This window comes from Seriola dumerili, unplaced genomic scaffold (genome assembly GCF_002260705.1).
Source record: "Seriola dumerili isolate Sdu_G_001 unplaced genomic scaffold, Sdu_1.0 BDQW01000044.1, whole genome shotgun sequence".
NCBI lineage: Eukaryota > Metazoa > Chordata > Actinopteri > Carangiformes > Carangidae > Seriola > Seriola dumerili.
This window is the reverse complement of record NW_019174299.1, coordinates 6,039,057-6,167,349: the sequence shown is the minus strand read 5'-3', so window position 1 is coordinate 6,167,349 and position 128,293 is coordinate 6,039,057. Positions and strand designations below refer to the sequence as shown.

The 128,293-nt window shown below is 40.5% G+C and overlaps 1 protein-coding gene across 3 annotated transcripts; it reads right to left on the bottom strand.

Moving 5' to 3' along the window:
* Positions 1–9,095: 9,095 nt before the first annotated feature.
* On the bottom strand, positions 9,096–84,230 carry LOC111217695 (protein shisa-6 homolog). 3 transcript variants are annotated; one of them, XM_022739675.1, is made up of 7 exons: positions 83,662–84,230; positions 78,189–78,337; positions 70,425–70,520; positions 69,946–70,014; positions 19,984–20,046; positions 16,927–17,055; positions 9,096–9,972 (listed from the first exon to the last, which is right to left on the bottom strand). In XM_022739675.1, the coding sequence occupies exons 1-7, from the start codon at positions 84,228–84,230 to the stop codon at positions 9,350–9,352; spliced, it is 1,698 nt and encodes a 565-aa protein (XP_022595396.1). In that variant the 3' UTR covers positions 9,096–9,349. The 3 variants fall into 3 exon arrangements, with proteins under 3 accessions (XP_022595396.1, XP_022595397.1, XP_022595398.1); XM_022739676.1 differs by lacking the exons at positions 19,984–20,046; positions 69,946–70,014 and adding an exon at positions 71,789–71,793 and having other exon boundaries at positions 16,897–17,055; positions 78,185–78,337; positions 83,662–84,227; XM_022739677.1 differs by lacking the exons at positions 19,984–20,046; positions 69,946–70,014; positions 70,425–70,520 and adding an exon at positions 26,850–26,874 and having other exon boundaries at positions 16,897–17,044; positions 78,185–78,337; positions 83,662–84,227.
* Between the last annotated feature and the right edge of the window lie 44,063 nt (positions 84,231–128,293).

The following is a 128,293-nucleotide window of genomic DNA, read 5'->3' as shown; positions in this document are numbered from 1 at the left end:
CACTATTCGGCACGAGCCAAGACTAAAAACTTACGATAATATTTAGCAAGTTTGATTCTCGTCAAGATGTCGGAATGTCAGACAAAAAAAAAAAAGACTGACTTACCACAGCTCGGACAATCATCTTACACCAAACGATCGATCAGATGGACAGGGAGGTGCACCGTGACTCTAGCAAAAACTCTCAATACTTTTATTCCACCGTTGGAATTTGTCTGTAAAAGTAAACTACAAAGTTGTTGGTTCATAAAACCAAAACAATAAGTGAAAGACACTAAACGCTCCCATAAACTTGGGGATGGTGCAGAGTTGGATACAAGTTCTCTCCACAATTACACACAAATGACCATTAAAATATTGATTAGTGCAGCCAGACTTTTTTGATCTTTGAAATTAAACATTATAATATAATTATTATAATTAACCTTACAACTCACATTCTTTTGCATCACTATTAACTCAGTTTACTGCTGTCAGTTTGTTGCTGGAGAAAGCGTCATTAAATGTCACTATCGGCACGAGCCAAGACTAAAAACTTACGATAATATTTAGCAAGTTTGATTCTCGTCAAGATGTCGGAATGTCAAGACAAAAAAAAAAAAGACTGACTTACCACAGCTCGGACAATCATCTTACACCAAACGATCGAGATGACGGGAGTGCACCGTGACTCTAGCAAAAACTCTCAATACTTTATTCCACCGTTGGAAATTTGTCTGTAAAAGTAAACTACAAAGTTGTTGGTCATAAAACCAAAACAATAAGCTGAAAGACACTAAAGCGCTCCATAAAACTTAGGGGAGGTGCAGAGTTGGATGACAGTTCTCTCCACAATTACACACAAATGACATTAAAATATTGATTAGTGCAGCTTTGAACAAGTTCAGTACTTTTGCCCCCACTGTTGGTAAGACTATTCGGCCTGGCTTCCTGCTATGCTCCTACTCTTTGTTTGAGCAAAACTTGTCCCTCATGGTGCTGTGGCGTCTTATCGGATCTGGTTGGCAGCGATACATAAGGTCAACTGCTGCCTTTTGAAAACCTTAACTATGCCAGTCAACTCAGCTAAAAGTCTCAAGATATACAAAATAAAGCAGAATAAAGGCAGAAAGTTCAGGCTTGTTCCCAGAAGTCATGTGCATTTTTTTCACACATAATGGAAAGGTCATCCTAACAGACCTCAGAGCTAGACATCAGTGATACACAATGACTGAGTAGGAAGATTTATGGGCAAACGTGGATATTTGAAATTGATGGCATTGGCATTTGGTTTGAATGCAGACACGGAGGCACGAATGGTCCCCTCTAATGGTTGGATCACTGATAATAAGAATGCTTGTTACAATATACACAACATCACCTTTATGGATGGTCAATTGACGCCCATTTCTGTTGACCAGGATCATTCAAGTGCCACACTGAATGAATTCACCTGATAAGGACACTGGGAGAACAGAATTAAATTGTTTAATGGCCAGACATTTGACCATTGCTCCCCCATTTGGGCCACAGTTGTCCAAATAACCCTGTTCCTTTTTCCATCTAAATGCAAATGGTTGGGTGTTGAAGGAAGTGGAGACCACTGCCATTTTCTATCTTCCTATTTGTACATGCACTATTGTAACCATAAGATCTTGTTCTGGCATTGTGGGAGATGCATTGCCCGCTCCCTGCTCTATGAATTTCAAGAGGCTTTCCGATGGCCCAGGACGTGATGGGAACAGTAGGTATTAATATATGTGTCATAAAGGTAATAGGAGTGTCAGTGCTTTTTGTTGATGGTGTCAGTGACCTGAAACACATAGGTTTAGCTTGCGTGGCAAAACCAGGTTTGGGTCTTAAAAAAAAAACCCAAAATGTATTGATTTTGATTTAGTTTATGTTGTGTCTCTAGAATGGAGAAAATGCCTTGTCTTCCTTATGTGACTATAAAGCTGGCTTTATAACATACTTAATGCAAGAGGCAGAGGTGGAAAGTAACGAAATACATTTACTCACGTTACTGTATTTTTTGTGTATTTTGTATTTTTTAAGTACAATTTAAAATCAGTATTTTGTACTTGAGTATGTTTTGACTCAAGTATTGCACTTAGTTACTTTATAAATCCTATCTGTTACTGATTAAAAATAATAATTCAACCTACAGGGGAAAAATACGCGCCAGAACCATAGACAGTAAAACAATGGCCAGAACCAACAGTGACAAATGATGATGTGATTAGCACTGGCGCGTGAACATAGAGGGCGCGCGCGGACAAGCTAGGTTAGTGGGCGTGAAGTCTTTAGTTTCTAGTGCTAGAATGGAGGTCGACAAAGCAGGCACGGCCAGCGCTCGCAGTCCAGAAGACCCGGACCTAGAAATAATAAATGAAGCTCAAGCTGAAACATCGAAGTCTGTAGAACTAGATGCAGAAAAAAAATCCTTGGCCACATTTGGAAGATTTCTTTTTGTTCAAGCGTAGGAAAGGCAACAGCATCTTCATGCAGTGCAAGATGTGCCTCCCAACAGTGAAGTACCTGTCTGCTTTCAACAACTCCACTTCAAATCTGCAGAAGCATGTTTTGGTAAGTATTTCTGCTGTCTCATTAGTAGCTCAACTAACTTTAAGCTGATACTTAAACTGAACAAGAAGTTCAGTTGTTGTGAAGTTGTTGTTATTGCACTTACATTTGTTACACTTGTTCTTTAATTAAAAACAAAATAGTTTTGGATTTCTGACCCCTTATCCTATTTTTACTACCCTCACACCCCACACAAAGAAAGTAACTAAGTAACTTTTACTTAAAGTACATTTCAAATTAACTACTTTTTACTTTTACTTCAGTACATTTTCAGATAAGTACTTTTACTTCTACTTGAGTAATATTTCAACAAAGTATTGGTACTTTTACTTGAGTACAATATTTTTGTACTTTTTCCACCTCTGGCAAGAGGTTATATAAAGTAAATCACCCCCAGTAGGTTTTGATCTATAGTTTAGCATCAGGGATGTATGTGATCAGGCCATGTTGTCTTTTACTTATGTTCTCGACAATAACTGTGTTTGTAATCTTCAATTTACTTTTCCATGTAGAGTTACAGTGGGTTATGCATGTACTATTGAGTTACATCCAGATAATTTCTATTTTGCCTTTCTCATTACTGATTAGGAGACTACTGCTGAGTGATCGCTGCTTTAACATTTGTTCATTCACCGGCCTTTCTTCAACTTTCTTAATGTTGTCTTCACAATCAGCTGTCTGCACAACTGAAACTTAGGAGAAAACACAAGTAGCCTGAGCTGAGCGATCAGTTTTGCAGCCTCCCTGTGATATCTCCTTCTAGCCCATTTTTAAGGAGGTGCATGTAGGCTGCAGAGAAGCCTAGCCTTTGTTCTGAGGTTTCTTAATCTTACAATCACTGACACTTTCGTATAAAATAAAGCTTAACTGGCTAAGTGTCTATGGCTTAACATTGTTAGCTACATGTGTAAACTCCATAGACTGTAAACAAAGATGGATGTAGCCTCCGTGACGTCACCCATAGATTTCTGAAGAGGGGTTTTGAGGCTCAGAAAGGGCCATTCTGTCGTCGCCATCTTGCCAGTACCTGACTCCGCCGAATCCAAAAATGGGCTAACAGGAAGGGCTTGTGTGGAGCCGAGACTTCGGTGCATGCCGGCTTGTGGCAGTTATACACTCAACTGTCACTCAAAGCAGCACGCCCTCAATTATGCAGAACTTTAAGCCTTGATAAAATTTAAGAAGGTGAGTTATATAAAAATTCACAGTTGTCACGAAGGAGGATATTAGACATAGATACCAAAATCGTTTTTTGTACCAGGCTGTAAACGTGTTTATTTCTGCTGTAAAGTTGGACATTTTAACATGGCAGTCTATGGGGATTGACTCACTTATGGAGCCAGCCTCAAACGGCCAAAGAAGTGCAGTTTTTAGTACTTCTGTGTCGGCTTCATTTTACAGCCTCGAAGGTTGCCACCTGCTAGACTCACACAACTTTAAAACTACTTTGAGTTCAGGAGCTATGTGTGAGACAACTGTAGTGACGTTGAGATAAAATCAATGGCAAATTACACTGAGACCTCTCACATTAAATTAAAATTTGTAAAATAATTACAAACAGAAGTCAAGTGTTGTAAATTAATGAAATACATTTCAAGAGTTTATTTGATGTTTGTAAGAAAACACCTCACTGCTCCCTTTAGATTTACACTTCTTGTGGGTTTTTCTTTTAAGGTTAGGATTCAAATCTGAACCCCCTCAAGAAAATGTGCTGCATAAAAATAAAATCCAATTTGAAGATGAAAGACTGCCACTGAAACTGACTGAATCAGTTTACATAACAGGTAAGGTTAAATACACACTACTCGAACAGAGCCATGGTAGACTGACCACCTGGGAGCTGTGTCTTTATTGATTCTGCACAATGTCAAGCATAGTGCCTGTCTCAGAGAGAAAAAGAAACCGTTCTCTCCAAACAGCTTTCTCTCCAAGGAAACTTTGAACGAACTTTGTCCACAAGGTCACAGGTATAGACTTACATTCTTGGACATAATAATCACAGATAGAGCTGCGTAAAGGGAACTCCAGACTGAATGGTGACTTTAAATAGAAGGTGCATTCTGACCGCATCTTTTAACCTAAGAGAAGACAAACTTGATTAAAGGCAAAGTCTTACAAAGACTGCTTTTAAGTAAATGGTTGTTCAATCACATTCTTGCTTTGACTCTGTCAGTCTTTTGATAGTATGAAAACTGAAAAGCACCATTTCTCAAGGACCACATTCAATTACATTGTCTACTGGTTTCATAAAACTGGGACTAATGCTAAAAAAAAAACCTGCAATCTTTTGCTCTCTGTTTGTTTTCTGCTTGATTGGTTCATGATTTTCCCCAAATTGTATAGAATTGAGTTGTGGCACATAGTTAATTACCCCACTTGAAATGAACAGCAAAAAGCTGCTTTAAAAAAGCAGATGGGTGGAACCACTGAAAAATTATACTGCAAACAGTTTTACTTTCGTCAATGAAATGCAAAAAGAAGCGTGAGAAGACTGAGACCAGCGTGAACCCATCGTTGGATAAGCCTTCATTAGCTAAAGGAATTTGAAACCTCCTATAAACACATTTTAAAAGTTTAATTTTCCTGGTTTCTGGCAGGTCGACAGTAAATATCTGAATAGTGAGCACTGATGTTTTTATCCTGTTTAATTTTGCTGTAAAAAATGCAGCATTATATAACTCATAACAATGCAAAGTCATTTAGTAATGTCTTGTTGCGTCTGACCTGCAGAGTCATGTCTATAGCTAGCAAGCCAGTGCTAACGCTAACGTGTCCCGCCATCACAAGCTGTAGCCAGAAAGATATTTTAGGATTATAATCATTGCCAGGCCACATAACCTTTGCATTTTTCCTACTGTGCAGCGTTTTGTCATTTTAAACACAACATAATTAAATGGAACAAAGATAATCAGTACATGACAGCTGAGAAAATTAGGTCTCACCTCATGAAACTAGGTCTAATCAGCTTGTTTTTCAGAAAATATCCAGAACCTCTTCTGGGTCACTACACTGTCTCTGTGTTTTGAGAACAATGTTGCTGGCAGCATTCATTTTTGACAGCGCCTGAATTTGTTTAATCCTTATTAAGCTTTCTTACAAACATATAGCACTATACCATATCTTACTACTAGTAACTACACAAAGTAGTTGATTCAAATGACTTTTTAGTCATGTGGGTGATGTGGGAAATGGTTGGTAGAAGGTATGCTTTTAACTTTTTGTCATAGAGCAAAGGAACTACAGTGGTAGGAACAAATCCCACACCTACTCTTACACAATCCCTGTAACGTGCTTCATAGTCAATGTGAAAAAGCATAAGTGATTAAATTGATGTATACAACACACATGATGTGCTTTAATGGTTTGTAAACAAATAAAATGCACAAGAACAGTCATATTTTGTTGTTCTGAAACCTTTAAATTAGTCTCCAGTTATTTGTGCAATTACACAGACACCATTTTCATTCATACTACATTTAGCTGTATTATATTAAAAAAAAAACCTCCTTTTTGACTATGAAGGACAAATACAGTCCTAAATGAAAAAGGACAACAAAGCCTTTATGGCAGCAAATGAATCTCACAACATTTAAAGGAGAGTAAGTGGCTATAGAGTTATACTGCATGAACAGGAAATATTGCACATAGAGAAAAGGCTCTTGGGATGACATCATTATTAATTAAGTGAAAAGAAGGGGAAGATGTTTGTGATTAGTTGAGTGAGGTGGGGGTACAGATACTTGTTTGAGGAAGTCTAACCAATAAACACCCTCCCTCACCCATAGCTATCGATTGTACTTCATTGCTTTGCAAGCACTCTCCAAGAAAAAGGAAAACAAAATCATATAATATGTACAAAGACAATAATTTTAGAAGAAAAAAAAAACAACCTCTGATTGACATCATTTAATGCAGACCTGGCATAAAAAAGTAGCACATCAAGTTAAAGAAATGAATTTGTTGAAGATACATTTGGCCAACTTTCCACATCCCTACACTGTCAATAAATCATAGTTTATTTAATGAAAAAATAAGACAGTCAACTGAAGAAAAACATGCAACATTACATGAGTGTATTACAACAAAATCATAGATTTATGTGTAATGAGACATTGCTTTCCTGCAATTGAAATGAGACAGTTCCAATCACAAATAACACTGTATTCAAGTTTTTATATACAGTAGCCTACAACTTGAAATATCTGAAGAAACAGCAATGTTCTTTATGTTTTACTTGTACAATAATCAATCTGATGTTTTCACTGACAGATAACCACAACGTCATTATTCTTGGCATTTTCTGAATGAACAGTGCAAGTCTACAGAAATACAAAGATTTTCCTACTAAAGACTGATTTTCACCCTCAAACAGTCTGACAATAAACATATACTGTATTGTGAAGGCCTTTGGACTCTTCAGCAGAGGTCTTCAGGGTCCAAAATTTTGGACACAATTGGAAATGGAACTACCTTAAATGAACAAATCAATAAAAAAAAAACTTGGGTCTTCATTGTCTTAACTTGGAATTTGGCTTTAGAATGAACTTTTCACAACTTGGGGCTTTGTAGTCTTGATCAGGAACTTGGGACTGATTTGTCTTGACTTAAGACTTTGTTGTCTTGACTTGACTTGGGTCTGAATTGCCTTGACATGGGATTTGACTTGGGAATGATTTGTCTGGACTTGGAACTCGACCTAGCACTTAATTATCTAGAGTTGGGACTGAATTGTCTTGACTATTGACTGATTTGTCTGGACTTGGAACTTTACCTGGGACTGATTTGTCTGGACTTAGGACTGATTTGTCTGGACTTGGAACTGACTTGTCCAGACTTGTGACTAATTTGTCTGGAGTTGGGACTTGGGCCTGAATTATCTTGACTTGGGTCTTGATTTTGAACTTATTTGTCTTGATTTGGATTTGTCTCGAAGGATTTGAGACAGGACTTCATAGCCAAGACTTGAGACTCACTTCTGATCTTCAAACCTATGTCTGGCACGAGCATAATGCTGCCAATTAACTTGAAGTTGTTTGAAAAGAGCAGTGCTACTTGACATTTTTCCTGCACTTAATAGTTCACACTATCCATCAGATTTACATATCTTACTCGGACAAATGTGTTTTTCCCAGAACATGATTGTGACACATGGTGGCATTGCAGCTGATAGGGAGTCCTTTTGGAGCCGATCGGGTATTACACATTGACACAAAACCAAGACTTGGGGCAATATAACAAGACTCTACCCAACCTGATTAGACTGAATATAATTTGGATCCTGTTCAATCACGCACCGGATCGGTTCTTAATTACAAGTGAACCTGTGAAGACTTATACTCTCCAATTCATTTGTCTGAATGGCTGAAAACAAAAGCACTGTACACATACTCAAGAGCCCATGAACCTTAAACAATGCTAATTCAGATCATGCAAATAGTTGAACCAAATCCAATAAGAATACGATGTACCTTTTGATTGTTTTCCTTTTAAAGTTTGCGACTTCTTCAATTGAATTTAGTCTTTTTGAGGTATATGTACTGTATCATCTATAACTGTACAGGTTTTTACTGCTGGTTCTGCTGGTAAATTATAATCAGTAATATTGCACAAAAAGCAAAGACAAGAAGACGTGTCAAAAGCATGATTGTTGCAATTAAGAGCATATGGGATTCCATACAATAAGGCATTGCTTTGATGAAAACATCTGGACTAACAGTTCACAGTTTTAATTAATGCTTGACTCACTAGCGATTATGACGTCCTCTTTAGTATTGATTGTTTCAATCATCACATCGACACAAAACTACAACTGGACCTATACACTCCTTAGTTCTGACACAGAGTACCTGATATGTAGAGATGGAAGCAGCTGGCCAATCACAAACCAGGGGAAGGTTGGGTGGGGGAGGGTCATCACATGGATGACAAAGCGAGGAAATGTGTGAACGGAAATTAAGCTGCCAATCAACAGTGGTGAAAGGTTGTTTCATACACAATCATTCTATGCTACAAGCACAGTTGAAAAAAGAAAAAAATATTCCCCTTATACATATTAAATCCACATATTTCGCAGACATCTGTGGAAATAATATATTAATCTGGGATCTTTGCCTTATCTAAAATTAAAATTATTAATTGTGAATCCATGATAGATTCCAGGTGGGAGAAGAAAAAACAAAACAATAACGCCAAAGGGCCAGCTTTTCTTGTTTTAATGCTGCTAATATAGCCTATTTACAATCATCTATTGTATGCAACAGAAATAGCCTCTGTTTTCACTAATAAGCTGATATGTTCTGGCCATTTACCAAAGAAGAAGATTAAAATTAACCAAAAAAACAAGGGAATTCATTAATTGTGCTTTTTAACCCACAAATCCACTTCATCACTGAAATGGGACAATTTTAAGAGGCACCACTTGAAGTGCTTACATCAGTCAATGAGAATCTCTAAAGCTATAACAAGGACTGAAAATACAAATCGTAAATATAGTATATTTATATATTTATAAAGTTGATACAATTCCCTTCCAGTCCGATGTCCAGTTTAAAAAATATTTTCTTCATGCTGTCAAATGTCTGACATGAAGGATCCCTCTTTGTGTCAGTGCTCAAAGCCCTTATGATGCTCTAAGAGAGAAATGTCTTCGCCAGGGTTAATTCTAGTTACCCCAAAATCTGGATGACACAGGAAGCTTGTGCTAAAAAGCAGGAAGTTTTTAATGCAGGAGGTTGTTTTAACGAGAAGACAGTTCATGGTGTGTCTCGGGAATCCTTCTACTCTGCGGTTAAACAGTTACCTCATTCTTACTGGCAGTGCGGTATGTGTGGTGATGGCCGGGAATGTACTGTAGGTGATCCACCGTGTGTGTTCGTCGGGAGGCAAACGCCTGCCTCTTAGACGTGGTCACGTGGTGGTTGACCGTCAGCGTGTTGTAGGAGTCGTTAGAGGCACTGGGCTGAGAGTGCATCTTGGTCATCTTGTGGCGGTCCATGACAGGCGTGGTTGGCATCAGCATGTCGGCGTGAGACATCGCTCGTGCCATCGCCTTCTCCCGGAACTTGTCACGCCTCATTGCCGGGGACAGCAAGGGATCCTGGGAGTGGAGGCGGTCCGCTGACAGTAGCTGCTCCTCTGAGAGGTGGCGGCTGCTCCCGTAGGCGGCAGCTGCCATGACGCCATAAGAAGATAAGCCGTAGTCTCCGCGACGCGGTGTCCTGGGAGGAGACAGGACGTGGTCCTGGGACATGGCTCTCTGGACTCGGCGGGGACGCTGCCGCTGCTGGTGCTGCTGGTGCTGTTGGTGATGCTGGGGATCTGCATTCAGCTTCACCATGTGGGTCGGTCCCCGGCCTCCGAAGTCAGGATGATGATGCTTCCTTGTGTAGTACTCATCTATGTCCTTATCACCTGAGGAGTAAGAAAACACGTGATGACTGTATCAACCGTATTAAGACTACTGGTTTTGCTTTGAAGAAATACACCCTTTAGATGCTTGTACAGTATTAGGCACAATTTGGAAAATAAGATATTTTGTAATTAAGTGCCTTAATTATCAGTTGTAAAAAAATCTCTCTGTGAATGTGCACCTGTTTCCTAGGTGGCCATTCATTATCTCTCAATGACAATCAATAAGACTGTCATGATAGAGCTCCAGGGGCCCATTACACCAAATCTGCAACATGCAAGTTCCAAAGTTGAAGCATGAGACAATTTCTTTTCTTGTTAAATTTGACACATCAAAACAAACAAATGAATCTTGCAATCCATGCATGAGCATGCAAGAACCCTATAGGACTTTAATACAAATTTATAATGCAAATTTATCTGCAATATTCAAGCACCAATCATTTGTGAGACATGATGCTGGAACTGTTTGGAATCTGCAAGGTTTGGGTCAGGTTTATTTTCATGTTTTTTGTTTTTTCATCGAAGAGAAAAGTTAAGACTGTGAAACGTTTCACCATGCCCAGCTGGAAGGAGGCTCCTTAGAGTTTCTCTGTGTGGAGTCACTCAGTGGAAAGTCTCATTATAAAAGGTTGATTCATGAGCTGGTCAATTGGAGACTCTGACCCATTACTGGGTGAGTCCCTGTTGAATGAACACGAGAAAACCAGTACCTGTGCTGTGTAATCTTTGTAATATTAATAAATCAAGTGACTGTGGGCAAACATCAGCAACACAATCAGACGCCACAGTCAAATATGAAAAAAAGGGACAGCCGTGATCCTAAAGGCAGTAGGAATACTTCTTGTCAACATGTCTTTGCTGGTATTAAAATATGCTTGCTCTCACTTATACAAGGCACCGAACTGAACTTCCCATACGAGTACAAGCTTATTATAATCATTCTGACATGTTTTTGTGTCACTCTAAAATTTAGGTTAATCCTTAAATAGTTTAAATAGGCTTTTTAGATTAAATTTAAATATTCTGATTAGAATAAGAGTGGTTGAAAAGCTCGAGGGAAGACAATGCTAATGTCTGCACCTTCTGGCTCCTGTTGAGGGGATGATAATAAGCATGAACACAACAGTTGGCGAGTCCTATTCAGACTGTTTTGAATTGTTTTGTCCTTTTTCTTCATGGAAAAACAGGACAACTCAGACTCTCTTCAGTGTAGTTGTCCTTCAGCCGCGGAGAGGCCTCATTAGGATGCTGCAGTACTCAACAGTTCATGCGCTGCTGGTGCTGGAATGGGAAACCGGTCGTTTAATACCTCTGCCAGAAAGCAGGTAGGTCTCTCCGCTGTGTGAACACACCTCTAATGGTAAAGTCATTACGGCTATAGGAATCACCTCTCAACAGAGTTCCATCTACCTGTTTTTTGGCAGTTCTGGCACACAAGGGGACGTTACCGCTGAAGTTCTCTGATTAACTGTTGCAGCTAAGGGGTCGTTACCTCTGCGATCGTTAATTATCGCAGAACACTGAGGGCGAACGGCTGCTTTAGGACCATAGCACGCTTCACAGAGTCATGGAGAAAAGTGACGGTGGGGATTACTTGTCTGAATGCTCAGGGAGAGATGTCACGCCTGGATACAGAAGGTCACCTTATTGTCCCACCACAAGGGGTTTCATGTCCACTGCTCTGTGCATTCTTAATGAAGGAGGCCCGACTGTGGCCTGTGGCAATGAGCTCCAGTGTTTTTCCCTGAGGGATTGGTTTAGATATGACATTATGGCAGAAAATGTCAACCAAACTCAACCAGAGGCTACAAGTATGCAGACAATTGACAAGCCGTGGCCCATAGCTCCATTCATAGGTCAAACTAAAGTATCCAGTGACTGTGAGAGATCTGTAGTGATTACACACTCAAATGTTAATGTGGCAGGAATTCATTATGTCCCCCTTTGATAAGAAAAAGAAAAAAAAAAAAACACAGTAAATGCTCAAATAAAAAGGCAACAACAGTGGGGGTGGAGATCATGTCCTTTTATTTTTTCCTCTACTGTGCCATTTGTTGAAATTATCATCAATGAAACTCAAACCTTCCTGCAAATGTTTCAAATTAAAAGCTTGGAGGGTGGATAGTGTTCACATCTACAGCATATAAAAGAAGAGAATAGGTAGTCCACACACTTTTGTGGACCTGCTTTTTGTTCACGTGGCTCACAAAGACGATGTTGGTATAAATGTTTGGGAATTTTTTTTAACCTGACCTGACAACCACTCCTTTTCCTTCAAAATAAAAGCTTACCCGGAATGGTAGGTATCATGCTTAGCAGTGGTTCCCAACCTGTGGGCTGGGATAGGAACTTTTATGTTGTCGCCGGTATATGTTGATTGCTGTCAGTCCAATTGCGCACTAAAAGATTAAATTGCAAAAACTGGAGTATCAAAATGGATCGCTTGTTGGCAACAGAAAGAATTAAAAGAAAAGAGACTTGAGAGATAGATGGTGAATCGACAAGTGATCTCCCCCCTGTCAAACAGAAAAGAAAAGTTTTCCCTGCTTTCAGTTCAGTCCTGAATGTTTTGTTGTTATCCTTAAAATAAAAGGTGCTCTGAGAAGACGTTTAAAGTCCCCTGTAATGTTACGGAGCCAGATGTGGTCTGCCAACCTTTTTGAGAATTTAATGTAAAATATCTGAGCAGGGAGTGTTGATATTCATTGATGACCTGATAGAGTTAGTGCTGTGGAAATACAATATCCTGTATTTATCATGACAAGATGTAAACATGGAGGCAGTGTTGAGTTCGCATTAGCACAAATCTGCATCAACAGCAAGTCAGAACAGGTGCAGACCTCTCACTAAAATATGATAAAAGATAATATCAGGGGAAATTAGGTCTGGACACTAAAAAATAAATAATAAATAAAGACTGCAGCCACAATTTAAAGGTCCCATATTTTACACTTTTACTGTGTTTTATTGGAAGTGTTTATACATAAGAAGATATATTTGTAATTTTAAGAACCAAAAACCATCTCAATGTACTTTTACATCTCCTCTCTCAGCTCTAGTAACAACAGGTGGGTGAGCCAATCAGAAGAGGAGGCTCTGAGCCTCAGTGGCCTCAAACTGGCCAACTGCAAATGCACTTCTTCACCATCTTCCTGTAGAGCAGCCTCTTGATTTAAGTCCTGCTTTTTTATGAGTGTACACGTTACACTGTTTACACTTTAACTGACTGAAATGATTTAAGAGGGGCGATGCATATTGCTCGATCCCATCTCTGCGGCACTTTACAATTAACATGATTGCGAGAGGGCTAAAGGGTCCCGAGCGTGGAGTGGAGCTACAAACACAGGAAATTGCTAACAGTGGCTAATTAAACCCCAGCTCCCACTCTGCTAGATTAGGTTCAATATAGCCAGTATATTTATGTGTCAGCTATTGATCGCAGAAGACTGTAATCATATAATGCACTAACACTCATGGAACTGGTGGAACATCAATTATAAAGTGATCTTTAGAGGGGTTCAAAGCAGAAGTGGTGGAATTTAAAGGGAGAAAGCAGCAATATCATTATGTTTTTTTTTTTCTGGGAGGATTAAAAGGTGGCTTGTCTGTTCTGAAAGGTGTTTTAATTCCTTTTAGGGTGATTAAGGTGAAAGACAATAGAATAGATCTTCTTTGCTGCCTCCTCAGAGGAGCTGAGCGGGTTATTTTAGAGCAGCGTCCTCAATCTCTGCCTCGTTGACATCACTGAAGGACGGCACACACACACACGCACACACGATCATTTAAAATTGCACATAAACCATACTAATTTAATTCAGTCATCATCATCTCTCCAGATGGTTTAATTAAAACAGCAAGTAATTATATTACTTTTAGGCTTGTTTCCAAAGACCTCACTCATGCTTGAATCTACTATTTAATGTTTTTTTTGTTTTTTTTTTCCCCCAAGTGGAAGGGCTTTCTTCAAGAGACGACTTTGCTTGCTTGTTTGACAAATTCTGCGGGGCTCCTGTCTCAAATTCGAAAAGCCTCTTTGTAGTTCGCCATGATTCATCTCTGATTTTGTGTGTGTGTGTACAAGGCTCCGGTGAGATAAGAGCAAAGCCTCGAGTCGATAAGGGAGAGAAAAGGCAAACGTATAAAAGACGAATGTTGAACGCGCTGAAAGGAGATTGCGCCGATGCGTGTTTTTCTATCACCTAACTGTGCCATGGAAAAAAAAAAGGGGGGGGGGGCAACGACACTTTTAAATAGCTCTCTCCCAGTGTGTAACTTCTCTTAATATTCAAGGACAGTGAGCTGTGCGTTCACATGTGTTCAGAGAAACTGTGTAGCAATTTGTTATGCATTGAATTCATTCCTGCAAATACTGTGTTGTGCGGGTAGAATAAGCCAAACACAAATCCTCTGGATAAACGGCTCTGCGATGTTTTCACTGACATTTTAAACCCAGAAAAGCTACTTGAGGCCACAGGAATTTTTTTTTTTTTTTTTTTTACTGTCTACAAATCTATTAAATGTGGTAACACGACATAATACACAAGTGAGCATAGAGCATGTTTCCTCTTGTAGTGCTTAAATCAGCCAACACGACATGATGGCACATGTAGCCGCGCATATTCAATGTCTGTTTACTTGATTCAAGATTTTTCCTCATAGTCTGAAAACTGAAAAATGGATGGTCTCAAGTGGAGGATCTGAAGTATGAGTAGTCAACTGAAAATGCTTTTATACATCAAGTTTCTTCACTGGCATCTTAAAGTTTCTGTTTGAACCACATCTCTAAAATCCTCCTGAGCTCTCTATCAGATCTTCTTACACACCTTGATATTATCTACACACAATAATCAGATTAAATAAATCTGTAATGTATTCGCTTACACTGTCTTCCACATGTTTTCTCTCCATTATACCGCAACAAGCCAACAAGGCTACAAGGCCACAACATCAGGCATGCTCTCTAAACTCATTTTTCTCTCTCTTCAGGACTAACCTTGAATCTGCGAATCAAACCCTTCCTCTACAGTTCTTCATACAAATGCGTTTGAATATGGCTGGAAGACAAACAGACTCATCATACTCATGTTGATCCACGTATAAAGAAACTGCAAAACCCACTAGAAGTTTTTATTTTTCCTTTTTTTTTTTTTTTTTAAGAAGGGCTGTTTCCTTTGCAGCAAATAACATATTGTTTAGTTTATAGCAGGGGTATTCGATTAAAGTAAAGGAAAGGTCAGAGTTAATAATAATAATTGAAAATTATAATAATGTGCTTAATTTTACAAAATGAAATAAAAAGTGTAGCTTGACTTCCCATTTTTCTCTTTAATGATTAATTCCAGCAGTCAACCAACAGTCTCAACTAGTTTTATAAAAAAAAAAAAAAAAAACAATCTACAGCTGTCACATGACCACTGCCATGAAGGCAAGAAAAGCTGCGCCAGTTAAAATACAAACGCTCAAAATGTAATATTTCGGATAGGACGCCGTCTCGGTCCAGATCCGGAATGTGGTCCGCCTGTGAGTGAACTCTGGTCTATAGTAAAGTGACTCGTGTACATGCATGAGTCAGGCTGAGTAATAGCTATGTAGCTGTATGTAAAATACATTTACATCTGTAGTTCCGTTGGTCCAGAAGAACCAGCAGGTGTAAACATGACATCCTTATGTCACCCCCTAAATTCCAGGGACCTGACAACAAGTCACGCAGCGCTTCACTGAACCCAAAGCGATTCTTCTCCCACAAAGAGCTCACCAAAACATCACTAATTAGGAGCATTATTCGTCGACATATAGTTGTGGGGATAGTTACTATGTGGTTGCTGCGAGTAGAAGACGAGAAGAAACCTCTTTTATAAACACCTTTTCAGTCTTTGTATGACTCCTTCCACTCGTGTGCTGACGGTGTTATGTGTGTTACCATGGTAACCAAAGGATCCTGCATAAATATGGGCTAAACGTAACAGAAACATTTACTGACGGTGATCGGATTTTAAACTCATCTCCAGATCTTTATAATAGTAGTTTATCTTTGGAATTCATGGTAAAAATCACTAAATCCTGATTATTTAAATGGAAAATCTTCAGTATCTTCAGAGTCTGTGCTGAACTGGGTATAAACTGGGCCTGAGATCATTTATTCGAATGTCACATTAAAAGCATGTTTCATGGAGAATGCAACTCTAGATCTTCAACTACAATGCTTGCGTGTGAATATTGTAAGCAAATTTTTTTTAAGTGGCATTAACCACTCTACACTGAGACTTCCAAGTTAAATGAATAAATAAAAATCTGTATAAACACTCAAAACATGCATCTAATCTAACGAACAGGAGGCATGCACTGGTCGTGATGTTGAAATGGCAGCATCCATGTTGTCGTCGAGTTGAAAATGCCACAGCAAACATAATGAACTGTAGCATTGCTTAGGCATTAAAGCGCCATCCTATTGGCTTATAGAAGCCATTCAGCTGAGAAAAAAAAAAAAAAAAAAAAAAAAAAAAAAAAAACGGCTCTTAATATGTCATTAAGAGACATTAGCAACATGACATGGGCCGCAGATGGAGCCAAATTACACGCCAATTAGATGTCAGTGGATGGGCCGATAGATGAGTCGATGGGAATGAGTATGGGGGCTTTAGCGCGTTGTCATGCATTTTAAGAAGTTTATTTCCCTAAAAAGGTGGAAAAAATGAGAGAACTATCTGCGTGATGAGGCACCAAACATCTGGAGATACTTATCATGATGCATGTCTCTGTAATGGACATTCAGACGTTTAATCAGGCCAGACGCAGCGAATGCGGCAACCCTTTAATGCACAGGGCACGAGGGTGACGTCATTCCCTGCCTTTTTTTTTTTTTTTTTTTTTTTTCAGTGCATCAGGCAAAACACGGCGACAGAGGACGAATGAAGGACCACCTACTTAATCTGTGGAGAGAGGAGGAGTATGTACTTAAGTCAGACTTGAGGGCCAGCTCGTAGGAGGGCGGCAGATGGCTGAGGTTCTGGAAGGACCTGGACAGGGACAGGTCGTAGGGCTCCGTGGCTGAGGTCAGGATGTTGTTCATCCGCTGGGGTCTTTCTACAAGGGGGACAGAGGAGGAAACCGTGCAGTGCAGTCAGTTCACAGAAAGTCAGAAAGATTGGGGTGAACGGCAGCTTTTAGCTTTTGTCACACCATCTGATAGATCTACTGGAGGTCAGCCTTTGGAGATCTGCCTGGTTGCAGTTCTGGATGTGTGGCCTGGTGCTGCAGTGGTTACAGGTTTTCTTTGGACCATTTATTCCAAATTAAATAATAGCATGTTGGGGTATTAAAACTTATGCAGGGAGCGACTTTATATCATCTGAATTTACTTCTTGAAGAGAATTTTTGCCTGCTTTATTTGACTACAAGAATCTCTTGCAGCCGATACTAACTGTAGCTACCTAGCAGCAACCACTGTGTTAAGGAGTTTGTACTGTATTTATCCTATGATATGGAAAAGTTTGGTTGTATTATTTTCTTCCAGACAAGATTTTTTAATATATTTTCAGTCGGTTTGAACATTAATTCACTGGTTTACCAAATAAGACCAGTAGGCAGCTACATCTTATTCAGAATAATGCTGCTGCTGCCGCTGCTGCCGCTGCTGGGTTACACCTACAACTAATAAGACAGAGCATGGCACTCCAATTCTCCAGTCTGTGTACTGGCTGCCAATCACATACAGAACTGAATTTAACGTTTTACTTATTGTCTACAAGTCACTAAATAGTCTGGGCCTTCAATATTTTTCTGAAATGTTTGATGTATAGCTAGCAGGTCTCTAAGAACTGCAGGAGCCGTCAACTAGTTGTGTGCCCTTTTACTTCTATTCTGTATGCTTCTTTTATATCTGAACATCTCCCATCTACTTGGGTTTACTCGGTGTGCCCAGAATCAGAACTGCTAAAACTGTCCACTCATTTAAATCAGGGCATAAAGCATCACTTTTTGCTGCAGCTCACCAATAAATTACATACGTTAACATCTTTTTAATCCTGTGCCGTGTTTGCATTTGTGTCTGAATGGTGCTGTATAAATAAAGTTGCCCTGCCCAGCCTTCTGTTAAGCACCTTGAATGACCTCTGTGTATGATAATGTGCTCTACAAATACATTTACCTTGCCTAATTCCTCATACAGCTTCCAAATAAGCAAACTTTTCTTTTTTTGCTTGGCTGAACTTTAAGATTCCTCAAATGATTTTGTCCTTTGCAAACTTTACAAGAACACCGTAGCAGTTAAGAACTGGTTATAAAGAGCAGTTGAGAAATTGTGCAGTGTTTTTCCTGCTAAGGCAAACTATGCTCCCTGATTTTTGAAGGGAGTCTGGTGACTTTCACCCCCTGGGCATCCGATGTTATTGTTCATTGAATGTTGACAAGTTGTAGCATTAACACAATTTACTAATCTGTGCTTATTTGCTTCTGAGGCAGCTGGAGACTGCATCTGTTAACTGCAGCTCAAATGACACTTGTTTTTTTCTTTTTTTTTTTCTTCAACAGTTCATTTTGAGATATCAGTGATACGTGTGGCACCGTTAAGGCTCCCTGCGCTGCGTGTTGCTCCCGTGGCTTCAAGAATTTGGGACGCCCAGTCATGGGTCAGGAGGCACAGCGGGTGGGGAGGGCTGGGATACGGGCAGGGACTCTGGATTTAAAAATAGGACCGGGCGACTACTGCAGCAAGGAGGACAGGGACACACAACACCGAGGAACATATGGTGTAGAGGGGAGACGTTCACTGAGTCGGAAAAAGTGTGTGTGCAGGTTTGTGGGGAAGGTAGAGCCGGTTAGAGGAGTGAAGGACGGAAAAATAATGTGCAAAGAAAAGATTTAGAGATCGGACTAAAGGTCATGGATTCTAATGCAGCGGCGTGAAGTTTTGTGACTGCAAAAAATACACAAGCTCTTATTAAAAAAATGAAAGAAAAAGGAGAATAAAAATGACCCCCGGTGTGCAGATAAATAATTTTGATCTCTACATGATACATGAGGAAGAAAAGATGAAGAAAAATACACATAAACACCATGTGCATGTGTATTACTTACCGTATCTCATTTGTCTGTGGGCTAACAAATCCAAGTGAGAAAAAAAGGATCAATGACAATCAATGTGCACAGAATGTTTCAACCAAACCTCCCATAACTGGAGGCTGCCATGGGTTAACACAAAGACCAAACCAGCAACTCTTGAATTATGCATCGCAGCTACGATCCTCGTCAAAAAGCTAAATAGACTTCAAAAGCACCGTTTGAAGAGTTTTATTTGGTGGTGAAAAGTACTTTTGAAATCCATTTTCCCAGTGAAAAGGCCGCACTGTTTAAGAGGCAGACAGGCAGGAAGTGGACTGCAGCACAACGTTAATGGTGGAAAACTTTGTATAATGACTCTTAGTTTTAAACCTGAAAACACCGACACAAAACGTCTGGCTGTGCAGATTTCAGAATATCATGGAGGGGATTTTTGTAACAAATAAGACCTGATTCCCTCTTTAATTACACGGTGTTTCATTTCATTGGCATCTAGTTTCAGGACCGTTCAGTAATTCCACACTGAAAGCTGCTCCCCTTCCACACAAAATCACATTTAGAGAAATAGATGGGATGCAATAACAGCAATTGGGTTTTCAATAACTTTGAACTGCACAGATGATCCTTTGATTATCATACACTTTTTTTGTTTTTTGCTTTTCATTTTCTCTCGAGACTTCTTTATCAGCTCCTTAGATTTTAATTTCCCTCTGAAAGATACACTTTGGTCGTTGAAATTGGAAAATAGTCTACCTCAAGAACGGTTTGGCTCACGTTCATTTAGAAACAGATAATAACGCATATAAATTCGAAAGTCAAATCAGGTCGATCACCACCATCAAATCTTGGCCTAAACTTCACAGAAAAGATGCAGCGTGATGAGATCTGGCAGCACATTACAAAACTTATATTTTCATTACAGGTTTATTGCTCTACATTAGTGTGTTTTCTTACCCAGTTTAGGAGTGAGCGCGGTCAGGTCCAGGTGGCTGTGCTGATAGTCGTGGTGGTGGTTTCCTGGTGTTAAAGAAGAACAGGAAGAGTTAACGCGCTGGCTTCAGCTCACAGCAGGAAAAAAAATCTGACATAACGGGTGTAAATATACTTTGGCACACTCTGTGTTTAGTCCTCGCCCTTGATGTTGAAGGGTCAGTTCACTCAAATCACAAAAGAAAATAGACTTTCCCTCTTGACTTTTGCGCTATCTAGCCATGGTGTTTTCCCAGTCTTTCAGATTTCTTCAGCAACCCCAAAGAGGTAGAGGTAGAGGTAGAGGTAGAGGTCTGCTTACAGCTTCCAGAGTCCAAACTAAACATGAAGAGGCAGCGTTTAGACCTGCAACAAACTTCCAGAGGAAATAAAACTCTCCCCAACTGTAATAATTTAGTGCTCAATTGTATTATCTTCTTTACTGTTTCATTTTCAGCCAGTGATGTCAATGTTGGTAGGTCAGTCAGCCCTGCACTTTGGTCTGGACTGAAATATCTCAACATCTATCAAATGGATTGCCATGAAATTTGGTGAATAGACACACACACACTGTCCCCTGAAGATAAGACATTGTTTATAGCAGATAAACTTGTGCTCATCTGTGCACCCAGGGGCGTGTTGGTCTTAAAACGGGGTGTGGTCAGGCTCATTGTTGGCACATTGCTATCTTGTGATGCAATGTGCGATTGACCAGCAAAAATCAGGTCAGTGTCATCATTTCACTCTTATTTTAAGGACGTATTATCAAGAGATTGACATGCACCTACAGAGGTGGGCGTACAACACACAAGCAGAGTGAGCCAGTGTTTCCCGTTTATCACCTAGACTAAATCTGTCCACCACAGTTTCATAATGAACCGACTGTTTATTCACGTTTCTCATAATGTAACAAAAAAGATCTTTAATGCGATTTGTGCCGTTACTTCTTGGCAGAGCTGTGCTCAGAGCATTGATTCGCTCAGCCCCTGAGCTTTGCCCCTCAGAGTGCACAGAGCTGCTGGGTGCGTGCTTCAGGACTGGACTCACTGGTCAGTCACAATATGTGATCAACTCACCACAAATAGAAACTAACTCTGTAAAACACGGCATCATGATATCAATCAATCAAGCAGACTTCATTTGTATAGTACTTTTCATACAAACAATGCAACCAACCCCCCCCCCCCCACACACACACACACACACACACGCACACACACGCACACACACGCACACAGAACAATAAATGAGCAAGTAATAAATAAAAACAATAGAAATAAGACAATAATAACAGGAACTGAGGGAAATCTATCATGAATCTCATAAATTTGCTCTGAAGAAGGATAACAATTATGGCAATCCACCATGGTGCAAGCACGCCTGACTTTTAAAGGGAGTGTGAGATTGCACTCTGATTGGTTTATTGTATGTTATGCCTAAAACACTTGAATAATTAAGGAGACTTTTTGAAGCAGCAACTGTTTTTTCTGCTGTGAAAATAGTAAAAGTGATGTGGACACGCCCTGAATGAACTCACACACTCTTTGGACTGTTCAAATAGAGCCCTTAAGTCTTGTTTAATGCATTTCAATTGGGCATTTGTAGGTAATGTGTTGTATAAATAACCTTGTCTTTACACCTGCATTATCTAGATGTTACAATGGTCAACCCGGGATAAAACACTGACCCTCTCTTGCACAACAAGCTGCTGTAACACTGCGATAAATGTCATCCTCGTGTTCAGCAGATTATCAGGTGTCTTTTCCATCCACCCCACTGCAGTCAGTGTTTGCTGCATCACCAGATATAAGAGCTTTGATTTGTTCAGTGTGTCTCCAGTGGGCAGTAAACTGTCAACGCTCAGTTCTGGGTCTGTGAGTGTTTCTTTCATTTGACAGAATCCACAGTGAAACGCCGCTTTGCCAAAAATGATTGATTGCAGCCTCTCTTTAAAAAGGGAACATGGAACATGGCTGCACCTCATGGTGATCCATCTTTGCTGTAAGTGACTCATTTGATGTTGCGCTAACATCGTTATGTGTTGTTTCAGTGGTTAAAGAACAAAGCAACATCATCTGAGACCTCCATCACTGAGCAGAGATGGTGGGGAGTGCAAATAATTTCAGAGTGGAAATACTGCCTTTATTCAATTACACCTGGTTTTTCTGAACAGCAGAGCGTACAAAGCATAGATATATGATGGTGGTACCCTTATTTGCATTTAAATATATTCATCTATCATTCTGTAAGAGTGCTAAAGACAATAAAAACACATCTCTGATAGCTTAAAACAACGACTGTGAGCGCTCTAGCTAGCTGTGAACAGACGACAGGAGGCTTGTTCTGCTTTCGCTAAAGATCAGAGCTGATGTTCCTCTCTCAGCGGGTGGATGTGGCATTTCTGACAAATGTTGTTTGACTTTTGCTAAATTACTCTGCTATGAACTTGAACTTCAAATTAAATTGGTTTTGCACCAAATAAATAACAGCCTTTTTTTTCCCCACAGCAGAGAAAGCGACTGCCATATGAATTTCACACATTAAAATGTAGCACGAAGTGTTTAGCCGGGGTTCATAAGTTTATCACCCTGCGAGGATGGGTTTTCCTTGGTTCAGGGCTTACATGTGTGTGAGATATCTGAATGTTATTGCTGGTATTTTGCAGCAACTCTGGCACTAAAACTAATATGTAATTTGTTTTCGAGGACTGAGCATTTCAAAGAAAAGTCTAGTCCCAGCAACACAATGATGTATCCCAGGCATGATTCAGACCCCGGGATGGTGAGAGATCGCGCAACATGAAGCAGTCAGAGGGAACACATTCACCACCGAATGCAGTTATTTCTGAGGCTGGAGAGGTTTAGTTTTGTTTGGTCTGTGGATAACAACGTCATCTGAGCTCAAGTGGAACTGAAAAGCTCCAGCAAGGCGCCTGGAAATGTGATTCTATCCTGAAGTAAACTGCTGCGATCTGAACAACCTGAGGACCCCAACAACATGGTGACTAATCACATATTCAGCTCTGCCTCCACTGATTCTAATACATACCAAGAAAGGACAAGTTCATCATGCAAATCTGAAGTCACAGGCACCAGAATCTGATTAGTAGAAAGACAGTTGACTTTAGGAAATGCATTTTAGTGCACTGTTGTTAATGTTGCAATATATCACAGTCTTTTAAATGTTTGTCGTTTTGCACCTGCTATTTCACCTGCTGTCGAGATACTCAAAAATCTATAACATGAAGGAAGATATAGGAACATAATACACTAACTACATAAATGTATGAGGACAGCTGAACACTCCTCCCATATGTGATTCTTCAACATGTCATTCATGGGCATCAATCTGCTGCTTTAACAGCCTCCCTCCTTCTGCTGTCAGTGTTCCCACCAGATGTTGGAGCCTGACAGCCTGCTGGGATTTTTCTCCCATTCAGACACAACAGCATCAGTGAGGTCCAGTGCAGGCTCATAGTCAGTATTCAGTTCATCCCAAAGGTGCTGGATGGGGTTGAGGTCAGGCAAGTCAAGATTTTCTACAACTGGGAAAACCATTTCTTTATGGACTTTGCTTTGTGCGCAGGGGCGCTCTGACAGAGGAAGGGACGAACACTGTTATCACAAAGAGATGGAAGAAAATGATTGCCTCAAATTATGTTGTGTGTTGTAGCGTCAGAGTTTCCCTTTACGGGAACTACAGGGCCTCTACACAAACACAGGTGGGTCAGTGTGTCCACCTACTTTTGGCCATATACTGTACTTATATCCACCCCAACAGTGTTGTAAAAAAACATAATACACATAAATGCATTAAACAACATCACTACTAAATACTTATAATATTCAAATGACATAATGACATAGCTACAAATGGATTTAAGAGGTAAAACCAGATTCATGTACAACATTTATACACAAATTGATGAATAATATATTAAGTCTTGAGTCCTCTGCAGTATGTTTTCACTCAGCAACAGTCAGATTTACAGGAAACAGACACAGTAAGAGCTAAATTTCAAATACCCCATTTACACCTGCCATTACAATGTGTTTTGGATGACTGGATAAAACTTGACCACATGAAAGTTCAGGTGTAAGACGCACTGAGGACAGATTGTGGTCTGATCAGCCAGGTCCTGGTCCCTGGTGTTCAGGGACGCATTGTGACCACACTGTGTAAATTGCAACTGCGTTGTCAATCCACATGCAACAGGTACATGGACGGAAATACGACTGTTCCAAAACAGCAAGGTAGCAACTAGGCAGCTAGCGGCCATTAGCAAAGCAAGCAAACTACAATAATGCAGCTGCACAGATAACTATCTTCCTCTTCTTCTGCTATCCTTTTTTTTTGTTGTTGTTGTTGTTTGTTGTTGTTTTTTTTGGACCAAAGCAAACAAGGAGGATGTGACCTGAGCTGGACAGAGTGATTGCACCTCAATGTGGATGCTGGAGACACATATTAATATCAGGTGTAAATGTAATCAGGTTAAATCAGGGGTTACTAATGTCCTTATATGATTGTATCTTGTATTTTATGTTACAGTTATTTTTATAATATATAAATTATGTTTCAGTTATAAGAGATGCTGCCACTATTTTTGCAGCAGGAAATATCGTGATATTCGATATTAATGAAATATCAGCCCAAGCCTGACACAGGGTTTTGGTGAATTTCACATATTCAAGCACAAAAAAAACATTGTGCAGCCTTACATCAAACGTACAAAGGAAAATTAATGTTAAAGGTTTAAACTGTTGCTGCTGCAGTCATGTGACGCCAGTGGTGACTGAGAAAGTGGAGCAAATGTCAGGAGATTTCTTCCTCCTCTTCTAAATATCAGTTGTAATCATTCACACTGAGGCGGTGACGGAGCTCAGCACTAGTATGCGAAGTATGTGGCGGAGAACATACCTGCTAAGTGTTAATACATAATGCAGCAGCTCTCACTGACAGTACAGCGTGTCACATGGATTGGCTGGAGTAATGCAGGCGGCTCTGTCACAAATGAATTGAATGCTTCCAGGTTCCAGCGGGTGGACAGAGGGGATCCCACTGTGACCCAGATCCATTTTAAACGCCTCGCTCTGGGGAAGCTGATGGACAGACGCGGGCTACAGAGAGAGAGAGCCCATGCTATGTCATTATGCTGGCAGAGTGTGAAGTACCATGTGGACCTGGTGGGACAGATCACCTCGTTTTGCCCTTGTGCATACGAATGTGTGATGGAGAGGGAGAGTGACATAGAGGGAAAGCGGGAGAGAAAAGAAAGACGTGAGCATGCTGTCAATCTGTGTCTCTGCACCTCTGAACCATTCAGGGCTTTAACCTCTAATGGATCTGTGATGAGCGAACCTCAAATGGAGATATTTCCAAATGAATTACCAAAACCTGAAGAAGTTACGGAAGAATTAAATCAATATCCAAACAGATAATCAGAAGAAATCACTATCAATTTATCATCATTACTTTGTGATGACACTTCACCCGAAATCTTTTAGTATGAAATTATTTGAACAAATAGTCCCCAAAATGTTAAAAGACTGAAAAGTCAGGACCTACTCAGGAAATTAAAGTTCCTTTGATGCATTTATGTTTGAACTCATACTGCTTCTCCGACGCAGTGAAGATAAAATAATCACATGCTTGTTTCTTTGCCCCCCATTATCCGCACGTTTCGGCGGCCATGATCTGGCACATACTATACGGCGTGATTGTCAGATGTTTCTTCCACATCTGGACCTATTCTGGCACACACAGACAATGTCGGACAATACTGAAGGGTAACAGTCGGAATCTGCCCAGATGTGGGCCAGACTTGGGCTGAGGACCGTGGCATATCTTCATATCCTAGGTGGTTCCACACCTCTACATTATAGCATTTCTTTTCAGCGGATCTGCAATGGAACTCTGGATGGCTGAAACAACCGGCCAATCAGAACTCATGCATGTGGTAGAAGTGGCCGACGTTTTCTATTACAATATTTTCTATCACAATCTCCTTTCGCAATATTGATATTTATCAGGATAAAGTATATTTTGTAATCATTCAATTGAGAACCCGCTGGATAAAATAAACTTGTCTGTTATTGGCTACTTCAGTGACTTACACAACTGTTAAATCCAGGCATTCTGTGACTTTAATGCATAAATCTAAAAAGACCATCATCAAACATCACAAACACTCATGTGAAAAGTAGCACTGGTGATTTTTCTTCTTTTCTTTTGGGCTGTCACAAATCTGACAAGAGCTGTTATTTTAAAGTCAACAACAAAAAAAAAAAATCCATTCCAAGTCCTACTATTTCATACAAGCCACAATGAGCGTTTGAAGGACACTGTCCACATGTCTTTGCACTTTTTCTTTGGAGGACGCTAAATTTTTCTGCAAATTTTTCTGGCTGTGGTTTTGTATCAGATATCAAGTGGCAAAGAGCAGCACCGCTACAGCAAACTAGAGAGAAATTAATGTATGTTCAAGCATGCTGGTATTCATTTTTGATGTCCTTCTCTGCCTCTTAATGGTCTGTCTCAGTGCACTGGGAATTTAAAAAAGTCGCTCTTTCCCAGTAGCATTTTCCCACTCTGTGCACTCAGTTATGTTATTTCTCTCTGCACATGAATGAGTCCTGTAAAGACCAGGCCTTTTTACTAGTCGCATCCTTTTCCGACAACAAATCAGTTAATTTTCCATTTCACAAGCTGCAGCTGGGAAGCAACCTATCCTGGATATTTCAATGCTGGATAAGAATTTTCTTCCACTGGTACACTGCTCCACACAAACAGAGTCTCTCTCACCCTTACCCATGCAGTGTCGTGAGCGTGACTGACGGCGTCTCGGGGAGCACGGGCTTCTTGGGAGTCTGTGAATTACTAACAAGGATAAGCACAGATTTATCTGATGTCTTCTTCGATATGTCAGAAGTAACATCACACAAAGCTGCCGTTATCCTTGCCGTGGAATATGGGACTCCATGAATGAAGAGGAAAACTGAAGGATCCAAGTAAACAGTTGAGGCTGGAGTGAGGTCTGGGTGACGAGAGAAAACCTGTAGAGTCTGCTAAAGACACACTGTTGTAGTCTTGTGCAACAGCCCTGGATGGATGGAGTGTCTCTTGAATATTTGTTTCTCCTTTTGCTCCAGCTATTTCACCTGCTGTTGAGATGTAACAGCCTCCGTTCTTCTGGTTTCAGGCTTCCCACCTGATGCTCGAACATGGCTGCAGGGATTTTTCTCCCATTCAGCCACAAGAGCATCAGTGAGGTCCTCGGGCACGGAACGATCTGAGTTAACACCTGAGGCCTGGTCGTTGGAGAAAAACCTGCACTGTGATGAGAATCTGCAACAATAAAACACAACACAAACTGACTAACAGTTTGGCCCACACATTATATGGAAAAGGGGACACAAATCATAATGCTGTAATAAACAGTGTGCTTCTACCTTTGTGGCGACAATTTGTGTTTGTCCCATTTTGTTTCCATTTCAAAAATGTCCCAATGCACAAAGCAAGGCTCACTGTTTTACCCAGTCAGAGCATGACGGCACAGAGTCCTGAGGTCAACCCCATCCAAAACCTCTAGGTTGAACTGGAGTACCAAGTCCAAACAACACTTTAACACCTTAATATGCAATTTGACTGAAAATACCACTATTTAATCAACGCATTAAAAAAAGAAAAATGCAAGAGGTCGCGTTGGTGTGGTGCTTCAAGTGTCGTGAATCAAAGAAATTCAGTCTAGAAGACCATTTTGAGTTGGAAGGCTTATCAAGATGTCAAAAGCGTCCACGGCTCACAATGTGAAAGAAGAGTATTTATCTTCAAAGTTATCACAATGACAACAACTACATTCTCTGCATCTCAAAGATCATGAGGTAAACAGCAGAATCAGGCAGCGAGCACAACATGCAACACAAAATATGTGCAGGGTTGCGTCGGCAAACTAGACTCTGACCTTGTGAGTAAACACCGAGCGCAGGACAGCGGGGAGTGGGGCGTGACGACAATAACGTCGCCCCGAGGGGAAGGTAGACTCAGAGGCGGATGCTGGGATGGAGGTGGGGCTGATGAAACGCTATCTGAACACTGGCAGCAGCGTGTGACGGTGTACGATTTCAGGTGAGTGGTGTGGCAGCAGGCGGTATGTCATAGCAGCGAAGCGGCGGACTCATGTTGGTCTGCCTGAACTCACAGGATTCACCTCGTTAATGTAACAAGAACATCTGCTTGTACATGTTGCGAGACACTGTGGCAAAAGATTCTTTGCTGCATTTTTTTTTTTTTTTTTAAAGCAAGAGCTGTTGTGTTGATACACCTGCTTCATCAGTGCAGCACGCTCATTGAAATGCATTGCCAACATTGGTCTAATGCGGCATTCACGTCACATTGAGCAGCCAAGTGTGAAAAACTGTTCACGTCAGCCTCTGACTTGTAAAATGAATTTCTGACAGCGATATCTTCAACTTTCTGATAAGAACCGTCAACAAACTGTTGGTGGAATGGCTGCAAACGCACCATCGGATCATAATAGTATCCAATATTCGCATTAACACGATCAGTTCAATTTGTTTGCATCTGATTTCACCTGGACTACAAACACAAACAAGTAGCAAATCTAGGCTGTTTGTCTGTGACTTCAAGGTTAGCACGAGGGCTAAACACTTTGTTATTTGGCTTTATTACTTGCTGTGTTTGCCATCAATCTCAAAGTGTGAACACTCCCAAGTCAGTTTTTCCAGCAGCAAACACTCAGCCTTCATCCCAACATCAGCTTCAGTTTGACCTCACTAATGCTCTTGCCTCTGAATGGCAGCAAATCCCTGCAGCCAGGTTCCAAACTCTGGCAGAGTGGAGGCTGTGACAGCAGCAGATTAGCGCCTGTGGTTTAGAAATTGCATGTTCAACAATCTCATGTTGCTGTAACTTTCTGGATACCCACATACATTAACATACAGTGAACCCAACACACTGAAAAACTGAAAATACTGTGTGTGACATTAGAAAAACCATTTCATTGCTCCTTGAAACAATCAAAGAAAACTTTTCTTTCTTGTTGAATGTACATGGAAACCAAAGACAGATCATCTCATGCTGGAAACAGTTTAATGACAAAACTTTGATGATTCGAAGCTACAAAAGGGAGAATTTAATAAGGCTCATGGCTCAAACTGAAGACATTATGTGGCAGAAGTAATTAAGAGAAAACGCACCGAGCATTTTAAGACTTTCTCCTAATGTTTGGTGTGAAGTGGAGGCAGCAGAGTCTTCCAGAAATGAATTATCCACTAAGTTATTTTCCATAATTATGCTCCACGTTTTCCCGTAATTACATTGGTAGTTTGGCACAAAGCAAACTGTTGATTAGCAGGTTGATGAAACGATTAAAAGGCGGAGAAAAGGCAAGGCTTTGTCAAAGATACCACAAACTGGAAAATTACCACAGAGATCTTTTAATGACTTTGCAATTATGGGCCGAGCTTGGCTGCTTGTTGGCATTTAGCAGAGAGCGGCACAGGATACCACATCTAAATGTTTACACCTTTCACTCCAATTCTGGGAAAGCATTTTCAGTTGAGACTCGGCTAATTTGGCTTGACGCGAGTTCACACTTTGATCAGTCACGCGTCATGTAAAATTCATAGTGAACTGGAAATTCACCCTGAACAGATGAATGAGGATTACTCATTGTTTAGCTTCTGTTGTGCACCTCAACACCTCTGAAAGAAGAGGTTGTGTCCCATCCAGGTGATGCCATTGTGTTAAAATTGTGTTTTCTTGGCTCTTTCAGTCCCATCTATATTTCTGACGGTACTGTGTTTGCCTTTGTGGTTCAGACACCCCCCACTCCCCCCTCCAAAAAAGAACAGGGACAGGAGAACTGAGACAATCGGCTCGGCATTACACATGACGACTTCCCACCAGGGGCCCCTGAAGCCGAGGATCTTTGTTTCTGCCGTATTGATTAGGGATTGTGTGTCTCAGCTCCTGGGCGCGTCATGCTCTCCCGACATGCTTTTTCCAGTCAAGAAAAGGCACAGTCTGTTGTTTTCAACCTCCCCCCCCCCCCAGGCTGACCTTGTGACTTCTTAACAGGAATATGAAATACCAGCAGACAAACTCTCTGAGCTCTCCAGAGCCTACAGGCCAAAGAAACAGTGATAAATGATCATGGAGGGACAAGGAGAGAAAAGAAAGCTGCGCCTTTGAAATACACACTGTGTAAAATATCCATCTTATCCAGAGTTGTAGTTACCGTTGAACACACTGAGGTCACAGCCACTTTATTTTCTAATTTGTGAGTTTTAGTAACTCAGGGGAGTTTTGGTTCTCCAATTAAAAAGCTGGTGGACATTTGGGTATTTGATGAGCTGATTCCAGTGTTTTTTTTTTTTTTTTGACTCCAAACATTTTATTCCTGTCAGTTTGGAGAAGGCTTTGAAAACCATGTAAACTAATTGATCTGAAAAAAAATTCACTTCCCTCATTTGACGATTTTTCAGTAAAGAACCAAAAGTATCTTTAAGGAGAAAGAAAATAAAGTTGACGTAATCAAAGCCTTAGCCAGGATTTCAGACATAATGATGTCACAAATCCAAAGCTCACAACCTGAAAGAAATTTGGTAACCAGCCACCAGAAAAAGTAAATCTGACTAAACAAACAGTTGCCTATTTACACATTGAGAATGGAGCAGCATTTGCAGTCATGTGGGGCTGTGTTTGTGTCCGCCTGGTGAACATTTATGTTTGTTTTTAGCTCTGCTTTTGGTCTCCACCAACTCCTGACAGAGTCAACAGTGTCTGCTGTTTGGTGCTGGGCAGGTGTACAGTGGGTTTATAAGAGCTGTCTTCCTGAAACTGGAACAAGGTTGATGACACTTTTCAAATTACACAGTGATTTGATTCATGGTTAATATAAATTTTAGAAAAAACATTGATTAGTGCAGCTTTAAATTGTTCTTTTGTAGTGGACTGTATGGATATAATTGACCATAACTGCTATGCTTCTCTACACGCAGTTACTCTGTTCAGTCTGTGGATAAAGTGACAGTCTCTATAAGAAAAAGTGTTTCGGGGGGGGATAACTTCTTACTTTTGTTTCTCTTTTAGGGCAACGCCATTTTTGTGCTTTTGAGACACACACATTTGTGCAGGAAAAGAAAGAAATTGTCCATTGCTATTTTCCTACAATTTCTGCACTGTTTTAATTTCCTCCATTGTATATGATGGGCTACAGTAAATGCTGCTGTATTTCAATATATGAATGGAGTTGAATTGCTTCAAATTACATTTCATTTTTTGCAGAACAAAAAGAGACAAAACGAGAGAGAATGAGAAAATACCAGGAAGTTTGTTTCAGTAATGCTGAACCAACACTGTAAAACGGGGCCTATGGCTACCATGGATGCTGAGGAGACTTTTTCTTTCCTCTGCAGATGTATTAGCTCACTTTTCTTTTCAGAACTGGACAGAACACCCTAAGCTTGTTGTTCCTGGAGGAAAACAAAAAGAGAAAGAGCATCAGTGTCTCACCGTTCACTGATTACTCAGAGAATCTGTTCTCAGGAAGCTTTTCAGTAAGTGGGTGTTATTTTACAGCCGTTTCCATCAGTGGAGCATTTATTGGCTCGGTGCTGGATGTCTTTGAGCAAGTGGCTTTGTCTCCTTCACACTTCTGTCACTTTCAGAATTAAAGCAACAAGCGGCCTTTTTCTTTCCAGCCTCATGAGCAATGTGCGATGATTAGAACAGATAATTACATCTATTTACATATAAATGTGATTGATACTTGTCCTACAGAGTTAAGCTTCCTTAAGCTGCCGCAGGAGCTGTTTGCCACTCATCTTGTTATAATCTATCCATAATATTTGGATCCTTCATCTGAAGTTACCTAATTAAATGATCATTCGCGACGAGTAAACAATTGGGGATGATGATGCTAATTAACGATGGCAGAACACTGTGAGGCGGCGCGTGTTCAGAGACGCCACTGTTGCATTCATCTGATGATGTTAATTAGGAGACTTTTGATTAATACGGCTTCATAAAGAGATGGAGTAGGATCTGTTTTTCCTCCATTGTGACGGAGCAGCTCCGTCACTGAATACTGGTAGCGTGCACACAAATACACACACACACACACACACACACTCACTAATGCATGCTAATAAAGCTCGTTGTTATCCATCGATTCAGTGGCGCGACCAAGGGTGCACACTAATATTTTCATTTACATCCACACAAACGTTATATTTGTTTATTAGTTGAAGTGCGTGGCATATCCGCCTGGCTGTCTCCCATCGATGAGTTTGAATGGCAAAACAGGGGCGACATTTTTCTCTATTACATAGTACGTTTTCGCGCGCTTTCATGGTCACGTGACCTTCACAATTATGTTTCCCATTTATTAAATTTTGCTGCAAATAACTTGGTTCGGTCGAGGGGGAAGTATCTTTGAAAATATAGCTAATCCCTGTTGTTATTGGTATCAGTGTCATTTATCTCATTAAAAAAATTTAACCGGTTACATTCTTGTTCTATGTTGTTTCCCTGTTTGGGTTGTAAAACATGTTTAAAATATATTTTGGTCTAAGAAGCTGTAAATGATTTGTGTGGTTAAAAAAAAAGAAAATATGTAGATAAGAAGCCTAGTGGGAGGGGCTATGGGTTTAAAAGGGGCTGGCTTACAGAAAAAGTAATATCTAATGAACTTCCAAAATTGTGTGTTGGATTGTATTTTTATTTATTTTTTGAAAGATGTGCGTTATTGAGGAATTCTCTTTTGTAATATTTTCTACTCTTGGACATACAGTATTTTGTCTTTGTCTTTTATCTTTTCACATTTGGTTTGTAAATGATTTTCATTGTTTGCACCTTGGCAGGCCAGCATAATGAAGATTACATAATCATAAAATCGTTCCAATCTACCTGTGTTTCCTAAGTTTTTATTCTTTTTTTTTTTTTTTGGAGACAATGCAGCTGCTCACTGTCACACTGGGCCTAAATGATCAGGTGCTGTCATCCACAGTGTCGTCTTGCCCTCATGAGAGTCTGAGATGAACACTTGAGTGATAATGCCAGCACTCATTAAAATTTGAGCGCAGTGGGACGTTTGGAAATGTCAAGATAAACCCAAATGGTTTTTAAAAAAAGGAAGACATTTTTTTGGAATAGATGCGGCTAAATCTGATTTGAATAAACAACGGAGCAACAATATCTTGATTGTATATTCATAGTTTACGACATAATCAAGTTTGTGCTCCTTCTCCCTGCTGTGCCTATTAATTTTTATCAGCTCCGCCTGAAGCTGCATGAAGGTGTTCAGAACATTTTCTCACTCTGTGCAGCCTTGTGTCAAACATGCCCTCTAGTCAGGTCGCGCCTCAACAGGTACACAGTCAGACTGCTTATTAAAACTTTGGCTTTGAGCCCAAACAGCCACTGGGTTCTTGCGAGCCGGTGACGTGCCTGCAGCTAGCCAGTAGGCTGCAGGTGGAAAGGTACCAAAAAGGTGTTGGTTTGACCCCCGGGTCAGAATGATCCTCCATCATTTCCTTTGACTTCCTGTAATAATCCTGACACACTTGAGAATTTTTACTCATTTATGTAGTTGAGTATCGTGGTACACCATGCCCTCTGAAGATCTTCATTGGTGGATTTTGCTCTTATTGGCCATTTTAACGGTACAAATAATAAAAAAAAAATTCAATCCATAAATTTGAAAAACAGTCAGTATCTTCCAAGACAACACATATGACATGCTACTTCTGCTTTTGCTACAGAGACCCTAACCATCAATTTCTAGTGAGAATAAAACCCAAACTGAAATGATTACAGCAGCCAGTGCAATGTGGATTAAGATGAAACATGTGATAACAGAAACTGTCTGAGTTAAAGTTAGTTAAGTTAGTAATGACCTTCTGTAACACCTGCTGTCCCCTAGGGATCAGTCTCATGTTCCAATAAACAGTCACTTAGCTCCTTAGATTCCAGCCACAGTGATCTGTTGAGCAGTGTCTGTCAGACACAGCTGATGTTCATTGTGATGGACAGAAAGGTTCTCTCAGGTTAAAATGTTTGGAAATTAATCAAATTTACTTCCGTCCCTACATGGTTTACCAATGGACTCAAGAAGACATCCTATTGGGTACTTTTGAATTTAAAGTAATTTCAAAAATAATTCAAATGTGATGTCTCAGTGGTGTAGAAAAGAAAAGCAACTTATATCACTTCATCACTACCCCCTTGCCAATCCAAGTTTATCACCTATTGTATTAATATTTCTACTGTGTTTCAGTGTTTGTACACCAGCTGTAAATTTCCCACCACAAGCAGTAAACACATGCATAAATGTAATAACAACTAGAGAGAAAGAAGAAACTGCACTGCAGTCCTTGCTAGGAGGCGAGTTAATTGACTTGTTGCTCAGAGAGGTCTTTTTTGTTCTCACTGTGCGTCCGCAGTTGTTAGTTGTCGACCCGCCACTCACAGCAACCCCCCCCCCCCCCCCCCCCCCCCCCCCCCCCCCCACTCCACCTTCCTGATTGCTAATTATACAACACCAGAGAAGCCTGCTGTGAAAAGGTATCTCACTACTAACTTGCTGTATGAAAATCTACTTGTAAAAAAAAGAAAAAAAAGAAAAAAAAATGTTTCTTTCGTGGACGATCTCCTGCTTGAAATGTGATATTGACCTGAGGCAGGTGGGTGTTGAAGATATGAAAGAAATAAAACCTGATCTGATGCCGTGTTATTTCATGTAGCCTACGAGGAAAGAAGTGAGGTGAAATCAGATTATCACAACAGGAGGAGAAAGGATTTATTTTAATGGATAAAAGATGAAAGAAAGAGGCTGAATGTGCATGAAACAGTGAAATGATTGTCGGGGCTTTGTATTGGAGCTTTTGAAGAGCCGTCTGGTTCATACAAAAGGAGAGGTCAGCAGACAGATAAGGGGGTGTGGGGGGTGGGGGATAGGTGGCCTGTCGTACGCACAGGTGAAGAAATCCCACACGAAAACAAAGAGAATGAGAAAATACAGGTGAGAGCAAGGGATGGATGCAACCCTCCGAGGGATGAGAGACATTTTCTGACCTAGGCAACATCAAAGAGGAAAAGGATGAACACCAAGAAAGAGTGAAACCAACCTGTCCTGTGAGATTATGGTCTTGGCTTATCCATGGCAGCGACTTGAAGGTATTTCATCTAAAGCCGCGTCTTATTTCCAGAATAAAGCTACATGTCGACGCAGGAACAGAAGGCACCCTGGAGGATTTGTCAAAGCAACTGCATATTGAATTTTTATGACATTTTTAAAAGTTCTCAGACAATCCTAGTGGAATTTGGTTCTGTCTGTCTGTGTTGATTCAGCCCATTGACCATGCTGGTGGGGGCTGTAAGTGTCTCTTTTGGTAGTACTACCGGGGAGGCACCAAATATAGTGGCTTTAGAATCATTAAAAAGGATTTTTCTTCAAGGTACAGTGTTTATTCTGCATGTTTTAGTGCATGTATAATTCTCTTTTGTCTATTTTGCCCCCAGCAAGCGAATCATGATTTGCTCCCTGGTCAGCAAAGCTCAGCAGGAGTAGATGAGTAAAAAAAAAAAAAAAAAAAAAAATGCATGACTTCTTCAAATGGTAAATCATAAATTGGCAATTTTTTCTGCTGACATATAGAAACTAGCATCCACTAAACGCCTAACTTTTAGTCAGATATTTCAACCTTATGTCATGTGATGTGTCTCTAATTTTCCCATACTCACACTTGCTGTTTTGAGGGCATGAGAGCGTTCAAATTGACAAGTACAGCAACATGCAATGTGCCACGAGTACACAGATGTTGCTCTCAAAAAAGGCCAAAAAGCTGAGTCTAAAATGATGGATGCTTCTCACGCTCAACGGTCGCCATCTTGGCTACATAGCGGAAGGCGAGCGGCCACTGATCTATTTTCAAATTTATGAAAATGTCAACTGAGGAAGGAGGAGACGCTGGCGACGTAAACACACAGGAAAGTAAAACGTTCATTTTTAGTCAAATGAGCAAAGCAGGCAACAATCACGGTCACTTGTTGCGATGCACAATGGCAGCGTTTGATTTGAGACAACACTACTCTGTCCAACTTCACGCACCATGTCAGTGAGTATATTGTGTACACAGTGTATACTACATGTGAGTATACTAAGTGTCTGAGACAAAGCAGTGGTCTTCATCAGCAGGAGGAGCTGGTCAGTCGTGGAGATAGAGTGAGTAAAAGCTCCAAAAGAAAAATACAATTACAAAGGTCTGCAATGAACATTCACACTTAAAAAGGTGATTGTCATTTTGATGAAATCATCATGATTCTTTTTGACAATTAAAGCCCAATATTTTTAAGAACCAAAAATCATCTCAGTGTAGTTTTACATCTCCTTTCTCAGGCTTCTCTCTGGAGCTCTAGTAACAACAGGTCAGTCAGCCAATCAGAAGAGAGGAGGCTCTGAGCCTCTCTTCTGGCTTTTCTGAGTGATTCTATAAAAAATATAACACATTTTAGGTTAAACACTCAGAGAAACCAAATCCTGCAAGGTTGGATGGTGGGTCCAGGTGGGCAGGGCTGGGGGCATGGCTGAGAGCGGTGACTGCTTTGTTGTGACGTCACAGAGTTACAGAAGTCCTGACGGCTCATTTTAAGGCTCAGTCCACAGAGAAATGCACACAGCCTGTGTTCAGAAACTCAGCGCTTTGATACTTTCACAGCATTAATATAGAACCTAGACCTGCTTTATAATCAAACAACACATGAACATCTCACTTAATACAATATGGAACCTTTAATATTTTGATCTGTAAAAGAGTTGAAGAATGTCAACAACACACGGTAACGTCTTCTGGTTGCTTGCTCTGTCCTGGTTTATAACTACAAAAATATTTCATTTATACTGATATAAAACAAAGAAAATGAGAAAATCTGATGAAAGAAGAAAATGTTTTCTATTTGCATTTAAAGAAAACAAAACTGGTTCCTTTTAACTCGTCTCAATCCCCTTTCTAGTTGCTGTGTTATTGCGCAGTCGATCACACTCAGTCTGTCTGTGAAGCCATGTTTTCCTGAGCTGTAGTGAATGAAAAAACATTGACACCTCCTGCTGTAATGACATTTGCAAAACCAAGAGTCTGCTCCTTTCATCCCCTCTGCTCACAGATACTTTGTTCACAAACAGATACTTTCTTCAATTTAAATACATGAAGTGTAGAGCCAGTGGTATGTTATCCTCTGCTACTGCTGCGCGGGATCCTGCAGGTATCATATAATCACACGAAATCCTTGAGTTTTAATGAAAGCTGCAGAAAAGAAAAGGATTTTGCTTCCTCTGCACGAAGAGGCTGAACACTGGGAGACCCTGGGGCATTCATTTACAGTTAGAGATGAAGAAGAGAAATAAAACAACAATTTGTGAGATTGATTTGTTTGGAGCCACGTCGTGCCTTCAAGTGTCTCCTCACATGGCGGAGTAAATGAACTTCCTGCCCCCTCTTTGTTTTCCATCTGAAGCCTCCTGCTGTCAGCGAGCCTCCGCCCGTCACATTTTGATCTTTGCTTTCATCTCTCACACCTTTCTCCCAATTTAACCAAACATATAAGGCTCTTTAATTAGAACCCAGGAAGGAAGCTGATTCACTTTTCATGTGCATGGTTGAGATTACATTAACCTAAGCAAAATGTGTGTTTACTTGCGAATATGGGCCTATGGCTAAACCACTGTGACGATCACACAGACAGCACTTTATTTAAAAAATAAAATAAAATACAGGAAATTGCACTTCGAGGACCTGATAGATGAAAACTAAATAAAAACTGAGCCTAGCCAAAAGTGAGAGATGAAAACGCTGAAGGAAGAGGTGTGTAAGGGAGTTTTAAAAAAACACCCCTCTGCGACTATGAGAACAAACAGCATCCAGGCACTTCTCACAAGATAGAGTGATGAACTAACAAGCCCTCGGAGTGGCTCGTTTTTTTCCACCTCTTGCTGTTCCTGTTCATTTTGGGTGCCAGACGCATCTGTCTGTGGGTTTGCAGGGGTTATGACTGCTGGGAGATGAAATCCCAGCGGGCATTGCATGACTGGAATCCATGTTGTGATTCAGGCTGCCTGTCTTGTCGGAGTGCATTGCTCCTGACAAGGAAACATGATGTCAAAACAGGCGCTTAACAGGAGAGCAAAGAGCGGCTACACCAACACACTGCGCCACAGAACAATAATGGGATGAATTGGATGATACCAACAACTCCCTGCCTGTCTTGCATTTTCAAGGGCAGTGCTGTGAGTGAGAAATAAAGTTTTAGCAATAACGCTAAACAATTTTGGCCACGTAGCAAAATGTATCTGTCTGGAGCTGTTTTTCGTTCTCTTTTTTTGTTTAAGTTATTTTTTTATTATTATTATTATCATACCTGCAGTGAGAGACAGACAGGAAAGTTGGGGAGAGAGAGGTGGGATGACATGCGGCAAAGAGCCTCGGGCCAGACTGGGCCGCTGTGGTAAAGTTCGAGCCTTCATGGTATGCGCTCTACCAGGTGAGCCACTGGGGGGTGACCCTGGGGCTGTTTTTCATGGTTTGGCCACAAGAGAATTTTAATGCTGCAGAAAATAATGTAATTTTAGACATTTTGCTTTGTGGCAGCAGTTTGGAGACTGTTCCCTATGCACAAAGCCAGAGTCCTGACATCAACCCCACCCAACACCTCTGGGTTGCATCAGTGTTGGACCTCACTGATGCTCTTGCAGCTCAATGGCAGCAAATCTCTGCAGCCAGGAAAGACAGAGCAGTGGAATGGAGGCTGTTACAGCTGCAAATTGATGCCCATGCTTTTAATTCATCCAATATGTCTTTACAGCGTATCGCAAAACTTGAGTGCATGTTGACACGGGGTCAAAGGACATTAGTGCCACAGAATGAAATGTGACGGGAGCAACCATTACACATAGTGATGAATCCTGGCATTGAAGATCTAATCTTACGTTTGACTTCTACTGAAACAGAACAAGTAGTTAGACTACTTTTGTAGTCTAAAAACACTGGCATGTTTATGTGCAAGATTCAAACACAGGTTGTGTTCTCAGTCAGTCCAAATACTCCGACAAGAGTTCCTGCAGAAACTGATTTTCTTGCATGTGATGGAAATATTCTTGGCCGCCTGTAAGCAGATCGTAAATACTTTTAGCGTCTCGTTTTTCCAAATGATTCTCGCTAACAAACTGAAGATTAATCAAACCTATTATCACCTTTGAAGATTAAAAACAATTGAGCACAAACATTTCAGGCTCATAATTAATTTACAGTGCGCGGTGTCTGTTGGGATGAAAGCAAACCGGAGATCAGCATTTGAAAGGAGCCGGTCTTAGGAGGGAGGAGGAGGCTACGCCGTTGCATCAGGTCACAAATAAATGCACCACAGCGGGAAAGACGGCTTCAAATAATATCCTGCTAATTAAATTTCTCCAAAAGTTGAAGCGAAAGCCATTAAAATGACTCCAGTGCTGTTTCAGTGGAGCATTATTGAAATTGCATTCATCTGAAGCACATCAAGAGATTCAAATGGTGATAAGTGAAAGAATTAACGGAGCCACTGCTGGGTCCCATCAGTGTTTCACTGCTCTCCTCCACACAGCTGAATGCATCATTCTTTACACTGTGCATGGTTTAAAAAGCTGTTGTGTGAAGAGGCGGCTGCTCGTAAAAGTCTTCAAATGGAACTTTATTCACACACAGTCCATAATAACAGAGTAAAACCAAGTATACTTGATGTAAAAGTTCAAATCAACGCTCACCGTGGCCACATGACGCATAAATGGTACAACACTTTCCTACATAGACTAAGAAGGATGTTGGGTGGGGGTGGAAGGGGGGTGGCTTGGTGTTACATTGGTTATCACTGTCGCCTCACAGCAAGAAGGTTGTGGTTTCGAATCTGCCTGTAGAGTTTTCAATGTCCTCCCCTGCGTGGGTTTCCTCCAGCTTCCTCCAACAGTCCAGTCACGCAGGTTAGGTTAATCGTTGACTCTAAATTACATGAGTGGTTGTCTCTATAAAATTAGCCCTCTGATAGACTGGCAACATGTCTAGGGAGTACCCCACCCTCGCCCAATGTCAGCTGGGATTGGCTCCAGCCCACACCCCTAAAAAGTTTAAGTGGTATAGCTAAAGAATGAATGAATGAATGAATGAAGAACGTGAGGTGTCCTGGTGGCTCAGGGGTTAAAGGTGCCGACTGTGAACCAAAAACCGAAATGCCCCCGTTACCTTTCCGGAAGGCGACCGTCTCATGTTCGTCATCTCTCACCCTCTATCATGTCAGCTGGCTAATGATGACATAATGACAGTCTTCTTTCGCTTCATGCATGTGACATTAAACCATGTGCAGCCACAGTGACAGTCAGAGACCAAATGTGCAGTTGAATTATTTTAAGGAGTTAGTCACTTTCAATGATTTCTGCAACTACACATCTGGGAAAATTGAAATTATATTATCAAATGTGCACAATAAACTGTATGTGCTCAATTTTTTTTATTGTCATTTGGCCTTTTCCTTGTTTCCTGGTCTTCATGTTCTCTTCATTTGATCTTTTATCGTAAAGCACCTTGAGAGGTCTGTGGTGAATACAACTGGCTGCTCTGCTGTTGGAGGACCTCATCATTGTGATGTAGTGAAATGAGTTGAAATACATATGTCTGTGTTTTAGTCTCACTGTTTTATGCATCTGGGTCCAAATCTCAAACAATCTATTTTACATTTTCCAGACAAGTCATTTCTTGTGCTCATGCAAATCATTTGTTTGTCTCAGAAACAGTGGAAGCAGCATAACATTTTTCTAGTGCTCTTAGAGAGGAGACTGGTGGTCTCTCTTGACATCCTGTCACATAGGTCTTTTAAATTGACCGATATGAGCTGAAAGACCTGTTTGTAGTTTGCAGACCTGTTGAGTCAGAGCACATCTGGAATCTCTGCTGTTTACATTCAGAGCTTTATTGAGTGTAACAAGACGATGGCGTAACAGTTGTCTTGGGCTCGTTCCTCCAGTCTGACACTAAAAGATGCTTCTCAAGAAAAAAAAAAAAAAAAGGCTGAACTTGAGAGGGAAACGAGGGCAAATGAATCCGTGTGGGAAGTCTTAAAATACCCCCTTAACTAGGGCAGCACACGCGGCTCGGGTTGTAGCACGCTGCATCCTGTCCACGCAGGCGGGACACGCCTTACATAAACCAACACGAGACACTGCATGATCAGGCTAACTGCAGGGTGCGGTGTGGCGAGGGCCTGCGAGTTAGCGGGACTGAAATGGCAACAACTCACCTGCTGCACAGCGACCCAGATGACTGAGCTGGTACAGCGCCGAGCCAAGGGATTAACTCCAGAACTGCTACTTTGGATTTTTAGAAGCGCCAGCGAAGCAACTTCTACAACCGGGGTGCTTTAAAACAAGCGAAGAGAGCGGCGGTGGTTAAAGATTCATGGGCTTCATATTCACAGCCATCCGTTTCACTGATGAGGTCTATAGCGAGGGATTAGGGGAGCCTTGCATATTGTTAAAAGTAAATTGGTGCCTTTCAATTCTCGCAGCATTACCCGGTCTGTCCTGCACATATAATGAATTCCAGTAATGAACTGGCCTTATACAGGGGAGCACAATATAAGCTGCAATGTGTTGTACAATGCAGGCCACATTTGTCACCATTACAGTCAATATTTGGTGACTGCCACAAGATGAATGTGGCCCTGGGGAACAATGAAAGAAGCTTGGTCTAATCTAATGTGAGTCATGATAGTCTCTGTGGCTCCTGTAGACCCAGGTAATGGTCTGCATATACAATGCAACACCAGCTATTCTCTTATCACCTCACCTTGATGCTCCACTGCATGCATCACACTGGAAAAAAACATTAATATTAGATTAAAAGTAATAAAAAAAAGGACAAGGATTAAGGCAACAATCCAACAAAAAGATGCATTTCTATTCACACTGAGCTCTAACTAACTAATGTGAAGTACAACAGAGGTTTCACTTCAACTGAAGGCAGGACTGACCCAAATATTAGAGATGAATCACCTCCTTTTCTATTTTGCGCTGGTTGTCTCTGGTGACTGAGCTTGACATGGAATCAACTCAACTAATTGGAGACTTTAAAATGGAAATGCTCTCACCCAGTAAAACTGAGTTGTTGCCAAACCCGCAGCCTTGTTCAGCCAATTGAAAACAAATGATAAGCGAGCCCCATCTTCAATTAACTTCTTGATTTTCCCTTTAACTTTTTTTTTTTTTTTTTTTTTTTTTTTTTTTAAATTGTCTTTAAATCTAAGGGAGGAAATGTGTGGTTACACCATAACCTGGGTTCTCTGAGTGAAGAGACCATCCCTTCAGCTGACAACACTGTGGAACCAGAGCAGGTATGTCAGGTGATCTGGAGGGCGTGGCCAGAAAAACTGATGATATTCTGACTCCATATGCGCTGTCATAAATATTTATAGTTTGTAATCCCTGGGATCAATATGTTTTTACTACCTGCAACAAGATTGACTGACGGATTACGTGTCAGCCATTTTGAGCTCAACCAAACAGATGAGGGGTGAAATCATCCATAGAAAACAGGAAGTCAGTTATTGTTAACACAGTTGACGAATAGCAGTAGGTGTGACCCACAGTTCATGGAGGTGATTAAGGTACTTTAAAACTCTTAGTGCCTGATTGCTGCAATTTGCTGCTGCTGCTGCTAATGATTGACATGAAACATTGAGTGCGACTTACACGGTCCAACAGATATCATTATCACCGATGCTCATTATTGTGAATAAATGTCCAGAGAGGTGCTTAGAAATCAAAGAAACATCTCATTACTGGCAGAACTTGCCTGAGAATCCTCATGATTTTAAGTTTTCATTATTATCAGAGTGATCTAGTGATAGCTGTCTGTGCATCCATGGATACACTGCAAACAGGAGCTGCTAATGGCTAATTTGGCATCCTCCAACTGCTGCTCATTTGCCAGAATGTGAAGACATATAGGCTCAAGTCATAGCCCACAGTGTAACTTGCTAAATCCATGGCAATGAGAGGTCTTAGGGGGCACAATTGTTTCAATTTTGTCTTAGTTACCAGCGCTGCCTGACAGTTTCACTGTGCATCACCTTGCTATCTCCTCACTAAAGCTGTGTGATGTACAGTATGTTGTGCATCACTTTGGAGAGCATTTCCCTGATATTCAGTCCGACATATTTGTTAATCTTTGGAAACACTGGGATCTCCAGAAGAATTCAAAAGAAAGTTGGCTGTGAGTTAGAAACATGACCACAGGGTCCAGTAGAGTTATAGCCTCTCCTTGGTCAGTAATTTGTTTTGTTGACAATGCACCACTCCCAGATAACGGATATGTCAAATGACGGGGTCAAAACTTTTCAGGTAGTCGCTCAAGTTGGCCCAGTTACGGCTGAGTTTCAGCACACACGTGCACGGCAGTTGCAGGACCACATCTGAGCTGGCTTTGCGTCACATCTGCCACATTTAGCCGTGTCATCGGGGGTCCAGACTTGTGCCAGTTTAAGCTGAAAAGCAGCTCCAATTAGCAGCAGCTTGACATTTTGGTCACTTATCATGAGTCTGGCAAGAAAGTGCCAGATTCAGGATTGTACTGGATCAAATGTATTTAGAGTCTTAAAAGTCAAGATCATTTTATGTCCCCTTAACCCGGAGGTAATGAGAATGTTCCTCACAGACTGAACCCTTTCAGCGAGCCAGACTCTGCTCGGAGGAAACGCTTGCTCAGCGGTTGCCGCTGTATGCTTTGATTTCTTTTCCCCGACCAGGTAAATCCAGGCACAAACAACCTAAAACTTTCTGACTATAAACCATTTATTTTTCCCAGTAGTGTTAAGGAAAGTATCCTCACCTCTCCACCTCATTTTTCATTTTATTTATTTATTTATATTTTGCTCTCGGGCCCTTCAGCTTCATAACAAGCCCCTCCTGACAGAAGGCTGAGGGCGAGCACCACAGGGCTGCAGTCGAGGTCGAGGCATTAGCATGCACACGGGGAACGAGCCTCAGGTCTGCGCCACACCATGTGGGTGCATCATATCTAACCTTCCTCCAGTCCTGCACGCTATAGGAAAATGCAGTGTGTTGCCATGGTTACTACATACAGACCAGCATGCCAACATCTCACATGAATTCTAACTAAGCATTTGAATAAATTTGTGGCTTCACATATTGCATATATTCATGCACAGACAGACACACACACCCACACACACACACACACACACACACACGGTAGATATTTGAAAGTTGCAGTGAGAATTCCCACTGGACTCTGCAGTTTCCCCTCAGCTCCATAGACCCTTTTGTTTCTGTCAGCTCATTGTTTTGGTTTTTTAACCCCGGTCTTTACTGTTTTGGTTCACTCTCACCGCTCTCGTGAAACCTGTTTCCATAAGCAGGCAGCTGTTTTCGGTGAAAAAGCTCTGATTAACCACATAATGGAGTCTTTAGCTGCTCATTTAGTGCCAGATATTTCCCTTAGGAGTTAATGAAGACTAAAATATGACCTAAAAGCAGAGTGACTGACTGTTTTCTGAGTGATCAAATAAAAAATAGAGCAGATTTCACGTGAACACTCAAAGAAACCAAATCCTACAAGGTCCAGGTGGGCGGGGCTTTGTGAAGGGCAGCGACTGCTTTGTTGTGACATCACAAAGTTACAGAAGTCCTGACGGCTCTTTTTAAGGCCCAGTTTCTGAATACAGGCTGTGTGTATCTCTCTGTGAACTGAGAGCTTTGTGGTGTATTTTAGTAACCAACCAACCAACATGCGTTGACAGAATGCATGTAACAAGTAAGCTAAAGCATAAACTGAGATGTATACTTTGTGTGTTGACAGGACACATGTGAGTAAGCTTATACATGGACATGGAATGTGCTTAGACTGAGTTGTGCAGACACTAGAGACAGGTGTTAAGCGAGTGAGCAACATAAATCAGATCACGCTGTAACAGAAAACCTACGTAAGCAACATAAATCAAACCATGCTGCAGGGAAACACCTACGTGTACCAAAAACCTCCAGTGGGAACTCAAGGCCATCAGTGTATATAAATAATGCACTTCAACGAACGCCAAATTAGGATAATTAGGTTGATTCAGCAACAAACAATGAACTTGAATCAATGCCAAACTAGGAAATTGGGGTTAATTTGGAAAGTTCTTTAGAAAAGAACTTGGAGATAATGGTGGAAAAATTCCCTAATAGCCCCACAATAGGTGGAGAACCCTCAGGGCATATAAAGAGATGTTTGTGGGCCTTAAGTGTCTGTGTTCATGAACTTTGCTGTATCTTACCTAAAGATCAGTAAATCTTAGAATCATACTCCACTCTGGGATGTCTCCCTTGAGTGTTGTTTGACCTCTCAGAACGAAGTAATATTGCTATTGAACTAAAGTGTTGCAGAAGACCTGAAGATCTACTGGCCTTATCTGAAGAGTTCTGCCACAACACTTTGATACTTTTTGCACACAAACATGTACATGTTTAAAACAAACACACATCGTGTTGAGGCCGAGGTTCGATTACCAGCCGGGCGAAGCAGGCGAGAACCCCGGGGCTCAGGATCCATCTGGGATTTCGTAGTTTTACTACCTGATAATCTGGTCAGGAATTTCACCATTTATGTACAACATCAAAAAAGGCTCCTGCATTATTAACCAATGCTGTAGCCCTATTTTATAGAAGAGCGTTGTGTCAAAATCTGGATTTAAGACATTATTATAATAGTTTATGTTATATTTAGTCAAGTTAATTGAAGCACAGGACCTGGACCCTCTATCTGAACTGCAGGACCGAGTAGCATTACTCCAGGAATATTGGAGAATGCATAGACAGTGGTTGATGGGGTGACATTGGGGACCCAACAACAGACTCAAGATGCCCCCCCCGCTAACCATTGAAGTAAAGAGTTTGTGACATCAGACTGCAAAAGCGAAGCAACTATATAAAAAAAACAATCAATTATTACAAATATACAAATTTGAAAACTCCAATTTTTGTAGATGAAAGTTTGAAAACCCAGTTGGAAATTGTTGGTTCAGTTGATAGTCTGTTTTTTACCTCAGAGGATTGTCCGACTGATGGCTGCAATTTTTAAAGAATCAACAAAGAGTTAAAGTGTGGGAGGATGAATTATTGAGTTTTGAGCAAGACCCTGGAGTCGTGGCTACATGTGGAAATAATCTTAGAAAAGAACACAATACTGGGAAAATAAAGATTTAATAATCGGAGGATGCGGGGAGTCAGAGAGTAGCAATATAAGAAGTTATTAATTCAGTGTCTGATCTCGACAGTGTGGAGCAGCAGCAGAAAGTAGGCCAAGAATCCCGACCAGAGATCATGTCATCCTGTGAAACGAACATCATCAGTGCAAAGGCCAGTAAAGTGGAGACACACCTCTCTGCTCACTCCTCAATAATGGGGTCAAGTGTTAAATATGCCGCCTCTCAGAGTGAATCTCATTTCCTCTCGGTTTCTCTGTGATCCGCATCGTACTGAACCCGTCAGTGCTCTTAAGCCATTTTTCTCTGCTCGTGACATTTTAATTGTCGCTGTAGCTGCTGAGTAGAAATATTGCCAGTTAGTAGATCAACACAATTCATATTAAATCACAACACAAAAACAAAGTCATGTTTAAACACAATATGAACGTATAGAGACATTACTACGGCAACAAGGTTTGCGCTTCAAACACTGAAATGAAGGAGCAAATTAAAAGCAGCACATTTTCTTCGTGACAACTGCACACATGTGAGTCTTGAATGCGAAATGAAGTGTTTGACTGATCCTGTAAAACCCCGCAGAGCATCTGTTAACCTTCTCTAATCCCTCTTCAAATATATTTTAATCGCTCTGTGCCAGTTTTGTTTTGTTAAGCTGCATGTACACCACTTGTTTGCCGAAGGGTTCCTCCGCCACTGCACGGCATTCCCCTGAAATCTAATGAACTCATCCAAAAATGTGACTTTTCATTTGAGATCCCTACTGACTGCTCGGCTACACGCCTCTCCCTCCATGAGAAAAAAAATCATCTCTTACAGAGGACTACTGTAAATCTTTTAGAGTGACGTGTTTAGAGGTTGAATAAATCTCTGACAAATGGACAAGTGAGACATCAAGAGTGTTTTTAACCTCTTTACATTTCATTAAAACTGGATTAAAAAAAAAAGGCATGAGGAGCTTTCAAAGATGTGTATAAGAGATAAAACAACTGCTCTCGCTGTCAATGAAGCATGTACCATATATTTTAATTATAAATATCTTGGTAAAGAATTAATGCTCTTTGTTACAGAGTGTATTGACAGAGCTGCGTGTTCTGTCCCTGTTGTCTCATTGGATGGTTTACAGTATAACAAAGGATAACCTCTGTTAAGTGGCTAAATTTCATCTTATTGTCCTAGCGTATATATATATATATATAATATAAATTGGAATAATTTTGAATATTGACATGTTTACTCCACTATTATTATTTGATACATATACACTGCTGATTGATAATACAAAAAACAAATACATCATAATTTATTCATATAAATTAAAGTTAATTAGCTCCAGCTGCTCATTAGAGAGACACATGAATGCATCAGAAATTATAAAGTATATACATTATTCTGAAATGATTACTTTTACTTCTGCTACTCTAAGTATATTTTGATGCTAATAATTTTGTACCTATTACAGTGTGGTATTAAAGTAAATGATCTGAGTATTTCTTCCACCTCTGGTGATGTCACCATATTGTGTTGAATCCAGGCCGAGGTGGGACAGAATCAGTATTATATCTTAAGTCCAGGATCAAGTCCCCAAGACCAGTCCAGGTCGTGTACAAGACCTGATGAACCTTCCAGCAGAGGAGCAGAAAGTAAAGAAACAATCAAAGCTTCTTAAAGTTTGGATTTTGGTTTGGTCAGTTTGAACATTAGCTGACCTTTCCCTTTTAATCAATAAGTGATCCAACCAGAATCACCATGTAGTTTATTTGTCCCTAACCCACTGAAACTCATTGTTTCTTTATCTTTACAATAGTGTGGATTACAGACAAGCTGTTTTTTGCAGTGGAAAACCTACATTTCCAGCTTTTAATGTCACTGTTTACTGTTCCACACTGGTGACTTGTGGGTTGCAAACAAGTGTAGAAACTGTAGACTGTATATAAACATGGACGTAGCCACCATGACATCACCCACAGGTTTCTGAAGAGTGGAGCTCTGAGTGGGCTAAAGTCAGCATCTTGGCAGTGTCTGACTCCGCCCCTAACTCCCGGCTAATCCGAAAATGGGCAAAGAGGTGGAGAGTGTGTGGAGCTGAGACTTTGGTGCATGGGTTTGTGGGAATCATACGCTCACCCACCTGTCACTCACAGCGGCCACGCCCTCAATTATACATAACTTTAATCCTGAATAAAATGTAAACAGGTGAGTTCTATAAAGATTAACCCCTATACAGTTGTCATGGAGAAGGAAATTAACTCTAGAGACCAAAACTGTTTTTGCACCAGGCTGTAAACATGTTTATTTCTTCAAGTGGTCATTAGAGGAACTGTAGTTTTCAGCATGACTGTGTTGATTTCATTTTTCAGCCCCGGAGGTTGCAGTTTGGTAGAAACTAATGAAATCAAGTCATTTGAACTCTATCCTGCCCCCCCCCCCAGTTCTGACTCGTCACCGGCAGAAGTTGGAAAAAGTCATTCTTCACTAAACGCTTCTTTGATAAACACTCATTAACCATTGTGCTGCCCCTCATCAGTCCATACTGAGGAGAATTTAATAGCTGGGGTTAATAAGGAGCCGTAGTGTTGATCTGCATTCAGCCAGTCAGACTGCAACAGAAACAGCAGATGGAACTTCAGTTTCCTACCGTCACACAAACAAAACCAGGTTTTCAAAGCCAGCAAGGATCCCTGATGGTGTCACAGGGAGGAAACGCCATCTGTGCGCAGCAGTTTGAGCCCGTCAGGACACAGATCAGGATCACACTTAGATTCTTTAACTGCAGCAAAGACGGGCGTGACGGTGGAGGAATCTGATTACTGTTATAGAACCAGTGGCAGCAGGCAGAGAGTGGAAAAGACTCCAGTGACTTTGGGATGAGAAAAGTTTAAACACTTGTCTGAATGTTTGCAGGCTGCACTTGGACCATTTTTTTCTGATGATCTAGCAAATTCACAGTACTTTTCCTTCTGCTGTGAATCTGATGCTCTGTACTCAACATGTTTACTGTTGTTAGGAGGATAGAGTCAGCCAAGGTTCCCAAAGCAGCTTTCTACAGGTTTTTTATTATTATCATTTTTAATTGAAAAGCACAGCAGCAAAAGAAGCACAAAGATCAAACTTAGTTTAGCTGAAAAGTTGATTGAAGTCAGAATTACAGGGCAAAGCAAAATCACCTCCATGAACCCAGAACATTTTATCTGCACTGGTCCTATAGCATGAGCACTTAATGGAGTTGTCAACCCAATAAACAAAGATGATTCTGGCACGAAGCATCCTGTCAGAATTTGGGCCAAACTCCTCTCAGAGTCAATCTCCTGTTGATTAAAGGGCTGCGTGGAGGTGAAGAACCTCTGGGGAGGCATTATTGCTGCTGTGTGGAGTGGCAGCTCACTAATGATCTCAGCGGGATTACTTGATGAGCTTTAAAACATGTCTGCACCGTGCTGCTGGCCCCTCTGTGACCAGGAGCCACTGAGGTTACACCTGAATACAAACAGTCCACAGGAGTGTGGACGAATACTGACAGTGATGTCATTGTTACTGCAGGTCATAAATAAAGGCTGATGGTGGCAACAGTAATTCATTCCATATTTTACACTTTTCCTGTGTTTTATTTGAAGTGTTGATCCATAAGAAGATATATTAAAGATAGATATATAAAAAACCATCTCAGTCTTACATCTCCTCTCTCAGGCTTCTCTCTGGAGTTCTAGTAACAACAGGTCGGTGAGCCAATCAGAAGAGAGGAGGTTCTGAGCCTCACTTTGATACTTTCACAGAATTATTATAGAACCTAGACCCCCTTTTTAATCAAAGAACACATGGGCATCTACCTTTACACTATATGAGACCTTTAAAAACTAATTCAGTTTGAAAAAGCAGCAGTTTAGAGGAATGGACATATTATCTGATGGTTAAAGTGGCATTAAATTAGCTGAATGTTTAGTTCCCACATTTTTCTGAAATATCTGAGTTTGGAGCAGTTAACTTTCCTCGGACCTTCTTACACTTTCACACTTTAAACTTCAACTTGCACCTAAAAGTCTACATTTTATCATGCAAAACTGCAACGTACTCAGTGGCCTGTTGTAATTCACCCACTTTTGTTACTTTTCTGCCCTTTGTTGCATAAAAGTTCAATATTCTTAGCTTCCTGTAACTCTTGTTTTGCATTTTTGTCCTGCTGCATTGTAACTCTGCAGTGTTGTTCGAGGGAGGGATCAACAGCTGTGTGAAAAGTTTAACTCAAAAGTCAAAGGACAGCGGCTGTCATGCGTCATGCAGAAGGTTAAACCCTCTGGGACACGAGTGTGGCTTTGGGTTGTATAAATAAACTTGTCCTGACAAAGGAGTCGTGAACCAATGTAGATGAGATTAATCTCAAACACCTGTGTTGGTCCTCGTCAGTGAAATTACCTGCGCACTGTGCTATCGTGTGGCCGCTCTGAAAACCTGCAGCGGACCACATGACAAAAAACACAAAACAAAAACGTGAAGTGATCAGCCAAAACTACAAATCAGGTGCAAATAATTTACAGCAGCACATCACATTCACTGTCAGGAACACTGCTGCTAAACTGAAGAGCTGTAATGTTAAAAAGAAAAGACATGGATTCAAGAAAAGATCCACTTTGTGTGTGTGTGTGTGTGTGTGTGTGTGCGCTTTCATCTTTCACACATGTGACAGCCATCTGCGTCATCACATTTATAATGTGTTGCTTTTAAATGAAACTGTAACACTAACCTTTTAAATGAAATCAGAAAATTTAGCACTAATATTAACTTAACACATCTGTGAAAATGTATTTGAGATTATCTTGGTTTTAAAGGGCATTTTAGACCTGAAGTAGACCTAATCACGGAAACTGGCTCTTAACATTCAAGACGATTGAATAAGGAGCTCAGTGCTCTCAGTGCTTTTCACATCCTTGTTTGACATTCAGACAATCTGTTTGCATGAGAACAACTACAAAAAGCATGACCCTTTGAACACAGGTTTTTTAAACACGGGTATACTCGATAAAAAAGGGGCTGAATATCCGTTTGTATCCCTTTCAGTTGCTGACAAAAGCCTGTTTTTTTGACCAGTGGAAAAGGGGTTTAGTTGCCTCTAAATTTAAGGCATCATCAATAAATTGTATAATCAATAATTATCTTATGATACCTTAAGATAATGTTTCATAAAATGTGAAATTATCTATATTTTTTGCTTGAGTTATTGTGCCGACATTTCTGTAGGAAAAAAAAAAAAAAAACAGACAAGTCAAGCACTTCGAGCTGTGCTGTGTTCAAGGCTCTGCCCGGGCAAGAGAGCCATCCAATTATCAAATAAAAACAGGAAGATTGTCCTTTAACAGATGAGTCTCGCGCTGAAACCTTGACAGCAGAGACGGACCTTGAAAAACTGAATCAGCCCAGGTTGAAACGGAACACGTCCAAGGCCTGTTCTCACTGGAAAAAAGGTCATTTTTCTTTTTCCTCCTGGCAGCTGGCTTTGTCAAAAGGTAGTGGATGACATATTTTATATATGGAGAGAAGACATGTCTTTGAAAAAGTGTGTTTTTTATACACCCTGCAATCGACCATGAGCCGACAGTACAGATGCCACATATGGTTGGATGTGTGTTCATGCCTGGAATGAGTCAGACTGGTTTCAATTTCGTGTCTGGCTTCTCTGTCGCAGCTTTCTCGTGTCTTTTTTTTTTTTTTTTTTTTTACCCCTCTGCCCCTCTGAAGGATGAATTACAAACGATAAAAGTGTGTTTTGCATCCAATCTCCCTAACACAATGCCGACGCCTGCAGTAATGAGGTCATTATTATGCATATCACAGATATCAAGAGGAATGAGCTTAAAAGCTTACACGTTTAATTGATTAAGGCAGCCAGGCAGCCATGGTGCTTCATAACAAAGACGACTGTTTTCTTGAAGGTCATGATATTTGAACGACATATTCAAAGTGTTCTAATTAAATACCACTATACTTTGACTTCGATAAATAAATGAATGTCATGCTGAGGTGCTTCTGGAAAAGCAAATAGCTACAGCTACATTCTATCACAGCTGGAAAAAATGGTAGGAGTAATTCAGAGCAGAAACTGATTCACAACTTGTAAAGTAGTCGAGGATTTCCAGTCAGTCATAAATACTTTACTTACGCATGATTGCACTTGACCTAAGATTTCGGTCCAGGAGATATTGATTCTGGAACATCAAAGAGCTCAAACCTCAGTGTGTCTTCAATTTCTATGATTGACAGCATGGAGACGTTATGAAACCATTCTAATAAAAGATGGTTTACAGGTTTACGAAAAGAAGAAGCAACTTTTTATTGCAAACTTCACAGATGCAGATCAGTGTTTCTGCTGCAGTAATCAGGAGGGAACCTATCTATTTTTGCCCAACGATGGACTGGACCAAAGATGAACTCTTGTTAGACGAGCCAGTGGATTACGATCTATTGGGAGCTGTGGTACAATTTGGCTGACCTGAAACATTTTGACCACTGGTCTCTTTGTCACGTAGGCAGTGTTTCCTCCACCTGAGCAGCAGCAGCAGCAGCAGCAGCAGCAGCAGAGTCTTGGAAGCCCTGCTGCACTCTGCGGTGCAATGTGACCTGGTTGAGAGCTGGAGGATACTTATCTAATGTGGGGCAGCGCAGATTGCATTGTATCCACGGGGCCGGGGACCGCAGAGCCAGGAAACTTCAGGGACACAAAGTGCTTAAAGCAGAACGCTGATGGAGATGGCCTACTACTCCTCTTCACTCTGAGAGTCTGCTCAGCTCTGCCTCCGGTTGCAGGCCAGAAGGAAAAATTAGAGAAATGTAATTGATTCATTTACCCCGCACTGATTGAATTTCTTCAGACTCAGAGACGGCAACAGTTTGGAAGATGAAGGCATCTGTTAACCTTGATCTGCATGTCTTTCATGTTTCCATTGATTTATTTTACACCCCCTAGTGACAGTCACAATTGGGAGCAAATTAGTTTTCATCGTTAATCCAGACTTAAGAGTGTCTTTTACTGTTAATCTCAGAGTTAAAAAACAAATAAACTTGTCTTTCAGAAAAACATCATCAATTCGTATTAGTTGCTTTTTGACTCTGGAGTCTTGAGCTAAGCTAAATGAAAGGTTGTGCAAACGGCAGTGACCTCTGACCGTATGGAAGCTGATCACAGTCATTTGGTGGAATTGGAGGAGGAATAATAAAAGAAAGAATAATTAGCATATGGAGCAATGTAGTGATGGAAACTGTTTTATGTCATCAGATGCTTTTTTCTTCTGCCAGTAAATGTGTCTTACTGGTGGTGTTTTTAGTTTTATTTTTCTTGTATTTTCATAATCTGAAGTTAAACCCGAGGATTCCCTTTAAGCCGTAATTCAAACCGGCAGTAATCCGAAATGATTGAGGAAATCAGATCAGACCGGTATCGATAGGCGCGCATAACGGTGCACACTTTCAGCCAAAGACATTTCTGGCGTCACACTTGATTGTACCCACAAAAAAAAGTGACACAAGTAGTTGCGTGAGGAATTACAAGAGAGAGCTTGAGAGATACATCGAAACCCCTACCTACTTTCACACCTCAGCACACCTGGCTCACTGCAGTGGGTGCGATTGACAGATTGGAAAGTTAGAAAAAAACAGCCCCAAATCAGTTTGAAGTGTGCTGCGGTGTTAAGTTCAAACCAAGTGTGAGTAAGCTAATTTGAGTGTTAAAGGATAAGTCGTCTTTATTACTACTTATTTTTGTCATCCTTAAATGTTAAAGGTTTATCCAGATTTTCTAAAATATGGTAAACAGGTAAAAAACGAAAACCAAGCACACCTTCAAAATTGGCTGTAAAAATAATTGGTTGGAAAATGTTGTTCATTAAAAGCAAGATGTCAGTTTATAAACTGAGACGAATGTTTACAGACAGTTTGGAGCATAATTATCTTCTCCAGATTGGCTTGGCTAACCCACCCTGATTACTCCTGTTTTTCTGACTCCTCTTTCGGGATGTCATCACAATCCCACATCTCAGTAATTAACTTTCTCATCCTTACAGATAGACATGATGGTCAAAACTGCAAAAATAAGGATCAAATTGTAATAAACTGGATGAGCCTTTAAAACCCACTCTGGATATTTGACTAACTAGCTTTAATTGCAACGTGTCTTGAGCCAAGAATTATGATCTACAGACTCATCATCAGCCTGACATGATGGATTGGTGAGCAAATCCGATTCCTCTCCAAAATAATGCCTCTAACACGAGCCAACAGCATGACAACACGTCTCGCATACTCTGCTGCAATGTCACACAAGTCAAGTGAAGCTCGGCCACGTCCAGAGACATCTTGTCGAGGAAAACTGACCACGGATCCGGTCACCGCTTCTGGGCTTGGCTGTTCCTTTGTCATGGAGTAATGTAAGCGCGGATGCACACTCGCCTCCTCGGGCCGGATGCTGGTCTCTTACCCCCTCGGATCACAAGTTCAATTAATTTCACAGTTGGCGGCACCCACAGTCATTTCACCGCGGCCTGTTGTCTGGAACTGGAGAGAAATGGGAAGAATATGATGCACCCCGAGCCGCTCAGCCCCTCCTCCTCCCCCTTCCTCGCCTCCATCCCTTCCATCCATGAAGGCTCCACTCGCCCGCAGCCACATCTGATCTGATAGGGCCTTGGCTCTGCAGCATATTAAAGCTCACATCACGATGATAGGCGGAGATGAGACGACCGCATGCATCATTACTGCTCCATAAAGATGTCTCTTTTCCATCTCGTTCAACAGAAAATGTTTAAATTTATCAGGAAATGCAGCTCATTAAAGAATTTGAGCTAATTGACTGTCTTCAGATCAGCTGCAGCAGTTGAATCAAACCTTAAATGCAAATAAATAAAACAGTGATCTTTTTCAGACGTGCCCCGAAATCCTGCTTAGCCCCACATGAATGAGCAAAATTTACAAAATGGACACTGGCTCTCCACACCCGCCGCATAATAATAATACTGACTTGTGATTTTGTACACACGCTTGCAGAGCCCAAAACAGCTCAATGCTCTGGCCTCAGTTTACCAGTTTATTTTTATGGGCTGATGTATTTTTGCAAAAAGAGGCACCGCAGGAGTGGATCACCCTCTGATCCAACAGTCATCCCCAGGTGCGCCGTGGAGACTTAAAATGACCAGTTACATACAATTGATGCCTTTCCACGGAGCATAGGTGCAGTCTTTCACTGCAACAACGCAACACTTGTCTTTGAGTTTTCCTTAGGTAAAATTCAAATACAGGCACTTCAATAAACCACAATATGAAGCACCACTTAACAATAACTGTCATTAATCCAAACACATCCACACACATCTGGCTACTTCTGGCCATGTGTTATAGTATAGAGGTATATACTTCCAAACTTTACATGCTTATCCTTTACTTTAAATAATCTATTGGGTTGTTCTGAGATGCTTCTTATGAGTATTTTGATTTCATGTTTTAGGGCTGATAGGATTCAATAATATTGTAACAGGTGTAACTTAGGTGACCTACATAGGCATTACATGGCTTCTGTCACTATTTGGTCGACCCATCTGTCTTTCTCCTCAGTTGACCCTCCAGCATCACAGGATCTGATGGGTGATGGATTTTAGTTCAACACCGGATCATGTGCTGTGATGTGGCACAGACTTACTGTGGCCCTGTTAAAGCTATTATCAAAGATGGAACTAATGATTTGCTGGAAGACAAACATCTCTGAAGAAGAAAACTGGATTAAAATTGTCCATGAAATACATCAGACAAGAAAGGAGAACAAATTTAAACTGTTTGGATCTGTTCTCATCAGATTTTGTTGACATATGTGATTAGCTTTCTAAAAATACTTGTCACAAATACAGCTAACGAAACTGTAGATATCTAAAAGTTTTTTTTCATATGCCTCACCTGTCATCACATGTCACCATTAGTTTTTAAAGTGTGATTAAATGCCCCATATAGTATAAAGGTAGATGTCCATGTGTTGTTTGATTATAAAGCAGGTCTAGGTTCTATATTAATACTGTGAAAGTATCAAAGTGCTCAGTCCACAGAGAAATGCACACAGCCTGTATTCAGAAACTGAGCCTTAAAACAAGCTGTCAGGACTTCTGGAACTTTGTGATGTCACAACAAAGCAGTCACTGTGCCCCCAGCACAGCCCACCAGGACCCACCGACCAACATTGCATGATTCATGATTTCTCTTTGCGTTTACCTGAAATCTGCTATATTTTTTTTTACGATCAGAAGAGTGGCTCAGAACCTCCTCTCTTCTGATTGGCTCACTGACCTGTTGTTGCTATGGCTCCAGAGAGAAGCCTGAGAGAGGAGATGTAAAACTACATTGAGATGGTTTTTAGTTCTTAAAACCACAAATATATCTTCTTATGGATTAACACTGTAAAATATGGGACCTTTAAATAAAATACAAAATGTCCAACAAAGAAGGCCATATTGGAGGATTTTGCAGTGGAAGATTTGTGACCAATACTACAATTTAATACCAGTACAAAAAGTAATGGAGTAGCGAGCAATAATATCAGGAGGTATGTGGTGGTGCAGCCAATCTTAAAGCCAGAGACTGGAGTGTGTCTCGTCTCAGAAGAATAATCATGACAGCAAGCTTCCTTAACCTCATGCAACTGTTCTAAAGACCAAAAGCTGATCATACTGTAGGAATAATTAATGACAAAGCCTTAGCATATTCTAAATGTTCTGTCCCATGACCTCCTTGCTACATGCCTTCAACTTGAGAATGACTTTGTTTCAAGGGTGACCTGGTTCCACTTCTGCTTTGCATACTGTCAGTTAAAATTAAAAAAAAGAAACACAAGCAGACATGGCCTCTCTAGGGTTACCCATTCATCTTCTATAGGATCCAGTGTCACTGAAGTTATCTTAGTAACCTGAGTCTGTGAGGGTGGATCTGGATCATCTGGAGTTTTTTTTGTTATTTTTCTGTAAGGCAACAGAGATGTACACCGAACTCAGAGGTATGCACTAATAAGAATACTGATGGTGCTCTACAAACCACATTATGCTCAATGATGAATGAAAGCTAAATGGCTCAATATTATAATGAACCATCATGCATTCCTGCAGGCACCCAGCCGGCGTCGACTCGTAGTGAGAGCTGAAGAAAAGTGGCCACACAGCTTGTTGAAACATTTCTGATAGATGTTTCACATTACGTGTGTAAAGGGCCCTATTAGACTTTAGCCTATCCAGACCTCAGAATTAAAACTAGACTATCTCCATTTTTTTTTCTTTGCTCCTCTGTCATGCAGGGCAGTGTGCATTCTTTGCTTTTTCCAGGACAACACACAGGGGACGGTGCTAATCACAGGCCGATCACTGCTACCCACTCTCAGGTCTGACTCAACAGATTTGCTCAGTAGTAAACCTGCAATGCTTGAGCTTACTGTCACAGCATGGTTCTTTTTCAATTTTTTAGGCTCCCTTACATCTGTGCTTTTTAAAGAGCCAGATTTATGAATGGAGCCTGGTATGCGTAGGCTGAGCTGCTTAAGCGATTGCAAGTCCGCCCTAAAGGGTCACAGGAAACTGGTGGGAGGCTCGGCTTCTCCCATTCACACAAACCCTTCTCCTCTAAACGCTTCATACTGACTAATGAAGCATTTAGAGGAGAAGGACCGGGGTGGCGTCGTAAACCTGCGGATGAGTCGGAGTTGTAATTTCTGATGCCATTTTACATACAATTACCAGCCATTTGTGCCCTGAGAGCTCGCCGCTGCTTGTAATTTGACACTCGAGCAGCAGCACCAGTGCCGTGAGGAGAGGAGTGGGAGCGGAGTGGGCCGTTTGATGTGGAACAAAAAAATCACCCAACTGGGTGCTGATTTGTTTGTACGGCGGTTTTCTTTGTCTCTGATGATCTCATTGTGCTTTCACCATGTCCACTGTGTGATGTGTGTGAGTGTGTTCTGTGAGTGTGTTCTGTGTGTGAGTGATATCATTGTGTTTGTATATAAACGCTATGGTCAACAGAAGTGACATTTTGTTGCTGTCCTGTAAAAATCATGTATCTCCCAAATGTCAGCTTTTTTACACATAAAAGAAAAAGCAGCACTAAGCTCTGTGGCGAGCCTTTTTTAGACAATCCAGTGGGTTTCAAGTGGTTTATTACCAGTTGTGACAGTGGGGCTGGTATTGTTTTCACCTTGTGAGTCTGTGTGTGTGGTCCTGGAGACACCTACTGTAGCAGGTACTACCACATTGGCAGGGGTTTATATGTCTGTCTGTCTGTGGAGGTTGAAGATGGGTGTGGTCCGAGCAAGGGGGGGGGAGACGCGGGCCGGTAGCGCAAGGCGCTATTGGTCCTCCGCTCCATAAGTGTCACCCACTGTTTTCTGAAAAGGGGTTTTGAAGATCAAAGTGAGCTGCTCCATCGTTGCCATCTTGGCAGTGCCTGACTCCGCCCCTAACTCTCATCTGATCTAAAAATTGGCAAAGAGGTGGGGCATCTATAGAGACCAAATTGTTTTTGACTCACGTTTGGAGACATACTATAGTGGCCATTTGAGGAACTGCAGTTTTTGGCACTTGCAAAGGTTGCTGCTTGGTTTTAAGTGACAGATCACTGTATCCCAGTTTCCCATCATTCCCATCATTCCCATTCACAACATTAGGTAAAACAATAGACCACATTGTGATGGGATCACATCAGCTGTGACACCTGTCAATAATGTAGTAATTGCTAGTACTCATAGGTTGGAACATACACATGTTGTTCTGGTGTCATCGAAGCTACCACATTTGGAGATATATGGTTCTCACTGGGCAGAAATAATTACAACTTAAAGAGTAAGTCAGTCAACCAGTCCTCTGGTTGTGTAAGTATTCTGAAAATGAGCCTTATTTATTTTCCAAATGAGGACATTGTCCTTCACAACACAGCCATTACCACTCGCCTGCTCTCTCTCCACCACACTGAAGCCCTTTTTCCTGTCCTTGGCTGTCAGCCCTTTTCTTTAATCTTTCTATTTCTTTAATTATCATTCCGCACTGGCAGCTCTCCGGTGTGAATGCAACACCTCCTCATTGTAAAGGAAGAATACTTTGCGCATGATTAAAAACAACGCCACCTCGGGTCGGCCTGCCTACTGTATCAGAGCTAATTCTTTGCATACCAATACAAGCTGTCCTCTTTAGTATTGGTGTTGGGCTGTGGCCACTGTGCTGACAGAGGCACTTCCATGTCCAGCTCTGCCCTGTCCTTGCCCCCCGCTCATAATAGATATTGACAGGTGTGGTGCAGATAACGCTAATCTGCATCCTAACAGGATTTCACATGTCATATAGTGGCTTTCTCATCGCTGCTGCTTTCAATTCACAACTTTGTTATGCTGCTAATAGCATTTCACGGTGGCACAGCCCACGGCCTTTAGACGGGGAAGAATGTGAGAGTGGAGCCCGACTCGTTCACAGGTTTACTGTCTGAGCTTGGGCTGAGCAGGTGAACTAATGCATACCAGATTTAGCTTTGAAATTGAAATTTTTAAAATACATATCATTAAAATGCAACAGTAACATATTTATTCATTGAAAATGGAGGCTGGAAAATGGTATTTTGTCTTAAACAGGCAAGTAAAGATCCATTCACCAGACACAAGGAAAACATGGCTGGTGAAGAAGTGGGGTAACGTCTACTGTAGCTGTGGACGAGCTTTTAAACGTCTCAGATAATCGGATCAAAGTGAACGCATGGACATTCAAAAACACTGGCAGCAAGGAGCTAACAAAAAGAACTGATTGGGTTGCATTATGGGAAGTGTAGTATCCAGTGTTTTTGCACCACAAATTTATGGATTTCCTTTCGTAGACACAATTTTTTGTTCTGTCACTAGTTACTAATATCTCTTGTCATTTCATAACGTGCTGTTCCCTCCCTGTCCAGTGTTCCCACCTTTCCACATCACCTGACTGCAGCTGCTCCCAGTGCCCTCATCAGCAGGTGTATATACCTGACCTTTAGCTATCGACAGATCGTCAATGCGCCGTCCCAGTCGTAGCATTCCTGACACTTTCTTCTTTTTTATTGCATGCTCCCTTGTACTGTTAATATCACCGACTGTTATCAAACAGTGTTTTGACAGTAAGATGTCTCTGGTTTCATGCATATGAGACCGGCACCTGTATGTAGCATTCCAACAAGGTTTTAAATAATAAAATGTAATTTATTGCAAAATTACAGCCTCAAAATTTCAAGCTGAAGATGCTATAGTATTGGCCAAAGTGTTCTCTATGCAAAGATTTACACAAACATCTTGCAGATTGATGCCTGTAATGAAAAAACCTTTCTACATAACATATCACTGTGTGTGTATGTGTATGAATTGCAGTATTCTTGGCCATGTCGTAGCCAGGCTTGTGGGATTCTCAGAGTGTGAGTTTCATCTAACCAACCTAATCAGGTTCATTAGCCCCCTATTTAATGGACAGGCGAGATAAGGAGAGGAATCAATTCATATTGTGCATTTGGCGGTCGCAGATCTGTGCACTGCGAGGGGACCCGTCTCCCTGCTGCTCTGAATCATGCTCATTGAGAAGGAAGCGGAAATTACCACTTTGATGGAGGCTGCGCTGACTTAAAATGACCCGATAAAGACCAACCACAGTCCTGGTGCAGCCTGAAAACTGCCCAGCGACAGAATTAAGGTTTGACGTTAGCATTGATTTTGTATTTGTTTGAATTTGCAGGATGAAGAACCTCTGAGTTACAAGAACCATAAGTAGTATTGAGACTGAACTGCAAACATTATTAGATATTTTTGAGGCTTTCATAATATCAAAATACCTTGTCCATTTCTGTTTAACCTGTCCTGTTTCTACATCCCATGTCCTTTCTTTCTTTCTTTCTTTCTTTCTTTCTTTCTTTCTTTCTTTCTTTCTTTCTTTCTTTCTTTCCTGAAACCACAAAAGGGAAAGATGGAGACACGAGATACAGGATATCAACTTTCAACAGAACCGTATCATGAAGTGCTCACACCATGCTTTCTTTTTACAAAATGTTGTTGTCCAAATCAATGCAGTTTGCAGTTAATAGTATTCAATAATTAGTAAAAATTAAACAAAGTGTTTTTTTTTATTGTACAAAATGTAAAGGCCTGGTAAGACCTCTTCTCAAGGTACGGTTACACTGCACTTCTGTCCTGCAAATGTTTGCTCCATCTTCCTTTCACTTCAGTTGAAGTCAAGAAATTCAGAGAGTTGAAGCCTATAAATTCATGCATGTGTTTCTTGTGTCTGTGTTATGTTCAGTAAGCTTCAGCAGACCCAGAGCTCACTTCTGTTCGGCTCTGACGATGCGGATTCACATGATCGACCAACTGAAACACTGCTGCAGTGTGGTTGGAAATTAATGAGGTGGTATCACCCTATACACTACAACGCGGCAAATTGCAGCATCTCTATCATACAGTGTTTGCATTTTGAAATCCCTCTGCACAACCTTTATTTATTTCCAACATCATTACCATGATCTCACATCCCTCGTTAGGGCCAAGTGCGGGGCAACAGAGGAGGAATATGACTGTTTCTTCATGACTATATGGCCGTGTACAGACTGTTTGACGTCTCTCTCTCTCTCACTCTCCTGTTATGGTGAGGCAAGTTCCCTTTGTTTTGCACTCCCTGGTGTGTCTTGTTTGTTCCCGGTTTGTCTCTCTCCCTGTTTGTGTGTGGGTGTGTGTGTGTCCTGCTGGGTGTGGCTACGAACAGGTCTGTGTTCTGCACACCTGCTGCTCATCATCCAATCAACTCTACAAGCCTCTCCTGTATTTAAGCCTGTTTGAGCTCTTTACCAGTGGCGCTGTGACTCAGCCAACACTGTTTGTTTGCAAGTTTGTAAATTCTGCCTCAGACGCCGCCTCAGGAACAACTCTCTGAAAACTCTAGTGTTGCCTCGCTCAGCTGCGCTCCCCTTCCTCTCACCAGAATCATTCTGCCACCAGTCTCTGCTCTCCGCCCCTGGTTTGTCTCTGTCTGCTTCAGCGCCTGACTACTCCACCCTGCAAGCCCTAACCGCTCGATCCTGCCTCATCCACAACCAATCTCTGCCCCACCAGCTCCAGACTCACCAGCCTTACCCACCCCACCCATCCCCAGACAAGCTCAGCTTCCTCTCTGCTCCAACAGACCTGCCACAACTCTTCAGCTTCAGTGAAAATAAAACTCTTTTTTTTTCTCTTTTTTATTAAGCCTCTTCTCGTTGCCTGTGTTCTGCTAAAACTAGAGCAGAGCAGAAAATGTACAGCTTGCACACTTATCATTCTTGTCTCTTTATCGTCTTAGGCGACCTCACATAAACCCAGCACAGCTTCATGACTGAAATCACCTGTGCAGGTGTGCATAGCCTGTTTAATTAATCAATTTAAAATGTCAAATGCAGATTTGCATACATATTGTGATATCAATATTGTAAAATCACAAAGCTCTACACGAGTATGACCTTCTGATTGTCCTTTATTCTTGATTCAGTAGCTGCTACTGATTTCATTTGATTCGTCTATTTCCAAAACATAAAAGCAGCAAATAAATGCATTTATTCATTAAATGTGGAGGGTTTTTTTTATTTTTTTTATTTTTTCTTTGAAGCATAATAATGATATAAAGCTGCTTCTGAAAAAAAATTGGCAGCGTGAGGGTAATGATATTAACTGTGCAGCAGATTCCGCTTAGAGACAAATGTTTTTACTGGCATCTTGTTTTAAAACTGCATTTTTTTTTTCCAATGAAAATGTGATTCTAGCCTTATGCAAATACACCAATTAGCCTACTGTTTGAAATAAATACACATTTATTTTTCTGCAGTAGCACAAAATGCAGCGAGTGTCTCATTTAACCTTGTTATCACCTGCTTCTCTAATCTCAAACAACTGCCTACTCTCCTGCTCTCCTGCATGACCCCGGCAACTTGATAAATATTTCAGCCTCTTCTCTGTTTCTCAACCCTCTGCAGAAAAAAGAACTTCTTCTAGTTGCATCTGAAAGTTGTGTTTCGTCCAAATGCTCAGCTTTGCAAGGTGTGTGTGTGTGTGTGTGTGTGTGTGTGTGTGTGTCTGACCCAGCGTGGGCTGCGACGTGCTTCCACTGTCACACAAATCACCAGGATGAAAAGTTCACAGTCCTGTGACAGAAGGCTGCAGGGGTAAAGCTTTCACTGCTGCTTCACTCTATCTGATGCCTTGTCTTTGTGTCTGAATGCTTTGATCGTCTCAAGACTTAAAGCTGCAGTTGTGACTCAGTGTCCACATCTCGATCCCACCACATGTCAGCCATTTTGTTTGGTATGCCGCGCTGTGTGTATGCAGCCTGCTGTGAGTATGCAGCCTGCTGTGAGATGAGCTCTAGCTCCTAGGTGGTAGTAATAGTACAGAACAGCTAAATGTGTAGAAGACAAAACCCTATATAGCAGATCAGTTTGTTTTTTTTCACCACCTGTGGAGAGTGTACCTCAGCTGCTGTATCCACTGCAGCGCATTTTTGATAAAGTGTTGGGATGGGACAAAGTCTAAGTGGGAAGGGCACAGCGGGACTAGCAAAAACTTTCTTACCTCGTTAATAGGAGCCCTGTAGTTCTGTAAGGTCACAATGTTTGCAGTTCTTGACCAACTGTGAACCTTTTTGATGGTGTTTGTCCCCTTGCTTCCTGTCATCTCTCTACTGTCAGTTATCACACAAAGACGTTAAAAAAAATAAAAAAATAAAAATCTTGCTTTATACAATGTCTGTTCATCACATCTACAGTCTGGTTAATGTTAGAGAACAACTGTAATTATAGTGCATGAACTGGTTAAGTCATAAGAAGGGTTACGGAAAGATCATGGTTATAGTCAATAAAAAGGTCTGTGTTCTATATTAATACTGTGAAAGTATCAAAGTGATCAGTCCACAGAAAATTGCACACAGCCTGTATTCAGAAACTGAGCCGTAAATTGAGCCATCAGGACTTCTGTAATTTTGTGATGTCACAACAATGCTGGTCTAATTTAACTCAAGCAAGACAGCAGAAATCAAAGTATGATCACACACATCCATACATGTGCCTCCATCATTTAACTTTTGCAGCACAACTATTTAACTAATTTGTTTTCCATTTTGTCTACTTTTCATGCACTTTCTTGTGGGGGGGGGGGGGAAATCCATCTAAACTATTCACCCCTTTTTACAAATTCCTTCAGGAGACTTTAACACAAGAACACCAGCCCATAAATATTTGAACTACACAGGCAATCAAAGCAGCAAGAAGCTGTGCAAATGCAGATGTTAAAATAATTCAACTTAATCAGCTTAAATCACAAACTGGGGGCTGCAACAGACAGGAGCACCCAATGCACCCAGAGGTGACACTGTGTGGGTAACAAATGAAATATTGGTTGCAGATGCTCGTCTTTCCACACCAAGTGAAAAACTGAAGAGTGGATATCGAGCAGCATCGGTGAGCAAGCACTTGATCCTGGAGGGGCTTGACTCACCACCATTCAATCTCTTTGAACAATATAAAAGCATCATAGTCAGGTTGGTAAACATGAGTGTGCAGTGTGCTGATGATGTCATGTGACGTGGTTTATTGATCAGCGATTCTCAGGTTCAAGGTTTTCAGTTACCGTCTGCTCGAGTTCAGAGCCACTAACAGCAGCTTTAAAGGCAGGGACACATAAGGACTCAGTAATGGAGGCAAACTGGGCAAGTGATACCTACTTGGCACACTGCAACCCCCACACCCCACCCCCCCACCCTTCCATTTGCACTCACACTCAGCTAAACAGCTGTACACAAGCCCATGCACAGACACACTGTGGGTCTGGAGGGATTACAGCACGGGGAGGTGTGGGTAACTGCAGCAGTGCGTCCCAATAAGACAAGGTCACCTTAAGTGGATTGGGATGAGGAGGGGGTGGGGGTTTAAGCAATTCCCTCAGGAGGAAAAACAGGGAGCAATTCATGAAAAAGTAATTAAGCAGGATGCACATCAGTGGATGCCACAGGCGGAGAAGACAAGAGGGGAGATGAATAAGCCCCGAGGACGAGGGGGAATGTTTGTACACGAGATGTCTGGGAGATGCTGGACACAGTGGGTTTAAGTTTAACCTCGGACATCTTTGTGGATATGATGGGTTTGTTTCAGAAACACTGTGGAAACAATTAGTCTATTGGCTATAAATGCAGTGAATCAACAACTCTTGATTCTAGACTCTTTAGATAATTAATTGTTGAAGTTGAACATTCCCTGATGGTTTGTTGCTCTCCCCATTTTTATATAATTGTAAACCTGTGGCTTTTGGACTGAGGGTCCAACAGCAGTTTCTAATTTTTAAAAATGAACACTCACTTTCTGATTTGGCGGAAAAAAAAAAACTATGAATTTGGGCTATTTACATACAATTGTCTTGACTTAAGGTGCAGTGGACAGTGGGAAAAATATATTTATATATATATATATATAAATTATTGTTAAACTTGCTCAATTTTAAGTAAAAACTAATTCAAGCACCAGATGCATGTTGTTCCACGGCTGAAAATAGACCCATTCAAATTTTCTCTTATACAGAAGTCAGAGAGTTGTTGCTGTAGTTGGTTTTTGTATTATAATGGGATGGAAAACACCAACCTGATTCTGTAGGAGACAAAACTGTCTCCAGAAACCCCTGCATGTTAGACAAAGAAATACTCCTTTCTTACCAGGAGACAGATATGAATCTCACTGCAACACAAAGTATCTCAGCCACTATTGATCAACACACAGCTTCTCATTCAGGTTGAGGAATCTCATTCAGCTCAAACATCTACTGTGGCAGCCGCTCTGCCTTCCACCAAAATAAACCCACTGCAGTCTAGAGCTGTTAAATGGCCGCTTCACTACAGACAATCCATCACAGGGAACAGAGATGGACAGGCAGGGCTAGTGAACACACCACTCCCTCCCCAGCAGCCACTGATATCAGACATAAATCCATATCTCATCTCACTTTAGTCTATGAGCCAAACACTTGGAGCAGGTAGGTGACGGTGTGTCTCTGTGGATTCACACAAAGCTCACAGGTTCGTGATGTATCGCAGGTGCATGAATATTAATAATAACATTTACTTGGAGCTTTGTTTAGCAGCTTGTTAGCCCTCACGTACAAACTGTAGATATGAATCTGGACTGTTTGTACTGTTCCATTCACTACAACACTCCCACACACACACACACACACACACACACATACACACACACAATTGAGTTTGAGGTCATAGCCGTTCGTACTCAGACGTGGTTGTGTACAAAAATAGTGGATTTAAGAGGAACAGTTGTAAAACGTGGTGTTTGCCTAAAGAGCCCAGTGCTGTAAGGCAAACACAAGCAGCCAGGACAGGCTGCAGTTACTCAAAGCCTTTAATGTGCAATAACAGAAACACTCTTACAAACACAAGTCATGAATTTGATAGAGGAAAACATCTGACTGCTATTATTTGTTCATGAAATAATCAAACGTGTCAAAATCTTGTCCTCGCATTTGGGTATTTAATTTTTTGCATATCGGTTGAAGAAGAAATGAAAGGAAAGAAGAAAAAATACGGGAAGCAGGAAGAACAGAAGCAAGGACAGGAGGAATAAGGGATAAAAAGAAAGAAGGAAGGATTGACTAACGTGAGCTGCCGTGCAGCCATCATAGAGAGGTCTGCCTGTGGAGGGAAAGACCAACCTCACACTCATGGGGCAATACTTCTGGTGACTCTCTTCTATGCAAAGCAGCTGAAGTTTGTCCAAAAAGTCACTAGATTTGTCACAAGGTGATGTCTTGAAAAAGTAATTTAAAGGGTCTGAAAAGTTGGTAAATCGAGTGACAAAGGTGCTTAGTTGGCAACACTGTTTGTAAACACCCCCCTGATGATGAAAAAATAATATAAAGGGACATAAGGAAAGACAAGGGTAAAAGGAGGGAAGAAAGGAGAAGGAAGCATGGAAAGATAGGAAGAAGGAAATGTATATAATGTATATAAGATAAGTTATTAGCTATATTTTCTGTTTTCACCATCACCTGATAAATATAGTGGAGTGAACAGTATAATATTTAAGGAAAGACGGAAGGACAAAAGGTATAGATAAAGTGAGGAAAGAACAAGGGAAACTGAAGAAAGGAGGGAGTAAGGACAGAAGGAAGAGTTGTAGTAAAGTGAAAATTACAAGAGTTCCCTCAAAATGAGGTTAAATACAAGTACCTTTTTGTAATTGTACTTTACTTCAATACAGTATCTGAGTAAATGTACTTAACAATTTTCCACCTCTTCACATCAAACCAGAATAATGAACCCAGTGGGGGGTGAATCAGATGACCTGTGCTGATATGTTAGCTGTAGATATTATCTACTATCTACAGCAATAACATGTTCTGTGTTTAAACAGCAGTGTTGGAGCGAGGGCAGGATGCAGTCAGCAGTGACATGGTGCACATCTGTCAGTCTGCTTCCTCCTGACAGGAGGCGTGGGAGGGGGGAAGGGGTAGAGAGCCTGCCGACAGCCAGCTGTTAAACTAAGACATGTACGATGGAGGCTGACAGGACCTCCGCTTTGAAGTGACAGCCATCGCCATCAGGCCGCTAAAGCTTGTCACCTAATAGGTGCAGTAAGAGGGTGACAGGTACAGTCAGGAGAGAGTCACTGCCTCACACAACATTTAAAACATTAGCCTTTGTTTGACAGGATTCATCCTGCAGTTCACCCGCTACATGAAAGATGACATTTGCTGTTTTCAGACCTGCTGTTCATTATTTGCTTCAAGGTGTTGTTTCAAAATTTTGTGTGCGTTTAACTTAAACTTAAACACTGTGGGGAGAATATTGATATTATTTCATATCATTGCTTTCTTTAAATGATGACACTAAGGGTTGAGGTTTTTATTTTAACTCATCACCAGCAATGAATATCTGTCACTTCTTTACGAGTATCGTGTATCAAGGTGAGTTACGTGTCCTCAGCGTTGTTTCTCAAAGGGCCCCTCACCTCTGATTTTAATTCTTATACCCACCACATTTTTTATTTTTTATTTTTTTTAAGAGGTCCTGCTGACAGAATGGTTGCGTATGTAAGTGCAACCATCTAAAGTAACTGTAATGTCAAACATATTTAACCACCTTTAAAATAATACGGTGTGCATTTCCTCATTTAACTTCATGGTGCAGCTACAGAGTGTATGTATGGGGATACCACTGAACGGTGATTGGTCATCTTGGGTAGCTTTTTTTCCCTACAAGTTTTTGTTGATTGTGTGAAGCTGGTTTATGCAAAACTTCAGCTTAAAGTGATCCACGGCCTTTATCGCAAACCCATTCATCAGCTCAACAAAATACACTTCCTGCAACAACCATTTCCTAAAGAGAAACACCTTTAGGCACAGCAGTTAAGAAACACTAGATACGTTTTTGTCATTTTAAGCAGAAACAATAACTTGTGTTCAGAGAAAAACAGACCCAAGGGAAACATCCCATATACTGACAGGTATGAATAAAGTTTCAAAAACTCAGGGGCAAACCAGGCAGAAATATTGTGTGACTTTTTCTCTTCAATCACAAGTAGATGGTGTTTTTGAAGTTCAGCATGGCCTACAGACTAATTTAATATTCCTTAAGTAGTCAACCCGCTTCAGTTGCTATAATCTTCCAGTTAAACATTTATTCATGTTATGTCAGTAATTCAGGATGATCAGTATAAAAGGATCAGGAGCTCCAGTATTTGGATTGAGTAGCTTGTGAAAAATAAGGTGCTCCAAGGCTCCACCTGGTTATTGTAACGTATCAGATACATATTTAATCAACATTTCATATCTCCTGCTGCTCAGCTCATTTTCAGATTGTGGAATCTACAGATTCAGTAAGGGATTCAAAATAGTTAGGATTCAATGCATGGATCCAAAACAGGATTCAGATTCAAGCAAATGCTTTTAAAACCTCAGCCGTGATAAAGACCTCTACAACAAGTAGAAGAGCTGGAAACAGAAAACTCTCAAACTCTGAAGGCATACTGTGGCTGAACTGCGACCACCATGAATTAATAAATTAGATTCTATCAGATTGTAGCGCTCAATGAGTGGAGTGTCTGAATCAAATATTTACTTACCTTGCAGACAAAATAAAAAACTAACAAAATAAAAAGAGAAAAAGTGTTCACAGGTGGCTACACTCACACTATTAATCATGACAGCAGCCCTGTTGATACCTGACACTATAATAGAATACAATTGAAGTCATCTAAATAAACCTTAACTGCAGGGCATTGCATTAATTCAAACCTGCTGTCAAACAAGCACTATTGGAAATAGTTTGGCTCACGAAACCACCCACTGTAAGAAATAAATAAAATATTACGACTCTGGCACTCCGCGTCCAGTGACTGTGTTGTGATTATCGGCCAAGGGCACTCAACTGGTGTGTGTGTGTGTGTGTGTGTGTGTGTGGGTGTGTGTGTGTGTGTGTGGGTGTGTGTGTGTGTGTGTGGGTGTGTGTGTGTGTGTGTGTGTGTGTGTGAGTGTGTGAAGTGTGAGCGACTTTTCTTATCAGGTGCGAGCAGAAAGCAGGTTGTGTGGCTTTCTCCCCAGCAGGAAAGCAGAACATTTGGAGAACGTACCGTAGGAGATGGGGATGTCCAGATCGCCCTGCCAGGACATCTGCCCTGATTCATCTATGGAGTGCTGCGCTGTAAAAACACAACAACAAGCCTCTTGTTTACAGCTCATTCTCACTCCAACACTGCTTCTCATTTATTAGATCTCCAAAGGAAGACAATGGCATGGAAATCTGCTACTGTGCCATGCTGTATCCCCACTGCCTGGAAGTGTTACTTTGTCACTGGAAGTGTGGATTTAACCATAGATAATAAATGTGTGTGTGGACTTTGCAAGATGTCACTTCAAGCCATTATGTATAGTAATGTCCAGCTAGTACTGAGCTGAAATGACAGTCCTGTGCACATTCATTTGGCAGAAAGCGGATGACAGCATGGCACAGTAGCCTTGCGAGTGAAATTATTATTATTATTATTATTATTCTGAACTTGGTTTTCATGGCACTGTCAAGTGAAGAACAGATAATGAGGATGGGCTTTACCTTTCAAGTGGCCACGTCCGAGTGTCACAAACCCAGAGGAGATGAAGTTGTGGATGTCTTGGCCTCCACTGCGCAGGGTCTCTTTCCCATAGTGCCCTGGGAAGACAAAAAAAACAATGGTAGAAAATGTCAGCAAAATATTCGAGGGCTGAAAAGCTTTGGTGTTCTTTTTGCCTGAAGGCCTGGTCACACCAGGAAGTGGCCCAGAGAAATTCACTTATCCATGTCAGGATTGTACATTGTTTTATCTAATAAAGAGGTGTTGATCAGTTAGCAAGCTGGTAAGGTTGGCCACTAACAGGACAATAACTTCATATCTATCTAAGAGACATAATTGCACGTGTGTGCATAAAAACTTAAAGGGAGAAATTAAGTACGATTCCGATGGTGCATTTGAGCAAAAAATCATCCAATCACCAAGACTGCGTTGCTATGCGTTGCTAGCAACACTAGGTCGCTACTAAAGATTACAGTGTTGATAAAAACTGGCAACACAATCTTAACGCAAGGTTAAATTAATTTATTGATGTTGACAAACTCAACAACAAACATTTTGTAATTTGTGCATCTGACTTGTTTCTCTCCGTCTTGTCTCCATTGTGCTTCATGGATGACGAATATTTGTAGGCCAACCCAGAAGTTAGCATCACCCTGGTTCAACTGACAAACAGCCAATGGGATGTTTCTATGAAAATAAGCTCTATGACAAACAAAAGTTTTTGATACCTACATGTTTTGTTCAGGGAGATAATTTTCATAAATGAACACTGCTTTTCTGATTTTTGAAGCTTATACTGTATATAATCACAATCATCAAGAAGTAAAAAGCTGATGTTAGGCTATAAACGAACTACACCACAGTCACATGACTTCAATGTCACCACCACTACACTTCCAACTAGTAGTTTGATTTAGCTATTACTTCTACAAAAGCCTTCCTCTTACAAAGTTAGTGATAGTTTGCAAAAGCGCGAGTATGAACACAACAAGGTTGTAAATGTGGGCTGGTGAGTAGATCAGTTTTCGTGTTCATTGTGATGACATATAATGTCCTTGATAACCTCTGTAGTCTCATTTAGCCACTTTTTAGCAACCAGCCTTTTTGTGGGAGAAGCAATAGCTTAAAGAAATCACACCTGGGGTATTTGCTGACGTATTTTATGTTGTAGTATACAATCTGAAAATGTCTTGAGCTTGTGTTAACCACAGACCTTATTTCAAGCATCGAACCAAAATCTCATTCAAAAAACCCATTGACTTCAGGACAAGCAAACCCAAGGTGCAAAAATGTTAACTCATTTCCCGGCTTTAGGACTCATTTCTGCAGCACTTTATAGCAACGGTAGCTAAGGCTTGACATAAACCTGGGCTGTTCAATTGTCCCGTGATTTTATGTGAAGTAACACTAAGGATATCATTTAAAGAAGAATTTTTAATGATAGCTTCTGCCATCTTGGAATCTTTGGCTCTATGATCCCTCATTGGTTTACACTGTGAAGACATTTGTAAGTGGTCAACAGCACAATCTGATTGACAAAGTTCACAAAAATTTAATTCAACATTAAGGATTCACTTGCATTCACTTTTCCCCAATGAGCGAATTCACCAATAGAGGCAAATTCCATTCAAATGAACTGATTTTAATGCAAGCTTCCACTATTTTAAATGCTGGTGTGACTGGGCTTTAAAATTGAGAAGTATCTGTACTCAACCCCCAAGTCATTTCTGCCATTTTATAAAAGAGCAGCCACAGATGACAAGAATACTAAACAGAGCTAAAATGGCATAACTGACGAAACTGACTCTCAGGTGGGATCATCAGCTTGTCAATATGTATTGCTTAAGGATGCCAGAGATGCTGTCTGCAGGTTTCAGGGCCCATTTATCAAACATTCCTGCTCTTTCTTCACAGTGAGTGAAATATTAAATTTAACTGGACAGTGAAATTGCGGTACTTTTGGCTCCTCAAGGGGAAGATTATTGGGTTTTGGTACAGTTGATTTTTTAAAATCGATTTCAGCCCCATTTAAGATTTTGGAGGGTTATGTGTAAGGATGCAATGCGGTACACCTCAGGTATACAGCCTTTTGGATTTCCCTGGTGTTAAGAGATCACTCCGTAATGCAATTTGTACCACATCACTGTTAACTCTCCTCTGAACCACTGCTGTAATTGACAGTACAGCATGAACACAAGGGGCAAGACAAGGTGCCTGCTAGCACCCTGACAACATTCAATTGTCCTGCCAATCATAGACAAGTCTACAAAGGGAATAAATGAATGTAGCGTCCAAGAACTGAGAGAATAAGAGCAAAAAAAAATCCCACATCTGGAGAGTTGGTTTATCAAATAGCTTCTCCCCCTTCCTTTCTCTACATTAACTCGCGAACAGTTAAATGCCTCTTTCTCCAAGGAACCACTTCAAAGTCAATAGCATCACTCAGACCTTTGGGCCTTGGGAAGCTGAGATCGAACAGCATTTCAAATTATCATAATGAGGAAGAGCACCTGGGACCATTAGGCCTGGTCTTCATCACACCAAAGCTTGGCACTGAAGCCTCAGCTCCACAGCTTGTTTGTTTCTTTTATCAAACCCAGAGGATGACTATAAACCGATTACTGACGTACTATGACGCACTTGTCGCTGTTAATTTTAGACCTTCGAAGAAATCGATAAATATACAAAGAAAGGAACTGATATTTTTTTTCTGTATCCAGGGATTTATTTTTACACAGCAACAGTGATGTATGTATGTATGTATGTATGTAGATGATAAAGTAGTGTATCAGTGATGCCTCCTAGGGTGAAATGCTGATGAATCATAACCTCCGCATGCTCCAAGGACGGCACCGTGGAGCTGAAATCAGGTAGTTGAAGATGCTGACTGTGATATAAATTGCTCCCGTGTGCCAGTACAAACCTATAGCCCCTTATTATCTCTGGAAACGTTCCTCAAAATTGCCTTATCTTCTTTCCATAATGAATAACCACACTTTTCATCTTATGTTCATGAATGAAGGATGAAGTGTTTTATTTCAGAGATAAAAACTCAAATATCCTGATAACAGTGAAATTTGCAGAGTAATGTTTGAACTGGCCTTCAGGGAAAAGTAAACAGTCATCAAATTAGTGAGTCGAGTCTGCACATTTCTGCACTCCAGTCATGTAGGGTGGGAGTTACAGGGGGTCATGTATATACTGTATGGTTGAGCCCGATAGCTCCAATAAAGGAAAGACATTTGACATTTTGGAAAACAAAATGATAATTTTCTTATGAGATTATACCACTCTCATGTCATCTCATGTCATGTCTAACTTAGCTTAGCATCAAGACTGGAAACAGGAGGGGAACAACTAAACTGTCTTGGTCTAGCAGAAACTAAACGAATCTACCAGTAACTCAAAGAACTCTTTCGTTCTTTCCAGTCTCTCCTTTTTCCTCATCTTTGTAGGTACTGTATTTCAAGCACATTTATAGTTTATACTATAGTCCCAAGATGCGCACCAAATTTTTGCTATTTGAATCATTTTCAACTGGTGAAGAGGTTTATACGTCTTTTGCTTCACATTCAGTTTGAACACTCATTAAAGCCCACTAATAAACAAATAAAAGATACATCATGATTGTTTGATCCACATAAAAATCAGTGTCAAAACAACAAAAATAAAGCATCAACAGGGTTATGTGTGGGACTATTTCTATGGATAGGAGCAGTGATTTTCTCCTCTGGTTGTCATTAGATAGATTTTGTTACCAGTGGACAGGGCCAGGCTTGTTGTTTCTAGTATGTATGCTGAACTAAACTATGGCTGTAGCTTCATATTTATGAAGGTGGTATCAATCTTCTCGTCTGACTCTGGCCAAGGAAGCAAATTTCATTCACATTTCCAAAAAAACAAAGCTTTTCCTTCAATGCAGCATTCAATAACATTTTGCCTCTCAGCACAAAGCCAGGCCCATAAAGACATGGTTTTCACAATTTGGTATGTTGTTGTGGTGGCTGCAGAGTCCTGACCTGAACCCCATCCAACACTCTTGGAATGATCTGGAACATCTGTGAGCTAGGTGCCAACATCAGTGTTGGACCTCACTGATTCTCTTGTGGATGGATGGGAGCAAGACCCAGTTTCCAAAATCTGTTTGAAAGCCCAAAACCAGGAGAGTGGAGGCTGTGACAGCAGCAGATTAATGCCCGTGGTTTTGACCTTTTTCATGGGGTAATGTTAAATGTAATTAATATTATAAAGAGTACGGTCTAGATCTCCTCTATCTAAAAGTGCCCTGAGATAACTTCTGTTATGATTCCGCATAAGAACTAACTGACTTGAATAACGTACTCTTTGTCAAGTAAAATGATGGGGCCAAATCACAGAATGTAAATCTTGTTTTTAGTTGAATGAAAACAGTCTCCTAATTGTCAATCTACTGGCAGCCTGAGATATGCAGACTCATCATCCCCGTAACATGACGTCATCCTTTGAAAACTTCATCCCAAAGTTGGTCTCATATCATTTTAGAGTCAACTTCTGAAGGGTTTTAAAACTCAAAATGAACCCAGCTGCCGCAAGTGTCCTACAGGGATGATTCCATTCTCTGCCCGTGACGTGAGGAAGACATTTGTCGCCTATTTTCACAGCATCATAGAAACTTTGGAGCACAAAATGAGAGACGAGAACAGAACTCTGGGAAATTGAAAGCGATAATGCTCACTCTAGGACAGTTGTGGAGGAGTACCATCCACACCAGAAGACGCACTATATCAGCGTTACATCTAAATATAATATCTCTTCTGAAAGTGGGATGAGTTCACATCATGCACTCCTCTTGTTTTGAGTTCAACTCCAGAAACCAACTGCTGCTGCATGTCATCAGCCTCTTTTTATTGTTTCTTCCCCTTGTGCTGGAAACGCTATAAAATTGCTCTCTTTGGCTCATTTGTAATTATTATTTGAAGGGGAGTTTTATAGTGGAGTGATTGAAAAAAGGAAGTGAACTACATATAGGACACCATCAAATGAGAGTGGCCTCTGAGCATAAAAGAATGTGAACTATACTGGTGTTATCAGTGTCCCAAAAAAATCTACTCAAATCTATCTTTATTCTCTTCACCCATTAACTCTGATCTGCTGCTGTGACCCAGGAGATGGTTTCAGACCAGAGGAGTGCTGTAGCTGCCAGGTGCCCTCATAAGGGCCATCTTATAAACCTGAAGTGGATCTGTACAGTCACAGCATTTTCAAAATCCATTTTCTTCTCCCAAGCACTTATCCTTGGCCTTGATGGGGAAATATAAAGAGGTCAAAGAAAGGTGCAAAGGCGAGTTTGTGAAGAAAAACACAACCACTGTTGCCACATAGGCAAAGTCCATCAGGGTCGTAAACATACAGCGATTGGAAACCCTTCTCTTTTTAATATTAACTTTTATCTAGACCTCAAGTAAATACTGAACTAAATACTGTCTCAGCAAGCGATCAACTATCCAGCTAACATGTAGTAAAGTAAAAAAAATCCTTAACTAAATTTGAAAATATATTAATAATGTAGAAAAAGAAGGGCTTTAAAATAAGATTCTGCATGGGCACAAACATGAGCACACACCTTTTTGACTTTTTAATGTTTAGCTAGCCATCTGAACTTTCATAGAAACACAGGTCATGTGCGTATTGTAACTTTCAAGTTTTAAAAAAATGAGTGCACAGCAATTAGCAATAGCAAACACTTACATATAGTATCTTTTAAAGGCCATGTAATAGGTTTGAATAGGAAAGCTTCTTTGTTCTTTTCTTTTTTGATATGTGTTCAAGGTCCAGACACCTTGCTGCTGCTGATACTAATGCTGCAGCGCTACACAAAGATGAGCAAGTATAAAAAAAAAAGTCATGCTGACATATTCCTGCTCTCACACTGCTCAAAGAAATAAAATGTAGTATTTGTAGGTTGGGAATCTTCCATAATGTCATGTTCCTTTTGCATGAAAGACATTTTTATGCACATCACTTCTTGGTCGAGGTAAATTAGGCTCAATAAAGGTTTTATGTGGATGGCTTGGAGGAGTTGAATTTAAAACCTGCAGCATTTTATTTGGTGTCCATTCAGATTTTGTTGCTGTGCAGTCATTGCTTTGGTGTTGCTCTCTCAGGTGTCGATCAGTTTGGCCAGTATGGTGACAGTATTTCTTGTGTTTTCTGTGGATGAAGTTTAAGTTCTTTTAGGTGGGGCCTATTCTTATCAACCCACTAGAGGGCCTTGGGACAAATATGAGCTGTGGGCCCACATTGAGCCCCAAATTTCTCCACCTAGTAATTAGTTTGTAGTTTATTCAGTAAATTGCACAAATTAAGCACAATATATACAGTACTTGCAAAATAAAGTCCTTTTATTCAAGGCCTGTCTACTGCCTTAACAACAACAAGTAATGATGCAGGTGGTGCCAATCATTTTAGTTGATAATGTGCTTTAGCGGTGCATGCAGCAGGATTATCAAACACATTTGCAATAAATTTAATTACCACCAACTTATAGCCAAAGTTTTTGGGGCCCTGGGGCAGTCACCAATTTTGCCTGGTTGATAATTCAGTCTTAGTGGCACTATTTTCTCTGTTTGTCCACACTTGGTGGATTTTTGTTCTCCCACTTCTGCTTTTGCTTATTGCAAACAAACCTTTGTTTTATAATGGATTTTGTCCTTTACTGGACTTTCTGAACTGTCTTGAATCCCATTAATACTGCATATTTGAAGCTAAATTACTATTTTGTAAAAAGTGATGGATAAATAAAGAATTGAGTTTAACTTTAATGAATCTATTGCCAATAGAGACTTTTAATATAAACTGAGTGATTTGGTTATAAGACTCTAAAAATTTTCCCCTTGCTCACAATTTGTGTTTCAAAGCGTGATCCAGTTTAAAGTCAAGTCTCAAAACAGAGTGGAGTTAATAGAGACCAAGAAAGGGAACATAATTTATTTGAAAATGATATTACTTTAAATATTGCAGACATAACACGAAGAAAAAATAATTTAAGACCAGCCGAATTGTTGACCAAGCTTGTAGTAATCTACTCTGTCCCAACTTGGCTGGGCTGTTCCATTTCAGTGATATACTCTAACGTCACTCTGCTGCAGAAAAGGGAGAAAAGCAGCTCACATCCTGCAGTTCAGTCTGTATCAGCTCTCCTCTGACACATTCCCTCCATGTTGGGTGGTGGCGCTGGAGGAGAGGGAGGGTGGAGGCAGGGTGACACGAAAGTGAAACATTACACTGTTGAATCTGGGACACCATACTAGGGCACTTAGCAAACGAGCTGATCCCTGGAGCAGGGATCTGGAGACCGACCGGATAAAAGTAGGAGGAACAGCGTTGCACGACAGAATTATCTCTGGACAAAAAGCGTGTGTCTCCAGCAGAAGATGATAATTTGCATCTCAATTTTGAGCCAGTGCTGAGTAGGCTTATGGGACCACAGCATGAGGGAGAGGAGAAGTCAACCAGGGCCTTGTATTTAATTCGCTATGTATTTTCTTATACGTTTCCTCTTAAGAAATATTGAGGGGAAAGCTTAAGATTCACAGCACATCCATCTATTTCAGAGGATGTCAATCAAAGGACGTTGTGGCAGATTAGCTCCTTACAACACACACTGTAAGCTTTACACCATCCCAATAACATAAAGTTGGATTTATAAATGGACACATTTATTTGGCTTTCAAACATACTCTATTTCAGTCTGAGCGATTGAGCTGTATCAAAGCAGTGTTACCTACCGTGGTTGGTGTGAACAGGTGTGTAATGGTTCTTCGAGGTTCTGACTGGCGTCTCGTCTTTGGGTGACCCATCAATCGCTGCAATGTTTTCATGTTCATACTGAGATATTGGGACTGGTCCTTGTTGCCTCAGAATATCTGCCAGGGCTCTGAAAGGAAATCACACAAATAAAGAAAAAAATGTTTAAACTGAAATGTTTCCCTTTTCCAATTACTAGCATCTTCTCTTTTTTTTTCCTCCACAACAATCCCCCTGAAGGTCTTCCTCATTTATTCAGCTACAGCTCAAATTTGAATCATAGAGGTTTGGAGCAAGGCAGAGTGGAAATCCTAATTACAACCACAGTCACAAAGGAGTTAGATTTTCAATAGCAAGGTACACAAGGTACAGACACGTTCTATTATTTGTGCTGGACTGGAGCTCAAAGCCCATTTATTAAGAGTTAACTTAGTGTCTCTTCTTTGAAGCCACAAAATAAAAGCGATATTTCAGCAACACCATTTCCAACTTTTGGAGGCTAGGTTAGTTTGTGAGATGGAGTGCCAGCGCTGCATTTTCTTAAAGGAAATGAAAGGGCAATTTAACTGTGTCAATGTCAACCTAAAGCAACCACACAGTCCACTTTTCTATAACTCTGTGACTTTGGGAGATATACAGTATATTAATAGCATTTCCCTTCCAGGATGAGCATACTTTAGCCGTTTTCTTTTTCACAGACAGAGGCGACCTGATTTTGCATTGTCCTAGTTGGCTGCTATGTCGAGTGCAGCAGGAGCTATAGTTTGCAGGAACACGCCCGACTTTTATAAGATATTTAAATAAGCGAGAATAACTTTGGCAAGAGAAATGAAACCACAGAAGGACCCAAGTACAAAAGTACTTTTGATTGTTGTCAAATTACTTGGAAATTGCAAGAAACTGTCTTTATCATAAATGCTTATAATCCTAATAGAGCCCAAACAATACTGCATTTTCTGGGCTGACCAGTATCAATATGAGAGTTTAAAAAAATCTTTGGTCGTGGCAAATTTTGGAACAAGGCCATTTAATGCCTTGAGTTTCGGCTACATAATTTTAAAATCAATGCATAACTCTGTAAAACCTGATTGAGAGGATGCACATAAATTGAAAACAACAGAGGACCTAGAATCAAACCTTGGGGAACACCACAATTAATCTGACTAGCAGAGGAACAGGAGTCTGCTGAGAAGTATGAACATTACAGGTTTAATGCAGTATTAGAAGTATAAGTCTGTTGGTATTCCATATTCTGGATATTATTGTCCTAAACCTGTGAAAAACACAGAGCCACACGGTTGCACTAAGTGATGAGCTCCATCATTACCATCAAAAAAAAAATAATAATAAAATTGGGCCTGAAGTATTGAGACTGACACATTTTTTCTTTTTTTATATTGTGCAACACATTTGGACAGACAAGTATATTTGTGATAAAATAAAATCATCTGATAATATTGGCTGTAAAATCCTGGAACCAGACTTCCTATACAAACTTTTGACCTTTTCTGTCCCTTTTACAATGAACTTATTCTACTGCTATTTTTGCCCATTCACAGTCGTCTTACCTTTTAATTTCTTGGTCTCGCAATTGGAGACCGAAGCATTATTCTCACCACCTAGCTGGCATAAATTGCATCTCTGTTTGCTCTGCAGAAGGTGATCAATACAGCCTGTTCAAATCATTGGCTTTAGCTCTCACTCGGCATTTCTTGTGTTTCAGTGAAGGTCACAGACCAAACAGCAAAGGTCTGCCAACAGCTCAGTATTCTGCTCACATTGTTCCCTCAGTCACAGAGGTAGGAGTCGAAATCACTTTATAGAAGCACCGGAAATTAACAAAGACGCTCCTCACTTTTAAAGAGCAGACCCTTGCCAAATATAAAGCTAATCCCATGTTCCACTACTTCTTTTTGGTCATGGCTGTCATCACGAATGTCTGCTGCCAGCCTCTGACGTCTATTCCAGCAGACATCATTATGACTGCTCAATGCGCCAAATGGCTAGTGAGAATAAACAAATCATAAAAAGAAGGAATAACACTATTGAGCACCCAAGAAGCCATGCCTCCTCATTTAATAGCCCTCTCTCTAAACTCTCATGGCCACAGCTCATATTGAAGAGATGGCATTAAGCAGATCCACTTGAAAGTACACCCCATGGCTAGGATAGAAGAGCAGTAAGGAGACGTAAACTTCACCATCTCCTCGTTTCTCAGAGCATACATAGAAAATAAAAGTGCTGCATCATGAAATTTGTTGTTCTTTACTAACGCTGTGTTATAAAATGCCAACCTTTGAAAAGACACTTACAGTGATCACTGGAGCTTAAATTTAATATATAACTGATCAACTGAAAGCATTCCTTTGTGCTGTTGTCAGGGCCTGAATTTGGACATATTTTTATCAAGAACTTGTCACTGTGTTTTTCTGAGAGAGCTGAGTAATGTCTCTTGGCATTTTAAAAGCAGCAGGCACCAAAGTTTCACAACTGAGACATAACAATGCTCAATTGTCTTCATATCATTAAATCAAGGATCCGGGCTCTGGCTGAGAAGCTAGACAAACCCTCGATAATAGTAGGTGACTCAAGTGACTCTTGGATATGAGCAGTGACTAAGTGACTATGATGTTTTTCTTTACCAGTGGGTGGAAAACGTGTAACATTTATGTCAGACCTAACCCCTGATTAAACCCCCATTTATCCCTTTCTACACTTTCCATCCCCACTGAAACAGGTATTGAGAGTATCCCAGAATGCATGGTGCAGAAGGCAGCTTGGACAGATGTTTTGAAAGCTTTCTATAAATAGTGTGCAAGTTGGCAGTCTATCAAACAGACAAACACATTTGGGTTTTGGGTTTCCACTTCACCTGTACTGTTTGTTTCTTGTGGAAGGAAATTCATCCAAATATGATAAGAAACATGCAAACGCCACATATAACGGTGGATGCCAAGATTTGAGCCAGCGCAGGCAGGTCTTCCTGGCCACAGGCCACAACAGAAATTATAAATCCTCCCTTATAGAAATAAAAAAAAACAATCATCATCTTAATCGTTTTCAGTTTTCTTACTCTAACATACACAACTCAAATATTAAACCTGCAAGAAATTCATTTTTGGCCACTTGGGGCAAGCAGAAACAAGCTGTGAACACAACACTGACATATCACCCTCGAAGTTTATAATGGCGAAACTTGTGTGTTTACCAAACATCCAAAGTTATGGAGTAACACTAACATGCTTTTGGAGCCTTGTCTTCTTCAACTAATATTCCCCCTCTTTTAGCTCTGTTTTTGGTCTCCCATGGGAAAGCTCTCAGATTGCTCTTCAGCTGCTACATCTTCAACTCTACCACTGTATGTTCACCAGCTGCTCTCTCACTGTGTGAGAGCGCTGAGAGTGAACCAGATCAGTAAGGAAAAACAATGAGCTGAAAGTCACCATAAAGCTCCATAGCAGTGTGAGGAACTACAACGTTCTCCATGGGCTCATCATCACAAGTACCCCCTTTCATATGCAAATAGACATGTCATGCCTTAAAAATACTTATATGCAGCTTTAACTTTGTGCCAGAAGTGTTACACATAAGTAGGTTTTATTATTGATTAACTGACCGATTATTTTCTTGATTACTTTTTTTGTCTAGAAAATTCTAGAAAACAGTGAAACATGCTCATAATTCTCTTTCTTATAATGACAGACAAGGAAAGGCTTGGAATTCTTATATTTGAGAAGTAGAACCATCTAATTATTGCTATTTTTGGTTGAAAAATGACAATTAATCAATTATCAAAATAGTTATTTGATTGACACAAATTAATCAATAATTTATTAATGCATTAATAATTTCAGCTCTAGTTACATGATGTGTCCACCTTTTTATAAGGCTCTGATAACAATTTTTTCTTTTTCATTTGCACTACATGAGTTCTACAAGAACAGAAAATAATTTCCCAAAGGAACAAAGAGTTTTGAATTACTTCACATGGGAGATTTACAGTATGTGCAGTATTTGTGTTTTCTCTCACTGGTTTGAAGTGGGTGGGGCTCAGCTGGAAAAAGGTTGGTAACACTGTGTACTTCTGTGCACCAATCAGAATTTAGCAGTGGTCAAATTGAAGTCTTCTGACAGTTATGGGGCTGTTTGCTTTAAACGTTGCTAGGCGACTGTCAATCAAATCTGATCAAACCACAGATATACAGTCATACAGAATCAGTCAACGTTTATGAAGGGTTCAACACTGAGAAACTCAAGTAATCTTTGACTCTGACTGTCAGGTCTATTTAATGTTCAAAAACCAAGATTTCAGACCAGGTTTTACAGAGAGCTGTCTGCACGCACTTGATTAAACCACTCGGCTCATGTCACTCCTGCACCATTTGTAGGGTAAAACAAACTCCACACCACCGTGAAGCTTATTAAGACACCAATGGTCTTTCAAATGCTCTTTGTGCTCATGATCTGATCATTCCTACTGGGTTTTGGGTAAACAAAAGAGATGAATTGTGACTCTATGGAGACATAGTCAGATCAAAGCTTATAAGGTGTTTGCTTCAGGACACAGAAAACAGCAGTTCTTTGTATGAAATAATACAACACAAACATAATTGGCAACATTAAGGAGTCATTTGGTGTTGTGATGATGTTACCTGAGGTCTGTTCCTGACATCACCATACAGCAGTGTGCTCAGCTGGTGACTGAATTTGGCCACAGGATGTGTTTTTTATGTTGCTTTAATGTTCATTGAGCAATTCAATGACCACCACTGGTGCCTTGAGGATTTCAAAATATTGTCATTGTAGAGGACACGACTCCCATCAGGATGAACGTGATCACTCATAATGGCTTTCAGTGGCATTTGCTTTATCCCCCCGAGGTTGAACGGACATAAAATACCACCCCCTCCCCATCCAAGGATTGACACAGAATGGGACATGAACAGTGGAAAGGTATACAATCTTGACATTTTTTGACAGGGAAGCTCTGGGGAGGAGAGTAACGGCTTGTGTTAAAGGTCATGGGCTGGATTGAACGTATGATATTGAGGCTGTAAGTTATGTAGAATACTATAAATCAGCTGAGTCACCAGTACAGCCGCTGTGTGTACATATATTTTCTCTTTAAAGCTACTGGACTGGATTGACAGCCAGAGAAAGTCTCATTACAGGATCAAGAGTGTGCCAGACTGTGGATATGTGCGGTGTTATTTGAAGAGCTGTAAGGTCTTTTCCCTCCCGTTGAATACACTCTGACTACAGGAAACTATTGATGGCATTTTCTTACTAAACTGGTAAGACTTTATTGCTATGAGTAGAATAAGATTGGAGATATCCCTAAAACCCAGAGTTACCGAGATAAACCTTTACAGTGTAAATTCATTAAGATAAAATATATTTTTTCTACTTTTTCATTGATCATCACCCAGAATGAATGTGTGAGAAGAATCTTACCTGTGCACATTCATTTCCTGAGGAGGCTTGGTGGCTTTATCATAGGCAACTTTAGCAGAAATCCCAATGGCAATGATGAGCGCTATGACCCCGCAGGTGATGTACACTGTGGTGTTGGTCTGGTCCAGCTCTGGGTCATACGTATCACCTGTTGGTGCCGGTGAAGGGGGCTGGGTTTTGATCCAGTCCGGCGTGTTGTAGTTCGTGCAGCTCTTCTGCTCCAGCCGCTTCCCCCGGTCCGCGCAGCAGAAGCGCAGGAAGCAGCTGCCGCAGCAGAACCGGTGGTCGGTGTTGTTACAGGCGAACTCTTTGTCGTACTGACCGCTCACGTCGTAGTAGCCCAGGCAGGTGTCGTGCTGGACGACGCCGACCGAGGGAGCCTGGACCTGGGTGATCCTCCCCGGGACGGCCGCGACCACCGGGACCGCAGTGGTGCTGCCGTTGACCTCCTTCACCTTTGGGTTCCTCCTCTGCGGGGTTTTGCTCTTTTTGTTGGTGGTGGCGGCGCACAGGACATTCAGTGGGTCTAAGTAAATCAAAAGAAGCAGAAGGTGCTTTATCCCCATCATTTGAGGACGCGCTGGTGTTTGTTCTTTGGCCCCCACTCTCTTCTGTCTGCTCTCTCTCTCTCAATATCACTCTCCCACTTCTTACCGAGTGGAGCTTCTTGCGGGTTTCTTCATCGCAGGTACTCCTTTACGTGCCAAGCTTTCACTCACGGACTCTGACTGGCAGCTCTTGCGCTCACCGGACACACAGTGCATCTTCAGACTTTGTTGTCATCCAGTAAAGAGCTTGTTTTCTTACAGGACAGACGTCTTCTTTGATTTTGGCTGCAGAGACGCGAGAAAGACTCAATGTCCTCCAGGGAAATCTGCTTTTTCTTCACCATGAGCAGTTGATCTTGAGTAGGATCGAGTCTCGTAGTTGCACTGTGAGAAAAGAGACGCGCACAGAGAGGTTTAGTCAGTAGATTTGACTTAAGGTTAGGCTAAGTATCCATTATAAACTTCATCAGACATAATAAAAAGAAGAATCTGGGTCGATAATTGGCAAAAACTGGAGCGGCGAACACTTTCAGCACCACGGACAGCGCCCAAGTTTCCATTCGGCTTTTTGGAGCGCTTCAGCACCACAAAAGTAAACAAGTTCCGTCTTTTTCTGTCATATTTTCACTTAAAACATGAGAAAATGCTATTTAACTAGATAACAGACACTATCCGTGTTCATGAATTGCATATAGGGTAAAAAATATGATGCGTTTTGTCGCCTCGTTTTACGCATAAACTTTCTTGAGTGGAAACGGAGCATTAACTTCTTTTCTTTTTTTTCTAGTGAGAGATAAAACGATGAAGAGAAGATGATGAAGACTTACCGGGTTAACGGTGGCCGGTAACGGGGTTGTCTCAGCCACTGCCACTGAATCAAAGAGCCTCAGCAACACAAGAGGCAAGACCTCTCTCTCTCCTCTCCGGCCCGCCTCCCTCCACCTCTCCTTCTCTCTCTTCCTCCCTCTCTCTCTTTCTCTCTCTCGTCACCCCCCACCCCCCAATCCTCCACTCACGTCACCATTCAGGTACCTCAGTTAATTATCAATCGGCATCTCCCCCCTCCTCTTATTTGGTCATATTGCCTCCGGGCTTCACTCAATAACTCGCGGAGGTGTTGAAAAAAAAAACACATACAGAAAGATTACAGTGTATTAGAAGTTGTCTGTAGAGGCGAGGCGCTGCTGTTGGTGGATGTTCACGCGTCAGTGCGCGCACAAGCTGCATCCACTCACAAGTCACCAAGTCACCAATCACGTCCTGTGTTGCAGTGTGCAGTAAGCCGTGTGTGCGTGTGTGTGTGTGTGTGTGTGTGTGTGTGTGTGTGTGTGTGTGTGTTCAGGGAAATGTGAAAACATGCTGGTTTACTTTAGAATTATAAATCAAATGCCATGCCAGTGCAGTGGGAGGGGGGAGAAGGATTTGCTTGCTTAAAAATGTCTGGCACCAAGGGAAATTTTATTCTGAATTTTAAGGTAACACTTGTTACTACTGGATGTCTGGAAAAAAGAGACAGACAAAACTGCTCTGATTTACTCTTCACTCTGTGAAATGTTTTCCAAAATCTATAATGTCAAATTTGAACTGATTACCCCTTCCCGAAACTACTTTATGGATTTATTCTCAGATTTTCTAATGTCAAAAAACTTTTATTCAAATATCCTCTATTTATTTTAAGAATCCACTTTATTCTTTTTATTCTCTTCTTATTCTAAAGAAACTAACTTCATGATAATTGTGACTATTTTCTTTAATTAGGAGATGAAATGATATTCATAGAATTTCAGAAAATGTTATTTAAAAATTCTCAGAAAAGCACTTTACTGTCAAAATTCAGATTATTATCAAAGGTTGTGATGTTCCTGAAATGTATTTTAAATCTATTTCATTTTCAGAATTCATTTTAATCGCAGACGTTTTTTTCTCAAAATTGACTTTTTATTGAATTGTGATGTAATTCTCAGATGTTAGTGTCACATTTTATATCTAAAAAAAATATACTTTTATTCATAGAATCCACCATGACTTTGTTCTGATTTTGATCTGAGATTTTTAGGAAAGTTGACATTTGTGTTATGAACATTTTCTCAGATTACCTAAAGATTAGAAATTTAGGAATTCAGGCTGGCGTCTCACTTATTCTCAAAATTCTGGAAAAAAAAATCAGTGATTAGAAAATTGAAGAAATTTGACTTCATATTGAATAATGACTTTTGTTCTTAGATTTTCTCAAAACTTCCCAGAATCACAGAATCATGACTTTATTCCCAACTTCATGACTTTTATCTGAGAGCTCTGAATTTTCTGAAATGTTATTCCTATGAATTTATTCTCATAATTTCTCAACTTGGTAAAGTTTTATTTTCAGAATCCATTTTACTGTCAGATGTAAAATAAAGAGCTTTTACTTTTTTCTGAAATTTGACTTTCATATGAAAAGAATTCTCAGATTTTTCTAAAAAATTCTAACTTTATTCTCAGAATCCACTTTTCTCTCAGAGTTATGACTTTATTCCCAAAATTGGTACTTACTGTACTTTATTCTCAGATTTTCTAATCTCAGAATTTCGGTGATTTCACATGCACTTAATCTTCTACTAAAGGCCGGGTTTTTATTAGAGGAACATTATATTTAATAATATTCTTGTTTCAACACAGCACCTTTTTGAGTGAACATATTGTAATTATACATCTCTCTTGTCTTTACAAAGGCGTTACAAGGAGAAATATCTGGAGTGCAGATAGTTAGGAATATTCATATTTTTTTTCATTTTTTGATTTGTGGTTTAATTGTATTCATAAACGTGTTTTAATCCGGTAAAATCTGGCCATACCAGATGGTGTAAATCACCACATTAAAAATTCCAGACAGGTAATTTGACAGCGAGAGGAAGCCACATCAAATTGACTTTCAAATACTTTGCTGTCATTGCCTTACTCCACTGTCCTCATTCACTCAGTTATTATCCAGTGTGTCAAAGCTCATCCATCTGGTGTACAGACTAAACCCACTGCCAAGATTTATTTGTTTTAGCCAGCTTGAGTGCCATTTGATCAAGGTGAATGCAGTTTGACCAAGGTCTGCTGTTATTACTTTTATAGCAGAGGTGTTTGACGAAGCCTCCACTGGGGTAAGCTTATCTTATTTATTGGGATCCTCTGCAACGTTTAACTACAATGAAGTTATTACATTGATCCTAAACCTCCACAAACCACCCGTCTTTATCATTTTATTCCTCATTACAACACATGACTTGTTAGGCTTTGTTGCAAGTTGAAGACACACACCGGTTTTACTGCTTGTTTTATGTATGTTTACTTGTTTCAATTTTGAGATATTAAATTGTGTCAGAGAATTCATCGCCCCTTAACATACAGTATAGCACATTTCATTAGCTTTGTGTGGTCGTTAAAAGTGTAACAGTATCATATATACTCTGTACCAGCTTGTTCTAGCTCTTCATCAGACTACATGACTTCTTACATATTCAAACCCCAGACTCCATGTTTTAATGGCAGCAACCAATTCCAAAACTGGACACTTTCCAGATTTCTTGTGCATCGTTTTAGACACATTTGCTTAAAATTTAGTTTGTGATGTCTGGAAGCTCTGAGATCTGGGATCGGCACGAGAACTTAAAAATAACACTGGGCTATACAGTGTAAAATCATACTGGCTTGTCCACAGACAAGTTGCCTGTTAAGGTGTTTCCTGTTGCTTCAACAAACAAGGCAGATACAGATAGTGTGACATCCTCTATAACTGCCAGTGCGTGCTCATCCTGCTGCCCCATGCTTTTTCCTTTTAGGCTGCCTCTGTTTCTCTCTCTCTCCATCACCTTCTACCCTTTTATACACACACACACACACACACACACACACACACACACATACACACACACACACACACACACACACACACACACACACACACACACACATATATAGTCTTTATTAAAACTAGAAGATCACTTGGAGTAAATTAGAGTAGATCAAATTAAACCAAACATATACAATTAAAAAACAATGTAATGACAAGAATCAATTAAAACAGTTACAAACAGAAGTTATAAAGTCATTAGTCTAAAATGACCAAAAGGTGCCAACAAATTCATTTTTAAAGTGCTTTATAATGACTTTCAGGTGGATGGTGCAAAAAAGCCTTCAGGGACGTGGAGTATAAACCATATATATATATATATATATATATACACATGTATGTATTGCTCAAAAAAATGAAGGGAACACTTAATCATCACAGTATAACACAAAGTCAGTTAAACTTCAGGGATATCAATCTGTCCATTTAGGAAGCACAAGTGATTGTGAATCAATTTCACCTGCTTTGGTGCAAATGAAAGTGACAACAGGTGGAATGGAGAGGAAAAAGCAAGACAACCTCCAAAAAGGGAATGGGTTTACCTGTGGTGGCCACAGACACAGACCACAGACTGCTCTCTCCTGATCCTTCCTGACTGATTCTTCTCTAGTTGTGTGTTTTGCTAGTGTCCTTGTCACTGCTGGTAGCGTGAGGTGGCACTGATGTGCCAGTTCACACAAAACTAGTTCAAAGTTCAGTTCATACGGATGAAAATGAACTAGTTCACATTCATTCATTCAACTTTTTTTTAAATGAATAGGCTGCTTTTCTTTTTCAACAGAACCTTCTTCTACACATCCATCACCAGCCCCAAATAATTGCATTAATGTTAATTAAGGCTTTTATACTCAAGTATCTATCGTCTCCTACAAAATAGTTTGAGGCCATCACGAGATAAATCTCACCAGATGCAAGATGATATGCAAAAAAATTTCTTCTCCATGTTTATTGTTGCGAAATGCTGGACAGTTTTACCTCTGCACACCGCAAAAATTGATAAGGTTTATAAGGTAAAAATAATCTCTGTGCTTCCTTGAATTACTCCTATAAAACTTTTGATAACAGGTTGTAGTTGAGTTTGTGTTTTCTCAAAGGGTTAAGTAAAAAAGGCGGGAACTATCCTCAGCTATATCAATAAACTGACATAGGAAAGATTATAGATTCTTCAGCAGGTATCACAAGTGTCTTCCACTGTTTGCACTGGATGGATCCAATCGTGTTAATGGTGATTCTTGGTTAAATGCATGTACCTTTGGACCAAAGCACTTTATCTCACACTGCTTATTTAACATCTCAGACAGAAGAAGAAGAAGAAGAAGAAGAAGAAGAAGAAGAAGAAGAAGAAGAAGAAGAAGAAGAAGAAGAAGAAGAAGAAGAAGAAGAAGAAGAAGAAGAAGAAGAAGAGTATTTGTCCCAAGAAGAAGAAGAAGAAGAAGTGGACTTTAATTGCCCACCCATACTTTACAGCTGGCACATGGTCCACCCGTGCAAGCCTTTGAAAGGAAAAAGTGTGATCGACTCCACAGCGCCCCTGACAGCGCCGTGCAGATAATATGACGAGGAGACAAGAAAAAGTGCACGAAGCTTTTGATGAATGTCTTTCCACACTGGATGCTCTGGAAGACAGCATTTGCAAATTGGCCCTCCATTCCTCTGTCAGTCAAAATGGCACATCACATGGCATGTTGAGCACAAAGGGAAGAGGGATTGTCCATTAGTGTTTAACAGCTCCAAGTGCGCGAGCCTCAGCAAAAAAACGCTGACAGGTAACGACGGGGTCGACATTGGCTGAAGAATAATGAGACCATATTTCAACAGAAGAATGAAATAATGAATGGCACCAAAGAGATCCTGAGCAAAGAGACGGATTTTCACACCAACGCCACAAAACAATCAGATTGGGAAAGTAATGCAGCTCTTAACGCCACAGGAGGAAAGCTCTTGAAAGCACTCGCCTTGTAATTGTCACGTTGACGAGTATCATGGATATTTGCCCCACATTCTCTCTCTAGTATTTCGTTGGTCTATATTTTGTCTTTCAATCAGGGATTTTTTTATGTGGGTCTTGATTTGGCTTAGCTCAGAGCACCAACCAAAATGTCTGCCCCAGTTCTGGCGCAGAGGGGAATTGCTCTCCTCTGACACCGGCCCTGTTCAAGGGTCCGTTCTGTCGCCTTTGTTAATGAGCCAGGCGGCCACAACATGTTTCAAAAGCGCGACACTCGATGCAAAGCGAATCTTATGGGCGTCCTGGTGCAACTGCGTGTCATTAAAGAGGTCGTGCAGCTCATTTCCTGATGACATTGCAGGTGTCTGATCCTCCATAACGTGCCTCTTGACTTAAAGTGGTTCCATATCGCATCAAGCAGATAGGCCTGCAAAGATATCCACCATTTTGACTTTATCAGTATATAAAGCATATTTAGTTTCCAAGAAAATTAAAAAGGTGCTAGCAACTGACAAGGAGGATAGTAAATACAGAGTCCAATTTGGGAGCATAAATCAATGGAGTCTTAAAGTGGTCAATTCTAAATAAATAAAACACACATTTTTATTTAATTGGGTTAGTAAGATTGTTTTTGGCTGGTTGTGATAATTGAGCTACTTTTTTTCCCATTACGCTGTTTGTTCCCACAAAAAGTTACATTATATTACAATAAATCAGCCCTTCAGATTCAGAATATTATTTGCTAATGATCTGTAGTGAATTTTTGTTCATATACATCAATATGCAAAATATGCAAAGATCAAAAAGGGATTGATTTAAAATCAAAAAATCTATTATACCGATAATTAACATTAGATATATAGTATTTTGAAACCACCCTCACATACAGCGGCTTTTCACTCCTTCAGGTGTGGCAGAACGACAGTAAACTCTCTGGACTGCTGACATTTTCGGGGCAACACGTTTCTTTTCTTCATGGCGCTCTTTCACGTGTTCCTGTAATCAGACGGTTGCACAGACCATTGTACAAACTGAGTAAAGCTGTGCAGCCAGAGAGGCGTGATGCTGTGTTGATTCCTGTTGTTTTTTTGTTTTATTTTTGTTTTTAAATTCTTTTTACTTGACACACCTCATTGCTCTGTGATGCATATAAAGGGATTATAAACTGCTCGAAAACTTTTCACTTGGACCTAATTGACTGGATGAGTCGCACCTTGAAGAATAATGAATTCCTAAAGAATACAAAGTACGGTCAGGGGAAAATTAAAACTTTTAGCACCTTTTTCTTTCTGTGGTGTGTGTGTGTGTGTGTGAGTTAGAGGGAAGTGAGAGAAAATTGCTAAGATTTTCTCAGAGGAGGATCAGTGAGTGCAAAGTAAATATCAAAACAGAAAGTCGAGGAGCAGACTGTGTGTGTGTGTGTGTGTGTGTGTGTGTGTGTGTGTGTGTGTGTGTGAGTGAGTGAGTATGTGTGTGTGAGTAAGTGCACCACACCATTACAGGTGTTCTATGATGAACAAACACACGTTTATGAGAAGACATCTGGCCGTCAGACTTGGCAGTTTTAAAGAGTGAACACTCCATTCCTAAGAGGGACATTATCCTGATATATTTCTGCTCTACACATAAAATCAAAAAATCTAAATAAAACTAATAATAATAATAAAAAAGGTTATTATTGTAGTGAAAGAGAAATGTCTTGATAGGAGCTGTCACGGTCGTGCAGCCTTATCTTGCTGCTTCACGGAAAACGGAGGGTAATGAAAGAGGAAACTGAGGCATTAGAATACAACTGAGAGAGGCGACGGTTTCCCCCTTATCATTACTTGTGCAACACTAATGATCAGGGTGGGGGGAGGGGTGGGATGACTCGATGTACACAGTGCATTTGTCTTGTTTAACTGAGATTGTGGTCGCTAAACTCATTTCACCTCTTGCTCCAGCCCAACTTCAAAATTGAGTGCCGGGGTGATTGTTTTGTTTTCAGGAGAAGCCGTGGTTTTGCTGTAACAAACGGAATAATCCTTGGACACAGTCTTTGCTCCTTTTTTATGCTCCAGGTTTTTTTTGTTTTTTTTTGTTTTTGTGTGATTTGTTAATAGCATCTTTCATAATAAGTGATTACCTTCATCCACATTAGCAGATGCTAACGGAAAATGCGCGGTAAGGACAAGACAATGAACTCCTGCCGGCATTTGCTAGAGGTCACATTATATGGCCAATCATTGCTTCATTTGTTCTCGTTAAGTGTGTCATAATTGTAACGGCCCACGGCTGGAGCTCATGAGCGGTAATCACGAATGACAAGTGCGTGCAGTCAGTATGCTGGGTGTGATGCCATTATTTCTGTGCAGCAGGCCTGACAGTATCTGGGGAGGATTACTGCTGCTCATCAGGACCTCATGTTTTTGTTACTGCCGCTGCTGCTATTGTTGTTGTTATTGTTGTTTTTGTTGTTGTTGTCTTCGTTGTCCACATTCGTGCCTCCACTTCACAGGTGAGACGCACCAGTAAACACAGCCTGCGGTGTGAGCACAGAGTACTGCCTTTGACAAAGTCCATTCTGTCAGTGGCATCCAATCAATAAACAGCCTCAGCAGCATCCTGCTGCACGAGCTGCGCGTGTGCATGAGTGTGTGTGTGTGTGTGTGTGTGTGTGTGTGTGTGTGTGTGTGTGTGCGTGAGACGAGCGGGGAAGCAAAACGTGCAAAACAAGCCACCTCTCTTTTTCCAATCTGATCTCACCATCTTAAACACCAAAAACAACAACAGCGAAAAAAAAAAAAAAAAAAAAAAAAAAAAAAAATCCTGTCTCTCCTTTCCAGGGCTTGATCCCTCCTCCTCCCCCAAGAGGAAAGTTGTTAAATTGTAGCTGCATACTAACAGCCTCCTCTGAATCAATTACCATTTGGATATAAATGTCACAGCTTTGGAAACTGTCACTGGGCAGAGACTGAGAGGAAGCAGAGGTTTATTAAGGATGGCATAGATGCTGAGGGTTTCGTAAACACACACATTCTCACATTCATGGGAAGAAAAAAAAAAAGAAGACATTTTTCCAATTAAACTATCATCTTACGCTTGGATATGTGCTGCAGAGGCAGAAAATAAATGAAAAAAAATCCACTGCCTGCATTGTTGTGTTCAAATTTACCCACAAACCTCCAGCTGGATTTCATAGCAGGTTGCTCTAATCTCCCCAGAGACTCGAAGAAAGTGTGAGTTCTGTAAAAGAAAATATCATTAAAACCTAATTATGCAGGTTTGAAGCAGGGCTACAAAAACATTCACAGACTCTACAGATGACCTTTGCTCCGGCAACTTCAAGCTTTGCATGAAGCCGAAACAGAACATTTTCTTCACTGTCGCCTTGAAGAAAGCAATAAGGCTGAGTGATTGAAGTGTCAATATAACATTTACTTTTCATAACCTGGAGGCAATAAGGACTTGACGTTTATTATGAGGGGAGGAATCTCTTAAGCCATCCTCCTCACATGGTTAGTGGACAGTGTTTGTTAAAAGAGGAGAAGGAGGACTGATGCTCAGCCTGAGAGAGACTGGAGTCATCGCTTTGATATTATATCCTGGCTGCAAAACAGTGGAGCTGTGTGACATGATTTTTGTGATATTGTCTCACCACAACATAGAAAGGAGCATGTACAGACACCAGGCCATCCACTTAAATTTCTCACATTGTGTGAGCCCAAATGTCCTCATACCCTCTGCAGTACCTCAGATCAAGGATCTTATTTAAAGGTCCATATTTCAAACTTTTCCTGTGTTTTATTGTGTGATCCATAAGAAGATATATTTGCAGTTTTAGGAACCAAAAACCATCTCAATGTAGTTTTACATCTCCTCTCACAGGCTTCTCTCTGGAGCTCTAATAACAACATGTTGGTGAGCCAATCAGAAGAGAGGAGGCTCTGAGCCTCTCTTGCGTTTGGCTGACTGTTTTCTGAGTGATCTAATAAAAAATATAGCAGATTTCAGGTTAACACTCAGAGAAACCAAATCCTGCAAGGTTGGATGGTGGGTCCAGGAGGGCGGGGCTGGGGGCATGGCTGAGAACATTGACTGCTTTGTTGTGACATCACAAAGTTACAAAAGTCCTGATGGCTGGTTTTACAGCTCAGTTTCTGAATACAGGCTGTGTGCATTTTTCTGTGGCCTCTGCGCTTTGGTACTTTCACAATATTAACATAGAACCTAGACCTGTTTTATAATCAAAACAGAATATGACCTTTAAAGATTTGCCAGACAGAAAAATGGCATTATGACTCTTTAAATAACTATAAATTAAAAATTCTCAATGCCAATATTTGAATTACCAATACCCTTGGAGAAATGTGACTCTTATCTAAACTCAGTTTGTTCTTGGCTGGCTGATGTGGCAAAGGAGTCGCCTCTTGTAGCTGCGCCTCTGAAGTCAGCACCTGTGGAGAGCAGTGTGCAGTCACTGGTGCTGAGCCAGCTGCTGGATGCTCAGTAAATCCCTCTTACTTGTATGGCCGCCTGCTTGTTAAACTGCAGTGTCTTGCTTTGTATTTCCCCATGTGTTAAATACAGAAGATGCGACAAGTGGAAGATCTAGTGACAGCTGAGTAAAGAAAGTGAAGCAACCAGTAATACAATGCTTTGCCGTTGCTGCTGAGTAATTAGTAAAGTTATGTGCATTTTGCCATGATGACACACACTCACATACAGACTCACAAAACAAATACCATCCCCACTCTTGCAGCTGGTAACAAGCAGCTCAGGACTGAAGAAACTCCTCTCAGAGGTTTGACTCTGCACTGAGATGCTGAAGATTACTGCTTGACTTCACCAAGCTCTGCTCAGAAACACCGCGTGTGTTAATGTACATTTTGTGCAATGATTTATCATTGTCACTGTCCGAACACAATTGCTTCCACTGCCGCTGTTCATGTGGGATTTAGTAAACCCTGCCTCCATCCAAGTATATTTATATTAGTCAGCTTGCTGTCGTCACTCCCTGTTCTCTGCTGCACTGAGTTTGGTGCTCAAACCGCAGATATCAGTTGTATTTGATGTGTTCTGTGTGTTGGCTGAGTCCGTTCCACAACTTGAGAGTCTATATGACGGGCAATGTTCTGCCCTGTTGTGCTACTGCTGTACTTCTTTGCAAACTCTGGTAACACTACTGTGTGTATTCTGCAGAGTGTTGAGTCTGCTAAAATGTGGTTCTTTCAAAATGCCAAACTTAACTTTGAACAGGCAGGGACACATCTGTCAAAGCAACAGAGCGAACAAAAAAAAAAAACAGCCATACGTCACCAGAACTGGAAGAAGGGAGCTTTCTGTCTGTGTTTTTTAAACTCAGTTACAGCACACACCCTGCAGAGCTACATGGGTGTCTTTGCTCTCTCCTTTCCCCAGTTATTGTTTTTAAACTGAATTTTCACTTGTTCGTTTGTCTCTGAGGGAAAATGAAATCCAATCTGCTTATGACACGCACGCACACACACACACACACACACACACACAAACATATATATATATATATATATATATATATATATATATATTTATATTTGTACAAATATTGAGTTGTGCATATTGCAGAAGGTGCAGGGAAAAAAGTTAGGATCCAGCACCATAAACACAAAAGAATGAAAAAGAATGAAAAAGAATGAGACAATTAGACGTCGGCTGAGGAGGAAAATGTGAAACTCTTGGAGTAAAACATCGCTGCCTCTGCCCCTGCCCTTGCTTTTGCTCACACTCTGAGCGTGTGTCAGTCTGTGAATGGCTGCAGCAGGGAGAAGCAGGGAGGAGCCGGCGCTGGCATAAGATGATGACTGATACGGTCACATCTCACTGCTCGCAGCAGAGGATAAAATGTAAGACAGGATCCCCGCCCGAGCCAGGAGTGAACTTTGCTTCATTTTGCCCACTTAACGGTCCAACGCCACCTGCCAGTCGGCCTTTATCACCTCCATCACTCCACTTAATCAGAAGTGCTGGCTTAGGAGTCCCTCTAATCAGACCAATTAGACTTTAAGGCCTTGTCTTTCTGGCGGATGTCCTCTTAGTTCAGGAAACTCTTTGGCTTCCTCCTGCCTGGCTGGCGGCGGCCCAGCCAAGCTTTCAGAGAACAACCTTGAGCATGTTTTTTTTTATTTTTATATTCTGCATAACCTTTATTTAACAATGGAGGTCAATTAAGAATAAATTGTGAGTCATGATGACAGCTGAGATAAATGCCTCGTAAAAAAAAAAAAAAAACGTACACCACAGAAACACATGCCAGCGAGGCGGTAACAGAAAAGGGCACTTTCTCCATTTCCTACGTTTTGTTTATTCACAGACTCTTGACTGAAGACTCTACATCACTGTGGTGTGTCATCATATCTATAAAGCATCCATCACAGCTCCGACAGGCTTCAGTCAGACAGACAGGCCTGTGAAACCTTTCCGACAACACATCAAATGAGTATGTGTGTATTTTCACACTCTGCGGCGTGACGATCATGCTAAGAGATTTAAATCAGCATAAACATGATTATCAAAAAAAAAAAGTATGTACTGTTAAATTTCATGGAACATGAGGTAGTGAATATCACAAACATTACATGATCTTGATTGTTTTTAATGTGAAGAGGAATTAATTAACTCATAGTGAGTGCATTTAGCACTGCAGTCGTATAATTTCAGACAAATTACAATCTGAAGAACTAGAGAATCAACTCCTCCAGTGACCTTGTAATAGTTTTTGACATTTGGGATTTCTGAAACATGTTTAATCTCAGGATAATCATGATAAATCTGACAGCACTATCCATCATAGCCGGTTGTAATTACCTGCATATAGATCACTGTCACATGAAAAGGGCCATTAAGGGGAGTTCTGTGTGTGAATAGAAAACATTCAATCAAAATGCCACAGGCAACACGGACCAGCCGCCAAGAGCAGTGATTGAACAAGAATCCTAACCAGGACATCCCACGCTGATGGCATCGTTCCCAGGTGGGCTGGCTGGGTGAGTGTGGTGATCACATAAACAAGGTCTATCAGCAGCGGGGAGTTTTATTTTCTGTATTTGACCAGCTTGGTTCAGCTGAGCTAACATCCCTAATGGGACTTCACCAGGCCAACAATCCTCAGACATAGTGAGAAAAAATATTTATATTATTACATACAGAAAAATTCAGATTTTAGTTTTAAACCTGAGTTTTTTTCCTAACTTTAAAGGGAGCTATTTGCATGTTTTGTTATTGCTTCAGCATTAGCATCAACAGCTGTCGCATTTACAATTCAAGACTTTATGATACATCCTCTGAACAGTGCTACTTCTTCAGAGTAGACTGGACACTACAGTGACTCGGTATTGGAAAGTGACGATACAGTCCGACCAGGCTGGGGCTAGCTGGTTAGCATGCTTACTTCAGTAGAAGAAAAGAAGTGATTGAAAAAGAAGCAAAACAAGAGTTTACACTGGTGCTGCTTTCGACCACTGGAGATAGCTATCAGCAAGTAAAGGAATAAAGTTTGATGCTGAAATCACAACGTTTCTTCTAGACTGGTAAGTTAACATCTGTTAATGCTAACGTTGGTGATGTAGCAATAACAAAACTTACAAATAGCTCCCGTTTTTAGGTCTGGGTGGAATAGTGACCATACCGTCACTATCTCGTAATATTTAGATACAATCCATCTATTTGTCTCTATTTAACCAGAAGTCCAGCACTGATGATAATGCAGAAACCAGCCAGAACTCTCTAATAAATTAGTTACCCATCAGTTCACATATTTACATACTTAGATCTCTTGGTTTATTTATTAAAAGCCAGTGTTTCCTGGGTTCGGACCAAAAGACCCAAACAACACTTTCGGTTGTTAAATGATTAGTGGCAAAGCAGAGAAAAAAAAAAAGTTTGAGTAGCTTTTCTTGAGTCCTCTAATCATTGTATTCATCTTGTAAATAGGGTAGTTTGACCTCCTCATGCATCTATCAGTAACAGATAAAACAATCTAAGGTTGAGAGCAGAAGATTTCTCTTTGGTTGAATTCATACTCAACCTGTGATGATGGGTCACTCCTGAACATTGCTTGGAAACTACTGTTTTAAACCATATGATTAAAGTGGAGGCTTTGATGTTGTGTCATTTGGTTGTAACTGCTTATGTTGCTAACTCCAATGGACTCAAAATCTTTGTTGAATAGAGATGGTACATGATAGAGTCTCAACAATTAACCAGGCAAGCAAAACATTAGAATAACTGATGACCAAATCCACCATAATAAGACCTGAGCAGTAAAAAAAAGGGGGGTTTTCTGCCTAAAATACAAAGAGGACATATAATATAAACAGTGAGGCAGTGTGGAAAGATTGAAGGTTATTGTGCAGGTTGAACAGATAGGGCTGTGTATAAAATGAGTTAATAAAAAGCCATTTCACAGCTATTTCAGAAATACAGCAGACTATAAATTAGAGAAGGAAAAAACATCTTTATGCCGACAGAGAGCACACAGTAAGATATCCAGGGGGGTAAAATGACCCACTGCCTTGGAAAGGTTCATTTAGAGTTAATTGATTCAGATCTTCAGATACTGAGGGATGAAGATCACTATCAGCTCCTGTCATGAAATCAACCCGCTGTATTTCAAGATATTCAGCAGCTGTTTTATTTTTTTGTGAAGTTATAAAATATGGATAAAATGGGGTTTAGAAGATGAGAACTATCTTTTTGTATTTTCTGTCTTTAAGTGTATTGTTTTTCCTTGCTTTTTTTTCTTTACAAATGCTATTTTCAAATCTCTGCAAAGGACACACTACTTACAGTCGCTTCAGAAAGTATTCAGAGCTCTTCACATTATGTACATTCTGTTGTGTTGTGTAATTTTAAACTGATGAAAAGAATTGCCATTTATGTCCATCAGTCTATGCTCAATACAAATTGTGACCAATCAGTTCAGTTTACTACAGGTGGACCCCAGTCAAAATCTAGACACATCTGACGCATAATTAAAGCAAACAGGAATCAGCTGACCACAGTTTGGAGTCCCACAGAAAATTATCTGAATACCTTTGTAAATAAGATATTTCAGTTTTTGATTTTTAATAAAATTGCAATCGCACATACCACATGGGTTTAGTGCTAACCGCAGGCCCTTTGCTGCATGTCATTCGCTCTCTCTCTCCCTGACTTTCCTGTTTCGATGAATTGTATGTACAAATCGTACAAAATTGTACAAAAAATTGAAAGGGTCTTAATCCACTCTTCTGCAACATTTTCTTGGCAGGGACAGAAGCCACTTGGCATCCTCTGATACAATGACACCTTATCCCAGCTTCCTCTCCTAGATTGAATTCAATGGAAAGCAAAATAAATGGCATATATATGTGAAAGTCCTGTAACAGATTACACTCAAGCATAAACATGGCACATTTGCTTGCAAAGGCCGGACAGAGATATATTCAACATGTCTGGAAGTAGATGCATACACTTTTTTTTTGCTCCTATTAGCACCTCACAGGCAAATAAGTGGTGTAAACTCAAACTGTATTGATTATGCGTTTGTTATTGCCTCGAGCAAAAATACCCAGGAGGGTGTTCTTCCCTGGGATTATGGCTATGATGTTGGTGCAGCACCAAAGCACCCATAATCACCGAGAACATCCTGAAGGTTATTGCAGCTTTAGTACAATGGCTGCCTGCAAAAGTCTATGAGCTCTCTGGAAAGTTTGCTCCCAAGTAGTAAACATAAAAAATAAAGTTAAAAGTAAATGTGATAAAAAAAAAATATATATATATATATAGGTAAGCTAGCAGGCGGGGTCACAGAGCACATCCCAGAGGTTGCATAATTCTTTAAATGTGTTGTTTTAATCAGCATATTGACTATCACGGTGAATATATTTTTCCTGTGAATATATTTATAAAAGGATGAATTTTGCTAATTATCAGGCAAAGTGGACTCAAGCCACTCAGTTATGGATCAGTTATATAAATTCACCATTGATCTTGATGTAGTGTTGCCTGTAGGTAATATGCTATTTAATTTTCTAAATTTCACCTGCAGCTGCAAAAGAAATGGGTTTGAAATATTAAACAAAAAGTATTTCTTTGAGTCATCCAAACATTATTCACTAAATCTGGTGAAGAGTGGACAAAGTGCAAAAGAAATTCACCCTGTCACAGACTGTTAAGAAATGGGGAGTGAAATAGGGGTGGCTCATATGGACTGAGGAGTCCAGCAAATAAAACAGTTTTGACTAAGTCCTTGTGGCGTCACCTGCACCAAAACACATCTTATCTCTTGTTTCTACAGCCATGGCCTAACTCTACACCACATGTTTCTCCTCAGATGTCCTGCTAACTAGCAGACAAATAGGAGCAAAGATAGAGGTAACCACAATGGATGCATCTTTTGAGGCATCTTAAGAGTTAGCTACGGTGGCCCAGACAGGGCAACACAATGCAAGCATCGTGTTTTGGCTTTTTTACTTGTGGCTTCTGCATCTTGTGTTGACTCATCTGGGCCACCACAGTTAGCACAGGCACGATAACAAGTAGAGCTTGACTTTTATTAAAATTATCAGCATCCGTTTGCTAGGCTAAAATGATCTTCCATACAAAGAGAGTGTACAAAACAATACAAATGTCCCATGGGGAAGGACCTTAAGCAGCCGTTTGTTGAGGACAGGAGTAGTTTAATGAATAAGCTCAAAGCTGGGTGGACAGAGTAACAGGCTGTGATTTGATTTGGAGGAACAGTCTGGTGTGGAGAAGTGTGCAGGAAATTGACCTGGACGGATGAAGAGAAACAGAAAGAGTGAGAGGATGTATATGGAGCACAAACCTTGATCCAGTGAAGTGTGTTCCTTGCTCATCAATTACACTGGTCGTCCTAACTTTAGCATTAAAGTGAGTCATATCAGGATCAGTGCCAATGAGCTATAAAAGGTCTGGAAGCCTGCACTTTGATGGAGGGGGAGACAACCAACTGAGCTCCATGAAAGCCAAAGTACAACCTAACAAAGATGCTTCTTGGTTATGTTGACAACAGTCGAACACTCCATTCTTTTTTTGTCTTCATACTGACATACTGAAGTCCACTGCCTCATCCTATGACTGTGGAAATATTGGAAATAATTGCCTGAAACATTTTAACATTGAAGGCAGACGAACGCTGGTGGAATCACAGAAATACCTTTGAACCTGCTACTGGCTGCTGAGCAATGGGTGCAAAAATATAGATTTTTCCTCTTGAGGGATCCGTTGGGAGTGCTAGAGTACGGACTGATGTGTCGTCACAGATGAGACTAACTGGCATGTGACCTAAAATTACACTCAATCAATCATGATTGCAGGGCTTAGAAATTAAGTTACTTAAAGTATTTTTTTCTGACATTCCTTTGTCTATCTGAAGTGCATATCAGTTTGCCAACCTGTGGTGAACATGGCAGACCAACATGGTGAAGAGCAGGAAGGAGGTTTTAGAGCAGCGTGCAGATGAGCTGTGCCCATCAGGTTTGGTTTTTTTTTTTTAATTTTTTGCTGGATTTCTTCGCTCCCCGCTGAGACTGCTCTGGTGAAAAAGTCTCTGAACTGGGTCACAGCTGTGCTACACACAGTGGCACCATAGCACATTTCTCTGTGAGTGAGAACTATCTGAAGGCCGGGGGAGAAAACAAGCGTGCTTGTTAAACTGCCCCCCCTCCAAGCAAGATGAGAAGAGTGAGAAGCCAGAGCAATAAATCATTAATCCACCATAAAAGGGCTGAGGGAGGAAAGGCAGCATCTCTCCGTCTTTTAATGTGAGGCGGATGTATATGGCACTGCAGCTTGTACCTCTGCCACCTCGGTATGGCCCTCTGGAGATAGAGAGAAACTGGGAAACAGATTCTAGAGATGGGAAATAAAAAAAACACAACAACAAAAAGAGTCTTTGAAATGTCCTAGAAGGCTCTCCAGGAGAGGGCAAAGGCAAAACTCAGCTGGGCGTTAGTGGGTCCTTACCCTGCTTTGTCTCTTCATTCATCACTGGAAGCAGCAGTCAGAACATCTGCTGCACATCAGCCCAGCTCTCCCCCATGACATCGCTTTTAACTGAGCTGGATTTCATTTAAAAAAAGAGAAAAACATAAAAATACTAAAAACTGCAAACTCAAACACTAGAAAGTGAATTTAACTATTTAATAATGTATGTATGCAATAGAATTAATTCCCTTCCAGCCTTCTCTCCAGTGAGTTAGAGGTCTGGCATTAAGTGACTTTGTCCTGTCCTTAATTACCGCGGGAAATAAAGATCACCAAATCCGAGCCCAAGTGACGCAGATGCCCAGGTTATAAATTTGTATAATCTATAACTCTGTTGGCCCAGATTGTCATTAAGACATGCTCTTATGCACTCATTGTATTAATGGCTAAATCGAAAGCGTGACTAGATACCTGAAAAGGATTTTAAGCAATCTTCATGATCAGCATTAATGCAGGGGTCCAAGGAGGTCAGGTCCAAAAGGTCTTTAAAGCCAAACTTGAAGATTTGAATAGAGGGGAATCAGTTTCGCTCCCTGCTGAAAGGAAGCAGCAGCCTGCTGCGATGTCCTTCTGCGCTGCAGCTTTCACAAAAAAAGGGAGGAAAATGCTTCCAAAAACAAATGGATCCTTATTACTTTTCATGTTTTCTCTTTTTACCTGTTTCCACTGTTATTCTATTTTCACATACCTGCAGGCCTTGATTTGATTCATGTGCTGTTTTTTATGTTTTCTATGGAACCAAGGCAGTGCAGGTATTACTGGCCACTGGGGTTCTTTAATAAATGAATAAACAACAACTTGCAGCTTCACATAAGCCTAGAGAAGAAGAAAACAAAAAGTTCCATAAGGCTTTCATCAATACGTCAGAGTGTTAGCGGTGAGAAGGAGGAATATAGTGAATATAACAGGACCAGCAAGTGCACATTCACACAGTTCTTGGCATGAGCTAGCTACAACTGTGAAACATGAAATTAAACAAGACACCTGTGTCCACACCCATGTTAGCTTCTCTGTGATTCCGGGCTTAAGCACAGTGGTGGTTTGAGCTAAATGCTATCGTCAGCATTCTAACATGCTCACGTGCTGCGTTCAAGCAATCTCATAACACACCTAATACCGATTTGGGGATGTTCATGCATTTTTCCAAAGTTAGTGCTAACCTTGTAGTCATGCATATAAATAGCCTAAAGTCAGAGGATCACCAAAGTCAGTGAGATTCATCATCTGCATATCATGAAGGCCTGCACAGGCCATCAAATAGTTGTTGAGGTATAAGATATTTCAGTCTGGACCGATGTGGTGGCATTTCTATCCACAGAGCCTCGTCTCCAGCATGGCCAAAAGTTAAGGTAAAGGAGATTTTTGTAAGTAATGCTATTTCTACATAGCCAGTGTTAGCATTAACAGCTGTTTACTTACCAGTGTTGTCAAAGGCTTCGGATTGGACACTACAGTTACTTTGTATCAGAAAGTCCGGCCATGCCAGGGGCTAGCTGGTTAGCATGATAACTTAAGTAGAAGAAAAGAAGTGTTGCTTAAGACATTAAATGCTGGGGAACAGGACAGTATCCGGACACGTTGACACCACCCATACGCACAGGTGTTTAGACACCTGTCTGCCAGTGTGTCAAAACACACACCACTGCCAACCTGGTTAACTAGCATATACATATCAATCATCAATATTAAATCTGATTCTGAATACCAAAACATCTCTGCTGTAGTCAGTGGTGGAAAATAAAAGTACTCCACATTTACTCAAGTGATCCAAGTACAATTGAGGTACTTTTTACTTTATTTGAGTAATTCCATTTCATGCCACTTTTCTAGGTAAACATTTTACGTTTTACTCCATTACATTTACTTATTTTGGTCAACATTTTTTTCTTTTTCTCCATCAGTCACCAGCTACAACTTGTGTAAGTGCAGAAATGTTGGAGTGCTGTGGGATGAGTTACAAGGACTCCAAAAAAACTCCTAAACCAGGAGGCTGCTATTTTTACACTCTGTTCTATTGCAAGGGCTTACATTATGTCCTTATGAATGGAGGTCAGGTCCTCTGCTCACAGTAAGGCTCTTCGTTTAACCGCTGTATTAAAAGGGCTGCACTGGCTAGAATTATGTGACAGGTGTGGAAAATGAACGGCATTTACTTTATTGCTAAACACACAAAACAAACTTGTGATTAAAGAGCACTTATGTGCAGTCTTTGTTGGTTTTGTTCAGAGTAGGAAAGATTCTAGGATATCTTGTTTTGAGTTGTTAAGAGATCGCAGGTATATTATCTGGAAATGCATCTTGGGCTGCAGTTTGCTTACAAATTGGGGAAAAAAACATTATATTTTACACAAAACAGTCCTTACAAATGGTTTCTTATTAAGGAAAAAGTCTGGAGCCTCTTCCCAAACCCGACGTCTCAGCTGTTGCCTGCAATCACCAGCTAATTGTAGCACAGCCTCACTGCTATTAGCCCTCCGTGGCCAGGCTCGCCATTAGCTGATTACTGCACACCCACTATCTTATTAATGTAAATCCCTGAAAGAAAATATGGCCAAGGCACAATATTTATTTTGCAGGCAATTCACACGGTACACAGCCTCAGTTGGCTTCAATGCTTTATAGAGATTTTTAATGAGTCTTAACCAACCACCAAAGAGGACGATTTATTATTCCATCCTCCTGCCTGCTTAAATGAATAAATAAATAGATAAATAAATTAAAAAAAGGAGCAAATTAAAAGAAAAAAAAAGTTTTTTGCACCAGGAGGAGGTACCTGCTGAGGTGAATATGCTGCATTTTAATTTAGTGTTTGGGAGCAGAGGTAATCCATCTATGTTTGTATCTCAACAAATATAATTTAGACCCCGCACTTATCTTGTCTGCACCAGGTGATATACAATACTCTTCCCTTTGTTGACTCTTTTGTTATAAATTAATCAGTGAGCTTGTCCCATTTCTCATTATGTGGCCTCGGCGTTTTGGTTTGACTGCAGCTGTACTGCATCCTTAGCAAAAAAAGAATCATAATTGATAACAGGGTAGCTTTATTGATTTATACAGAAAGAGAATGTCTTGTTATCAGACAACCTGGGAATATTTCTACATGATAGTTCTTGTTTATCATTTGCATCTCAACAGTGTCTGTTTTTTCTGAGTATTTCTGAGAACATACTGTACATTTACTGACTTCCTCTGCCCATTAAGACCAGTGAAGACGTCCGCTGTCACCTCAGCAGCTCTTGGCGAAGCCCTCATCCTCGTCTCATGCTGCCTGGGCACCTGCCAATATGTCCTCATTTAAGAAATCGCCTGGGCTGACAAATGGCTAGCTGTGGCTAACAGAGTGCCGGCCGCCTGTAGGGTCGAAGGAGAAGTGCTCAATCTGGTGTGACAAAATTACATCTCGTGTCGGCCGGTGGGATGAGAGTAGGGGCCTGCAGATGACAAACCGCCAAATCACAGCATCGCCGCTGCAAAATCCCTCCCTGCTGCATCCTAACTGGGTTATCTCCCCGTCTCATTCTCTAACAGTGTTATCTGATTTGCTGCAATGCTCTCCCAGAAATAAGAAAAAAAAGGTATGCAGCTAAGGGGCGGAGATCTTTCCAAATCAATACCAAATCAATACAGCAAAGTTCCTTTATGTTCTTGTGTGAAAAGAGACTGTTTTCTGCAGAGTAGTCTGGGCCTCATCTGCCTGAAGCAATCACACACTCAAATTAGGAGCCATAATAGATTGATGTCTGTTTAATTAGCTTTGCATAATAAATTAATTTGACCTTCCAAAAATAGTACATGCTCAGCAATAAATTTGATATTTAACTGAACCTAAACAATTCAAACTATTATTTTTATATCACTTTAACCTTTGGTGAAGGATTTCTTTGCTTCTTCAGAGGGACAGGGGGATATCTGGGGCAGGGTATTCCTGTGGAGGGGGTAGTAACCTCTCTGTCGTCAAAATGAGCTAAATTTGGAGACATGTTAATTTTGGACTCTCCCCTTGTCTAGTGGATGGGGTTGATTAATGTGGCTCCTTGTCACAGTGAGCTGGCAGAACCAGGACAGTCTGCGCTCCCCCCTCTCCTGTGACTGCAGGCTTTTGGTTTTTTTTTTCCCTCGTCATGACAATAGCAACAAAGATATGAATGACAACATCTGGGCTGTGTGTAACACAACTCAGCCTCCTCCATGTTTGACAGTGGGGACGGTGTTCTTTTTATTGAAATCTTCTGTGAACATAGAGCCAATGCGACTCAACAGAAAGCTCTAATTTTGGACTTTCTCCTAGAAGCATCGTGGCTTGTCAACATGCATTTTCAGCAGACACCAGTTGGGCTTTTTAATGTTTCTCTTTCAAAAGTGGCTCCTCCTGGGTCTCCATCCGTGGAGCCCACTTTCATTCTGCAAGCGGTGCATAGTTCAACTGTTGTACCTTGATCTCGGAGGTGAGCTTGTGACTGTTTTGAAGTTTCCTTGGTTCCTTTTCCACCATTCAGTCTGAGATCAATAATAATATCAGCAGTTGTAGTCACTCGAGCATCAACCTGCTTGGAGATGGTCTTGTTGCCTTTACCTTGACCATTCTTGGCAAATATTTTGTTCCATATCTCCTCAGACAGCTTTCTGCTTTTCTTCCTGTTGTCCATGTTCAGTGTGGTGCACACAACGATACCAAACAGGCTGAACAGCTGATTTAAGATTGAAGACACCTGTGATACTGATTGAAAATGATAGTTTACTTGAAATAGCACTACGATTACTAATTCATCACCACTTCTAATGGGTACCAATCACCATCAATCATTCTGTCCAGGCTATTTTTAGAAGGTCTTTGTAGAATAATCAAGAATTCAGCTGTTTTCACACCTTCTTTGTTTCTTTGTTATTCTTGTGGTAAAGTAAAGGCAGGTGTGCATGACAAAAGAGCTTTTAATTTCAACACTTTCCTGGAAGAACCGAGTATTGTTTAATTGAGGTGTAAGGGTACCTTCACTTTTAGCCTTCACAATACACAGCCATGGAAGGGGACGTGTTCATGAACCCCTCCATGAGAGTGCAGAGTGCTACAAAGAGAACAAATCATCAGCAGGCTCATTACACAACAGCTAACAAGTCATCAAGATACATGAAGGAACATGTACATCATGCCTTCAGGATCTCAGTGTGCTTCTGTTATTGCTTCAAATAGCGACAGACACATTTTTATGGTTGCATTAAAAGCGAAAAGTATTTCTATGTTTAGTTCAGCAGGGGTTTGATCTGTTTTCATTTTCATAGTGGACCCCAGAGACTTCAGTCCTGAACCTTGGAAACTGAATGCCTTAAAAATGAGTGACTGAAATGCTGTGAACATTTGAAGTGACTTTTTTTCTTTTACTTTTACTTTATTTGTACTAAGCTGACAAACAATTCACAATGTGTCTCATTTACTAAAAAACACACAGTGTGATACAATAAAGATCCCCTCCGATGAAAATAAAGTGTTTATCCTTGTTAACGTGTCGACATGGTGTTTTTTATGTAATACAAGACATATGATGAGAGAAATAAGCAGTCAACGCCATGATTGTGCTTTGACTGGTTCACTGCAGTTCCAAGATGAAAAAGTCTCATAAAAGCAGATTCAGGGTTTTCATATGTGACAAACCCAAGGAACCAATCCTGTCAACTTGTGTGGGCGGGGCTAACTAAACCTGAAATGTTGTCAGTACAGAGAGATAGAGTTTGCATTAGCATGACCGATAACACTGTGTCAGCCACTGCCAGTTACAAGCTAACAAACGGCATAAACATATTGAAGATGCTAACTACACTAAGCTTGATACTCTCTGCTCTTTCACCTGTCAGCCTGGAGCAAGCACAATGCCTGATCCAGATTTCTCAAGGAGGAAGTAAGAGTAGATGAGCCTGATTTTTTTTTTCACTTTTAATGTGACAAAACCATATTAAACAAAATATGAATCATAGTTTAAAACATGTCTGGAGGAACAAAATATTATTTAAAACAACATGTTTTAATGTCTGAGACATGTTTTAAGGTGACTGAGACACTCGGAAGCTGATTTAGTGATTTATTGAATATTGATTTAGTAAATATTGAATTTTGGTCTATATTGTTCTTCATCTTGGGACAAACAGGCTTCCATACATTCATGCATTACTGGAATACATTGATGGAACAACATATGCCTACTACACGTAGATAGAAACATGTATCAAACATATGCAAAATCACACTGAATTCATCTGTTGGCTCCTTTTTCCTGCCATCTATAAGATCATATGTGCAAAGCCCTTTTTTACAGCAGTTATAAAAATGTGTGTTTTAATAGGTTTACTACCTTTTGTATGGCTGCACAGCAGCATTTCACTGTTACCTTTCCTTATCTGTCTCAAGTATTGGTCTGTAATTCTGCTCAGCCCGGGAGTGCCAGAGCGCTGCTTACTCAGTGTATTATGTGAGGAGAATAAACAACGCCGCCCCAAGACAGCAGTTAGATGACTAGCACAATGCTAACAAACCGAAGGTAAACACAAGCCTGCCTGTGTGAACACCTGCTCATAGAGATTAATGTGGGCACTGGGGCCAGTAAAAAACATCATTATCATTCAGTCTTATTCAGTTGGCTCTGTAATACAAGGTCAGGCCAGATGTTCTGTGGACAGAAGGCAGCTTATCAATACTGTTGCATTCTCATTATTAGGCAGAAATGTGGTGTATGCACACAGACATACACATATACAAGGCCTGTTCTCAGACAGACAACTCAATATTAAAGTTTTTTTTTTTTTTTTACTTTTTTTTTTATTTTGAAGAGAACAATTAACTCATCTTTCCAATTATAAATCATTTAATTCCAATTATTCCTCTTCATTTCAGAGCAAACAGCTGCTCAGGTCAACGAGGATGATTACAACCGTCACAACAAAGTGAGAAAAAAAACACATTTGATAATAACAACCTACAGTCAAAAGAGGACGATTCTACAGACATCTGTTGGTGCAAGACTCATGATCTGCAACAGTGACATCTCTGGTTTGGATGGTGGATGGTGGTCTGAAGTTTAGGGGTTTGACTCATTCAGTCTGGGTCATGGAGGTGAAGAAGTGCATTCCCTTTCCTCGTTACCACTGCTGAGGTGCCCTTGCGCAAGGCATTAACCTCAATTCACCAGTGCATCTGCTCACTGTCCAGCAGATTAGACTTGTATTGTAGTGTAAAGCGTCTTTTTGAAGAATGCAGGCTATTGATCTACTAAGAATTTACCAGAATTCATTATTACATACAGATTTTGGGGGTCAAAGGTCAATTGCGTGGTGACTTCACAAAACATGGTTTTGGTCTTGTGAATGCAATATCTCTGTAACACCTAGAGGGAATTTCTTCAAATTTGGTACAAACGTTCAGTTGGACTAAAGGACAAACTAATTAGATTTGGGTGGTCAAAGGTCAAAGGTCAAGGTCATGACTCTGGATTAACAGGGATGTAAACTGAAACTAGTCTGAGTAGCGGAGGCATACAATGTTGAGGCATTAATTCTAGTTCTTGTTGTAATCTAACATCCTGGTGAAGCCAAGCAGACACTGAGCAGTTTTAATGAGCTTGTTTGTTGTGTTAACTCACACTTCGACCAGGACTTTGACTCGTACGCTCACAGTCGTAAGTAAAGAAGATGACTGTGTCCTCAACCATGCTGACAAAAAGAGAGAGCGTTACTTTCTACTATTGCACTGTGAGCAGAAAGAAAGAAGAAGAAAAGACAAATATAGAGCCACAGATGTAGACAACAAGATCTGTCTGTTCTGCTGTAAATTTCAGTCTGAGTCAAGAGTTTTAGCCACAACACGTAAAATACTACTCCAGTATTATTAAGACAAGCTCACTACAGTTTATAACAGATTTACTGACAGCAGCCCTGTGGGACATTGGACCGTGGCACTGTTTAAACTGCAAGAATGATGACCAAAGTTTCCAGAAATCCAGCCAACAGCCAGATTATTTATCGTTCAGGCTATTAATCAGGCACTGTTACCCCCACCCCTCAAACCAGAGCCTATCTGGTAGAAATTCAGCCTAATTCTAAATTTAGTCAGGGCCTACCGATTTGGGGTAAGTCATGCTGAATCCATTCTGTACAGATCTGTACAGCATTACTGCAGAGCAGTAACTTAAGAGCATCCTTGATGTTCACTGCGATGGATTAATCTATTTCAACCAAGCACCTTGTCTCTCAAACTTAAGAAACCAGTGGATCGCAGGTGTGGTTATTTACAGGTGCACTATGCAGGATATTTATATGAAATTACACCTCATATTCAAGCTGAGAGGTCCATCTCATCTTCTTCCTTTGGAACAAGATGTGTAGATTCACCTTATTTGCATAGATGAGTGACATTTCTGAATTACTTAATCGCACTGGTACCCACTGTGATACATGGAAAGACCAAATTTCTAGCACATGCAACAGCCAAGACCCTTTGCACCAAAGAGCAGCTGCAGTACTGAGTACTGATGTCTGTGTGGTAAAGGATCCATATGGGATCAAGGGGAGTAAAGACACCTGTTTAAGACAGACAGCACTCCTATCTTTTTCAACAAGCCCTCCATCAGCGTCACTCTGACGTGTGATTTGGCTGGCTGGGATCCTGCGTGGCAACCTCATCCATCTTTATCGCTGCTCTGGGAAGCACGCAGTGATGGGCGTCGGATGACAGGCGCAATAGAGCTGCCGGCTTTATCTATCGCCGTGCCTTCTCAGCTTCACCCTCTGAGAGCTTTGAAGGGCAGCTTCCGCAGACTGATAGCAGAGAGATGAATCAGGGATGAGGGCCCAGAGGCTGTTCCCCACCACCTACACCATTATTCCATTCCCAACTTCATTCATAGTATTCATGTACGGGGACGCTGCTGCCTTGATGCGTCTGGAGTCGCTGGAGTGAGGAAGGAGCCTGTTAAGCGTGTCTTTGCAGGTAGAAGCACAAACAAGTAGGGATACATTTTTAACCAGAGGAAAATAAAGGAGGAGGTCTCAAACATTTCATGTTTACAATGGAGGTTTTGTCTTAGTGTGCCACACAGCTCCCAGAGCACCAGACAGGAAAACACCTTGATTTATTTAACAGCAGTCTACATTCAACTGACAGATGGAAGATTTAATGACAACTCATGTTTTGAGTAACTGAAATGATTTATTTATTGTGTTCTGACATGCACATTAGCTTTCATTTTTGTAAATCTATCAGCATTTTGTGTTTTGTTTTTTTTTGTTGACATTTTGTTAACTGTGTAATTCTTCACCCACATTCAAGCTACTACAAGTCGTCAAACATGCTGATGAAACATAAAGGACGACCCACTCAACCTCCACCCACCATCTATAAATATATATAATAAAAATCCACACAGTAAAGTGAGACAGTTCAACTGCAGCTATTAAGATATGCAGCTTAATTATGAATGAGCTATGTGTGGGCGTAATAAGCACGGCTAATACAATGGCTCTTTGCACAATATGTGCCTCAGTGTATAAATTAGTGCCAGTTTAAAAAGAAAAAGGGGAAACACACCACATTACACTTTAATTATGAAGAAATAATTACATTATATTGCTTCAGGTCACAGGTTGGTCTTTCATTGGTTTAGGTTATAAAATCTCATGTGGAGTTGGGTTTGGAAGTACAAGCGACTGAGCCACGGAGGGTTTGGAGCTGGGCTTCATTAGTACTTTATTAACATTGGATCTTTCCAAACCCATTGCATCAAATCACAGTTCTTCAACTTTATTGCTAAAAAAAGATTATCATTATCTTCCAAAAAGACCAGTATGAGAGTTTTCTGATCTGAAGTTTTGTCTGGGCCTTAAAAAATCCACTACCAATAACTGTTAAAAGATTATAAATATAACTGTTTCCTGATCACCCATTGCTATGGTTAAAATTTGGTTTAGGCAAAGGTTAATGATAAAGGTTAGGGAAAGAATGTAAGTTTGTAAGTTTTGCTATTGCTACATAGCTGACGTTAACATTAACAGCTGTTTATTTACCAGTCAGGAGGAAACGTTTTGAGTTCAGCATCAAACCTCATTCCTTTACTCGCCAAGAGCTGTCTCCAGTGGTTGACAGCAACCCTCATATTCACTTCTTTTCTTTTACTGACGTTAGCATGCTAACCAGCAACCCCCGGTCCAGCCTGATCATCTTTTCACTTTCCAATACCGAGTCACTGTAGCATCCAGTCTGCCTTGAAGCAGTAGTGCTGCTCAGAAGACGTATTATAACCTCTTGTCTTGTGAATGCAACAAAGGCTGAAGCTCTTTGCAAGGCTGGTAATTAAACAGCTATTAATGCTAATGCTGACTGTGTAGCAATAGCAAAACTTACAAATAGCTCCTTTAAAACAAAATAAAGATGTCAAAGATCAGACCATCTGCCTAGACCTACTTCCCAACATGTTTTTGGTGCAACAAGAAATATCACAGTTCAAAAATGTTAACATAGGTTGTTTTAGGGGTTTGAATAATGACCAACGCTTTTCTGGTGAGGACCGTAACGCCAAAAATATGCCTGCCAACAGCTCCGAAACTGTCTTAGGAACATGTAGCAACAAACCACAGAACAGTTGGCTGGGTTTGTTAATGGTGAAGTTAGATGGTGCTCAAACCTTACAACCACAGGTGAGAGACCTTTTTAAATCATAACTTTTCAAATTAAACTAATGCACTTCAAGTAAAATAACCCATTATCTCACACAAACACACGGGTAACACACCTATTTTAACATTCAGCCACATAATGAACTGATGGAATCCTGCACAGCTACTAGCTGTAACCTAGCATTTGCTCTGAAGTGCTTGGGATGCCTGAAAGGGACAAATGCATAGCAGTGATGTTCCATTAACTTGCAATATCTTTACATGCTAGTGGCCTATTAAGAAATTCACCGGTTTCATTTTCTGAGCCATTTCTCGCCAGCTATCTGTACACTTGTCAGCAAGAATTAATGTGCAAATTAAGCTTTGAAAAGTAGCTGAAGGCCTTATTCCCAGGTCTAATGCATAATGGTCTTGGGTGCATTGCAACAGAGACTCTGTGTCCAGAGCAAGCACAATCACACTGCAGCTGGTCTGTGGATGATGTAGTCTATGTCAAAATGAATGTCTTTTTTTAACATTAGTAAACAACTTAAACATGGAAGTTGCCATGCTTTTAGCATTGATAAAATGACATACAAATGTGCTTTCCAATGCCTCTTAGAAAATGAAAGACATAGAATGAGGTCTCTCAGACATTTACAGGTACTCTACTTCTACTTCATATCATTTCAATGGAAATATGGTTCTTTTTTACTCTCTACAAGCTTATGAGATTACATAAAATCTTAAAGATTGCTTGCGGCCAAACAGGTTGTGACTCCTTGTCACATTTAAGATGTCTGGATTGTTAGCAGTGCCACCAAAAGTAATGTATGAGGCAAAGATGAGATTGAAATTTTCTTATAGTTTTCTTACATATTCTCATTTTGAGTCATAACTTTTGGGTTTTAGAATATTAAAAGTAAACAAATCTTAATTGGTATGTTTTTTTAACTAAATTTGGCTTTAGGTTTATAATTTATGTCAAGAATAGGTTATTTTAGTCATTTTCTTTGGTAGTTAATTACTGATACTTTAAGAGAGCACTCCCTTGCACATTTACTTCAGTTAAGCTGTGGTATGGAGGTTAGACTAGCAGTCGAGTCATATGGTTTTCATACCATGAAGAGGTGGTAAGGATTATTGTGGAACTATACAGGTTGAACACAAGTATTCGAGGCACAATGAGACAAAATTAACACAAAATATTACATACGTGCTCCAACATAAATACTATTCTGTTTTATTACTAATCATCTCATGACCTCTCAGACTTATCTTGTGACCCTTTAGAGGGGCCCAACAATTTGTTGGAAACAAGTGAATTAAACTACCCAAGTGTATATACCATAGCTTAAACTAACTCCACCTCAATCAACAGTCAAATGCTACTTGCTAAATGCTAATATTTATGATAATGTATATCATATACCTATTATATTATATATGTGTGACAGGGGTCACTTTTCTGCAAAACAAGTACTTTTGATACTTGAAAAAGAATTGATGATGACTGCATGTTTATTTAAGTGGTAATTTGGATGCCTTTTACTTCTATATTGTTGTGTTGGTACTTATACTTAAGTGAAGGATTTGAATACTTTCTCTACCACTGTTCAACAGATATTTTCAAAAGCTGCCCTCTCCATGGATCCTCTTAAAGTAAAGTATGAAGGAGCAAGAGATAAAATGTCCTCTGCAACTAGAAAATAAAATACTTCAGTCGGAAATCCAAAGAATCCTTGGCAGTTTCCAGGATATTCAATGCTCTGGATAGGATTTGTCATCATTTGTCTTCCATGCCTTACTGAGACATCCATCCCTGTCAAAACTCTGAACAATGAGGAAAACAAAACTTGTGGGCCATGATAAGCTGTCAACCGTGGTCATCTAGAGGCAGTGCACTGTCTGAGCCTTCCATAGAGAGAGAATTTATTGGCCCTGTAACAAATCGAAACAAGTGTCCAGGCAGAACATTTGGAAAGCAATTAGTCATGTAACGTCAAGGAGAGTTGCATCGAGGCGGCTTTATATGTGAAAATCCCCTGGGTAGCTGGAAACCTGCTGGCTGTTACAAACAGGCTGCTGGTGAACATATGAAACTCAAACCCTCAGACTGCTTCGGTGGTGGCAGTGCCAACACAATGACAGCTTGAGTCTGAATGGTGACCTCCGAGTGTCTGTGAGCCCTGAGAACTTTCCTTGTAAAGTTTTCTCATTTTCACACCATCCAGGTTGAGCTGAGAAGAGAGTCGTCTCTTCACTGCTTTCTTTGCCCTTTATGAAATTAAGAGAGTGGGGAGAACAGTTCCATCAGTGATTCCATTTTCCTCCTCGCAAACTGCATATTGCTCATTAAATATTAACTGACAGGCCTGAGCTTCCTTGCATTTTGATTATTGTTTTTTTTTATATATAATTATTTATGGCTGACAGGTTAAGACCGTCAGCAGAATGTCAATAAGAGTGTTTCAATTGATGCAAATTGAAAAGCATGAAAACAACCAATTAGGTGTTTTCTAAATTTTACTTGCTTTATAATTCACCGGACATAACTGATTTCCGACTATGGGTGATATGTGGACACTGTGGAGACAGATACACAGTGCTCTGTATACATACAGTATGTACAGGTTTTCCACTCCATAACCCCCATTTCTATCTCTCTGGAAATCAGGAGGGGGCCACAGTCCCCCCACCACCCTCTACAGTTAAAGTGGTTTTGATGCTCCAGGTAGCAATAACAGGCAAGACTCAAACCAGACACTGCACTGCTGGTGCCTCACAGTTGCAAGCAAACTCAGCACGCCACATAGTCCCCTTCGCACTGGAAGCTTCCCTCTGAGCTGAGTGTTTTCAGTCTTCACTTTGGGTGTTGGACTTCAAAATTCACTGCAGATCCATAGTATCAAACCAAAGACCTCAAAACTCCAGTGTAGTCCTCTTACTACCTCTGCTATTTTCACAGAGACTCTTGAGCTCTATTTCTTCTTCTTTCCATTGGACACCGGATGACAAAATTCAAAAGCACCCTACAGGGATCAAATCCACCAAAAGCTACCAAACAGTCTTCTTACTCCTAGAGCTACCTTACCAGCAAAGCTTGCTGTATTTTTCATAGCCCTTGAGTCCTTCCTCTGGATGTTGGACTTCAAAGAACAAAAGTTGCCTGAGGATTAAACCAACCTTGACTTCTGAATGGCTTCCAAATGGCTCTAGGAGAAAAGGCTATTGAGACGTTTGGAGGGTTTGATCAAATTGATCCTCACTAAATTCAAGTCCATTGTCCAAAGGAAAGAGTCACAAGCTCCATGAAATGAAGCTGTGTCTCATTAAAAAGATAGCTGTTAAGTTTTGAAGACCCGGGGTCAATCCTCAAATGCAGCACTGAATTCTAAAGTAAACACTCAGAAGCTCCAACAAACCTGTTGAGAGAGCCTAAGAGCTGATATATCCTGACTTCCTAATTGTGGCTGAAAACAAGAAGTCTTCCTACCTAAACAACCATATACTGTGTTTGTCCCTTCCCTTTGATATGACCCACAGGAGTGTACCATAGGTAGGTGTACTGGACATTATCAGTTTGAAATGGAAAACAAATAACATAGTTATTTAAGGCTACATTCAACGATACATTCAAAGTGTACATGCACCTTGGTTGTCATCAGTCACTGGTATCCTTTTCACTTGAACCAGTTGAACACAAAAAGGGATCGCAGGATGTAAGTAATGGAAGCCACACATAAACTCAGCCTGCAGGTTAACCAATAACAGGATGTTATTATCATTATTCAGGTGAACTTCTTTTTACCAATTGTTACAGCGAAACATTACAACAATATTCCATAAACTAAGTTACACTAATGGTGATGCACTGATTGCGCATTTTCATGCCACCAAAACTCGGACCTGTCAAGGCATGGACTCTACATCTGGTCTACAAATGTTAGCAGCAGATCCTCAAGTCCTCTGAGTTGTGAGGTAGAGCCGCCATGGATCAGACTTGTTCCACACTGTCATGGTTTGTCCCTCTCAGTAGATACTCACCACTGCTCACCGCTACAGGAGCACCCTACAAGCCTTGCCATTTCAGAGATACGTAGTTCGTCCAGTCATAATCATTTGGCTCTTGTCAAAGTCGCTCGGGTCCCCTGCCAATTTCGCCGACATCCAGTATGTTGACGATGAGATCTGACTGTTCACTTACCGTCTAATATACTCCAGAGCTTGACATGTGCCATTGTCATGAAACAATCAACAATTATTTGCTCCATCTGTTCTGAGTTTGCCACTGTATTTACACTTAGTTGTCCATTTTCCAGTTGAGGAACAACTTCCAAACAAACTCATTAGGTTTCTGTGAGGCACGACAATCTCAGTGGTGGAAGATGCCCCTTCAGGTCCTATCACAGCTGGGTCCTTTGAATGTTCTAGCTTGAGAATAGAGATATTGTTAACAGCCAATGGCGAATAATAAACCTTAGGACACCTATGATACCTATGACATAAGCAAGAGGAAAATGGCAAATGCTGGGGAGGAATTTGTGTTTTTTCTTTTAAAGAAATCTGAATTATTTAACTGACTGTGTTACTTATTTATGGATTCAATTAAAGTTTTGACTGCTCATTAGTGACATTTGTTGCCCGTAGGGTACGATGTGACATCATACGGCACTCAGGGTTTGCAGAGTTTGCTCAGGCTTTCTATCAAACTGGAGTTCAGTCTCTGACTGCAACTTTGGCACCGCCGCCTTTTCCCCTCGGCGGTCCCAAGACACTAACGTTTGCTCTGATCATAATGTACCACAAGACAAGCTTACTGGCAAGATTTGATTATCAATAAGCCAGCTGAATTGAGAATGTACTTGCTATAGCTTGCTTGACAAGCTCTGACTAGCACCCGTCCACTAGGCTGGTGAATTATGAAAACCACTGATGGATGAAATATGAACATCAATCTTTCTCAGCTCCTGTCTGCTGAATAAATTACTTTTAAAGTTCATTGCCATGTTTGCAGACATGTGCTTCAGAGAATGCTCATGCCTCCCTGGTCCCTGCTCCCCCCCTTATATGTTGTCTCGTGAGTGGAGGGAAATAATCTGTGAGACGGAAAGTGATACTACAAGAGCATATGAGGATATTTTGTGGAGACTGTCTGGACTGATGAGAGGTTTGTCCTGTTGAGTGCACAGGACATGAAGGCAGCAGAAAGGCAGGTTGATTGTCTGATGATTTGTCTTATTGTAATTCAATAAAATAAGATACAGTGCTTTGAAAATGTCCCATGTGAGGAGCTGTTCATTCTGATACCGTCCATGCTCTGTGGGGTTTCCTTTAAGTAATTCTGCTGTGTGGCAAGGACATTTCTCAAGTTTTACAGGTAATGAATGGGGTTGTATTTCTTTTTTCTTGCCCCAAGTGAACATAAATAATACACTTCTACACAATAGAGAAAAAATAGCAAAGTGATGTGTGACATTTTCTGGATCAGTTCCAACTACATTCTTCTTCCCTCTGAATCCACTGTTTCCAATTTGTCTCTCATTTCTTGTTAAAAAAAGAAAACGAAGGACAATGTAGACGAAATGTCTGGGACTACACTACTGTGAATGTCTGAGTCCTCTTGAATTCTGTGCGAATAGCCCGTCTGGACTCATGAATTTTTAATGGAATAAGCACATCTTAAAATGCAAATACATGTTCTGTCCACAGAAAGAGGGAAGAAGAACAGTTAAAGACAGGTAGTAGTGTAGCACTGAAACAGCAAGGTGGGAAGTGAGAGGCCTTGGGTTAGAAGGGTGAATGTTTATGTGTTTTTTTGTTTTTTTTTTGTTTGTTTTTTGCAATAAACGCAGTTGTTGTTGTTAACACAAAATACAACAATAAAAATTGTTTGAATGGTACAAAACAAGAAGGTAAAGCTATAATATGTGACTTTTCCACATTAAAATGTCAAAAATGACTAGACCTACAGTATTTTGTGCACTTACATTATCCCAAATGCTTCCATTTGTTTTCAAATTTAGAGAAATATTTATGATTGTAATTTCAATCAAGGTAACGGTCCGTTTAATTTGGTCACCTCTTAGTGACGTCATATCCCCTTTGCACATGTCAGTGTTGTGGTTGCCTGCCAGAAGTGTCAGATTGGACTTTTCATCCAATTTTAAGCTAAATTTTTAAGATACTATTTTTACATCTTGGTTGTTTTTAACTATATATTTTAACAAGATGAAAAACTTTAGTCATTGGACGTCTGGATCTTAAATTATCAGAGAAAAAAGCTGAGCAAACGTTAGCAGCAGCTCAGATCCCAGCACCTCTGAGACGTGCTGTGCCCGATGAACAATGTTTGAGAAACAGTCATTTTTTAATGTGAAAGTTCTTTATTCAGTGTTTCTACCTGTTTTAATCACCTGGTCCATTTGTTTTGGAGAGGAGATGCCTCCAAACTCCGTCTTTGGTCATTGTTTTGATAAGGAGACCCCTGGTGGCATTACATATTGTTCGTTTTACATTGAAGAAAATGTAAAAATGTGTAATGTTTGATGAATAAATCCTAAATTAAATACATAAACAATGAATGCTGAAATACCTGCATTAATAAATGAATGTATTAACATATGTTCATATTTCATCTGGATATAAACATCACCCAAGAACATAAAGGTTTCTTGGTTTTTGGTTTGACTTTAAGGCTGAAACACGTCTTTTTATGTTAGAAATCAATTAAATATCAAATGATGTAGACAGCATTTAACCCACCACCCTCTCCTGTTTCCAATCCTACTTTTTAACCAACTCACATATCAGGGCTTTTTGAACTACATCAGCTCTCACACAGGAAACATAACAACATTAACTGAATCACAACTTTTTTGGGAATCATTTTTCTCTCTGAATTTTCTGCCAACTCATCGTTGGTCTGATCTTTCTCCATATGGTTGTACATCTGAGTTGCTGGGTATACAAATCAATCAATAATCCTATATCAAACTCAGAAGCCCCTAAAGAAAAGAAAGATAACATATTTTTTTCACAATAGTATGATGTTATTGATCTGATCTGGATTCAGCCTGATCAATCTTTGCTTGTCAAAAATAATTCAATTCCACCTGCGCTGGAAATTTAAGGAGACAGCAATTGTAGCTGCTCATAAACCTCTAATGAATCTTTTGTTGTGACTGTATATCATGACTCTTGTCAAAGCATCAGACCATCTCTTTTGGTATATGATTATGTTCAAGTTCTATGGTTGCAGTTTACATTATGAAAACCAATAATATCTGCTGAGACACTGGGATGCACAGTGCGCCCTGCAGCCTGCATAATAAACACTGGCCTGTAGTCTGGGTCTCGCTGAACCCATGGATGTATTGTGAATGCATCTCTTGTTTCTAGTCAATGGCAGTCTGGATCTGAATGTGTAATAGTTTCCCTTGAGATACGAGTGTTTGATTTTTAACATCTGGCAGCGCTGTTGTAGCTGTTCATCAGTGAGGTGACAAAAGTGTGGCGTAATGCAAATACAAACTGAAAAAAGGGGGGGGGGGGGGCCTTCCAAAAATAGCCACCAGTGATTTGGAACGGTGCCTTTAATCCAAAACAATGTTAACCATACTTAGGCAAGCATTCCTCACATCCCTCATCAGATTGTTTTCATGGTTGTGACACCAGTTTGTTGAAGAAATAACAAAATAAATGTGATATTAACCTCTAATTAATTTATAAATAAATAAGGGAGAAAAAAAAAAAAAAAAAAAGAAGAGAGGGGGGGGGGGGGGGGGTCTTCCAAAAATAGCCACCAGTGATTTGGAACGGTGCCTTTAATCCAAAACAATGTTAACCATACTTAGGCAAGCATTCCTCACATCCCTCATCAGATTGTTTTCATGGTTGTGACACCAGTTTGTTGAAGAAATAACAAAATAAATGTGATATTAACCTCTAATTAATTTATAAATAAATAACTTCTACAGTCTACAGTTGGAATATTTGTATCATTTTTGGAAGTGACTGAAATGAAGTGGTATATCCCTGTTGTTGTTGCTATACCACAGTCTATTAACATAACCTCATTATGATCCGAAGGCCATTATAATATCTTGTGGCCCAGCAATATGGCTACATTTTCATTACTCTGCAAGATGTCAAGGGCCTCTTCTACCAATCTCCACTTCTAAACAAATGGCACAGGTCCACATTAATCCAGCACACATGGAGGCATCAGTCAGCCTCATTATAAATATACTGGTGGACCAGAGTGTACGGAGAGACCACTGACCCCAGTGCTAGTGATGCTGTCTGGCATGTTGAGTGAACAGAATACAATCTATACAAAGTTTGGCCTAATGAATAGCAAACCATTTTGAAATCTGGTGCATGAAAAGTCTTCATAATATGGGTTTCTCCACAACGACAGCAACATAAATCTGCCATGAAATACTTCTCTCTTCGCACAGTTTACCTGCTAATTGAATTTTCTGTGCATGCCTTCTGTGAATTATATCCACATTTAACGGTTGTCGTTGATCCCAAGAGTGCTGCTGCCGCAGAGTAGGTGGGGGTCACCTTGCTTTAGAGAATGCGGTGACAGGGGGAATCACATGGAGTGTGTAAAACTGAAATGGTTCAACCTCCCTGGAGCATGAATGTGCTTCATTGGAATGTGTCCATTCTAATTCAATATTTTTGTGAACGAAGTGGGAATTTGTTTGTGAGAGAAAAGGTCAAAGGATGACAACAAAAACATAATGATACAATATTCATATATTTAGCACATTTCATAGAAATCTTTGTTTTCGAGATACAAAGTGTTCATCCAGGGAAATGCCAACTGGACAAAAACTTTTTTTCAGTGTGAGTGGGGAAACTCAGGAGATGAGCAGCTACAGACCATTCACACTGTGCCAGCACAGTCACAGCAAAGTAAATAGTAACGTTAAGCTTGATGATGTGTTGGAGGTCTTTTAATTTGCACAAACCACTTGAAGAGTCTGCAGCTCTTCATCAACAGCTCACTGAGGCTGTTTCATCTTGCACTATTTCTGCAATAATTAAAACTATTAAAATAATATGTCCACTCTGAAAAATAATTAACAAAGTAACTCTGTGGCAGAACACACATACATTTTACTAGCTGCTTCACAATAAAAGCCTCTAGCTAGGAAAGCGTTCAGCATAAATTAGCTATAGCAGGAAGGTTTTGGTATTTAGTGCATTAGCAGTAAATCAAAAAAATGTATCAATGAAAAATTTTAAAATTTAAAACTGTAAAATTAAAAAAATTCTTCCAACCAGTCCTCCAAATTAAAAGGACAAAAAATATTGTTTGTCCATTCACTCCAGAAGGACACAAAACTATTTTAAGAAGTGTAAATATATTGTAATGTACATGATTAACGTTAAGGTAATTACGTGATTAACATTGACTTTCAGTTGAAAATGGGAAACAAACAGCGGACTCCCCCCTTCCACTCTGTGGAATTTGTTGATTTATAATAACATTGACTAATAGCAACTTCCTCCTTCGCTGCTTGTTGTCCAAAAATATAGAAATGAGATTTCAAAATATCTAAGAAAAATCAACTGAAACATTTTTGCACTTGGAGCACAAACACAAATCTTAAAAGCTTGTTTCACAGCACTTTTATCTAATTCACAGGCTGCACTTTGGAGCAAGTTATTACCTCAGAGTGGCTGATTTTAGAGCCAAATAAACAAATGTATCATAAATAGATGCCATTACTGCTCACAGATTATGGATTACTTACAGAGTCACTTTCGTGCACCCTGATTTTTAGATAGAATTATCTAAGATAACAAAGAACAAAGAAAAAATAAATAAAAAAAGAAACATAGGGTACGACTGTTGTCTCCTGACTCTGAAAGCATGGCTTTTGTCTCCATAATACCATCTCTCCCTGGGTGCAGAAGCAGTAAATATGGAGCCCTAGGCTCTCAGCGTGATCAATAATTCCTTCAGCCTCAGATTCCACACTGATAAAGCACTTTGATGTGGACCAAAGTGCAGGAGAGAGAGGCTGTCCTGGGGGGAGAAAATGTGAGGAAAAGAGGCTTCATTATTTCAGGCAGCTGTCAGCAGGTCATATTCAATTAGCTCTAATACGTTTGTCAGTTTGGGAAACAAAGCAACAGTATGGAAGAAGGGGTAGATAGACAGATAAATAAATAAAAGCTTGAGTAATTTCGGGACCCTCTCTCTCAGAGATACCAAATCAGAGCAGGATGCTCGGCGGGCGGCCGGAGACCCATCAGAGTGGGAGCATGTTGTGAGACCGAAAAACAGAGGTGCAATCAGCTGAATGGTGGCAAAACCCAAATACCTCTGATGCCAACCGACCATTTTAGCTGTGGTGAAACGTGTTGTTTTTGTGGCTCTATTTTGAGACAGGAATCACACTAGAGCCCACCAAGAAAACAAAACATTTCCAAAACAAAGTTGAAGTTTCAAGAACATATTGGAGCATTGACGTGTAAAATTTCGGACTTGTTTTGTGCACATTTATCTCCAATGTCTGTGGAAGAGTATGAGCCCCTTCACTGGTCTCTAGAATAAATTTCCCTGGATTGAATCATTTGATAATAAATAGTTCACCAACCGCTCTGTGTAAAGTGAAAGCAGATGCAATGTTTGCTAATTAACTCTGAGATGAATGGCTATTCCAAGAAGCTAATTTAGTTTGATTGGTAGAGTTTTTTCTTTTTAAATGGGGTTCATGTTATTTGAATGGGGTTGGGAATTTATGGTAAAGCAACTCAACCTGGAGTAGTTCGGCTATTGAAATTACATTAGCTTAATTACCCTCTTTCTTACTTGAATTAGGTCATCTGTGTTAACTGACACTTTGATTTACTCTACAAACCACATTTTCAGCCTCAGTGTGTGTAAATAAACACCTATTTCCTTTTCTTCTGTCTGAACTGCTTCTTAAAGACTTCTGCTAAATTAAATATGTGGCTCTTGTCAAGAACCTGCCGACTTCAAGAGGAAAACCTGAAGTAAAAGTGCGATGAGGGCTGAATTTATAATGAAAAGATCAGAGAAAATAATCAAGCAATTTGTTAAATAAAAAAAACATACACATGCATCACCACCTACATGCAGCAGCTCCACTGTAAGTAATTACTGTTTGTTTCTAATGCATGTCAAAAGAGCCTATTAGAGCCGATGAGGCGGTCTGCGCTGGAGCAGTCATTACTCCTTGGACCTCGCGGAGCAATTAGCTCTGCAGGATTAAGTTACTCTTCATTGTACTTGTGGAATATATTTTTTAAAAAACACAACATCAGTGCACTTCATCTTCTCTGCTGTTGTTGTGGAAGTCAATGGTGTGATAGATAAGATAAAAGCCGCCCGAGAAGAGCACTTAACAAACTTTATGGATACAAGAGTGTTTTTGTTTAAAACTAATGCAAGTGGAGACGCTTTTGAACAATATCTGTCTCCACTCCAGGCTTGGCATTGAATAACCTTGTGTATGGTTTTGAACATCCATCCAAGCCTATTCACATAAATATACTACCCCTAAATAAATATACTAACCCTAACCCTAATACTACACATACAATTCATTCATTCATTCATTCATTCAACTCTTAAAGCCACAGTGAAATGGCACTTAGACCATCTTGAACTTGTGTAATGTGAAAAATTTCCAGGTGAAATGGTGTTCTGTATGAGGGCCGGGTTTCGTTACGAGAGGGATTTAAAATCAACCTTAAAATCTGATGAACACAGGAGGCTCTGTAACATGCATACCTACCCACACTCTACCCACTAACAGTTATGGGCGGTTTTATATGACAGGTGAGGTTAGTTTGTCACTCCAAATCACATTTGATGATTTGGAGCGACACAACCAAAGGGTTTTAGCATATGACTTTCATCAAAAAACATGACAAATAACATGTAAATAAAATGAGCATGACTAAAATATAATCAATCATACACATTCACATAGATAAGAGTATTTACATGTCATCATGTGGTGGGTGACACCATATCTGGTCCATAACAGGGAGACAAGCATCTTCATAAGTGTGTGAAATGATTTTTCATAGCGAGACAAAGTGCTACTGTGAGTGTCTGAAAACATGGCGGCTGAGATAAAAAGAGAACCTGCAATGAGAAACATGATGAAAGTACGTGAAATTAAGAACTTTAACTTAATATTTCAGAACTAAAGAATGGCGACTCTCAAAACTCAACAATAAACTAACTTTGTGATAAAAATAAAGACCTTTGAGGATGAATTGAGGAGCTGCTGTATTTTTTTTTTATTTTTTTTACTAAACCTGAAGAAGTTGCCTCTCAGTGTTTCCAATCTCTTTTAACCAATCGCTCTGACGGCCCCTCTCTGCCTGATTGGTATTCACCGGCCGTGCAGTCGGTAGCTTTCATTTCATGTAAGTTCTGCAGTGCACCCCTGATTCAAATGACTTTCAATCTCTTTGTTCTGGGCAGCAGTCCAGGCCAGAGGGCCGGAGAATGATGCATTGAGGTGGTTTATTAATGTGATATGCTGCACAACCACCAACGACGACATTCATATTTCTGCCCTGCCGCCTCTGAGCCGATCTGCCAGAAGTACAAGATCACCCCAAGGTACCGCTTCTGTCAAACCGTGCTGGTTCCTCCATAAAATCTGTGTCCCCTCCACCAAATCATCCACTGAAACACCATCCATCACATCCAGTTCCAGGTTGTTTCCATATTTCTCACTAACTGAGATAGACAGTCACTAATCGAAAGGTAGCATTTGCAGTTGATCAAACATATGTTGAAAATGGAAAGCAAAGGGGGAACTTCATGTAAGCAGGGTCAAATGGTAGGAGGAGGTGCATGTTTGAAATCCACCCCATTTTTTGATAAGGCAGATGAGTTTTGCATAAAACCTTTGCTGCTGGATATGATATCAAACAATCAGCTGTTGCAATGAAGTAGTTTTATAGAACAAAAATAACAAGCAACACACTCACTCTGCTCTGAAGACATTTTTAATAAGGGCAGAAACTGCACACTGTATAGTATACTCATATTATTGTTGGAAAAAACCTTGCCAATAGCATGTGAGCAGCTCTTGTTCAGACCAAAGACATATACTGGAGCATAAACAAGCAAATACTGTTCATCATGATCTTCAATTGCAGAAGCACATCGTATCACAGCATCATATTTATACAACTAGATCAGTTAAAAAAAAGACTATATTGATCCGGAATGGATCAGAATAAGGTACATTCAGAATCCACCTCAGTCAATTTCAAATCACAATGCTCTGCACAACGCTTTGACTCTTGTTCAGTTGAGGAAAAATTCCACAGAAATGTCCTTTAACTGGTAAAAAAAAATGGGAGGAACTCAGGAAGAGCAACAAAGGAGGGATCCCTCTTCCATTACAGGGGAAGGGACAGTACAGAACAGACAGAAATAAACACATTAAATTACACTATTGGATATTAGGTAAATAATAATGTAACTTCCATGTGCAGCCAAGCATATGTGGGACCTGGAACACAAAAACCTCTGCTTTACCATAAAGGCCTGGAGTGAAGCTAGAAGCATTGAACCAACACATTGCGTTGTAAACCCTTGAGGTATGGGAACAATTGGTTCCAAACTTTTAGGCCAATGACCCTTTATAGCCAAGCATAAGTGTGACTCATCACAAGCTCAGACCACCCACAGTTTGTTCAAACTTAACATGGTCTATGTTTTTTTGGAGAAGCCAGCCATTGTGTCTGTATGAAAAATGATTGTCAGAGGATAAGCTTACTGCTTTCGAAGGGGTTGGAGAGGATACCCCATCTCATACCCTATGAAGTCAACCATGAGTTTTAGTCGTCCAGTATGGAGGGTATGGAAGTATAAAAACATCCCAACAAGTCCTCCAAATTAAAAGTATTTTGATTGTCCATGTCCTCTACAAAGAGTTTTCTGATAACGATACCCCTCGATCCTTTACAAATCACTGATGGAAAACAAGTCAGTTTTATAATCTAAACACTATGGTTAAAGGAGGTAAGTTTTGCTATTGCTACATAGACAACGTTAGCATCAACAGCTGTTTACCATTTTCACGAAGAGCTTCAGCCATTGTTGTGTTTACAAGAGGTTAAAATATGTCTGAGCAGTGATACTTCTTCAGAAAGACTGGACGTTATAGTGACTTGGTATCAGAAAGTGATGAGATGGGCCTGTCGGACTGGAGCTAGCTGGTTAGTGTGCTAACTTTAGTAGAAGAAAAGAAGTGAACATAAGGGTTGCTTTCAACCACTGGAGACAGCTCTTGGCGAGTAAAGGAAGTTTGATGCTGAGCTCACAACATTCCTTCTAGACTGGTGAGTAAACAGCTGTTAATGTTAATGTTGGCTACAATAGCAAAACTCCTTTAATGCTGGTCCTTTAATGTTAGTTTCAGACACAAAAGGATCTCTTAGGGAAATATCATGGTTCGGGTTCAAATGACTCCTTTGTTAAGGTTACAGAAGCTTTGTTTTTTTCAACTATGATTGGTTATGACTCAATTTCTGTCGTGGACAAACATGAACAACATCTTCTCCTGGTTGGTGGGGGGGGGTTGTTCTACAGTTGGATCAGTCTGCTTGTCTGTGCCTGTTCGACATCAGTAACATGGAGTGGGTGTAACAGCAGCGGTAGAGGCCATTAGTGGGCTGTAGATGTTCAATTAGCAGTGAGATTCACACAGGTGGTGTTGATCACGATGTCCAAGGTGGAACAGGGTCCAGGGCATCTGTCGACTCCAGCAGCCCCTGCCAGGGAAGCTGCGTGTGGACATCTGTTCATCACAAAGCTCCAAATGAACAATATCTCCTCCCCACTTAACATGAATGGCAAGTGCTCAGAACACCCCTGACGCTGCCTTTAATCACTGCGATTGAATATTTTATTATCTGCTGTGTTTCGCCTTTCTGGTCTCACATCTGCAGGCACACACACACACACACACACACTGCAATGATCACCAGAACGTAGTCACTAGGCAGTGACACCCCCAGATAGAACTGGGCTAGAGTACAGTATGTGGCTGTGAGTGTGATCCTCAGCGGAGGAAACCTAGATACACCAGTGATAACCTGTATATCAAGCTCTCAATCTGCCACGCGCTGAAGGGGGAAAATAAATAGCCTTCATCTCGGTGAAAGTGTGCTCTCTTCGTCTGCAAAGTGGTAAATCTTGCCCATTGTGAAAGTGGGACATGCTGAAGCACAGAGGGAAAAGAGACGACGGCAAGGGCACTGGAGCAGGACCACAAAGAGCTGGGGGAGTAGTGGGGAGGGAAAAGCATTATAGGTTCCCTCCCTCCTGCCATCGCCATCATTACATTTCACTTATATTATCTGCATTATTTAGATTCTCCCGTGGGTCATCTCGCTTGGACGACCTTCCCCTCGCGATGCCATGCTGAGATTACATGTTGACAAAGCAATCAGTGGAAACTGGCCCAAGTCTGCAACTGTCATTTTTGTCCTCATCGCCCTGAGTTGGTGGTTTTCACTTTTGTGCCATCATCCTGAAAGGAGTCAGTCATCCAGACCAATTCAGAAGTGTCCCATAATTATAGACTT

Bases quoted from the DNA above. Each gene is read 5' to 3' on its own strand.
- LOC111217695 (XM_022739675.1), bottom strand. From the start codon at position 84,230: ATGATGGGGATAAAGCACCTTCTGCTTCTTTTGATTTACTTAGACCCA. The intron at 20,047-69,945 runs GTACGTTCTCCA...CTTTAACACCAG, and splicing joins GGACATCCCCATCTCCTACG to GAAACCACCACCACGACTAT. The intron at 9,973-16,926 runs GTACATACTCCT...CTTACTCCTCAG, and splicing joins GGCCCTCAAGTCTGACTTAA to GTGATAAGGACATAGATGAG.